The sequence below is a fragment of the Symphodus melops genome, assembly GCF_947650265.1.
Source record: "Symphodus melops genome assembly, chromosome: 8".
Taxonomy (NCBI): Eukaryota; Metazoa; Chordata; class Actinopteri; order Labriformes; family Labridae; genus Symphodus; species Symphodus melops.
In genome coordinates, this window is record NC_136698.1 from 13334117 (window position 1) to 13475196 (window position 141080).

General features: G+C 39.8%; 11 protein-coding genes across 17 annotated transcripts in view; 5 read left to right on the forward strand and 6 right to left on the reverse strand.

The window, feature by feature from the left end:
* Nucleotides 1–18035: 18035 nt before the first annotated feature.
* On the reverse strand, nucleotides 18036–21046 carry LOC306828435 (C2 calcium-dependent domain-containing protein 4C). The gene is made up of 2 exons (XM_079350916.1): nucleotides 20963–21046; nucleotides 18036–20154 (listed from the first exon to the last, which is right to left on the reverse strand). The coding sequence occupies exon 2, from the start codon at nucleotides 20096–20098 to the stop codon at nucleotides 18851–18853; it is 1248 nt and encodes a 415-aa protein (XP_079207042.1). The 5' UTR covers nucleotides 20099–20154; nucleotides 20963–21046; the 3' UTR covers nucleotides 18036–18850.
* Nucleotides 21047–26322: 5276 nt separating this feature from the next.
* cdc34a (cell division cycle 34 homolog a) lies at nucleotides 26323–39034 on the reverse strand. The gene is made up of 5 exons (XM_079349914.1): nucleotides 38565–39034; nucleotides 30899–30985; nucleotides 30538–30635; nucleotides 29071–29205; nucleotides 26323–28928 (listed from the first exon to the last, which is right to left on the reverse strand). Exons 1-5 carry the CDS (start codon nucleotides 38745–38747, stop codon nucleotides 28703–28705), a joined length of 729 nt encoding a protein of 242 aa, XP_079206040.1. The 5' UTR covers nucleotides 38748–39034; the 3' UTR covers nucleotides 26323–28702.
* A 759-nt stretch (nucleotides 39035–39793) lies between these two features.
* On the reverse strand, nucleotides 39794–67623 carry ap3d1 (adaptor related protein complex 3 subunit delta 1). 2 transcript variants are annotated; one of them, XM_079349912.1, is made up of 33 exons: nucleotides 67277–67623; nucleotides 64179–64274; nucleotides 63305–63385; nucleotides 62916–62996; nucleotides 62699–62806; nucleotides 62335–62464; nucleotides 61676–61815; nucleotides 61307–61380; nucleotides 61137–61186; nucleotides 60928–60977; nucleotides 60538–60586; nucleotides 59006–59151; nucleotides 58454–58602; nucleotides 58093–58323; nucleotides 57316–57547; nucleotides 57015–57160; nucleotides 56680–56821; nucleotides 56169–56240; nucleotides 55946–56021; nucleotides 54371–54570; nucleotides 53855–53928; nucleotides 51981–52149; nucleotides 51420–51563; nucleotides 50932–50985; nucleotides 49590–49700; nucleotides 49196–49354; nucleotides 47247–47294; nucleotides 45248–45437; nucleotides 44681–44769; nucleotides 43916–44001; nucleotides 43351–43472; nucleotides 42786–42865; nucleotides 39794–42657 (listed from the first exon to the last, which is right to left on the reverse strand). In XM_079349912.1, exons 1-33 carry the CDS (start codon nucleotides 67370–67372, stop codon nucleotides 42562–42564), a joined length of 3771 nt encoding a protein of 1256 aa, XP_079206038.1. In that variant the 5' UTR covers nucleotides 67373–67623; the 3' UTR covers nucleotides 39794–42561. The 2 variants fall into 2 exon arrangements, with proteins under 2 accessions (XP_079206038.1, XP_079206039.1); XM_079349913.1 differs by lacking the exon at nucleotides 50932–50985.
* A 272-nt stretch (nucleotides 67624–67895) lies between these two features.
* hdgfl2 (HDGF like 2) lies at nucleotides 67896–74612 on the reverse strand. 2 transcript variants are annotated; one of them, XM_079349946.1, is made up of 16 exons: nucleotides 74331–74612; nucleotides 73775–73851; nucleotides 72974–73115; nucleotides 72613–72792; nucleotides 72136–72255; nucleotides 71976–72044; nucleotides 71705–71882; nucleotides 71484–71568; nucleotides 70778–71075; nucleotides 70503–70636; nucleotides 70342–70409; nucleotides 70073–70143; nucleotides 69875–69976; nucleotides 69468–69624; nucleotides 69234–69351; nucleotides 67896–69056 (listed from the first exon to the last, which is right to left on the reverse strand). In XM_079349946.1, the coding sequence occupies exons 1-16, from the start codon at nucleotides 74400–74402 to the stop codon at nucleotides 68960–68962; spliced, it is 1968 nt and encodes a 655-aa protein (XP_079206072.1). In that variant the 5' UTR covers nucleotides 74403–74612; the 3' UTR covers nucleotides 67896–68959. The 2 variants fall into 2 exon arrangements, with proteins under 2 accessions (XP_079206072.1, XP_079206071.1); XM_079349945.1 differs by having other exon boundaries at nucleotides 71705–71885; nucleotides 74331–74611.
* Nucleotides 74613–75401: 789 nt separating this feature from the next.
* Nucleotides 75402–77445, forward strand: fh (fumarate hydratase). Its single transcript, XM_079351343.1, has one exon. The coding sequence runs from the start codon at nucleotides 75528–75530 to the stop codon at nucleotides 77025–77027; it is 1500 nt and encodes a 499-aa protein (XP_079207469.1). The 5' UTR covers nucleotides 75402–75527; the 3' UTR covers nucleotides 77028–77445.
* An 85-nt stretch (nucleotides 77446–77530) lies between these two features.
* On the reverse strand, nucleotides 77531–80461 carry fam32a (family with sequence similarity 32 member A). The gene is made up of 4 exons (XM_079351345.1): nucleotides 80194–80461; nucleotides 79693–79837; nucleotides 77901–77954; nucleotides 77531–77741 (listed from the first exon to the last, which is right to left on the reverse strand). Exons 1-4 carry the CDS (start codon nucleotides 80265–80267, stop codon nucleotides 77673–77675), a joined length of 342 nt encoding a protein of 113 aa, XP_079207471.1. The 5' UTR covers nucleotides 80268–80461; the 3' UTR covers nucleotides 77531–77672.
* A 169-nt stretch (nucleotides 80462–80630) lies between these two features.
* On the forward strand, nucleotides 80631–82790 carry mrpl54 (mitochondrial ribosomal protein L54). The gene is made up of 3 exons (XM_079351344.1): nucleotides 80631–80895; nucleotides 81074–81230; nucleotides 82266–82790. The coding sequence occupies exons 1-3, from the start codon at nucleotides 80790–80792 to the stop codon at nucleotides 82396–82398; spliced, it is 396 nt and encodes a 131-aa protein (XP_079207470.1). The 5' UTR covers nucleotides 80631–80789; the 3' UTR covers nucleotides 82399–82790.
* Nucleotides 82791–83309: 519 nt separating this feature from the next.
* Nucleotides 83310–90848, forward strand: malt2 (MALT paracaspase 2). Of its 2 annotated transcripts, none has more exons than XM_079349948.1 (17): nucleotides 83310–83486; nucleotides 83942–84104; nucleotides 84350–84516; nucleotides 85101–85231; nucleotides 85388–85532; nucleotides 85614–85801; nucleotides 86233–86329; nucleotides 86492–86542; nucleotides 87226–87321; nucleotides 87428–87631; nucleotides 87839–88016; nucleotides 88107–88181; nucleotides 88317–88444; nucleotides 89282–89431; nucleotides 89552–89709; nucleotides 89855–89992; nucleotides 90284–90848. In XM_079349948.1, the coding sequence occupies exons 2-17, from the start codon at nucleotides 83968–83970 to the stop codon at nucleotides 90719–90721; spliced, it is 2481 nt and encodes an 826-aa protein (XP_079206074.1). In that variant the 5' UTR covers nucleotides 83310–83486; nucleotides 83942–83967; the 3' UTR covers nucleotides 90722–90848. The 2 variants fall into 2 exon arrangements, with proteins under 2 accessions (XP_079206074.1, XP_079206075.1); XM_079349949.1 differs by having other exon boundaries at nucleotides 83310–83463.
* A 329-nt stretch (nucleotides 90849–91177) lies between these two features.
* On the forward strand, nucleotides 91178–99145 carry safb (scaffold attachment factor B). 2 transcript variants are annotated; one of them, XM_079351340.1, is made up of 21 exons: nucleotides 91178–91483; nucleotides 91724–91832; nucleotides 92605–92669; nucleotides 93076–93276; nucleotides 93374–93433; nucleotides 93518–93557; nucleotides 94315–94738; nucleotides 95096–95139; nucleotides 95231–95340; nucleotides 95464–95613; nucleotides 95792–95880; nucleotides 96122–96171; nucleotides 96280–96359; nucleotides 96539–96681; nucleotides 96841–96949; nucleotides 97189–97385; nucleotides 97573–97750; nucleotides 97864–97943; nucleotides 98073–98131; nucleotides 98261–98315; nucleotides 98440–99145. In XM_079351340.1, exons 1-21 carry the CDS (start codon nucleotides 91331–91333, stop codon nucleotides 98555–98557), a joined length of 2514 nt encoding a protein of 837 aa, XP_079207466.1. In that variant the 5' UTR covers nucleotides 91178–91330; the 3' UTR covers nucleotides 98558–99145. The 2 variants fall into 2 exon arrangements, with proteins under 2 accessions (XP_079207466.1, XP_079207467.1); XM_079351341.1 differs by having other exon boundaries at nucleotides 91724–91814.
* A 9920-nt stretch (nucleotides 99146–109065) lies between these two features.
* On the forward strand, nucleotides 109066–127256 carry LOC306828575 (uncharacterized protein). The gene is made up of 20 exons (XM_079351096.1): nucleotides 109066–109361; nucleotides 110166–110371; nucleotides 110857–111036; nucleotides 111624–111735; nucleotides 112320–112562; nucleotides 113051–113293; nucleotides 113962–114082; nucleotides 114264–114446; nucleotides 114594–114701; nucleotides 114917–114952; nucleotides 121667–121827; nucleotides 122699–122895; nucleotides 123236–123415; nucleotides 123922–124033; nucleotides 124146–124379; nucleotides 124651–124893; nucleotides 124987–125107; nucleotides 125369–125587; nucleotides 125799–125909; nucleotides 125996–127256. Exons 1-20 carry the CDS (start codon nucleotides 109259–109261, stop codon nucleotides 126015–126017), a joined length of 3135 nt encoding a protein of 1044 aa, XP_079207222.1. The 5' UTR covers nucleotides 109066–109258; the 3' UTR covers nucleotides 126018–127256.
* Nucleotides 127257–128067: 811 nt separating this feature from the next.
* The window catches only part of LOC306828046 (disintegrin and metalloproteinase domain-containing protein 10), a 22778-nt gene continuing 9765 nt past the window's right edge, over nucleotides 128068–141080 (reverse strand). Inside the window, exons 9-15 of one of the 3 annotated variants that reach the window (XM_079350239.1) lie at nucleotides 135663–135826; nucleotides 132078–132249; nucleotides 131766–131910; nucleotides 131352–131535; nucleotides 130140–130239; nucleotides 129614–129834; nucleotides 128068–128849 (exon numbers count right to left, since the gene is read on the reverse strand). In XM_079350239.1, the coding sequence (XP_079206365.1) occupies nucleotides 128745–128849; nucleotides 129614–129834; nucleotides 130140–130239; nucleotides 131352–131535; nucleotides 131766–131910; nucleotides 132078–132249; nucleotides 135663–135826 (1091 nt within the window). In that variant the 3' untranslated portion in view covers nucleotides 128068–128744. Of the gene's footprint in view, nucleotides 128850–129613; nucleotides 129835–130139; nucleotides 130240–130600; nucleotides 130822–131351; nucleotides 131536–131765; nucleotides 131911–132077; nucleotides 132250–135662; nucleotides 135827–141080 lie in introns of those variants that run through there. The other 2 variants (XM_079350241.1, XM_079350240.1) reach the window with 2 other exon arrangements.

A 141080-nucleotide genomic window follows, 5' to 3' on the forward strand; every position in this document is an offset into this window, starting at 1 on the left:
ATTTGTTTGCCTCACTGATTGATTACTGGTACACCAACCTAGACTGTGAAATAAACTCTGGCTTTTACAGTCCATCGTTCTGTCTGGCTCTGTCACAGCTATACCTGGGTATAACATTAACCTTTATCCAGTTGTAGTTTGAGAACACTCAGATAAAAAGATTTCACTGAGGCAGTAATAATGCTATTTTTCCCTGTTCTAATCAAACATGTATGTAATTTAGATAGATCTGAAGTGGAGTATATTTATCTAATGCCTCACACAGACTGGGGCTCTTCTTCCCTGAAGAATCTGGGGTTGTTGAAAAAGGTTGAGATATAATTGAATAGTTCTCTGGGGGTTTTAAATATTTCAATCAGTGTTGCAGGGTATTACAAGGATCCTTTTTACTGAAAATGCAACACATTTGTAGAAAAGAAATAAGAAATGAAAAGCAGAACTTTACCTTGGCATTTTGTCTTTGGTACTCAGCTTCTTCAGTACACAGTAACCTTATTTTGTAATTGTGAACAATTTAGAGAATTACTAGTTTGTATACTATGAATTAAAATTTAACAGTGGATTGCTGCCAGTGCGCTCCAAAATCTGCAGCCTGAGACCATGTGACCAGATGAGAAATTAGTGGGAAGAAAATAATTATAGAGAAGTGCAATAACTATTTAAAAAGAGTAGAAAAATCTGAGATGCAGAAGATAGAAGACACTATTTTACTTAAATGTGAGTGTCTTCTAAAGCCCATCAAAACCTAAACCCCCAACAGCCTTATGAAATGTAGGTCTTTAGTAGTTAGCATCTTGTCAGAAAATCTACTTTCAGGAAAATTGGCTGATTGTGCAATTTATGTTGCTAACCCATCGCAGGAAAAAGTCACATAGCAGCGAATCGGATGTTTACACTCAGCATTATCTTCTTTCTTCAGACATGACTTGATGACTGCTGATTTGTAGTGGACACTGGTTGTTTGTGTTGTCTTGTGTGCTACACAAGATTAATACTAGATGTTCTGTTTGTGGTGTCAGCCTCTAGGAGTTTAAAATTGATACCATCTGACACTATAACCTCCCAGCAGGTGATTTTAGATTAGCACAAAAACTTAAAGGAGAGACATGACAGAGAGGCAGCCTTTCTTTAGCATTAGGTTTAAGAGCTAAAGTTTGACCTGCTAAACAAACAAAATGTCATTCTGTCTAATAGGATAAAAATCGAGTGCTTTTGGCACTTGGAGAGACTGACAATCAGTTCCAGCATCCTGAGGAATCAGACGAGCACAGTCCATTTATCTCTGCATGTGATCAGGATTCTTGGAGACAATAACATGCTGTGTCTGCCTCTCACCAAATCATGTCCTTCACATCGAGTCCAAGGCCAATTGTGTCTCAAAAAACTCCTATAGCTCCCTGCTTCCAGTCTCCTTAAGCTTTATTTAGTGCTGGATTGTAAGCAATCAAGATATCTGGTAAATATTTTAGACCATCTTATATTAACTGCGAAAGCCTGGAGTCAGTATTTAAACTAGAATTAAAAGCATTGATTAGAATATTTTACCAAATTGAACAGGAGACATGAAAACATCTTAGAAAGACTCCCAGGCCATTGCAGAAATGAACGCAGTGTTTAAAAAACTACATAAAATGCAGGGTTGGTTGCTTTAAATGAAAAAAAGAAGAAGAAAAATTAGGCACATTGAGCAGAGGCCCTTTCTATCACACCAAATCCCCAAATGCAGGAGGTCTGATTCCTATCTGTGCCTCTCACGGCTCTATGACCAATCAATAGGTTTAAGCCCTTCTGCACTCAGTCTGCTGCGATTGAATAAATAAACCTTTAGCAAAAAGGCTTTTCCACCTGAAAATCAAAATTAAGTTTGTTCTGAAATCACTGCTTAAACCAAGCTTTAGTCAAAGTTTGTTCACAGTGAGCTTGTAGTTTTAAATAAATTAGCTGCATGCAGTTGCTGAGTATGAGGCTGAATTGAGTGATGATGAGATTAAAGCAAATAATAAAGTTGTGATCATTAAAATAGTCTCTCAATTTGCAAGAACGTGCTTTGTAGACATTTCAATAAAACATTCCTATTCGCAGATCTGTTGTTATTTGAAAATATTGATTGTTACATCCGTAAGTAATTTATAAAACATCAAATATCACTGCTCCAGTTTCTCAATCATGAACACTTAAACGTAGCGCTACTTTCTTTCATATTTGATTGTAAATTGATGTTTGTATTCTTGACTGTTAGTTGGATCAGCATGTGCCATAACAACTTCTCCTTTGGCTGTGGGAAAATGGTAGGCCAGTTTTTTTTGTCTATATGTCTACTTTAAAATAACGGGATTGGCAGCCTCTCAACGGCTCTGCACTGACAATAGGTAGACGGCATCAATGACACACCAGGTAACATCTGGTAAAAATAGCTGTAGAAAGCATTGCATGGTGCAACAATGCATATCACAAATACAAACACAATTTTAAACAGAAACATAAAGCAGCCTAAACCGAATATAAATGACTGAAAGGGAAGTAAAGCAGAGCATCCCCAGACCTGTTCTCTGTCTGTAACTTTAAAGGCAAACACGGATCAATACAGTGCAGTCAACCCTAATCTCTGTTCACTCAGTGATTATTATCAGCTATAACAGGCTCAGGCTGCAAAGCATGAAAGCAAAGAACTTGTACTGAAACCACAACAAACATAGAGAAGGTTTAATGTCACCCCCTTGAGTGACAGCCATTGTAAAAAAAACTCCAGAGAAGTTCATACTTCAAAAACGTCCACTTCAGGAGCCTAAAGGTGATTTTACAGACATTAAATATATATTCTCTAATGATTTAGCCACCAGCAGTGTATAATTGTTTCTTCTGTTTATGTAATGCTTATCAGACTGGATTATTGGTGTCTTGTAGCAGCTCAGGGAATGACATGGGAACATGAAGGAGAACTCATCAGCAGTTGATTGCGGTCTGTCTCAATAGTTTATTTTGTTCACTCTTCATTTTTACGTCACACCGAGTGAGTCAAACAAATGCAGCCAATTATGATCTAGAAACACTTTATTCCTGTCCTCTGAGAGCTCATCGTAGGGCTTGTCTGGACTTTATTTAGAAGCAAAAACATGTTTTTGTACTTGCCTGCATGGCGTATGTATTTAAGTGTCAGTTTTGCATAAACATGCAATGCATCATGTGTGTCAATTGCAGATGATGGAAGGAGCCTATAGCAGATTTTCTGAAGGATCTATTCACTGTTGCTCCCACAATTAGAGTCTTTGTTGTGATAATCACGCTTCCAGTGTCTGGCTTCCTATTATCATCACTGACTCTCATTTAGACACAACCCCTCATCTTCTTTTCTTGGCTTTCTTCAGACAGTAAAAGAACACACTGAGATGAGGTGTGAATTATGTAATGGTCCTAACTCTAACCCTAAATGTTGTGTGGTAAGGTTTATGCTTCAAAGTTAAGATGAAACATTATGGTTCAAGCTAAACCAATAAGTTAACACTGATGTTTCTTTTGAAGAAAGCAAGAGCTTTCTGGCAAAAGTCAAAGGCTGCAGGCATGTCATTTTGATATCCTGTTAATTCCAGTTAAATTAGCAATTTAAGAAGTGTCTGTTTGTGTTCAGATCAAAAGTGGTATAAAATTCGCTCCCACAAACAAACAGTCCTGTAAACTTTAAGACATGATTTTTATAAGCTTTTAGACTCTGACTACAGCAAGATAATCTCGATCAGTGGGCCCATCCACCCAAACAACAGTCGTCTTAGCTGCATGCCGAGTCTTCACAACTGGTTGCAATTTTTGTGTGCAGCCTGCGGAGTGGCTTTTATTGACCACTTCAACCTATCCCTGAAACATTTCTTCAGACATGATGGTATCCATTTCAATGAGACAGGATCACATTCTCTAACTGGCAACATTTTCTACTGTATCCAGAACTTTCCCTCCTCTTTCATCCTAACATCACTGGATGCATGCAAGGCCATCAGTGGATGCAACTGTAACAATCAGGGTTCAAGTAATCAATCAAGCATTTGCACATTTCATGCATATCAAATCCATTTCTAAGTTATTCAATTGAACAACGCAATGACAGCCCCTAAGAATTTTTCCCAATCCCTTTCCAAGAATATTCGACGCATTCAGGGTCCCTACTTTAATAATAAAAAAGTGTCAGAGGGTTTCAATAAGAAAAATGTGGGACTCAGACTGATTCCTGTATTAATCAGAAACAAAAGGAATCAATACATTTTTCCACTTTGAGATGAATCAGTCTAATCTGTTTTTGTAGTAAACCGCAGACTACTACAGGTCCTGCTGCTATCTCCACAAAGCTTGCTCTACTTAATATCAAATTATTAGCCAACAAAGACTCTTAATAAAGACAATTTAAACTTTGTTTCTAACAGAAGACATGGCCGACAGAAAGCAACAGTTTTCCTATTTCTTACCAGGCTGCGCCCACAAATTTATAGTTTGTTTGGAGACATTACCAAAAGGGGAGAAGCTTTGTTAACTGAAAATGTATTCCTGTGTAAAGTGATCACAACTGGATACTTTAGTCAGTTTGAATAGCTCATTTTTATATAAAAGGGCTTTACAGAAAACATTTTTCTAATTATCTACAGGAATCCAAAATATTTGGAGGTCTAAGTCAATTGAGGATTGCACTGAATTACACATGAATCTTTTTTTAATATAACAGGGTATTTTAACATCCACATATAATCAACTCTCACTGATGTCATTTTGACAAATAGACCTCATAAGTGTATCTCCAGCAATTTGTTCCACACTGCAAATCAATGATTATTGTCCACTATTGCCTGCATCAGGGATGAAAGAATATTAAAACTCCTTCATAACAATGTCCCAGGTCTGTCTACAAACCCCTCAGTTATGAGAAAAGTCCATCCTTTCCGTTTAGAGATGATGAACCCCTCCCCTAGGTGGGTGACAATCCCATGGCTAGGTGTTTGTTCTGCACTCAAGAGTTTGCCTTGGTTGTGGTCGAGCTTATTTGCATTTAAAGCTGGACACTGAAACAACCTGTTCTGAACAGGGCTGAAATAAAGGTGTTCATGCATGTTAAAATACAGGATCAGAGTGGATGGGAAGGGAAGGGAGGATAATGGATAGATAATGCTCCTTTAAAGGAATTAAGGGGTAAAGTTCCCATCTTTTTAATGCAGTTAAAATAATAATAAAATAAATTAAAGGCCCTTTAGTCTTCTCGTCTTTGTAAAATGTGAGCTGCTTTAATTAGCACCCTCCAGAGTTTCATGAAAACATTAACAACAGGAGCTTTCTTTGTGAATTTAAAAACTTCCTTTTGTTTGGTCATTAAAAGACATTACAGGCAGAAAATGTGGAGTCAATCTGGAATCATTTGGGCTGCACAACAAAGTAGTTTAAAAGCCAATAACAGAATTATATAAGATAAATTTAATTTGTCCTCATGTAAAATCTAGCAGCTTACTCTTTTCTCACTGACTTCATCTCATCTAAACCCTTGTTTACAAAAGACTACAATACACTTACAAATGACTAAAATAGCGATTAATATTTTATCACAGATATTTGATTTAACAGCCACCTTTTAGTTGCATGTTTGTGCACAATGAAGTCATAACCAGCAGCACTCTTTTTAGGTATTTCTATTTAGACCTCTAACAGGAGAATGAAAGTATTGAAAGAAAGAAAGAAAGAAAGAAAGAAAGAAAGAAAGAAAGAAAGAAAGAAAGAAAGAAAGAAAGAAAGAAAGAAAGAAAGAAAGAAAGAAAGAAGCTCTAGGTTCACTGAAATAGATCAGCAGAACTCAGAAGAATATGAAGCAATCAACAATCTGTGACATGAATATTAACTGAAAACAAGAAGAGAACTTTTAAACAAAATGGCTCTGGTAAACAACTCTGCAGTAATGAAAGTGTTTTTCACCTGAATGAAATGAAAATAAGATGCCTATGAATGGGGTACAAAACCTCCGTGTTGCATTTCTTGACTTGCCGAGTTACACAAGTCATAGAAGTAAGGGGAATAATCGAGCATTCATGAAATCTCATCCCCTCAAAATAAGAAGCTGAAACCCGACTCAGGGGAAACAGAGACAACAAACGTCTTTTTCATTTCTGAAACAGCTTTCAGGAAGGTGACTGAAGTATTACCTCCCTTAACTAAAGAAAAAAAAACACATCAGTAACAAATCAAAATCCACCTGTCTGAAAAATGTCCAAAATAAACAACACTTTAGAAAAATGAGGACAGTTATTTTCATTTCAGGAACCAACAAAATCAGAGGATTATCTGTTGGAAATCGGTATTTTACAAGCTTGATTGGATCAACTTCTCTTAACTTCTGACCTTGCAATTACATAGAAGCATCAGTTATGACTTCTGCATTTAAAAAATCCTCTCTTTGGCTCTTAAGTCTGTGATGTATGTGGGGATTAAGAAAGGTTCAAGGAAAACTGACCAGCACAAATTATCTCTTTGTTCTTGTTACTTGTGACCCAATTTTTCAACACTTTGTGTGGCATTCAAAGGATGCTATTCTTGCCATTGGTGTCATTTTTTTCTGACAAAAAGATGAATGAAATGATGATGTTTAGTAATGAGCCGGCATTTAAAAAAATAAAACCCTGCTTCCTCACCCCTTAGTCTGTATAAATGTCATACAAGGATCAGGTTAGCACACCTGTTCATTTAATTCTCTTTGATTTTATGGAAGCACTGACTTGACAAAGGATGGGGATGATGCACGGCCATCCTACTCTTCCCCTGCGTCCCTAATTAAGATCCTGGTGCTGCAGCACAAATGTTAATTCACAGGTGTCTGCTGCCTGCCAGTTACCATAGCAACCTCAAGGTATGCTGTCTAATCCATAACAGACACCAGGTTTTTTTCCCCCTCTTCCTCTTATCGGGACTGATTAATCTGGACAAAAAATCACAACGCTCGCAGTAGCATGGGCCAACTACCGCTGGTTTCTCCCGAACAGGATATTGAGGCTCTCTTGTATAAGTCAGATCTCAAAGTGCATTATGGGAAGTAAACAAACTGTAAAGGCTTGTTCATGAAAGAGCAAAGGGCTCCTTAGCCGTCCAACATCTCTGAATGTTTATTCAGGCTGGCAGAGCCAATCGTCATATATTTGAGTTTTGAATACTTAGGACTCTGGACCAGCAGTGATATATCCATTCTTGGATTGTGTGCAGTACTGAAGAAATCAATATTTTTGGCAGCATTATAAATGTAAAATGGGAATTTAGGGTTGGTGGAGTACAAACTTATACAGCTCACATTGACACCTTTATCACTCAGTATAGAACTTGGCCTTCACTAATGTTTTTTATATTGCATGTTTTTGTTTTAGGTTATAGTCATACCCATGTAGTTTAAAAAAAGTATGAATCATGTGTTTTGCCTCAGAGATAGTAAGAGAAACATATTTGACTTGGACAGGTGAAGCTCATATTCATGTACTTGAATTTGACAGTTTTAGGTTACACATTCCAGATCCTCTATGCAGATGTAGTTTGGAGCACCATAATCAGAAGCACATAACTCTGCTCTATTGTTACTTGGCATTTAATATGCAATACAATAGTGTCATTAATGTAACATTAAGAAACTTACCTGAAGAAAAGAGGTGACAAGCGACTAGAAAAAGGTGATGCATGTGATCCTCGTCTTCTTTGTTGGATTCAATGGCACCCATTTGCATTTCTTCCACTGTTATGTTTACATTTTCCATTATACTCTATAGTCTAAACTGTGTCTAGTGGATTTAAAAAGTAACAATCCACTTTCTTTGTTTCACAATGGGACATTTTTAAATATTGATGGTATACTGTACTGGCCTGTAACTCATTTCTTATCTTTGCTTTGTTCATCTTCTACAAGAAACTAGGATTTGTAGCAAGAGGCTCTATGGATCAAAAACAATTGAAATACTTCCTGGTTAAACCATATCTCACTAGTAAACATAAGGTTGAACAGACTGTTAAAACGATTAAATGGTTAAACGTGGGACAGCAATCTTTCCACTCAGGCATTAAAAGATACAATCACTCTTCAACAAATGTATCATGCTAGAATCACTTTTGCTGTAGCTAGTTTCAAAGAGATTTCTTTGCTTTCCCCCATTCTATAATCTAATGTGGTGCAGTCCAATTAGCCACGTCTGGTGGAGCAAGGTGCATTCAAGTGCCTGCGTTCATGAGAGCACAATACCCAACCCCAGAGTGGACTTTGGAGAGATTAGAAAAGAAATCCAGCAAGAAAACCACACAGAAACACAAACATTTATATAACATTTAACCAAATGAATTTGAAACATTTACTGTATTGTATTTTTTTTTTTTTTTACTGATAATCTACTTCAGAATTTTAAGCATGTAACAAATTAAAGATGGTTTCACCTGACTGCTGAGTGTCAGTGAAGATTTAAAACATTTGAAACTAGATTGTCTTAGCGCTATGATTTTTGAAAAGGGTGTTGTAAATCCTTTTTTTCTGTAAGACACTTTGACAATGGCGTCAATCTTCTCATCTAGCGCTGACAAGTACTTTTTAACTCTTTGCCATGCAATGATCCTTTCACATTAAAGTGTTGGAGAATTAGGCTGCCAAGCTCAACAATGAGGTAGCCTGTCAGCTCTGCTAGTTGTTCATTACTCAACCAAAAATGTGAAATTATTAGCATTCGAAAAAGCTTCTTTTGAAGGTGACTGTGTGTCCCCACTGAAGGATTTACTCAGATAATCAACACAAGATATTTCTCTTTGAAGTCACATTAAATAGATTTTTTTAAATGTGTGTCTCGTGCTCTGATGTGGAAAGTCATTTTTTTCTGACCAAGTGATAGAAAGCAGTGTCAGCGCTATGGGGGGGCATTCGCGGGCCGTTCCCCCCCCCAGTGGTTGCCCAGGCCCACCCCAAATACGTCGCCCCATGAATTGTGAACTTGTTTCACGCTAGGGAACCCCCAATAGTTAATTTATATCCAAGTATCCAAGGCAGCATATATAGTCCCTACCTTAACATTGTGTTCTCAAACACGGTGGGTAAAAATAACTAAAACATCAATATGATTTTATGTTCATTCACAGCTGTCAAATGTCGCATTAGATTGTGTTTTGCATGACTAGCTCACTATTCACTCAAAATTGACGCCAATTGTACAGAGAGATTGATATTTTCTCCATCAATTCTGGTTTGGCTTATGATGTCATCAAACGTCCACTAATTACAGGTGCCAATCACTAGCTAGCGCCAGTCCACAGGCTAGATGTGCACAATAGCCTAGTTGATGAAGAGCAACGTGAAGTTGAAGGTCCAAGGAGGTGGCCCAGGGTTGCCGACCCCTGGGCTACATCCACAAAGGTGTGCGTGCAGGCGTGTGCATGCAGACACACGCGCGCAAACTGTGCCCCCCAGAGCAGTCTCAATGCCCCCCCACCTAACTTAGGCTGGAGCCGACACTGATACAAAGACGCAGCATTACACCTCTATGTTGTTATTCAGCCATAAGTCTCTGGTATTAGGTATTTACATTAACAACATTACTATTATTTTGAAAGCTTTGAAAAATAAGCATTAATTATGGTTTATTTTGAATGTTCTAGTATTTCTGTTCTGATGCTAAGTCATACATGTGAACATCATGGTCTCAAACTCTCGCTTATTACTATTAATGAAACGTTCATATAAGGACACTGTCAGTGAGTAAGAACTTGGTCTCAAAGAACTGACAGGAATGGTCTTATGTTTTCCTTTAAAAATTACCATTTATATTGATTGGTAATATGATCTTCACCTTTTAACACACACAGCTCATGGTCCACATTCAAAGTTGATACAATATTTTTACATCTGATCCTTCAGCCAGCATGTTAGATCTTTTTTTTTTTTTTACTATAGACTTCATGTCAGTATGTTAAAGATGGATGATTTGCTACTTTGTAAGAGGAAAACAAAACAAGATTCCTTCAATATCAGACTCTCAGGCGAAAATAAACCTTGCCTTGTTTACAGGGTGTGGATTACTATTTAATAAAACTGCTTTCATTTCCTCTCTTCCACTTATTGTTTTTTTTCCATGGGAAAAGGGACATTTCAACAATTATATTTCCATTAGGAGTGTCTCTCTCTGTCTTCTATTTACCAGTAAATTATCAGGAAATAATATTTTTTACTTTGTTTCCCATAACTGGAGCTTCACTGAGCTTCACATTGAGGGATACAACGAGTTTACTAAATGGTATGAAAATGCTTACTTGCAAGTGACAACACTATAAAATAGCAAGTGTCCTCGTGAGTAGTGTGTGATTTCAGACAGCAGTGGTCGTTGAAAATGTTTTTTTCTGCAGCACTAACCATCTGATTTTTCTTAAAGAAAAAAAGACCCCTCCCCTCTGTGTATCTGATTTGCCCCTCACTTGTGGCAAATGTCCCCTGCGGGTTGTTATGGAAACACTGTAATGGAGGGTTTGACAGTTCTTCTGTCTCCAGCTCTCAGCATTCACAGAGATTAGTCCTGAAGAGTCAGTGATCACAGTGGTTAAGCTGCAGAATGGTAGCTGAGGGTCACTGGTTAGGGGTCACTGGGAGCACACTTTGACAGGGTTACTGGAGGCCAACAAAGAAGCAGCTGATCATTAATGCTGCTGCAACCAGGTGATAAGTAAGGGACAGCACTCCTCATGGACAGTCCTACCCCAATCTGCTTTTATGGCTTTCAGTGATATTTGGATAGCAACATTTATTTAAAAACATCAGACATTATCCTCCAGTTTATGCTAAGTGCTCTATAATCATACAAACTACATGTTACACACCTCAGAAATTAAAAATTCTTGTTGACTTACATGACATGTATCCATGTATACAACATAGAAATAAAGAAACAGCACATGTCTCTGCCTTCCTAAAAAAAACAACAAAAAAAACCCTGCACTAAATACAGATATAGTGTGTGCAAAAACAAATGCAAGCCATCTTGTAACCCTAACTTTCCTCAGAGGGGTTTTCTTGAATTACTTTGTGGCACAAAGAAGAACAAATGTCAACATAATTTAGAACCATTTTAAAACAACTACAAAGATATAAGAAAAGTCTATACTTTTTATTTGACAGGGCTTGGATTTGTTTTCCCCTCTTTTCTTCCCCAGTAGTAATCACATGACACCTACAGTATGGTGGACAACAAGGGAAAATGCATTGCAAGAACCCAAAAGATTTCCGTGGCTAGAAACAGGCTGCACAATTCTTGATGCAAATGTTACAGCAATGAGTTTCCCTTCTGTTGTCTTGCTCAGCAGGTGGGTTTAATTAAACGAAGTGCTCTTGGCCTTGCTAAAAAACCCAGTGTTGACTTCAGTCTGAGTCTTTTGGAATAGAGACTGCTGCAGTAATGCTTCTCCAACAGGGATTTAGTGCTTTTGTTGTGTAGTTGTGGTTTGATCCTGAGCTGATCATTGTTCTAAGTTTTAGATGTTTTGGAGGCAAAAGAAGGACAAGCAAAAGAGTTCAAAGCTATAGTCGTCTTTTTTTGCCTCATCAAGGCTAAAATAAGAGCAGAGAAGAACATAGTGACAAGAACAAAACATGATGAAACAGTTTTACTACGTCCACGAAGGTCATGCAGATTTTGTAGAATATAAACTCACGTCACCCACTGAGTTTTCCAAATGATTACCTGCAGTGATCTCAAATCAGCTATCCCTGACTTGCAGAAATGTCATATTGAAAAAAAATTCTGGAGCAAAGGTGAAAAATGGCTATTTATGTTCACACGTGCAGTAAGCCGTAAAAAAAATTCAGGAGATTTGCTCAAGTGTGCAAAAGATTTGCAGTGTGATTTTAATGACTGTTTGATGTTTTGGGGGTGTTTTAATGTGTTTCCCATAGTTGTGTATTGTGTATTTGTAATTGGAGTAAAAGGATCCATGTAACTTTTATGGACTTTAGGGTAAAAGTATTGCGGTCTGAACAAAACCATATTAGTATTCATCATGGAAACAGCCACACCTCTCACTGTGAACATGTTAGCCTTCATTGCACAAAAAGCAGCAGTGAAACTAATGAAAGATGGCTTTGTTCAATTAACCTGAACCAGTGGACAGAAGCCATTACAAGAGTTTTCATTACATATTGCTTGAGAAGCCGCAGGTGTTTAAGACTGCTCATAGCCGTTTATACTAAGGACTGCTCTTTTATGAAATAACATCACTGCATGAGTCTATAGTCTCTAGTAAAACATCAGCAGGCCTATGGCAGTGGAAAAAAAGAAAACAAGAACTTTTTTTGTGAAAATTGATCCGACTAAAATAAAAAAAAACATTGACTATTTTGGGGGGACTGATGGCCTAGCAGTTAGGTCCCGCCACATATATAAAAGGCTTGAGTCCTCCAAACGGATGGCCTGCGTTCAAGTCAAATCTTTCAATCTATTTTCAAATAAAGCCCAAAATCTTTTTTTTTTTTTTTAACAATGACTGAACACAAACACAAAAATTGCAAACAAAGTAAAGGTCACTGATTAACACAGAAAATCTCTTTTTCTGTTAAAGGGTTAATTCTGAAAGGCAGCAGCTGCTACAATTATACTGGAAAGCAATTTAAACTGCCATACTCAAACCCCCCACACGATACACACGCACACACGTCTCATTCCTTCACTCAGAGAGCCCTCAGCTCTATGGTTGCCATAGGAACCTTGAAGCCAATAACAGCCCGAGACCTTTCCTCCCTAAAGACGGGGATAAAAATCGCCCCCAATCAAATTTGCCTGACTGAGAACAGGTTTCTCTGCTGCAGCATCATCACATCCTAAACCTGCACCCTCCGCAGGCCCTTCATCCATCCTGCATTGTGTGTCCCAATCCTCCCCCAACTGAGGAGAAGACAGCATTATAAATCAATTTACAAGCTGCAAGAGACATCCAGCAGTGGATGGAAACAAATAATGGCACATGAAGGATATTGAAAACATTGAACGGGTAGAGGCAACAGCATGTGCAGCTGACACAGGAAACATAATAGTATTTTTGTGAGTGACTGCACATGTGAGTGATGAATTCTGGACGACAGTGATGAAGGGAGGAAGAGGAAGTAGACAATATTTGTGTCTTTGCTTTGCTTGTGTGGGATTCTGACTCTTAAGTAGAAATGTTCATTGTCATTGTAGGAAAAGTTATTAAAGTACGTAAAGTAAATTTCTGTAAGATTATGCAGGAAAATTGAAAACCGAGCTTGAGCTTCAATCACTGGCTTTTTTTCTTAAAGACAAGTTCAAACTAGGTTTGATGTTTTTGTTTCTTTGCAAGTGTGTTTAGCTCAAAGCACCGCTAAGCCACTCGTCAGATATACTGTATTGTATACTCTGTGAGGTTTCAGTTCTGTTTTTGTTGTTTCGGTGTGAGTTTGTGTTGTCTTTTCTCCCCCTCCCTCTTCTGGTCTTTCTTCCTCTGCAGCTATGTGAGTGGCAGGGGGTGTGGCTGGCTCCTCCAGGCAGCAGACGAGGCACACCTGACATCTATCAAATCAACCCCTCCATATAAGCCTGGCTGTCACCCTACTCCTGTGCCAGATAATTCGGTCTCGTTCGGTAGTGGCATGTTTGCGTACAGCAAAATTGTTTGTAGTCTCTAGCTGGTTTTTGTGCCTTCGCTTTGTGAATTGTTGGACTGATCTTGTTTTTCTTATTTCTAGTTTTTGCTGGCGTGCCACCTGGATCTTCAAGCCAGCCAGCCTCCTGCCCTCTCTGCCTGCTCTTTTGTTTTTTGGAACATTAAATATCTTTTTGTTAAAACTATTTTTGTTCTTTATGTCTCTGCATTTTGGGGTCCGCCAAACCAAAACCTAACATACTCCTGTGTTGCCTATATATCTCAAAAGAGCTGCAGATGGGAAATAATGCTTTCTACGAAAGTGCAATCAAAACAAGAACTCTCACACATAACTTTGAGCTTTTGTAAATAAAAATACATTGACAGGGTCAGCTTTGAAGCTCTTGTTTTGTTTTGTGTCACGAATATACAAAGAGACCCAAATGCACGACTCGAAAGGCATAAACAGTTTCTCAAAAACGTTTAATCCGGTCAGGGTTCGGTACACGGGAATTAGTCCAAGGAGGCAAAGGTACAAAATCAGCATGCAAAGGGAATCCTAAAAACACTCGGGGGTCAGAACAAGAATCAATACAAAAGAATGATGGGACGCTGCTACTGAAGAGACGAGACAAACTGGCATGGAGAGAGGGGAAGACAGACATTAAATACTGAACAGGGGGTGGAGTTAACAAGACACAGGTGAGACACATCAGGTAATCAGCAGGCTGAGACACACTGGGGGAAGGGCATGCAGCCAACAAACCTAAAACGAGACACAGGGTGAGTAACCAGTAAACACAAGCACAGGACATGATACATGAAGAAAACAGAAATAAACAGACACTTAACCCAGGGATGTGACATTTTGGTTGTGGTGTAAAGAAAAATTAATCAGAATTGGAAACCATTCTTAATGTTCAAGAGCTAAGTGAAATACTCTGTGGAGGCCGGGATCAGTAAAAATTTACTATTGGTTTGCAACATTATTAACCGTTTCAGTGCCTCCTACCCTTCATACTGTGTCATCTCTTGTCTTGAGAAACCTCGTGTCTGACCTTTTACGTCTCACATAAACTTAGGGGGCTTACTAGTTAGCTTAATTTAGCTTTCAATGAGACTGAGGGCTAACAACAACTTCCAAAGTCATTGTAGCAATTTATACTTTTCCAACTCAGAAATGAAGTCATGTGGACTGATTCAATCCCGCTGCAATAACCGCCCTGAAAAAAATCAAATAGATCCTTTTTATCAGCAGCTGTTTTTATCAGTCGCTTTTTAATGCCTGACCCTTAAATTGTGTTTTAAAAATGTATTTTGAATGTGAGTTGTGTTTATTGTTTGAGCCTTGTCAAAATAGAATTTCTTTCAGTGTTGGGACCACCTGGCAACCTCCAGTCTTGAAAAAATAAGCCAATGTGGAAGTACAAAATCCTGCAGTTCATTGAGAATCCGCTTGAGGCTGGCTCCAGGAGCAAAAGATTTCACGTACACAGGACCAGCAAAAAAAAAAAGAAGTTTTTACAACAGGTCTATTTAAATAAAAAAAAATTAAATAGGTCTGATTATGTCATCACTGGCTCACACTGTATTGTAGGTGAATTTTTTTCTCCACCAATGCATGTCCACAGGTCTTAATTGTGCTTGTGTGTGATTCATTCCTGTGTGTGCGAGAAGCATGTCTCTAAAATAATAACAGAATGCAAACCACAATTAATAAAGTATAAAAAATTACATTATAATAATTTCTTGTAATGTATTTATCATGACTAATAAATAACCAAGATGCCAGTATGATGCATGATAAAAAGCTACGTATTCATGTAAAAAAGGTGTGCATGAATAAACTGTAAAAGTATTATCTATACATTTTTATTTGTTTATAAAACATCTCAGTTAACATGTATTCCCTGTCATAGTTACATTATATGCGATAATGAACTGTACTTTAGTTGAGGAGCTTCAATTCAATTAAAAAAGTCTTAAACTTTAAGGCATTTACAAAACGGAGTATAATATTAGTGCTTGGTAATTTTACACAATGTTTTTGACATTTAAGATGTTTTTTAAGAAGTTGTTGTAAAAGAATGTAATTGTCAAGAAACTTTTCAAGCACTTCATTTTAATATTTCAAAGTAAAATCTGTGAAGACAGGAACACTTTAGGCACACCTTAAGGTAATTTATTCAGAAAATCATCAATACTTATTAATGTCAATAACACATAACATTGTTGGCTTTATCAATTTATCACGTCTTGACATTGTTCAATGCACAGAATTGTGTAGTGTGAGTATCTAGCTTTAAATGCAAAGAAGTGCACAAATGTGATGCAACTTTTATACATTTCGAGGGATTAAAGTACACTTGTGGCAAATCAGTCGAGTAAAAGTAACTCAAAAAATAATCACTTTCAGGTTTTACACTGAGCCTACCTGAGGTAGGCCTCGCTAAGAACAGAACCGCCTGAACCGTCAGAAGTCAGACAACTTTTTATTTTTTTTCTCTGCTTTGTATAAGTCTTATTATACTCTATTATAAACCACATTAAAAGAATATAAACATAGAGTTATTGAAAAATAAGACATCAGTTGGACATTTTTCAGAACACATTAGTGTGTCTTCAATCCTCATCTAGAATCAATCACAAGGCAACTAACCAATATACAATATAAGGATTCACTGAAATTTAGTACTGACAATATTTAAGTGTGTAAGTCATGCGAGAGATATCTCAGAAAGATTAAGATAACAACTAGTTTGAATATAACTAGGTACGATTGTACAAAATAAACATTACGTTTTCAAACAGGCACTGTATGTTTGCAACAGGGGAATAAAGATCACTGACTTTCACACTTAAACAACCAGCAGTGTAACTGTATATTATGAATAGAGAGCATATCAATAGTAGTGCTACAGGTGAGCTACACACACCAGGTCAGTATATCCAAAGTAAAACTAAAGCTTTGAGGCAGAGTGTGAAAATCTTCACTATTTTGCGTCACTCAGACAACTCAAGACGATTCCGAGCACACAAGATTGCATGCCATTCTTTTTTTATGTAATTCCTGGATACGGCTGAGAACACCATAAGAGCAGAAAGCTGTCAAAACCAATAATATAGCTTTCCTCTGCCTTGTTTTCCTCAATTCTTTCCTGACATTCTGCTGTTTCCCCCGGGCTTCATTATGGTTGCAAGTGACGACATTTACATGCCTCTCATCACACTTCGTATCCACTGCTGCATAATTAGCATTTTACCGACAAGAGTAGAAAGTAGAACATATGTATTTATATACAAATTCAACACATGATTAGAGTCATTTCATAGCCGGTGGCCTTTAACAAAACACTACATGGTGTACATAGAGAACTGACAGCTTTGGACTCTCTGTCTCCCTCACACACACACACACACACACACACACACACACACATACAAATAGAGTAAGGCTTTCGGGTTTCATTCAAATTTGAGCATGTCATGCAAACACAAATTTGTCTTCAATATATTAACGTCACTTCTCTGCAACACTAGGACACGTTTCTTCTCATATAAAACATTTCATACATTTACATGCACACAAGTACTATATTTGTCCACTACCAATACCGGTTGCATAAATTTACTAGTTTTATGTAGTTTCTAAAAAGGACATATATAAAACTGACATTTTTACTAACTTTGTTTCTTGTCCCATGCGCTATCTAATAAATAGATTGTTGAATCCTTGAATACTTTAAACTAAAAAGACAACAAATCTTTTGAATCAGCTACTAAACATTTTATCACTGCAACTCCTAATAACATTTATACTTCAGGTACTGTTTGAAAACATTTTGGCAAACAGATAAGACATGTCCCACTGAAGTGTCTAAACAAATGGTGGAAAACTTCTTGTCACTTTTTCTGTGTTTTATGGAATTGAGAATCTGTGCAAAATAACACTGAAGTAACTCTAGCAGTCTAAATGACGAGAGAAGACGATTGTGTTCTTATTTTGGCAAAAGCTTGTTGCTTGGTTGCTCAGATCTAATCTAGGTGCTCACACTGGATAAGACATGCTCGACAGGCTGCAGTTTAAACCTCCACTCAGGTCCCTCATGAGTCCAAACTGGAATAAAGATGTAAAACATGTTTATGCAATATCAGTTACAACTGGAGGTTAGAAGTCACAGTTAACTCACCTCACACTGTTTATGTGTTGGTTTATCAGTGAAAAACAAAACAGTTTCCTTTTATGAGAGCTGGTAAAATAAACCTAACTGCATGAAAAAATATGACATTGTTGCAAAATATGAAAAAAAAAGTATTTTTCCAACCTTCATATTGCAGAAATACACGTTCCTAAAGTCAAAGCAAAGGAAACATTGAAGGTACCCTTTGGAGTTGATAAAAAATTAATTAAAAACAAAAGAAAACTAAATGTTAACATCTGGAAACATTTTAACAAACAAAACAATTACAAAGGCCCCTTTTAACCTTATTTTAATTTGAGTAAATTAAATGATCATTTCTCCAGCATTTAGTTATTAAGAGGATCTCTATTTTGGCTGTTAGTCTAAATAAAGCCATTGTGGCTAACTGTTTGTCCCTCATCCTCTCCTGTAGTAGGTTGGCCATGGCAACTGGGATCAAAGGGTTGTTTGCACATCAGGATGTAGAGCTACTTCAAAGCTTACACTGACTCACAAAAGCATCTTTGTGCTGCACATGTTGTAGCTGATGTGGAACCACATCCTGCGCTGCTGGATTTATGTCATGTTTTGATAAGAAACCCTTTCCCACATGACGAGTGCAGGCGAGGACATGGAGATTAGTCAATGCCCAGGTGGCTCTAACCTTAGAACAGGATGGCCAGATAAGTCCAGGAAAAAAAAAAACACCTTTCATCTGTTGAACAATCTGTTGCTGCCGAGGCCTGCTTGGGTAAAATAGCTTTCATTTTGGGGTGAAGAAGCCTGGTAAGCCTTGATCGCCAACATTCATTCATTCATCTGTTTATGAATGTAATCCGATTCATTTTCTAGGCTTCTTTTATTTTCTGATCTCAAGGGAAAGCCTCATTTTCATTCTAGAAATTATTATACCTACAATATTTTGACTGCTGATATCCATTAAAATAAAAACAGCTTTTTTTGTATTAAAAAAACAACAACACACACAAAAAAAAGTGCAAACATCTTGATGTCAGTATCCTTGTTTTTGCCTTATTTGACCTCCAGGTCCTCTGGCTTTAAAGCCCAGAGAGCAGCTTTGTCAGCTGCAGCTCTCTCTGTCCCAACAGCGTGTCCCTCTTTAGGCTAGTACCTTTGTTAACCACCTTAAACTTTATGGACAGGTTCTTCACCTGCATGGGGCTTATCGAATCAAAGAAGAAATCCTCATTGAAGACTGGGTTACGACTATTCTTGATGATATTGCTCCTTTGCTTCTGCAGCTTTCCTGGGTTCAGGTAGATGGACACACAACAGTTGATGCTCTTGATGTCAAAGTGCTTGTCGTAAAGACTCTCTGCAGCGAGGACCCGGATGAGCAGACGGGAAGTGCTGGAGTCGTAGTTGGCACTGATCCTCATTGTCCCTCCTTTGTGCAGGCTGATGGTGTGCTCTCGGTGGAGCTTGTTGTCTGAAACTCCCGCAGAGGGTATATTAAGCCGTCGCTGAACATTAGGGCTTGGCTCGGCTGAGCTGCACTCATCGGTGGAGAGCGAGCTGTGGCGAGCGAATGTCCGCTTGGCTTTCACCACTTTGGCCTGTGTCTCATGGGTGAAGATCTTCAGCAGGGAGGCAGAGCGGGAGAGTAATGGAGAGCTAAAGGGAGAGGACTCAGCCGAGGAGCAGGTGTCACTTTCCCCTCCACTAAAGTACCGATAAGGATTCATGTGAGAGGTGTTAAAGTCAGCAGGATTCAGGTGGTTTCCTCCTTCGCTGCCTCTTCCCTGGGTCTTCCTCTGGGTGTTTGGAGAGGTGATGGGACTTGTGTGCTCACAGTGGAAAAGCGACTCTTTACGACGAGTGTGGGGGCTTTCCTTCAAGGTTGCAAAGCCATAAGGTGTGTGAGTCTTGGGGACATAAGGCAGCGACATTGCTGTCTGCGACTGAGGGTCTGCATTGGTGTCTCCAGTCACAACATCATCAGCACTCTCTATCTGGATGATGTGACGGTTTGCTGCTTTCAGCAAGTTCTTGGTGTCTCCTGCGATTTTGGCGACTAGACGTGGACTTCTTGGGCTGCTGATCTTCTTCCCGATGCTGACAGTTTGCTCAGATGTTGACGGTTCGAGCTCTTCACTGAGCTTTATATTGGGAATCTCAGGTTCTGGAGGGCTGCTGACCAGCTTTGGGGGAATGAAGAAGTCTGGGATTTTGTCAGGGGTGAGGACGTTGCTGTAGGACGAAGTTACACCTTTCTTGTCTCCGTTTTCTCCTTGTCGCAGCATGCCAGTCTCCACCGAGTCTCGGATCTTATCCAGGACCCACATGGTCCCACCTGACAGTGGGATGTGTGGGTGTGTGAAGTGGTTGTAGTCAGGTGTGTCTGCAATTAATAACACACGGAGGAGTATATAATCAGAGGACAGTTACTCCACAGGGAAGACAGAGATTAAAATAGCACCTTGGTATTGTAGCTCTGCTGTCTGTGGTGAAACCTTCATAGCTCATGGTTTAAACATGGGAAAAAATGCAGCACACTATATGTATGCTTAACTTTGGATTCTCTGAATACACAGTAAAGAAAAAGGTTCTCAGAAAAATCTCCAAAGAGCTTCGGCTCATTGAAAAGGCTTATAATAGAAGGACAAGTGACAACTAACACAGCTCAAAAGGTAGCAACCTGATAAAATACTGTCAACAGCTGAATCCCTATCAGCTATTTCCATGCCTTAAAGGTCACATTAAAACTCACATCCTTTATTTTAAAAATCAATCTGTTATAACCGAAACCGAGTATTTTATTATGTCATGTATGAACATTTAAAGCTAAGTCGGGCATTGAGTTTAAATAATATGTTCTAATATGCCGTATAGTAGGCTATTTATTTTACAGCCTGGCTGATCTTGCCAAATAAAAAAAACAAAAAAAAACACACTTTTGTAGACATATATTACATGTTTTGCTACTTTACTTCACATTGACTTAAGAGTTTTTTTTGTAAAATATGTTGAAAATATTTTTTTTAAAGACACGGATTGAAGTTCAACAGGTGCCAGGTTTCCTTCATTTACGAACCAGCAGTCTGTGTTTTCAAAACCTCTTTCATCCATTATCCTTTACATTATCTCGAGTTTTCAAACTATTTCTGTCCTGTTTTAAAAACAATTTTCAAATAATGTAGCCTACTTACGGCACTGGTGAAAAGCCCACGCTCCTCTTTGTCCGCTTGTTCAGTCAGTAACAGGTGTTTTCTCTCCGCGCGCTGCTCTGCGCCCTCACGCTCTCAGCTCCGAGACTCCTGGCACGCGCTTTATACACAGCTTAGGGCTGCAGCTGACCAATAAGATCAAACTAAGAGCTGAACAGCAAAAGCGAGTAGAAAAAATACAGCAGTTACATATCAAAGGAGATGAAATCCTACAGACTGGGTTTATTTTGGTATCAGCGCAACCATCACTTCAACGATTCAAATAGTGTCCCATTTTCATAAAGTAGGCTACGAGTTTTATGGGAATATTTGCGCACTAAAGGAGGAAAAAACAGCTATTTTAACGTTTAAAATGTGAAACTTTATTAACCACAAGGAGAAGGGACAATGTTCTTTCATTTAACAGTAGGCGTATAGGCTATTTATGTGTCAGACCATTTTATAAGTTATAACAAGACATAACATAACAACTTGAGAAGGAAACGCACACGCAGCTGCACATAATGGAGCACTTCTCGTCTGTATGGTTTAATAGAATTCACCAGCAGCTTTTTCTTCTCCACAGATCTTTTTTTCCGTTTATCTTTTGGGCTTAAACCATCTGATCAGTTTCCCTGGAAACTTTGCTATGGCAACAAACACATTTGTCTGTCTAAAAGAGGGAGGGAACACGTACTTTATTGATTGTCAGGACAAAAAGCACCATTCTTGGTGTTGAGCTAGTACCATAACCATGGACTTACGGTGACAGAGCGATCAGTTTTATAACATAACAGATCATTAACATGACAGACATTTAACAAATGCAGCCTCGAACTGTGTGGAGTTGTGACTGCTGCTCCAAGAGAAAATGGAGAAAACAAAAGCTTTACAAACAGCTTATTAAAATATATTTAATTAAGCTGTCATACGGAGAGTGAGATGAGCTTGATTGTTCTGGATCTAGTTGCTCTGTTCTTGCACTTTTTTTTTTTCTGATTTTTATCCTGATGAAGACAAGTAGGCTTCATCCTGACATCATTCAAGCTTTATTCCTCTGCTCCCATCCCTTTTTTCTCCACTCCAATTTCCAATATATATATTTTTTTTCTGGACCAAAACAGCCAAAAGAAAGGTATATTGCCACTTGCATGCCTTTATATTTATGATGAGCACTAATTTATCAGTGAGGAACACAAAGCACTAACCAACTGTTGCATCTCTTTCATAAAAAATGTTGCTAAGCAATGTTACATCTTACCCTCATAAATATGTACCTAATCTTGAAATCTAAGGAAAGTAAGAGCAACAAAAAACTCAGTAAACTGTAATAGGAGGACCACAGTATAGGTTAGTCACACAACGATCCACCTGCACCCAACAACCAAAGACATCCAAAGACAATCACATAAAGGTGAATTAGCAACTAACATTTCCCAATGCATACAAATCCATGTCAGTTTACACATGTATCTGTGCAAATATGCACACACAGTGAAAACAGGATCCAGAGAAGAGGATAAACCTGCAACACAACATTCTTCACGAGTTGTTAAAAGTGAACCCGGACATCAGTGTTCAAACTAAAGGAGCAAGGACTAACACATCAGGACAGCTTTAACTTGGAATGTAAAGCATGCCAACTATTCCAGCTCTGAGTGGAGATAATTACACGCCTTGTCTTCTGAGGTCCTCCCCGAGGTCAGTGTCTCATATAATCAACCTGTGAAAAGAGCCACTTACCATATAGATTGCAGTGGCACATTTAAACTCTAATGCATCCACAGCTGTGTGTCATCTGACAGCTGGGCAGTGGTCACTCTGTCTGAAGCCATCGGTGCTCAACCTGTTAAAGTTGTCAAGCAAAACAAGGTTTGCAAAGTTGACAATGTCAGAAGTCGTTGGGCGATTTATTTGCACAAATATAGGTTCAATAGGGGATGCATCTGTTTCTTAGTTTTTCATAATGGTGATCCAATGGTGATCCAATTTTCTGGTTAACAATAAAGAATATCTTTATACTTTTTTAAAGCTCATGCTGAAATCTTAAACTTATTTTATCTTTTAGAAAACACAAAAAATGCATTGTTCCTTGCTGGCATCATAGTGTCTTAGCTTTTTTAAAGCTCCTGTGAGGAGTTTTTACCTGCTTATGAAAGAGGTTAATAATGATGCCTCTGTATGCTTTACAAAAAGCAATCTGAGAAAAGACTGACTGTTTTGATATTATAAATATTTGATATTTAAACACCTGTTACAGTCGCCCCAGGGTTGATGACATATAACTGTTAAAAGCAAGCTGGATGTGATTTTAAGTGCAAATTCAGCAAGGAGGTACCACTTTGTGCATGGGTGGACAGTAAACACTTTATTGCTTAAAAAGGCTCAAGAATTATCAGTCATAAGAATAATTGTAAACTGTTTTGCCTGTTGAACAATCAATTAATCGGTGATTCAATACAGAATTTTGCCTGAAATGATTGAAATGTTATTTAAAGAGAAAACCACTTCACTTTAAAAAAATCCATCCATAGACAGAAAAAAATATTTGAAAGTCTATTAAAATTGGAACAGTGTGAGGAATCATTTGAATGTCACACTGCTTCATGCTCACACTGTTAACAGCTTCCTTTTGGGAAATAATGAGATCGGTACACAGGCGTGTGTGAATCCTCAGCGTGTAGGACAGACTACAGCCTGAGAAAAGGTTAATGTGTCTGTTCTGCTCTCATTAAGGGGCTCGACTCTACAGTTCTATCTGTCCAACACCCAAGCTATTACACATCCAACAGGAGAGAAGTGCACTTCCTCCCTGAGCTGCTTCAGGGGCTACTCGTTCCTTACAAAAAAAAAGACAGATGTACCAACACATTGGCAGGAAGGAACGATTTTACATTCAAAGAAGCAGGAGAAGGTTTCATCACGAGAGTGTTACACCGACTGCTGAGAAACTTCTTCCCTGATGACGTCTGATGGACTGCCTGAAAAAACAAGACTCAGAAACAAGTGTGAACAAAAGCTCTGCAGGTGTCGTATACCTCCAGGTTTGTTTCTCTTACAGCGTCTGTATCGACGCACACAAACTCGTTCCATCAGACGCGTCATACAATTCATTTTCTCCCCCACTTTTATTGTTGCCATGCATTTTTCTCCTTCCAGTCAACCTGCTTCCACGCAACTTCTGTTGCCTTGGTGACATCTCATATCCTGACATATAAATCACGCTGACCTCAGTGACCACTTCTCCAATTTCCCTCCTCTTATCCTTCTTTCCCCACCTCTCTGGTCCGTCAGAGATCAAAAGGTTGGCTCACTTCTCAGGCAGGCCAGCTTGCTGCAGGGTCAGTGTGGACTCTCACTCAGTGAAGCCATCAGGAGTGTGGAGAAGCCAATCTACCAGCTGGAGTAGGAAGACATTACCTCAGGTTGGAACACCTGGTTCAGATCCAGTGTTTGGGTTTTACCCTGCAGCAGTGCAAAGTAAACCAGTTACCAAAGACAGAGAAGCAATCATCTAAATGCCAGAACCATTTTCAAGGGCTTTCTTGTTCAGGTCCGCTGAACTGGCATTTTGGATCAGTCACAGCGGGGTAAAAGGTCACACCTGTTGATGCAGGAAAGAAATTTAATGGAGTCCAACACAAAAATCCCCAATCGGACTGATGACCTAGTTGATTAAAGTGTTGTTGCAAATTAAAGTATCATTGCAAAAAGGAAATATTACACACCAAGAGGCCTACTGAAAGCTGTCCTAAGACACAAGCTTATTGTATAATAATAATAATAATGAAATTATTAATAATAATAATACACACTTTTTGTCGGGTAAAGACTCTATTCTTGTTTTTAAATGTACAAATTAGACAATACAATATACTGTATCTCCTTTTCATGCAGGCACAGAGGGGTCAGCTTGGCTGAGAAGAGATTAAAAAGTGGAGATCAAAAAAGCATGTTGCTCATGTGAAGGGGCAGCATTTGAGAGATACCTTCACTTACACTTCTCATCACTTACTGAAACTCTGGAGCAGACCCATGAAAACTTTGGCATCTTACGCAGCACCATACTTCTCTTGTATTCTGAGTATTTCAAAGGAATAGTATCGCCCCCAACTGGAGAAAACATGCAGAGGCATATTTTGGGCTTCAGCTTGTCTTTCTTGTGGAGTCACTGAAGTATATGCTGAGAAAACAAACCCACACACTTAATTAAGACAGGCATATTGAAAGAATCAAACTGTAACTGTACTCATTTAAGGGACTTTTTTGAGTCTTAAATTGTTCATCTTTAAAGTCACCACAAGTTATTTAAAACCACTGACACAGCTCAAGTCTAACAAGAAACATACAATGCTGACCTCTAGAGGAATGGAGCAGTAGCATGCACTTTGGTCCAGGGGTTCATGAGAAGAGCAATAACAGAAACTCTTAAAGCCTCTGAAACCCACAAATCAAGCTTAAGTCATCACACTCACTGCTCATGGAGCAGAAAGAAATTCAGCCAGTCTTACAGATGACTGGAGCAGATCCTGAAGTACGTACTATTTCCAAAATAGACTTTGAATCATGAATACAGAATCGTTTTGAAACAAATATAGATCATGAATCGAATCAGAACCCAAGGAAATTTAATCAAATCAAGAGACACCCAAAGATTCCCAGCACCAACAATTAACCATATCTCTGTCTTTGAGATACAGCTAATCTTATAACGGATGATCTACCTTATGACTTGCATTCAAATTCCTTGTGTGTGTAAATACACAGATCACTGCAGTGTGTTAATACATGAGGTTTACTATTTAAGTTTTAACTATTTTAATCTTTTTCACAGCACCTTGAAAATGCAATTCAACAGAGATAATTGGCCTTTTTCATGCAAAGCAGGGCCAAAGTTACTATAAGGCTTTAACAGAGTATGGAAACATACAGAAATGTCTTACCATGTGTCCATAAGACTTGACATTCCCTTGAGGAAAAAGGAGAGTAGAAGACAAGAAAAAATAAACGTCTGTTTAGAAAAGACATTTCTTGGATTATTAGTTGTAAAAGATGAGAGCATGGAAAGCATCAGGAAATCCTTTAAAGTCTCCACCACCCGCTTCGTCTAGCAGGGTGACTACTGTGTATATTTTCTCATCATGTACTCTCTCTCTGTTTTCACTTCAATGTTGGGAACAAAACTTTGAGCGAAAATGAGAAGACACGAGTCTTACCTCTCAGAGAAAGCCCTGAGTTTCACTCATATCAATCACTGTCGCTGTTCCAGTGTCTACAAGAGAACACAGAAACCAATGAGGAATTAAAAACTCTCTCATTCAATAACCCCCCTCCCCCCAAGCTTATATCAAGTACTGACAATGTCTAATAAAGATCTTTATTTCAGATTTTAAATAGATTTACAAACCATAAGAAAAAAAAAACAAAATATAAACAAGAAGGAAAAAAAACAAAACATCAAGTGATCGTCAAATATCCACATGTGCATATTAAGGTAGAGATTGTAAACAGTCCTTTGATGCCAAAAAGTGAGACTCCTGGGGTTAAGGTTCACTCTGCTGGAAAAAAACAAAAAGATGTTTGTTGGTTGATGTTTTATTCTTTTCCTGAGGTTCATGTAGTTTTCTGTAATTATCTGCTGGGGTTTCCCTCTCAGTGATGCTTCCACCAATCAGAGCTCAGAAAACAGGAGGAAGAAGCAGGGCGGAAAGACAGCCTTTTTTTTTTTCTTTTTTTTTTTACATTACTATGACACACACACAAAAAAATCCCAGTCACCTTAAAACATCAGAGGGGGGGGGGGCTCCATTATGGATATCAGTCATACCGGGTATTGATGAATCAGTACTGAGCATTACGGGCTTTAGAAAGGCTAAATTACTGTGTGGTGTGCGGTGTACATTTTCTGCTTTTTGACATTCGTTTAATAAACAATCTTGTGATTTCACAAACAGATCAATACTGGTAACACTTCATATAAGACAGAAAACAAGTTAGCTCACACCACAATTTGGAAATAAAAGTCATATCAAAGCAGTAAGAGAAAAAAAAAAAACCAAAAAAAAAAAAAAAAAAACCTTAAGCCCGTTCAAATGCAGCATAAAACTGAGAAGTGGACTTTTGTCCTTGGACACAATCCCAACCCTTTTAGCAGTTCTAAAAATCCACGAACGCATCATAACAGTATGCGAGTGAAGAACCATAGTCTCCCGATCGATCATGCTCAAAGGTCAACCATATCCCCATGCCTTGCAATTGTTCTCAACACTTTTTAGCACATCTTTTCCAAAAATCAGCAAATATTCACACTCAATGGAAACATGGTTACAGAAATATTGCTGGATGGTGATAAAGAGTGCGCTTCAAAAGGCGATCCATTGAAACCACCCCTTCAGGAGGTCATTTTCACAGGTGTGAATCACTCACACTGCTACCTCCTCTACTCTGAGGTAACAGGGTTCATTTATCCAGGTGAGTCAAGATGGCTGCAACCCAGTCAAGCATTTCAAGCATTTCTGCTCTAGGGGACTTGTGCTACTCTCTGAGTTAGAATAAGAAATCAACCAGAAAACATAAAGACGGATACAACTCCGCAGATCTAACCCCAGCTGAGGACAGAGTCAGTCCAAAGTGCTCACAGGAACATCGCAGGCTTTGAAAACTCAAGCTTGAGTTCACGTCAAACTGTGCAAAGGCTCAGCTTTACTGCCATGTTTAAAGCACTGCATGTTAAGTAGGCTCACGCACGGACTGCATAGTTTTTTTGTTTAATACAGTACAATTGGATTTCATGAGTTACAGCAGGCTCTGCTAGCGGTTTGTTAATGCATCCAGGCCATGAGTACCACGTGCTTGTATGATGAAGGCTGCATGGCGGGCAGTGGAGGACGTTTGTTGGATTCTGATCTGTATTCCATTCTTTAGTTCAGCTGTTGGATCTCACCTTCCTCGCTCCACCCCCAAAACAAATTTGACAGGTGCTGCTATAAATAACTTGAAACTTATTCCATCAGGAGGGCGCTGTTTGCACGGTACCCCCACCTGGCACCTTGCGAGTCTGAATATCTCCCGCCGTGTGCACAGTCTGTCCCACCAGTCATTCAGAATGGTGACATCAGGAAGAGAGGGAAGGCACAAGGGAATGTGAACGGCTTTTTTCTGAAATGGATAACTTCCCTGTTCCCTGGAGCAGCACACGCCCCTGAAGGCTCAAAAGGATAAAAGGTGGAGGGTCAACGCCAACTCTACTGCTTCGCAAATGTTCTCTACTAGTTCGACTTTGATCTGACCTGCGATGTTACATCCCACCCTGCTGATGTTGAAGTCAAGAAAAAGGCATGACTCGGTCATCAGGTTGGCTTGTTCAGCTCAAAGTTAACGGAAGAAAACGGTTTTAGAAATGTGAACAAGTCATCAGCTAAACAAGTTGTGCTCCTGTGTGTGTGTCTGTGTCTGTGTGTCTGTGTGTGCGTGTGCGTGTGTGCGTGTGTGTGTGTGTGTGTGTGACCTCTACTCTGACAACAAATTAAAAAAATAAACATTTAAGAAACAAACAAAAGACTCTGTAGCTTTCTTTCTTGGATGCATCAGGTTTTAGTGTGCATACTGTGACTGCCCCTGTGGCCGAAGGTGGACAGGGTAACAGTGCTAAGGTGGAACTGAGGAGGAAAAGAGGAATAAAGTTCAGTTCATAAAAAGAGAAGGAGTATGGGGAGAGTTGGGGGGTATCACAGGCAGGCATGGTCAGGAGTCTTCGGTGCCTGAGTCATCCTCGTCATAGCAACAGTCCTCGTTATCCTCCTCGTCATCATCATCATCCAGTTCCTCATCATCATAGTAGTCGTCATATAAAAGATTGGAGCCGTCGTCTGTGGGCGGGACTTGCGTGCGAACGCAATACTCGTCCAGTGTGATGGGAACTTTTACGCCGTCCCGATCGGCGTCAGCTTTGGTAGCCAGCACCTGCTTCCTGCGAGCAGACAAAAAAAAAAAAACAGTCAGAAGAGGCCAGAGGCTCGAGCTTGTACTGTTTGAACCTACTGCAGCAACAAACTCCCATGCTGTAAGGGAAGCTGCTCTATCCTGAGGGTGTGAACTTTTCTCCCGTTTACCTGATGATCTCGATGTATTCTCTGTCCTTGCCCTTGCTGTCCCTCCACTTGCGGTACATAACCGAGGCGTCGACGTTGGCCGGGGAGAAGGTGTTGGGCTCGTTCAGGAGGGAGATCACACTGAGCAGGATGGTCCTGAGGAAGCAGAGAGAGATTAGAATACAGGAGGAGGAGGGGGAGGAGATGGAAAAAGAGGAAGAACAGGGAGTGGAAAGGAAGACGGAGGTAAGATGAGACCAGACACATTGACAGCACAGGACAAAGAGTTGTACAGAGATGGAAAGAAAGACAAAGACAGAGAGAAAGGGGAAAGTCTATTTGTCTCTCGAAAAGACGCTCATGAATACTGACAGACAACAGTGCAATACAATATTCAGACTAGTTGTTTCTCCTCAGGCGAGATGAAGGACTGTATTTGATTTTTCTATTGTGATCAGTAGCAGTTCGGGGGGGGGGGGGGGGGGGGTGTCATTACTATGGACAGTTGTATCAAGCTGTGAGAGATTGTGTCGGTACATAATGCATGAAAGAAAACGCAGTGGACACACATAGTGGGAGAAGCAGTTAAAAACAGCAAGGGCTCAATAAATAAGTCCGTGTTATGATGATATAATGAATAAAACACCATGTTTGAGTGTATAATGACTTCACATGGTAGAAATGTGTGAAAAGGAAGTTTTTAACGTTTAAAGATTTTTGTCCAAAATCAGGAGGAAAAAAAACAAAACAATTTAAAAACTGTTACTAATACCACCGCTACTCAAGGACACAATACAATCTGAAGTGAAAACAAAGAGAGTGATAATGTGCGCGACTTTCAGGTTAATCAGTTTTGACTCTGGTATTAGAGATAAAAAAAAAATAGACATTATCTAGAGCATTAGCTAAACCTAAACCATAAAACACAGGCTCAAGACCAGCTGATGGCCTCAGATAAATGAGTCCACGCGTACTTTTAGAAAACCTTACAGAGAGGTAAGAGCAGCAGCTTCAAATACTTTGTGTCATCCGTCATGCTTAAACAACAAGTTTGACCGAGGTGAACGAGAGTTGCCTGTAAAGTGGAAAGAGTTGGCAAATAGCTGCTAGTCAGTCTCACTATGCTTACTCTAAAACAGTGTTACATATTTGCAACAAAACACATGCACGTTCATATGAAGCATTTAGTTTGTAATTACCGAATAAATAATTAGGCTAAGGATTAGATGCGTCTGTGAGCAGTAGACGAAGGGTAGCTTACTTAGTTCCTAAGGTCAAATCTTTTAGAAATAGCATAACTGAGACTGAGATGGGCAAAGTTTCTTCTTGGAACACCAGTGTGAAAACGTCAACAAAGAAGGACTGGAAAAGGTGAAGCCCTGCAATTAAAGGATGCCTCTGTGTTGTCAGTTTGTGTTTTTGCTTGCAAAAAAAACAAAACAAAACAAAAAAACCATTATATGAACTCAGAAACACGGTGTTGGGTACCTGACGTTCTGTGTGGGGTTCCACCTCTCTGAAGGCAACTCTCCACTCTGTGGGTCATCCACTGGAGGGTGCAGGATCGAGATGCAAACATCTCCGTTCTAGGGAAACAAGACAACACACCCTGTCAAAACAAAGTTCAGTCTGAACCACCTGAAAACACTAACTATCATTCAAGATTTAAATAGTAGGATTTAGCTTCATCAGCTTTTTTCTAAAAATGTCCTTACATTAGAAATCCTTCAACATGTAGCCATATCACAAAGATGTGGTGTTGTCTCTTCTTTTAGCAGCACACTGTATAAACAAAGACTATTGGGCCCTGCTTTATGTTGTGTCCAAGCATTGATACAAATACAGTTACCTCATAAATGTTGGGGTGCCACATTTTGGTGAGGAAGCGGAAAGCCGGGGGAGAGTATGGGTAGTCCACCGGGAACTTGATGCGAGCCTGCAGAGCAAGAGGAGACATAGATCAGCAACGTGAGCACCTCTCCGTGGCCAACAGACAAGTCATGACTTCTTCCCTCAAAGCTTTGACTGATAGGAGAAACTGTTTGCAACGTGTGGCTGTCTCTGATGTGCAAAGAGGTACACTAAAGGTAAACTAAAGGTGTGCTTGTAGTCGCTATAGTAAGTGTGCTGCACAAAGTTGTAGTAGTGTTGAATGCTAAAAGAAAACTTAGCCACTTATACTTTAGCTAAAAACTACACTGCTGGTTGACACAGTCTCCCAAGGGTAAGTGAACGCAGACATGCATGTCTGTACAATGCCACATAAGCCAAACACGCACGCACGCACGCACACACACACGCACGCACGCAGAGGGACAGCTGCTCGGCAGAGAGGAACATCATTTAGCATGTTATTCTACAAGTTTACAACAATGTTGTCAACACATGGCTGCTGAATCAAGATCTATATAGTCAGCTTCAATGGCGACTGAAAGAAACCTAATAATAGCTAATGTAGAGTCATGACAAACTCTTGGTGGCTAAGCGCGGAGGAGCTAATGACAGTGTAATGTAATATGGCATGGAGAGAGGGAGGGAGGGAGACTTGCAGTGCATTCAGCTGCTCAGTGTGTGGAGCTTTAGAGAAACACTGATGGGTGAGGGGGGCTGCTGGTTAAAAAGACATGCTGGGGAGGGGGGGGGGGTTGTCTGCTCCAGCTGTCACTGCAACCCAAGACAATCCACTACTTACACCCCTGCTCGGCTATTATATCTCCTCAAACTGAGGCCACACCCTCCCGCACTCACACAAACGCGCACTGTATAAATCCTGCTATGTGTGGAAGACCCCTCCTCCTGTTCCTGAAAGAGTGGTATGGGAGGGATGGGGCGCGCACACACACGCACCGCGCTCACAGCATGAAACCTTCTGCTGATCCCTCGTCACACACACATACACACAAACACACATTTGCTGATTTGGCATGGTCAGCTGGTCTTCGCCAAAAGAGAAGCAGACAGCCGAGGGGGGGGGGGGGGACTGGTTGCACGGGAGCAGGGAGGAGGTGCAGTTGGAGTGGGGGGACCCTTAGAATAAAGGGGGTGTTGCCCCATTTTAGCATCTTAACCCCGTTTTGCTTGCAGGATAGCATTAACAGGCTGCATGTAGTAGACACATGCTGTGTGTAAATGCTCAAAGGGTAAAAAAAAAAAAAGAAAAAAAAAAAGTGCTTTCGTCAACACGTCTGCTCAAAGTGCACTTCAGCATCTGGTCTGTGTGTAAGTAAGATCCTCAACTACAGTACAAGAGGAACACTCATTGAATAAGGTGTTTGAACTGTGGCTGCTTTCACAACCAGAAAGAAGCTGCTCTCACCAGACTGGAGAGGAAACACTGACACAGGCCTGGGAGAATGCAGCTCGCAGGAAAAAAAAGAAGAAAAAAAAAATCCACAAAATCCCAGGGTCCGAGTGACCCTGTCAGAGAGCTGGCGGCCCTTCAGAGTGCAGGGTTCACTCCAACACTGCACACATTACAAGCTGGCAAGAGTGCAACACATATCAGCCAGCGAGCAGGAGGAGGAGGAGGAGCAGCAGGAGGAGGCAGCAACAGTGAGAGCTTAGTTTGTTTTCCAAACATGATCATATCTGTCCACTTGCCCCGAACAATGCACAAAGAAAATAAATTAAAAAAATCAGTCGGAAAAGTCTTGACTGTCAATGTTGGTTTTCATTTAAAATGTAAAATGTAACGCTCATTTCTTTGTTGACCTCAATAAGGGGAGCAGACAGCTACCGCACATGTCAGTAGGGTCAACAAAGAGATGAATAGACGGGTTTTTCGAAATGCCAACACCTCCCATGTGAAATGATCGGTTTGTTTTTCAAGTTCCCAATAACACAACGTGTGGATAAACAGCTCTTGCGACAGCCTTCGACTCCTGAGCGGACAAGACATCTTTCATTCACAGTCTCGCACGAACAAAACCAATCTGTTTAGAAACCATTTATATACACACACACACACACACACACACTCAAAAGGAAACGTAGCCTTTTGAATGTCAATCATAAAAAAACACAGTCTTCAATTGAAGTGGTAAAATGGTACCAACTTCTTAGAAGGGCTTCTTTAATAATTGAAAAAAAAAAATGGTGTATCATGTTGCTGCGAGACCTGTGTACCAACACTTCTCATTATATGGCTTCATTTGTCACAATCCTGGGAATGCAAGCCCTTTTTGAGTAAAGCAGGGCTGTGGGGATATGCATTAAGGTTAAGCACGAGCATTGATCCCTGTAAGAAGGTAAGAGCATGATTTCACAATACAGCTTACCGGGAGGCTTTAAATCATAATGCCACCAACTGTATGGTAACACAAGCGATGGATACAGATGCATTTGGAGCTCAACGATGCATCGAAATGAAAAGGATAAAGTCAGGAGGATGGATGGGGTTTTAGCAGTAACAAAGCATTTCCCAAGAACAGAAGATGCTAGTTTGCCCTGGAAGCTGAAGAAGGGCTGGGGGTGGGTGCAAAGTGTTGTTGACCGAGCCACACAGGTGACACTGAACCCTAGAATGATGGAGGGAGGATCACCGGATGGGGGCAGAGAAGTGTGAAGGAGCTGGACTAAACACAGGCAGGCAGGCGGGCGGGCGGGCTTGCTTAGGTAGCTTTGTTTGCTCTGCAGGAGCGAGGAGCTCGTCTCCCATCTCATCAGCAACGGACTGACAGCAGAGGAGAAACACACGGAGGAGGGGAGAGAAGAGGGAGGAGGATGCAGCAGGCTCTTATAAAGTCAATATTAGCTTTGTTTTTCCTCCTTTCAGGAGCCAGAGCTTCTCCTCGTGTTCGGAGCATGGCTGAATAGATCTCTATTCCTGTCCTTATTCACATGAGCCTTCATCCCTCTGAGTAAGAAAAGACGTCTGCGGTTAAAAACACATTTTCCCCCACTAAGTGCTGCCGGAACATCCTACTGCTGACTTGCATGTCACGCTTGATAATTTGATGGAGCCCAGAATTAAAAGCATCCACGGTCAAAAGGTGATTGACTATGGAGGAACATAGAAGAAGAATGTTTCCATGTAAATCTGTCTCGGCTCGTGAGCTGACAATCTGCCTAAAAGAGAGAACAGGAAGGAGTGTGAAGACGCCCACCCGCTGGTAGATGACAGCAGGGCGAAGTAAACCAGGTCAATGTGAAGACCCTGAACAGAACAAATCATCCTGTTCTCCCTGAGCACCTCTTTACCTTCTCTCTAGGCCTTACACACACACACACACACACACACACACACACACACACACACACACACGCACGTCGTGTTCAACAGGAACGCTTTGCCTCATTAACTGAACTCAGGAGGAGGGTGACGAAGGATAACACCTTAAAATGTGCTTCAGTCTAATCAAAAGCCAATCACAACACAAGGAAATATCAAACGTGCAGCCTGCAGAGCTACAACTCTGAAGAACAATTCTCACATAGTGGCCCGTACAGGAAGAGAAAAAGAACACATGGCCAGAGCTTCAGGGGACAATTATACATGTCTGCAGGGCCCTCGTGCTCACTTATATTAACGGCAGGCTCTTTTTTTTCCCCAAAGAGGCACCACTGCACTGAGGGAAGGGTTGATCCGTTCCTGTGCTTCTCTCCTCTGCCCTGCTCTCATTTCTCTGTGTCACAGCCAGAGGCGAGGAAACATGACTCCAGCAGCTTAACCAGACCCGGCCCCTGTCAAGCCCCTCTGCAGCTGGGTTGGGTCCTCTTGCCTGTGCCCTTCTCCACTCCACTGCCGAGGAAGGAAGGGAGGAAGGAAGGAAGAAAGGAAGAAGGCACAAATCCAGAGTCAGCTGCTCGACAGAACTCGACAGACAGACAAGCCCGGGCCAAAAGCAAAACGTCAACACCCCTCATTCTTCATCATGGTTGCTGTGAAGAAAAGCTCTGTCAGGGTTAAGCGAGCCACTCTGGGAAGATCACATGACTGAGATTTGAAAGATGTGTTGGTTGGCAAAATATTTTCAGATGCAACGAGTCAATTTAAAAAGTGTAATTACGCGAAACACAAATGACACTTATAGCTGCCACAGCAGCACTTTAGACGCGGCTCTCCTTCCTTCTCCCCACATCTCAGGAACTGTGCAGTGCAGCCCCTGTCAACACATACAGAAAATAGTTCCTGTTGCAAACCAAGGCCGCAAACTATGAAAAACAACCACATGACGTCACAGTTGCCGAGAAAGAGCGCAGCTCCTTTTTTCAGCCGCCCTGTTGCATGACACAGAGCGGAGGAGGAAGAGGTCAACGCTGCTCAGTGAGCTGACAGACTCTGGTGTCACAGAAAAAGTCATGTGGTACTTTATTACGTTTCTATGAGCATCCTTTTGGATTTATTAGCCTCGTAAGCGATACAAACGCAGCGCTGAGAAAACATGGAAAACATTTGGATGCTATAGCAATGTTCTTTCAATTATCAAAATACGAGACTTTACCCAAAGCTGAAAATCATGGGAGCAAAACTATAGCAGAGGTTTAATTGTGCTGCACTTCTGTGCCATGTAAGATAAAGCCTATTGGTTGATCCGTTCCGAGAGGGGGCCTCTTGGAAAGTACAGTAATTACTGAAGGCTTGAGAAAGGAGTTCATGGGTAGTGAAAATAACAGTTCAAGTTAGGTTACGTGAACAAATGCAGTGACCCAATACACTTTCAACTAACACTACTTCCTTTATAGAAATGTCGATGCAGAGAACTATATATTACGAGGAAAACTGCAAGTACGTTTAAATGTTTATGTACAGACCTTAAGAGGTCAAATTCAAAACCAAACGCCCCTTAGAAAATAACTAATTTTTGAGAGGCTGGAACATCGCAAAGTGGGGAAAAAAAAGGAAAAAAGCAGGGGACTGTGCTTGCTTTGAGGAATATTATTAGACCATACACTGAATATAGCAACTACCATTTTAAGGTTGTTTCCAAACGGAAATAAAAACTCACTTCTTTCCTGCTTTTCTTGATACCTCTGACAAGAACCTAATTATCTGTGATTAGGAATGTCCCGGTACCAATACCATCTTAAAGTACTGTACTCGTACTTGTTAAACTACATGGACACAATGGCAGCGATACCACCGGCCTGCGGGCCGTTCCAGCCGAGGTCAAGTACCCATGTTTATTTCTGCGTGTCTGTCTGTCTTTTATCATCTTAAAAACTAAGTTATGCCTCCATTTCAGAGGCATTAATCAGTACTCATATCGGTACTCGGTACCTGTGAGTACCCAAATATAAGTACTTGTACTCGGTTTGCAAAAAAGTGGTATTGGTGCATCTCTATCTGTGATTATTGGTCAAAACAAGAAGTCCTCTTGGGCTTTGGGAAACAGTGATTGACCATTTAATGGACCAAAAACAGTCTTAGTTAGGTGAGAACTGTATCATCTATGAAAGTAATCGTTAGATCATCAACATTTATCAACATTCTGACTAAAGCTCCGAACTCATGTATTGACTGTTGTGAACCCTCCAGGACGATGATCAGTACATTATGGTAGACGTTAGTCCGAGTACTGACTAACAGACAGGGAGACAAATGTAATGAGGTGTGAATGACGTTTCAATATGTATCAGTCTGCTGTGTGTCAGCAGTCATGACTTATTCGTCATGGTGTGACTATTGGAGAGCAACACCCATGAGAAATAAATCCCTGACTCAGCCTGCGTTCATTAGACGTCAGTACCTTCCCTGTTTGGACTTAACAGGTGACAACAGCATGTCACAACTGTGCGTTTGTTTAGGTTACCTGGTCAGAAAAAGGTGTTTTCTTTTTTGTTTCCTTTTTTTTTTTTTTTTTTTTAATAAGGCAAACTGGTTGGATGGAAACCCAGAACAGAACAATGAGTCACAACCATGTGGTAGATTTCACAGGCAGGCTGTGCATTCCTAGCCCGACAAAGGAATCCTGAACGCAGCAGAGCACCCACACAGACACACTGCCTGAACACTGTCTGCTGTAGCCTGGTGGAGGCCCTCTGCTTGTGTTCACAGGCTTGAAAAAGACCAGAGGCAATGAGCATGCGTTCTCAAGAACTGGATTCATGTAGCAAAGTAGCACAGAAGAGATGTGTGTTCAAGTGTTTGAGATATTCTGACAACTGACTGAGCCTCGAACAAGCCTCCTTCAATAAAGACACAATGGCTAACGTCGAACTTGACACATACGCCCAAAACGCAACACCTTCTAGAAGACACCATTATCATGTATCATCATTCTGTTACTTTACTCTAAAACTCATTAATTGTTTTACCCATGTGCTTGTTTGATGTAAAATGTATTAAAATGTAGTCCATGTTTGAATAATATCAAAATTGCTTGAGTTTCTCTTGCAGACAAAATTATAGATCAATAAAATCGATGAACTTCACTCGAGTATCCTCCGATATCTATTGTTGTCCCCTCACTTATTTATGTTTGAGACGAAATAAAAACCAAAAGGCAAACTACTGTTGTTGAACAAATGTAAGTCTATTTTAAATTTTATTTCATTGACTAAATTTATTATTTAAAGTGAGATTCAGGGGAATCTGGAAATCAGGTCACTGAAACTTTAAGGGCAAAACTTGAGCAAACAAAACAGGGGTCAATGTCATGATACCACGGAAATAAATGTAGGCCTGTTTTTTCATTAAGAGGTCAAAAACAACATTATGTTTCAGTCAACCGAGACTTTGAGTAGTTTCTAAGTTGGTGGAGGATGCCAGCCCTCTTTGTCAATAACAAAGTCAAAAACAGGAACTACACATCTGAAGAAACCAACACATCTTCACTCTGAGGGGAGGAAGTGTGCTTAAAAAACCCCAAACAAAAACAATTATTTGGGTTTCAAGGGTCCTTTTAGGGTCCTTCGCACTGGTCAGTGCTTCGGTCCCTAAAAAACATTTAATGGCTCATCTGTTACCAAGAGTTAACAATACAATAAAGTAGAAAACGAAGAAGACGCATTTATTTCAGAAGAAAGGTAACCATGCATTATGGATTGACTGACTTGAGTGAATTTGAATATGAAAACAAAAGGCTTATTCAACCTTAAGCTATTGTTTTGTTAAACACACCGGGGTTGATTCAATTAGTCTGCGATAGCTCATGAGTTTTACTAATTAGTATTAGCAAGGTTAAGGCTAAGACAACGAGCGTGTCAGACGTGATCATGTCCTGACTGACACTATGAGGGAGCTCAGTCAAGCTCCATTTGAACAAATAACCAAAAACAAACAAAAAATACCAGACCAAAACAGAAGAGTCAGAGGCTACTAGATGGAAACAACAAAAAGAAACAACACTTAATGAGTGGAGTTAGTTTAAAGTTGAACAAAGGAGGGTGTATTTTTTTTAATTTTAATTTAACACGGCATCGTTTAACAAGGAACAACTGCCATGAGGCTAACGCTAAGAACTGAAACTTGCTCTCGTCGAGGACGCTAATGTTAAACTAAATTACACAAATGTGGGCTTAATCTACCGGCTACAGAACAATAGATCGACTGCTTGCTAACATTAGCTACTTACCTTAAAATAACCACCCTCGTAGTGTGTGTTCGGGGGTCCAAATATCGCTACTTCCCAGTTGTACATGTCCGACTCGTCCACCAAAGTTATTTTGAATCCTTCCACCGGCTCATCTTGGAGACTTTTCATCTCTAACATGAGTGCTTTTTGGGAACTGGCTACATGATGTCCATGCTGAGCCATATTCCACTAGGATATGTATAAATATATATCTATACAAGCGACCTACCACAGCTGTGCCTGCAAAGAAGGACAAAGCTAGCTCGGTAACAAACAATAGCTGTGAGTAAAGGACGCTAGTTGACGTTAGTTTCCGTTGGCGTGCTCTCTTTTAAACGGGATCCAAAAATCGTGAAGTGAGAGCTCGAGTGGCTTCCTCTGTTGTTGTGAACAATCCCGGGGAGCCCCAGGTATTAACGACCATGTAAACCTGCTCTCATCAAGTTACACATTTTACCAGCTGTTTCCTGGAGACACATTTCAAAATAAAGCCGCTATTTATCATTTTTGGAAACATTTTAACTAATAATAAATCAAGCTTCGTCTGTTTACACACATACTGTAGCTACGTTAATGAGAATTTTGTGAAAATATTTTTGCCAACTAAATACCTCTCTCTGCTTATCATGGACACACTTAATTATATTATTAAAACTGTAAATTTTGGTTATTGTCGTAATACAAGTCTGTTAAAATATCTAATGACTAACTAGTAGGCCAAGTGTGTTCAACGGACACCTCCTGTAAGCTTTGAGGCACAAGGTTATACTTTGATCTGGATTTTATTTTGTAACTTCACACAGGAAACCATTCTCTGCTGTTTTGCTTGACAGGGATGCTAACTAAAACTAGCCTCTAGCTATTTAGGCTTTCATAAAAAACAGAGTTGGATGGGTTGTTTTCGTGTTCAATTCATATAGTTTTCATTGAACGATGAAATCAAAACCTGTGGTCTCTTCTCATCTGACCTCTCAGCTACTCAGCTGCTCGCTGTCACGCAATAAAATGGTCTTGATCGCCTTGTTACGAAATAATTTCTGGGAATTCTTTCTGGGAATTGAAGTTCTATTAACTTGAAAATGTGCTTTACAGTTTAACAATTAGTAACGTATAGCGTCCGAAGAAATTGCAACAACAAAATACAGCACATCTCAAGTAATAACACCCTTTTAACAGATAGGTGTAAAGATAGTTTAAAAATAATAATAAAAAAAAAAAAGACTACAGGAGCTTCTTCTAGCCTTTATTTTGATTCAGTGGGCTTTCTTCAAAGGGAATGTAGATATCTTATGTTGTCCTCCTTGAAACATTTTACATTGTACAGTTTGATAATTAAATATGGAGAAATAAAAAGTCTGGACCTTCAAAGTCAGATTCATATGAGAGTATATTTCAATGTCACAAGTCAAACTTGGTAAAATAAATCACTACAACTGACCCAAGAATTAAGACAGAGTGGGTTGCCACTCAGTACTCTGCCTCACATAGTCTGTTCTACCCAAATGATAGTTTTTGGAGCCCCATGCCCTCAGTGTCATGACACTTATTAGAACCCCCTTCCTTCCTCTATGAATAATAATTTAAAACATTCAATATCTCTTGTATATTGTTTAAACTCAGAATAGTTAAAAACACAATACCATCAAAAATAAAGAATGGTCAAGTAAACTTCATTTAAAAAAAAAAAGGAAAAAAAAGGAAATAGGAAAAATGGAATGACAAGTTCTCGTTTGTGTAAGCATCATCAATGAAACAGAAAATAGGGAAATAAAAAGTGTACATTCCTAATCATGCAATATACACATTTTAATCATATTTTTTATGCACAGGAAAAAAGATCAGAATTAGGACAATGTAAGATTAGGGAAGTCAGATTTTTTTAGTTTCACTTTTATCAGTCATTTTCAGGAACAGGGGATACATACATATTTTCTGTTGACTTTCCTGAAATACAGCTGATCACCTCTTCATTAAAACTCTACTACTGGAAAGTAGATTTTATGGAATGGCTGACCCGGTCTTCAGGTCACAGACATCATTAATATACTTATCTACAATAGCAGACAGATGTAAAGATGGCCTTAAAAGGAAATATTATCAGAGACGTTACCAAGTCAGTTTTAATCTTGCTACTACTAGTCGTGCCGGATCGGGTAATGACCTAAGACATAAATGAAACAAACTATAACATCAAGTACCTTAGATTTCTGAAATGAGGCCGTCTGTTTATAAAAATGGCCATTTATGTTCATCATAACATGTCAAAGCGCAACAAAAAAAAAAAAAAAAGGTAAGGCAGTTTTTGAGGAAAAGGGAACACTGGGTTTATGTGGGTTCATGCCAGCACAGGTAAAGCTACTTGTGGAGTGGCACAGGTGTAAACGCGTCACATGATTTACCAAAGAGTGACACTTCAGTATAGTGGAAGCCACCTCACCTATAACTGATTGAAAGGGAACCCTAAACCCTGACCACTTAATTGTCTCACTGTTGACAGAGAGAAAAACTTCAGAACTCTGATTTAAAAATGAAGACAGGTTCAGAGTGTAACATTTGTCTTCCTTTCAGACTTGCTCTTCTTATGATTCAAAAGGAGGCAGGACAGTCATGTAACATGGGCAGCTCTTTTTATCCTGCCTTATGTCCTTAAATGTGTCATGGAATCATACTAACGAACCCTTCGACGGGCTCATTTAGGAGTGATAATAGTGTCTTTTTAATATAACATCTGCTGTACAGTCAAACCATTTGAGAGTTTAAGATGGTGTTGACAAAATGTGGCACAGACCTGACACTAAACTGTCCCATGGTGAAAAAGCAATACAGTGTAAACCTTCCTCAAGTGCCAGAGGTTAATTTATTCAATCATTTTCATACTCCTGTTTTTAAATTCTGTGACTCATAAACGGAATGATATGTAGGCCATTTCTTACAGGTGTGTCAAGATGCAGCTCAGCTGAGTTGATCGGGGAGTGTATATTCAGGGGAGCGAGGTGGGGCTCTACAAGACTTAATGTTCTGCAGTAGATCAGACTGCATGGCTAAGGCACAGAGCAAAACAACGGATCTACTGTACAAATCAACCGCAGTGCCACGTAGGGATTCTGTTGAACTTACGCTAGAAGATCTGCTCTGAGCCCTGCCAGGAGGCAAATGGGGCAACGGCTTGGAAAGAAGTCTCAAACTCATGCCTTATATGTAGTTTTGGTTTCATCTCAGCACTATTCTAACTGTAGTTGCTCAGTGTCAGGTCATCTCCAAGCACCCGGTCAGTGGTGGGTAAGCATGTTAAGAGTCTCCATTTTTCCAGCTAGGACCAGTCTGAGAACGAGACATTCAAATGTTTCCAGGCTTACACAGACGAGCAGCACGCCGACTGATGACATGTGAGTGGAAAGGAGGGGGCGAGACAAAGGCGCAGATAGGTTTCAGACAAAAAAGAAGAAGACAAAACAACAAACAAAATACAAACCAAAGACAAAAAAAAAAAAAACAACCTTCAACAGTAAAAACACAATTCAACCATAAACAGCAAAAGTCCAGTTGTCAACATTACATTACATGACTGTCACAGACTGAATTGCCAACTGAGTGGAGGGCAGAGAGAGCTGCACAGCAAAGAGCAGAGGAAGCAGAGCATCCAGAAACAGGAGCTCAGTACAGAGTCAGAGTCAGGGAGGAACAGGGTGGCTGCTTAGGTTTGAAAACCAGGAAGTCAAATTTAAGTTGCTTTGCAGAGAGGATGGTGCATGTATACAGTGAGACTGTAAAACAACATCAAGAGTGACCACAGAGTTCAGAGTGCAGAGGAACAGGAATGTGGCGACAGTGAGGACGAAAGGAAGCAGGGAAAGAAATCTTGCGAATCTGAGGACTAATAAATAGGGCAAACTGGAAGTGCCAGCCGCATTGTTTCATAATATGATTATGTTTCTTTTCAGCGAGGGAGGGAGTGGCATGGAAGGGTCGAGGGGGCACCCTGGGGCTGTCGACACAATCAGCACTGAGAGAAGGTCTGCTTGATCTCATCTAGCACATTCCCAAGCAGCGTCGGCTCGTCACATTTAGCGTCAATGGACACTGTCTGAGCAGACTGGGAGAAGAGGGAAGGAGAGACAAGAAATCAAGGTCACACACACGCATATAGTTAACTAAATTAAATACCTGATCATCAAACTTTTTAATAAGGAGGATAAGGAAGACGTTCAGGGGTTCACTCACAGTTTTGACCAGCAGACAGACATGATGACCCTGGATAGACCTGCTGTACATGGAGGCACAGGAGTCGATCCTCTCCACAACTAATCCCCAATGGAAAAATTCAACAGGTGTTAGCAACTCTTAAAATAATGGTGTGTAAAGGTCAAGTGCTGGCTAAAAGTAAACCAGTGCTGCTGTACTCATTTTTAGTTTAGTATTCATTTTAAAAACGAGTTTCTAGTGGTTTATAGAAGATTTATTATCTTAATGGTACAATGCAGGTAGGGAAATTAATATATATTACTAATTAGTTTCTTGGGCTATATTCTATCTCTTGTTCAATTTCATTGCTTCTATCTTATAACATAAATTAAACTCACAGGACAGCTACTCAGAATATTCAAAGATTTCCTTATCATGTAAATGGTATAACAATCTAGAAATATACTCTGTACTTTAAATACTTTTGTTATTTTAGTGATGAATTCCCCTGACATAACATTTTATTTGATTAATTTCATAAGCAGAACACCCTAACATTATGGTCCCTTTGTATTCAATAGGAATTGGAGTGCTGTGTGCATACCAGAGAAATGGTGGTGGAAGCAGATCCTAGCCAATAGGTGGTGGAAGGGCATGTTGACCCCCTCCAGTCTGACAGAGCTGCACTTCAGGTCGCCCGACTCCAGCAGCTTTGCAAACGCATCGCTGACCAAACAAAACAAAAGAACGTTTATCTTAATTTCCCACTTGGCCTACACGTAACAGAGAGCTTAGACAACTTAGAGGCTAGTGCCACAATCCATCACACATTTCAACTTTACACAGAAAACAAACAGTCTTATGGGCAGATGACCCATTCAACATTTGGACGGTCTGCAAGTTTGTTCTTTTCATACAGCCCTCAGGTCACAGTCGATATGCCCATTCCTCAGTCTAAAGCAAATTGTAATCGGCACACTGCCATTTAATGTTCTAGGCACGTTAATGATCCTGAGGGGCCAAATATTCAGATTTTTCAGTTGGTCCAGAAAAGACATTTTAGTAGAGTATAAGAATGATCAGTATAATCAGCCTTACATCACATTTAAACCCCCTTAAATGTGGTGTGAAAGTATGTTGGATGGAATCTTTAAATTAAAAAAACCAACCTGTAGCAAGGAGTAGTGATTAGGTAGGAGGTGCAGGTAAAGTGCAGTTTAAAGTCCAGTTTCTCATGAGTGGAGGAGTCTTCGTTCTGCAGAAAAGAAAAAAAAAAGCGCAGACAATCAATAAAAACTAAAGTCGCAGCGTCCTGGTTTTAGTTTGCTTGTGCAGACCTGTAGAAAGATCTAGGTGAGGGGTTACCGTAGTTACTAAAATGAACCTGTAGGAAACACAACACTGAAACACACGGCAGCTGTACTATCCGCCTTGCGGCCTCAAAAACACGACTAGATCTTAAAACAAAGTAAGACTAAAAGGATTTTTTTTGTAAAGGCCACATATTATACAACATACAGTTTACCATGGTTTTTTAACACTCAAACAGTACGTGTCCCTAGTCTGTCTACAAACCCCCCAATCATGAGACAAGTCCTTCCCTTCTATCTCTTGCCTGCTCCACAACACAAAGGGCATGTATGCCTATAAACAGACTGTTTCTGTGTCTGTAGCTTTAAATGCAAGTGTGCTGTGTCTGACTTCACCCCTCCCTGGAAGAGGATTTGGCTTTCACACTCTATGCCCATTTGTTTATAGTGGATTTTTTAGCAAGAAAACATGTTTTTGAGACTTATTTCAACTTGTTAAAAAAGATCATTTGTGATCTTTAAGTATTACGGAAACAATGATGTCACCAAAGCACTAAAAATAAATTGACAATAGTTTTTGTTCTGATGTGTGTGTATTCAGTATATTTGGGTTTGCCTCCTGACCTTTACTATAAAGGTGAGGGTTCCCTTAAGTTTCTGAGGCATTACGATGCTCTGCACAGTGAAGACAAATCGCGCCTCATTGGACACCCCTGAAAGAAACAAGAAAAAAGAAATTAGACATCTAACTTCCAAGAAGTAGCTTTAGAATAACATGTTTCTCATCTGAAAAATAAGGAACAGACATTTCAGTAATCTAAATGTTATAGGTTTTCATTAAGACTAGTGGGGACCCCCCTCTTTGTATCAGATAAGGGCTTAGTAAATAGGCCATTACAGCCGGCAAAACGTCAATATGCAAACTGCTCTAAAAGCAAAAGTTAAAAATTGCGATTGTAGCATTGAGTGACCCAGTAACAGTCTATCTGTGTATAGTTTTTGTTATGGAGACCAGTCCCATTACACACATGCCATGTGACCTAACCTAAACACAGTGAAGGAATAACAGTTTGGGGGCCACAAACAGGTGTCTGGTGTGCCCGATGCGGCCCACAGGCCACCTATTGAGGACCCCTGGTTTAAACAATCAACTGTTCTTTAAAAGATCTGCACACTGCAGATATCACTGACCAGGTGGAAGTTGGAAGGGGACGGTGAGGCCATCATGTGGTCCAGAGCCCTCTGGCCTCTGCAGCTTACAGTTGAGAGAGTCCAGGACATTGAACTCCATGGATTTGAGGAAGCTTTCACACTTGTTTTCAAATATAACAGACACCACCACCTGACTGCCATCCTGCAGGTTTCCCTGGATGTCGTTGACCTTAGTTGGAGAGAGGGGAAAAGTCATTATTTTCATCTGTCCAATGATTTAATTTGCAAAAGGAATTAACGATCAAACTCAAGCTGCCTAACGCCCCTCCTTGTACTTCAACGGAGATCTGACTATGATAAGAAGGCAAAAAGCAAACACAGAAGATTAGATTCATAAACCCAACACCAGAGCACACATCCCTGTTTCACAAAAGAGATCAAAGACTGAATTGCTCTCCAGAAACATGACAAGAGTTTGCCTCAGAGTTCTGTTAAAAGCAGTGAGAGCAGACAGAAACACATCTAGAGAAGAGCTTTAAGAATATTCTGTCACTGACAGAAGTCCATCCAGTACCTGATCAGCATCCTCCATCATCTTTAGAGAGAAAGAGAAAACAGGAGAGATCTGCATATATTGTTCTTTTAAAACCTCCACTGTTGACTTTGCTCATTTTAACATTAAAAGTGAAAATAATTTAAACAAAGACTAAAGTGTGTATGCCTTTCCATCAACCCCTCCAGATTTACCAAAGGGATGAAGGGATGACAACATGATTTAAGCAGGCATACAGAACACATTATCCTTTAAATATGTGCGTCCTACATGAGATGCTCTGTCACTAAAGGTTATTTTTTGAAGTGAGGTTGTTGGAGGTACTTCTCCATAATAAGTGGGGGACTGCTAGCATGGAAGCTAGGCTATACATCGCTACAGAACCAGATTATTTTGCTAATTTTCAGAAAAAAAAACAATATTGGGGTAAATGTCTGTGTAGAGTATTTGTTTCAGTACTAGTCTGCTACTGAAGCACATGCGTCTTCCACCCACAGCACACTGACAAAGAGTTTGGGTCTATACTGTTATGTCTCAACTCGAATTTTACAGGGAGACTGATAATTATAAAGTGAACGTTGATCACAGTTTGAGATCATTTTAGGCAACACAAGTTGAAAGATTATTAAGCGAAAACAGCACAGGGATGGCTATAAAAGTCTGTTCTAGTTTAGTTTTCCTCCTCAACAATGGATACAGAGGACTTTTTGATCAAGTAAACATATCGTTTTGGCCATCAAATAACTTTGTGGTTTTTCAATTTCAGTTGTGAAACATTAGCGTCCAATAGGACAGGGAGCTGTGCATGGTGAGTGTTGCAGCGTGCAGCCATGTGTGAGTCGCTGGTGTCCTCTAATTCACAAAAGTCCAGAAGTGTTGTTTTGACCACGTCCAACATGTAGATCTCTGTGATCATGAACGTGGCCCACAGTTTATAAACCTCCATCATCACCAGGTAACTTGGAAAATGGAACCATCTTCCAGTTTCCACAGAGGTTTCCCTCGTCTCTCTTACAGACATGCCGAGTCTCCATCTGCAGAACTTGTTCCTCCAAGCACTCCAGTCCATGAAAGTATCCTCATGTATCCACAGTAAAAAGGTGTCATTATCACTCATTTCTTTGTTTAAATGTATTTGTCTCTATTGAAGCCCGCAGTCCAAACCAGCTGATCAGTGCTTGAACACAAATGTGCTGTGTCAGACTAGACCTTTTTTTTTTTTTTTTTTTTCATAAGATAAGTTTTCTGAAAGTTAGCTAAATTTCGTGGTACACATATCCTCATCTGTAGCAACATAAGTACCCCATACAGCGTCCCTTCAAAAAATCCCAAACTATCCCTTAAGGAACATGAATACATCATAAGATATCAGAAAGCATAACAGTTTTAAAAGACAAAAATGATGGACAAGCTACTAAAATATGAATAAATAACAGAATTGATATCAGTGATAGAAGAAGCTGCATCTCAGTCGGTGTCACTCACCATCTTGATATAGGAGTTCTCAGCCAGCAGGCAGTAATTGGACATAGGCTGAAAGAGGAGAACAGCTCAGGTCAGATCAGGCGTTCTCTCTGTCACTCAGTACGCAAACTAGGCAACAGAAGCTCGTTTCAGATAGTTAATGCATAACAAGCAAGGTACTCTGTGTGTGTGTGTGTGTGTGTGTGTGTGTGTGTGTGTGTGTGTGTGTGTGTGTGTGTGTGTGTGTGTGTGTGTGTGTGTGTGTGTGTGTGTGTGTGTGTGTGTGTGTGTGTGCGAAAGCAGCGATCATGGGGTTTACATAGTGGAGCTAGCCAGGGTTAAATAAGAATGACGATAAATTACACCATCTGTGAAAAAGGCTCCCTCTGGTGGACGTCTTTGCCAGTGTTTTTTTTATTTAGGTTTTTACTTTCAGTTTTGCATGAACTCTGGCCAGACAACACATCTCAACGTGTCTCAGCATGTAGTGAAGTTATCTTTGATGTAAGTCCCTCCCTGTTGCTGTCTGATGTAAAGAGTTTAGAATATATATTTGATCTTTGCTAGAGTATTTGCTAATACACATTAGGTTTGCTGCTTTACTGACATAGATGAATAGGCTATTTGATATGCTCAGAGGCCAGTCATACAATTTCTCTGTTGTGAACTGCACTTGTTAGTTAAGAAGCCTGTTTGTATGGTTACATATGTTTGTGTAATATGTCTGTTTATTCAGATTCAGATTCTTCACTGTTTTGTGTATGCTCTATAAAGAACCATTCATCAGAAAACATAATTCATGGTGGTGACAAATAAACAAGTGGACATTCAAGACGTGATTCTTACCCATCACCTGCAGTGGGTTCTACACAATTAAAGCAAACTACAGCTTTCTTACACCATCTATTTGCATCATTTGTTCAGGTCTGGATAACGTTTTTGTCTAAACAACTACCGTAAATTTCGGACTATAAGCCGCTACTTTTTGTCGCGGTTTTTAACACTGCGGCTTTTAAAACGATGCGGCTTATTTATGGATTTTTCTTGCGGGACAATGAGCTTGTGCCGCAAAAACATTTGACTTCGTCACATCGGATCTTAATATCAGTCATTTTGCGCTTTATGCACGCACCCTCATCATGGAAAACACACGGAGAAATACATATGATGTAGCTTTCAAGTTAAAGGCGATCGAACTGGCTGTCAAAGAAGGAAATAGAGCTGCTGCATGTAAAGTTGACACTGACAGCGACAACGAAAAAGAGACTGAAGAAGTGAGTAATGAAGTCATTCTGAGGCAGTGAATGGATGGACTTTTTCCTGTGAAATATATTACGGTAATCTTTTTCATCAGCCGCGTTACAGACACTGTTTGATAAAGGATTTACAGTAGGCTTCATATTTGCGGATGTTACCAGTAGTACGTATTTCATTAAAAGTTAAAAAAATGTCTTTGTGTCACGTCTTTCTGTGTAAATAGCTCTTGTTATAGCGTGGACACCTGCGGCTTATAATCAAGTGCGGCTTATATATGTACAAATACATTTTTTTACCTATTTTTAGCCGGTGCGGCTTATATCCAGGTGCGCTCAATAGTCCGGAATTTACGGTACATGTACTCAGGATAAAGATCAGAATGACAGAATTGACTTTCACTAAATGAGTTTAACTTAAGGGGATACTTCACCCATTTACATGAAGCTGTGTATCATTAGAAACATGGTAGTAGTGTTGAATGGTCGTGAATCCAGCCCTCATTTTGCCCTGAGACAAGAAAAATGTGTTTTTCTTTACTTGAAAGTTTTCTTCATGTGATGCAAAAAGCGTCATATTGCATCACATGAAGAAAACTTCCAGGCAAGGAAAAACATATTTTTCTCGTGTTTGGGTGAAGTATCCCTTTAACAGTGAATTGACTGACGGTTTGATCTCGTTCGTGTGATAGCAAAAATGCGGCTACAATCACTGACCGGCAGCGGCTCCTCCTCCTCCTCCACGGTGCCATTCTGCACAGACTCCTCTGCCCCTCCGTCACTGTGGTGGTGATGGTGATGATGCTTCTTCTTCTTTTTCTTCTCCTTCTCTTCCTTCTCCTTTTTCTGCTTCTTCTTCTTGTGTTTGGAGGACTTCTGATCATAAAAAACCCACAAGGAAGATGTAGAGAAACAATTAGAAATGCAATAGGATGAAAACTGAGCTGTTTATAAAACATAGAAACTTTGCACCAGGTCTCTGGTACATCTTTTACACAAACCTGAGAGATTACTACGTGCTGCGTCCTGTCAGGTCAATGTGAATTGGAATCTTTGGCAGCGCAGCCAAACTTGTTATTTTGGAATAATCAGAGCATTGTTGATGACTCACCGTCTCCTCCACCTCAGTGTCTTTGGACTCATCAGGCTCAGAGTCTGGAGCCGTGCATGAGGCTGCCTCAGGCACAGGGGCTGCTTCTGCTGTTGCTACTGTTGCTGCTTCCTGTTCACACATGTACCACACACACACGAAAACATGTGGAATCATTAGGAGTTAGCCTCCTCCATGACACATTTTTCTGAATATTTTGCCAGTTTGGTGTTGTTCAGATTAAGTTAGTGAGTTCAGCTCATTCATTCATTTTAAACAGTGAATCATGATCATCAGCACGTGTGTTATATCTGTGAGTATCTTTACATTTGCCGTGTTTATTTTTGTGAAAGATCAACTGTGCTAACTAGCAACACTAGGCGCCGATTAAAGAGCCTGATTTACATACATCTGATGACAGCCTATACTAGTGCTAATGAAAGTGTCACATAAGGAAAACACTGTTCTTTAATGCTGGCATGATGCTCTATACAAAAACAAAGTTTCACATGAACATGTTGAGGCATGTCTTCTAAAAAGGTCATGTTTCTGAGGAACACGTTTTTCCCCCCTCTGAGGTTGAGCGCTGAGTTTGACTGAATAGACCCATCATATAATTTACAGCTGAGAATGAAAGGAAAGGTTCCAAAATAAAGTATCAACTAACATATACAGTAGGTTCAAAATCACAAGAGGACTTGTATTTTTGAAAGTCAGCTAGTTCACTGTATTTCTAAGGTCAGAATTAGAACCATGTTCAAATATGAGCGTTCAGCGATACTGTAGCAGTTTATAGTTACTCTTAGAGACTGAATTCTGGCTCAGTAAGAACATTTTCAGCATCATTTTATGACAAACAATTAAAACTACTCAACATTCGGTTTATGTCACAGAAAAACAATACATCTATTCACCAGCCCTACAAAACATGTTAAATCCACTTATTGACTTAAAATAACAAAAGTCAGAATGTATTAAACCCAAAGAACTAATACAAACTGAGGAAGAGAACCTGGCATTTTAAAATAAAATGTGACATACCAAACTACTGTGTACACACAGACATACTGTACATATTGACATGCTGGAAAACAAAGGAAGGCTGGAGAGTGAAAGAGGAAAGTGTTATGTGACCTGTGAAAGAGAGGAAACTGTGTCTAAGAGATGAGCTGTGGAAAATGCAAAACTGATCCAAATCAAGAGATAATAAAGGGTGAACGAATGGCAAACACCGACAAATGAGGCTGATCAATGAAACATGGTGGAATTGAGAGAGGCTGTGTGATCTGGAAAGATGAAAGGAAGGTGAGAACAAGAGAGAGGGGGGGGGTTGGGGGTGGGGGGGGGGGGGAAGTGACTCAACCTGGGTGTTAGAGGGCACTGGAGCGTTTGAGAGCCAGAAATCCAGATCCGAAACCTAGAGGAGGGAGGGAAGGAGAGGATTGCCAGGAAGTGAGAGGGGTGAGGCCAAACAGGTTTCTGTATCTTACTACTATTCATGAAAATGGATCCACAGATTAGACTGTTCTATTTCATGAATAAATCAAGTATTTGGCAAGAGCCTGCACCGTCAGCTACTAGGAAACTGATACTTGATCACTAAAGCCTACTGAAAGACATGCTGAAAGAAGCGATGGAAGCGTTGAGTCAATGAAAATGGTCAAATACTTATTGCTTTTTTTGGTAATATTTTAGCTGGAATTACAGACCACATGTAGTAACATGTAACATTTTTCATCTTAAAGTGAATATACATCTCAATCCAAAACACTGGGTGAAATCAGCCTGTAAATATAGTCTCTGTTGCTAGGTAACAGAATGGTTCTGCTCCATCCTATGGCAGGAACATACCTCAGCACTTGTCGAGCTGGGCGGTGCAGCCACCTCACTGGTTTCTTCTTGTTGGACCACAGGCTCATCTGCCTGACCCCCGAGAAGATCCTCTTCCTTTTCTTCATGTTTGTGTTTCTTCTTCTTCTTCTCTTCTTTGCTCCTCTGAAAAAAAAAAAAGAAAAGAAAAGAAAAAAAAGATAGTTACGTATTAAAACAATGTTTGAAACTACCAGTCAGAAATATTAAAGCTCAATAAAGTGAATCCCTTTAACTTCTCTGAAAATCTCTACTGGTTTTGGGAAGCAGTTTCATCAGAAACAAGAAGAATAGAGAGAATTTGGAATAAGGCCGAGGAGGAGAAAAAAAAAAAAAAAAAAAAAGACCAAAATAGTTTCTTACTGTAATTAGTGTATTTATGTTATTTTTGTAGAGGTCAAAATACAAACGCTTTCTTATAAAATAAATTGTAAAAAAAACAAAAACCTGTGGCTTGCAAGCGTGTGGCCCGCAATAAAAAAAGTTTGGAAAATCACTGCAATAGATGAATCTTTTTGACAGACAGGGACATTTTACATTTACCTTCCTGTCCCTGTCTTTATCCTTCTTCTTCTCTCTCTTGTCCTTGCTGCTCTTCTTTTTCTGCTCAGGTGGAGGAGCACTCTCTGCCTCTCCATCTTCTGCTGGGCTTTTGGGGGCTTCTGCTGCACGGTGTGACCTGACCGGCAGCTTCTCGCTGTCTGCCAGCGGCCTGGACAAACAAACATGCACACTTATGACTTTTGAGTAAGTGAACACAGTGAAATTAGGGGGTGTTTATGTTCCACCTGGAGTTAGTGTCAGCATCTGAAACATGTTTTTTTTTTTGTTTTGTTTTTTCCCCCCCATACTCCTTTATTCCTGATTAGGATATCATCTCAGAGAACATTAAAGAAGGATTGTTAAAGTGCAGCGATCTTATTCAGGCACATTTTACACAGCAGCCGGGTCTCATTCAAAGCAGTGAGGTAAGCCATTCCTCTGGCACAGCTAGAAGCATTAGAAATCCCCAGAAAGCTAGAAACTATATAAACGTCACTATAGTGAATGGATACGAGATTTCAACTGTATTACTCCAAGCCTGGCTCTTAAGTGCAATAATGACATGCAATGTAGACCCCTGCTGGTTAATCTCTATAAAGACACACACCTCTCTGCTGGAATTCATAAAAGGTGATACATCACTTCTTTCAGTTTCCAAGATGCATTGCTAGTCGTGTGTTAGTTCTTGGATCACTTTGCACTGACTGAAGACTTTTTAGGGAAGGATTTTACGAAGCCCTTTTATGTTAACAATGCACATGTCCTTTAACAACCCTGTACTGTAGTAATGTACAGTGGTATGCGTGTATGATTATTTATATTACTCGTCCTTCCAAAGTCCATAAATATTAACAAGATGTAGAATTGTAAAAAGGCACATGTACCTGTTGTTTCCAAAAAGAACAGGCAAGTATCAACTTCAAAAACTGCTTATGAGAATTTGAAGGCAGGACTGGTCTGCTAAACTGAGAAGAATTTTTTTGGAAATGTAAGCACACAATTTCAGCACCCAATCCCTGGGATAAGTCTCCTAAAAGCATATTCTGAAAAGCTGATTCTTTTCCAAGAAAACTGATGAAAATGATTTCAGGAGCATAAACCAGGAAGGCAGGTGAGGATCAGATCCTGGAAATATAAGCAGCATCTTATTTTTCTATGAAACTAGAAAATCTTACAAAAGAGAAATTTTATTTTCTTAAATTCTTCTTGTTCAGGGCAGAGAAGTCAGTTAGAATTTGTTAGACAGTGATGTGCTGCTTATATTTCCATTCTCAAGATAAAGAAGTCAGCTGAGAGGAAATAGGGACTTTGGCTATTAAACTTGGCTACTAAAGATACTAAAACATGGAAAAAGAGCAAAAAGAGGAAGCGGGTACTGCAAACTTTAAATGAGGAAAGAAAGGACCGGTACGTTAGTAGAAGGAGCAAGACCGCTATTCAGAGAGTGAGAATGACTGAGAGGCAAATCCATGTACAGTTGGAGCCCAGGTCCTGTGACTGGGGTGCTACTCACCTGCGGCGAGCCGTCTCCACCAAACTGCCCACGCAAAGAGGCAGTAATGGATGTGTGTAGGCATAGAAAGGAGGAAGCAGAAAGCAGAACGCCATGAGAAGGAGTGCGGTGGAAGGAGAGGACCCCAGACACACTGGCTGTGATCATATGACCAGGGGAGATCAGGAATAAATGCTATGAATGTATCAACATTTCTTTTTGTTCAATCACAAGTGTTCTCCAGGTTTCAGTCTGGACTGAAAAATCAAAGTGTCGAAGTGATTCAGCTCAGTCAGACACATTAAACACTGTGCTTCAATCAAGAATGAAATCCACATGGAGGGAGTTTTGTTGTGTTCGGATCCATCTCGGGTCGCCTCACCTGTCCAGGTCGATATCCAGAGCTTTATGAGGGTCATTAGGGTCTTTTTCATCATCGTCACTGGGTAAGGCATTCTGCAGGAAGAGAAGTGAATCAATCAACACAGAGGTAATAACTTTCCTAATGAATCCGTTTCCACAACACACAAAATGTTATGGTCATCGTTAATGTTGACTTTGTCACCGTTTTTTGAGAACTGAAAACAAAACAAGCAATTACGGTAGTGTTTTTAATCTAGGCAAAGATAAAAGTCCACATCTGTGATGTTCCTCAGATCTACTCATAACTCCATAAATCTCTTTATTAGTGAACAAAGCACGATCATTTTGATTTAGAGGGAAAATTTGATACACTGTACATGTTTGAACAATTACCTCCAGAGTTATTCAGACCCACTGACATATTTAATCATGAGCCATGACGCACATTGAATTAATACAATGTCTTTTATCTCAAAATATACAAGTTACTGGATTCCCTTTCAAACTCTGCCGAGTTGATTTCCTGAAAGAATACCTCTGGCATCTCTTCGGTAACTATGTCCACCATGTGCGCAGGCGTGATGTCCTCCTCGCTCTCTGGGCCTGAATCGCGTTTCTTCCCTCGTCCGCTGCGCTTTTCTTTCCTCTTCTTTTTGTCCTTCTTCTTCTTCTCCGCTCTCTCTTTCTGCCGACGCTCCTCCTCCAGTTTCACATACTGGTCAGACATAGGCAGACCTGCCGGGGACGGAAGACAGAGACATGAGTTTCAAACTTTTAATAATTACTCATTTAGTGAAACGTCTTAAAAATGTAAATAAAAATATTGTTGGTAAGACAGGATGAAGATAAACTATTGTTTTATGAATCAAATACTTAAATGTTTTCCATTAAATAGCTGGCACCATCAGATGAGAGGAGTTAGCAGGTTTCCATCTGAATTTTTTTTGGAACCAAACATTTTCAATACCAAAATAGCATCATACGAACAAGTCATGTGTTCTCATTTGTGTCTTTTATGTTAGTCAGCCATATTTTTATATCAATGATAAATGAATTGATTTCATAAATCACTTTTCCAAACATGGTGACTTCAATACTTGTCATTCTGCAGCACAAAAACTTTACTGAGCTTTATAAAAGTAGTGTTTGACTTAAATGAAGGCTGCAATCCGTTATCAAGCATGGTACACTTCCTGCATGCTTTGTAGATGTTTGCTTAAGCCCGGTACGGGACAACTTTGCTAGTGGTCAATATACTTGGCCCCCCAACAGAAGGGTCCCAAAAAGTAGGACAGTACAGGTCTGTAATTTGGGGATCTTTCCCGGCTTTAGTCTATGGAAACACTGAAAAATGTGTGTCGTCCCGAGACGAACTGAACTGAAGTAGCTCAAACAACACAGCTCTGTTCAGCGTTGACGAGACATTTTAATTCAGTTTTAGTCCCAAGTCATTTTAGTAATTATATTTTGTTGAAGTAAAACATTTAGTCAGAGGAAATAAATCTTTTTCTTAGTCTCATTAAAGTCACAGTTTGAGTCATCATTTTCTAAGACAGTGTCATGCTACTTATTTGGATGTCACAGAAAGACAGTTATCTATCTATGGCCAACTAAAACTGACACTTCAGGCCTGATTCATGTAAGAACTGTGTGGTTCATTATGTGACTACAATTCGGCTCTTTGACGATCTGGGGGAGAGCCAGACTTTTTCCACTGTGGTGGCTCAACTTGTGTACTGATTCATGAATGAAGTTTGTTTGCATACATGAAAGAACATTTATTAACACCTTATTTCTCCACTAATCATACTTTAACACTGATCCCCTGCAGAGTACAAATAGTCCTCATGACACATGTACGAGAAGTACAGAGGGAGGGAAGATTATCCAGCTTATTTTAGATGGGGATTGTAAAAGAATAAAAACACAATCACGTCGAGGAAAACAAATATTCGCCATATACTGTATAACTGGGCGAGCCTTTTTAATCTGGCCTGCACTGGTATAGTCCATGAGTGGAAAACACTGCTTAAGGTTAGATTGCATTTCATTTGGCCGTTCGCTATTTTGGGATCATTTTGAAAACTTTGTTAGGTAGTTTTTTCCCCACCTGGAACTTTGAGAGGCACACTGAGGTCAATCTGCACGACTGGGATGTGCTCCACGCCGGGGCCTTCCTGGTACACCTGCACAGATGAGAGATCCATTTATAAACACAATAACCTTGATGCACAGAATTGTGTATGAATTGTTTACAGTAATGGACTCTAAAGACATTCTTTGATGTACTTGAGTTGCGAACGAATCAAAGTGATTTTGAAGGGTAAGCACACCTTTTGAGAGGACGGCGAGGCTTTGATGTAGAAAGGATTGTTGGCTTGCTCCTGCTTTCTTGCTTCTCTCCTCTGTGAGCGTGGAAACAAAAACCGATGCGTGAAATAATGAATGACAACAGAGCAAGCACATGGGAAGCAAGCTTGAAAGCAAGTTAGATATTGTTTGGCTGTTAGAGGCTGCATAGACTGGATTGAATAAAAGCTTAATTTCTTGATCTGATTCTTGTATGAATGACTGGAAGTCTTAAGATACAAGAGGTGAAATAAAATGATTTCATCTGCTGTGTCTGAATGTGATTTCCATTGACTCTAAAGATGTGAAATGCAAAAATGTAAAGTATTTTGATGTGGAAAAAAAAAAATCTAATAAAAAGAAAAAGAGACATCCTTACATAACATAGGTATCTAAAAGGGATCTCTTTTTTTTTACATTCCACTGTATAACCCTTCTCACTCAGAGTGACCCTACAGAAATAATACTGCTTTCTCAATTCAGCAAACTGCTTACCTTTGCCAGCTCCTTCTCATCCACCTCTGTGTGGCGGGGGCGGGAGTGTTTGGGCTCCTCCTTGGCAAAAATAGCCCTGGGCTGCTCGTCCTCAGACTCACTTTCAGATGGAGGTTCATTGATCCATGCATCCAAGTCCAGGCTACACAAACAGATCACAGTTACAATTTGCTTGTCCCAGAAAAAGACAAACATATGCATGTATTAGAGTTTCAGCTGATCATGCTGTTGGACCTCAACAGCATGAACAAGCTGGTTTTATTAATGTGGACCTGTTATAATAACGTCTCTGTGTTAATGTGCGTGTACATTCTTTGAGTTACGAACAAACTAACCCTTCAGGAACAGGCACTTTCTTCTGTGCTTTGGGGGCCACAGGGTTGAGTTCCCCAGCAAACAGGGCACAGACCTCTTCTGCTACTTCTACATCCTTCTGCTGAAGTTTCTGGATGTACTTGACCAGCTGTAAAATGCAGGACGCCTGAGGACATGACAGAAAGCGACAAAGACATGAGATCCACATAGGAATACATCTTTTTTTTATATCTTCTTTTGATAGATATCAGGAAACATTGTGAGATAGATTATGCTTAAGTGGGCATCTTCTTACTTATTTGTAATTCCTATCTCTCTTACCCTTTCCTGCACCTCCAGGTTGGCGCTCTGTACAAACAGTGGCAGCCTGTCTATCATGAGCTGGCTGGTTTCTTGTGCTGCTGTGCAGTCCGTGTTGCCCTCCTGGTTCTTCAGCACAGTGGCAAACAGCTTGGCTGCATTCTGCACATAAACTGCCTGTATGTGGCCTGGTAGGGTGGCCACCTTCGGTCGCAGCATGGCCTCGAGCGTCTGCATCGGGTTCTCCAGGTGTCTGAAGAGACGAGAAGGGGCATTCAAAGAAAAAACTAGATTCAACCATTATACTGATGTACTTTAAAGCATAGTATGCATATTACAGATGTGTATTAATGAAGCCCTGTTACTCATTGATGGTTTGAATATTGGAGGTATTTGTAACTTTTGACAGGTTACAGTGACAGCATTGGTGTGTGTGTGTGTGTGTGTGTGTGTGTGTGTACAGCAAAAGCTAAGGCTACCAAGACTCAACAAGCTTGTCCAAAGATAATCACTAAGATCAGAAACAAACGGATATCTAAAGCAGGCTGTCAGTCATCTCCCTATGGATCCATTGTGACAGGAAGCTGCAGTCATGTGATACCTTATTGTAAAGACTGTCAGCGATTTATTATGCATGGTTGCTGGGTAACGTCTACTTACGATTTATATTGTGTACAAAGCGGAAACTGTTTGTTCGAGCGTGGTTCATCTACTTACTTATTCTCGTTTTAAATGTTTCATGTATATCAGCTTACGCTGTCATGGGAGTGTGCGTCGGAGAGAGATATATCTACGTACTCTGAGAATTCCCCGCAGATCCAGGCTGCAGCATACAACACTTCACAAATGCCCTTTCGCTGCACGTTGCCCGTCAACAGGTGGGCATTGTCAAGCAGAGTGGCCATCTGGGCAACAGCAAAGACCCGGATAGCTCTGACCCGAATAGCAACATCCAGCATCTGAGAGGCAATGAGGTGGCCGTGGCGCGTGCCCTCTAATCGGGTTAGCTCCACCAGGATACTGATGTACCTGTCAAGCAAATAAAAACAGGAGCAGTTGATAATTATGTAACGGAAAATAACCTCAGAAAAAAAAGTTAAGAAACTTGGTTTGATACATAAGAAGAGGAAGGTTTGAGGCACGAGGTGGTAAAACTGACCATTCAAAGTTTGTAATGTACTGGTAGTTGCTCTGGCTGCAGATGTCGATGATCTTGGTAAGGAGTTCATCTCTGTAGGTGGTTCCTTCTGCTTTGTCCACGTGCAGCATCAGCTTTTTTACAATCTCCATCAAGTTCTTCTTGGAGACCTGAGCGGTCAGACAACAGGTCGATAACCATCAAGTTGAAATGCATGAATGTAAATGTTAAGAGACAATCTGAGACAGACAGAAACAGGTCTTCAAACAGCTGGAAGATTAAGAGAGCATAAAATCGACTTTGCAATACCCCATGATGTGGCACAAATGTGTCAAACTATATAAAGCCAACAAACATGCTTATATTTTGGGAGCTTTAGTGTTGCGAGTCCTTTTTTTGTGATTGAAGTATCTTTTCTGATTCAGCACCTAATCAAGTGATGTGCGTGTTTTTTTTAAAACTTTTTCCAATGACATTATTACACACCCACTGGCATGGAGTTGACAACACCTCCTGTTGGTGAAGCTACGTATGTGAAGAATTCAAAAGCAACATCACTAAAAGCATTCGTACCATGCCATAGAGCAGGTCCAGAGCTCTCAGGCGGATCGACTCGTCCTTGTCATCGAGACACTGGAGGATGAGATCTTTATGAGACTGCACAGACTTGGGGTGGGTCTTCAGGATCTTTGACATTGCCAACAGGCCCAGGTATTTCACTACAAAACAAAAAAAATACACACAATACAACTTAAATCATGCACACTCTTTTCTTCACACACATTTACCTGATCATCCTCATTTGATTGTGACTGCTGTAAAAATGTTTATAAATGTCCATTGTACACAAATGACTGTTTAGCAATAATGTATAATCTACACACTGTGTGGTCTTAATGGATGAATATGGTATAATATTGATATCAAAATGCAATGTGTTAAAATGAATTTTGTGTTATCTTCACTGGAATGACGTCTATAAATCATATAGGATTTAAGGATCATATGTCAGAATATGACAATGGAAAGGATACACACCCACACGATCACACACACACACAGGAGACGGAAGTTTTGTTTTGCCTTCTCCCTTGTCGTCTTCCCAGACTTTTAAAGATTGAGAAATCTGCTGAATCACACACTGCTGTCCATCACAGAATCTGGCAGAGACAAATGCCCCTCCGGTTGCTTGATCAATAAGTGTGATCGTGAGGTCAGGCTGGTCATATGAGTGCATACACTGCAGAAACAACCAGGGACACAAGAGTAGCTGCAGCAGACAAAGAATCTACCTCTGCTCAGGGAAAGTCATGGCAGCTGTTGCAACTTTCTCTGAGTGAGAAAGGTATAATCGAGAAAACCTGATAGGAACGTGTTCCACACTGCTGCCTTCGATCAATTTCTGCTCATTTACATCATTTTTATGTTCAAGTTCAGCTGAATAAATCAACCGCATTACATGTGGCCAAAACAACAAATGAATGGTGACTGGTCATTCCATGTTCACCGACTGCTGCAACAGTGTTTATTTAAAAAAATAATCTCCAAATATTGTCAGCATCACTTCGTCCTCTTGAAACTTTGTTTTAAATCATCTCAGTCAGCATTGTATTTTTTCTGATCTTGGAACATGTCACATCAAAAGCATCTCTATCAGAGTCAACTGTAAGCGTGGTAAAAGGAGAAACAAAACCTGAAACCACAAGTTCACAGTCTGCTCCATTAAGATCAGCATTCTACAGTCTACTCCAAACACAACTATATAACAGTGAGTGTCCAGATAACTCGAATGTCTGGATTTAGTATTCTCAGCTTCACCTGGATGTGTCTCAAAGGGATTTTTAAGTGGGAGAAAAGCAAACGGGTTAATTTTTCCTCCTTCCAGGTTGAAGCAACGGGCCCTTCTACACATGAAAGGGTGTGTCTTCAGTGAACTGGCAGTCTAGGCGGTGCCAGCAAACTGAGGGTGGGAAAGTGATGCTGTTCGAGTTATCCAGAGTTAAGGGCTCTACGGTGTTGTCATCTACAGGGATGGACTGCTCCACAGTCAGAAACACACAGACAATGAGAAAATGACACACTGCAGGCATTGACAGAGGGCTCACAGTTCTGGTCCGAGTCTTCTATCAGGATTCGCAGTTTCTGCACACAGAGCTGAAAAGAGAGAAGCAAGAGAAAAGGGGAACAGACATTAACGCCATTAAAAAACCTCTCCACACCACTTTCACTCTCGTCACATGAGCACACTTCAAGGGACTGAAATGGGAGTAAACAAATGAATGTAGGGAATTGTGGTCTACTTGTGATAGAGAGAGAGAGAGAGAAAAAAGATGTTTTCATGCATCTGGCAGCTCTGTGAGATTTGGGCTGCCTGTATGATGGCTGCTGTGTCTCTGGTGAAAGCATGCATTGTGGTTCAGCTGGAGCGGAAAGGGTTAGGATCAACATCTGACCACATGAAAGTGCAGATGAATAATCCGACCTCATGGGCTTACCTGGATACTAGCACTGTGGTTAGGCATCCCAGACGACAAGGATATCAACACTGCAATGTGGGACAGAGCAGCAGTTATACATCAATGGGAAGACTTTGTAAGAAGAAAAAGTACTCGTTTAAAAAGCGACACGTTTACACCATAAGACAACATTTCTGGCTGCGCAACGAACTCTACAGTAATGCTAAAAAGGGGCTACCGGTACTGACCTGCAATAACAGTGTTGACACATTCATACAGCAGAGACATGGCAGAGGTACTATAAGAGATGAAGACAGGGTATGACAGGGAGAGAGAGACATCGTGAGAAGATCATCGTCAATATAAATCCAGCATGTCAGAACGTGAAGACGTTTACAGTGGAGGGGTTTCATCTCACCTGTGGATCAGATTAGTAAGAGGTTCAATCAGTTTCTTTCCCAACCGGGGCTCAAGAGGTGTGAGAGCACCAAACTGTGACACAAACAAACAAACAGAGAGAGAGAGAGAGAGAGAGAGAGAGTGTGACACATAATCATTGATGGATATGTAGAGTCATATTGAAGTTACGACTGGCTTTGAACAACTGGAGGGGGAATGGATGTGAACTTTAGTTTATGGATAGGAGCTCGCCGTGAAATTCAAGTGTTCATGATACGTCAATATAAGATTCATCGTGATTGACGCAATGCATCATAAAAGGTAATCAATAAGAAGAAACGCTGTACAAAGTGTTCGGAGTAAGTATGAGAACGGTTTCTGTACTTACCAGCTTGATGATCTTAATGAGAACCCAGTTATTCGTAGAGGAGGTCATGAGCTTGAAAAAGAGAGGGGCAAGAGACAGGTAGTTTTTGGGATTTCTCCGAGCCAGCTCACAGATGACGTTTACAGCCGCAGACTGGACGCCTGAAGAAGGGAAAATACACGAGACGGGAATGAAGGTGAGCTTGTGTTCAAAAAAAAAAAGAACAAAATGGCAATGATAAAATGGTAGAGGCAGTAAATCTGTTTTCCTCTTACATCACTTTTAAGTTAACTGAATCTCCTGCCATGAAATATTGGTACACTCACACACGTACAGGAAGTGCGAAGTTGATTAAACGCCATACAGCTACATAAACGTCCTGTGAGATTATTGTGTCTGTGCGACAGAAAAATTCATTTGAAATGTTGCAAATTCCCAGACAGTTGTGGCAGGAGAATGAATGAGGCGTCCTTAATTTAATACACTTAGAGGCTGAATAATTCATCGGGCTCAGGTGACGGAGAACGCTTCTCCTCAGGAGAGCCAGCAGACTCTGAGATTTAGTCACTTTGAATAAGAAGAAGGCACATTTGTCCCAAACCAAGAACTCCAGGAGAACCAGCAAACAACGCTCCTGTCTTTCTGTGTCATCACATGACAAACACCGTCTTTCCTGATACCTGGGTCTGGATCCTCCAGTTTCTCCTTGAGCCTGGGGAAAGCTGGGCGCAGGGACTCCGGGTACTTCAAAAACACCTTGTACATGATCAGCACCGCTTTCTTTCTGATGTAGGGCTTGGTGTGAGACATCTAGGGGGGAGAAAAAGTAAAAGAGGCGACAGTTTCACACCATGTTAAATAAAATGTCCATCCATCAGTGGATCACTTGCAGGCAGAACCATGAGGAGGTGATCTGAACGGATCAACTGTGATCCATTGTATCACTACTGCAGAGTATTAAAGGAAATAAAGTCTACGATAAGGGTTTACAGGGGATAATGGACTGCCACAAAAACGATCCACGTCATCCTCTTTATGACTCACCAGTGTCATGATGTCATTGGCCAGGTCCCGAGCCAGATCAGGGGTCACAAAACAAGAGAGGCCGGTCAGAGCAACACCTGTGTCATACTGGTTGGGGCTGCTGAGATCCTGAGAGAGAGGAAACAGTGAGGATGGACCATGAGAAAAGAAAAAGAAAAAAAACTACTACAAAATACAGAAACCTTAATGGAGGGCCCAGAACCAGAACTTCACTCACCTTCCGGATCTGATTGGTTGTCAGCATGATGACATCAGTACTCTCATGAAAGCACTGTGAGGCCGCCAGGTAGCCAATCCTCTGCAGGCAGGAAGGGGGGGGGGGGGGGGGGGGAACGTGCTTAATTTCAACACCTTGACTTCAGTCTGTGCGTTACAGTACAATACACACAAACATTATCACAAACATTCATCTTCAGGCAGTATCACCATGGAGATTTACCTCCACACTACACAAGATGGGCCAAGAAATACCAAGAGGAAGATGCGACTACTCCTCGTAACTGAGGAGGTGAGTCTGTGACATCGTTCAGGCCAATCTCCCACAGTTCTATCTTCACACCCATATTGATCTATTTTTCCGAGACGCTCATCATTTTCCAGTCGTACCTTATATGTAAACTTGGAGGAGCTCATGACTTCAACAATGTTGAAGGCGGCCCAGCTGACATCATAGCCCAGCATCTGAAGCTGTAATGTGAAGAAAAAAAGAAAAAAAAGAGAGACAGAGAGATGTGGGTGAATAAACGGAGGAGAGGGGCTCTGAGCTGCCCCTCTGTCACTCAGAGAGACTAAATGTTTTGAGCTGAAAGCTCTGAAATAGTACACATCACTGCTGCAGTCATTCTAAACCTCAGTGTGGGACTGGACTACAAAAAGTAGGAGTGCTTCCATTTGAATAGAAAATGCACTCAGCTTTCAATAAGTGAACGCTTCTGGCTGTTAGACTGGGCAGGGACTAATCATATGCTATAAAACTAAACATGTCCATGCAGCTTGGTACCTGTTTGTAAAGACTCATTAAGTGCTTCTAACCATCACTTCTTTTTACCCCTGATAAAGCTGTGAGCAACATCAACAGGCTTTGATTCAGCATAATGCTACTTAAACAGAAAGGATGTAAAGAGCGACAGATGCCTTCTCCACTTATTAACACAGCATGCCACAGAGTCTGAAATACATCCTTTACTGACTGTAACAAAAGAAATGCTTTTAAAAATGTTGAACTAACAAGATATTAATACATTCTTCTATACTCTGTCTAGATGTCATGTTATGTTTCCAATACTGGGACGTTGCTTGTCAAGCCGCTGTTGTACATCTTGTCATGCATCCTTTTTTGTAACTCTCGGATGATGGACATGGAATCATTTCCCTTAAAAATTCTCTGGGAGTAAATAGTCTCCGTTTTCAGAAACCCTGATGGAGTTTATCAACACGTGACGGATCAAGAGCTGCGGCGGAGGATATTGAGAGATCTTACGTAGGTGAGCTTGCACACTGCATTGGCTTTGACGGCGATGTTGTCCTGCTTGAGCTCCTGTTTGATCTCATCGATGCATGTGGAGATGTACTTGGCCTGAGGGGAGACAGAGGAGAGGACAAACAACGGAGACAAGATCAGATTAGGTGGAGGAGTGATATCCGGAGTGGGAGGCAGGCTGCTACCAAGCACCAGGAACCGGCTGAAAATAAAAACCGGGTCTGCCTGTTGTTGTTGTTACTATTGAGGACATCAGCCAGCAAAGGTGGAGCCGATTGTTTTTCTAGTCCAAAGTCAAGAGCACCTTCTCGTCATGTCATGGTGCATTTTTCATCTCTTCCCACGCTTACAGCAACACAATCATAGAACCCATCATTGACGATCATTATCTGATAGGTCAGATTTCCTCTTTCATTTGATGTTCACAGTTTCAGACCTAAATATACAGTGCACACACACAGATTCAGTAACGCCTGCTCATCTGTTGAGCCTCGGTTCAACAGTAGAGTACGAGTTACACCGCTAGATTCCCTCTCTCACTTCAGCGGTACGAGACTAAAAAAAAAAAAATGAACTCATTGTCTTGTGATTCACTTCCAAAAGAACATCAAGAGGCAGATTTGTGAAACGCGAAATGTCGAGCTTTGTTGAAGTCTGTCCTCGAGGTGAGAAGAAAACACCTTTCAAAAGGTTCTGTCTGTTGATTGGTGGTCGGATCAATCGCTCCTTTCCTCACAGCGTCAGGCAGACTTGTGGCTCAAAGTGAAATGTTTGAGTGGTAATAGGTCGCTCGCTGCACTTTATTGCAGGCGTTTGTTACAGGCCGCCGATGAGAGTCTGTATGCTGAAGCGCAGATAAGAACGAGAAGCTTTTTGTTTCATCATGGACGTAACTGGCACACATTAAACCGTGTAATGTGAAGGGGGGGGGGGCATGCAGGCTGCACACCAAACTAGAGAAAACAACTGCTTGCTTATAGAGAAAAAATATGAGCAAATGATTTAACTGTATAATTTTTATGACATTGTTCGCACACAGAGGTTGTTGAATGAATAAATCCCTGCTACTCTATCCCTGACTCTACATTTCCTGTTAAATAATCAGCAAGAGGGATATTTCATCCACGAGAGGAGGACGAGGTTTGATAAACCTCGAGATTGAGCAATTAGTCAGCTATTGTCGAGAGGAGCAAGCTCGCAAGACAAACACATGCACGTATAGCTGTGCAGCGTGTGAGTGTGTGCTGGTCATGTGTGTGCAGTCATGAGACAGCACAGTGACAGGAGGGGGGGGGGCTGAACTTTGCTGCTGAGGCTCGCAGTGTTGGAGGGAGTCAACACATGATCACCCGACACACACACACACACACACACACACTTTTTCAATGAACAATTCAGATCTCATTGACATAAGTGAAATAGTTGTAAAAGAGCCAACAAGGACAATCTCTCAGAAACCGATGCAGACAGAGACAAATGAACTTCCTTGAGGCTCAGGGTTAGCTGTGGCTCACATGAGGTGCATCTGTTTTTTTTCAAAAATCTAATGAAAATACACATCAGCCTTAAATTCCTGATTATTTCACAAACTTGCAGCTCAAACGTTTCTTCAATCTGCTTGTAGTTGGAGAATAAATGTGAGAGGGCGAGTGAATGAATGAACTGTGCGCAGACGTGTGAGAGACAAACATAGTGGATGAGAAACTGTGGGCTGGCCAGGAAAGAAAAAAAAAAAGTCAAGGCATCCTGAGGCGTGCACTGCAGACACGTAGGATATTAATATTTCAGTAAAGTGTCCACTGTTGACTGGGCAACCACCACATTATCTAGGCAGGCCAGGTTGGGTTACTTCTGTCGAACAGTTTAGCCCATACATTGAGGATTGATGACAAGCTACATGTTCAATATGTTTCCTTTAACAATGAGGCACGTTGGGTAAAATACCTGAACTAAATTGTGTATGGAGCTGAGAAGATATTCTGCTTCAGTAGCTGAGTGTAAATTTGATTTCTAATAAGAAGGTAAGCAGGACGAAACTGCCACGTTAAGAACTTCAGGGAGCACCAATCCTCCTGCCCTCAGGTTTTAGACACCCTCCCTCTACATTTCACAGCAGGCCGACAGATGGAGACAGGTGTGCACAGCACCACCGCCACAGCTCGCTGCAATCACCCAGGTGCCTTCTTCTACATCCAGCTTATTTAACAGGGTTAATAAAAAGAGACGGCAGAAATGACAAATTGAAATGTGTATTCCCCAAACAGTACCCTCTTTAAAAGGGTCCATTGCATCCTTCTCCCACCCGTGTCTGGGTGCTGCTTTTGTCCCATCAGAGCAGTGACAGGAATGACATCACCTTCGATCACTGATGGAGATATTATATCATATGACTGGCCTAGTCATTTCACTTTAATAGAAAGTTTGTCATTTTGATATTAACACCCAGAATGTTAATCAGTCTGTTTTAAATCTTTAAATGATTCAGGCAGATAATTTAACACTAACCAGGACACCAACACATTAAATACATCCTCCATTCAGCGAGGAGGTGACTCTAGTGTCCTACAACTTCAATAGGTGTCTCCTTCATCCTTTAAGATTTAACATATCTAACATCAGTAATAGATGGAGTTAGTAGTAGTAGTTTGACAGTATGGTCTGGTATCACTGGTTTTAGTGGGGAGTAATCTCTTGAGCTGCTTCCTCCATCTGGATGACAGGTAACATCCTGACTTAAAACACGACAGGTAAACACAGAGTTAGAACCAGAATGAACGCCCCCCACACATAAAAAGAAAAAAATTGAATGTCTCAAACGTCAAATGAGCATTTAATTCTGTAAACCCAAGTTTTGAATAATTGTTATCTGTGGGATAAAATGAGTGTGAAGGAAGGCGCTGGCTTTAGCTGACCTAGCGTTAGCTGGTAACGTTAGCTAGCTGGTCAATGATAACGGTCATGTCAATGTGTGTGTGTGTGTGTGTGTGTGTGTGTGTGTGTGTGTGTGTGTCTGGGTGTGTGTGTGTTGCGCTGAACATAAAAAAGACAGAGAGGGTCAAGATTTTCTGGATGACAGTGTTTTTAAGGTGGTCGTTTACCTCGTCTTCCTTGTGGTTCCTAATGCCACGTACTAAATCCTGCAGGTTTTTATCGAACATCCGATCGATGCTCCCTTTGACGATCTTCAGAGCCATGACTGGACCTGACTTCCACAGGGGGTTCTATAGTGGGTGCAGAGCGACCCGCTAGACTAGTGTCTCATCCACCCCAAACGGTCTGTGCAGGATCGACTGCTGTTTACCAAGCCCAGGCAGGTGAAGCTGAGGCCAGACGGAGCGTCCTGTTCCTCGCAGAGACGCTGGATCAGTGCAGGAAATGGCTGACAAAATGGCGTCTAAAGTCAGCTGACTCGGTATTATCCAGACGCTCATATGGTGGGAGACCAGGGGAATTAAAGGTCTAGTCCCCCGAATGTGAAACCAAATAGTTTGATGACATTTTCAGTTTGAAAAAATGAAAAAAAAATCAATATGAAAGTGTGTGTGCAATGCATTATATTTGCAAGTCAAAATAAATAGATGAGAAGCAAAAGAAGAGAAGCTTTCCCTTCTGTTAAGCTGGTAGCAGAAATCTTTTAATACACTATATGGTAGTGTAATTACACCACCAGAACATAAATAACGCCAGTTTAAAAAGAAAAGAAAAGGGGAAACAAAGCCATGCTGAGATTTTTATTCAAGTCTCAACTCAGTGATAGAAATGCTTTACCAATTTACATAGCACTAAAAACACTTGTTTTATGCATATGACGGAAAATGGCAAAAAAAAAAAATGCTGCAGCTAAATGAGATCTCAATAGCTTTAAAGAGCAGTTTTAATATGTACATTTACTCCATATATTATGCACGCTACTGAAAGCAGACACTGCGAGGAGACGAGATGTGCAAGGTGTTCAACTCCACAGCAATTACTATTTTAGACAACTGTACTGTAGATGCAAACAAGGTGTATAAAAAAAGTGGGAGGACCCATGTTGGAAAACAGTTGTGACTCCGTTAATGGCTTTACATTTCAGACTGGATTAACTGGAAGAAGACCAGATAACTAAAAAAAACATAAAAGACCTACAAATAGTACTTTTCTGCTCACACAATGCCATACACTCATTCAAGAGGCCTTTCTGTTGTTTTTGTAGGCTTTATAAAACAGTAAGCCAAATGACACAACGGGCAGCACATATCTTCAAGTCAAACAAACATAACATCACGGCTCCTCTTCTGCCCAATTTTCTCGACAAGAATCATCAAATTTTCATCTCATACTTGCCCCCCCCCCAAGTTAAATTCTGATTAGAAGTGCTAAAAATGTCATTGTTTAATATACATAAAGGTATGAAAGACCAAAGTAAGAGTTCATGTGGTAGAAAGACAAATCAGCCAGGAGAAGGGGGGGATCAGAGTGAGGATCCAGGACGGGCAAGTGTCGTATAAAAGAAAAAAGTACATTTCAGAAACACGCAGCGCCACAATCTATCACACTAGTTAGCTTGTCCTTTTTGTTGTGATAAATAAGGGACCAGACTGGTTGAGCAACAGGGCCTTCTGGTTTGATATCATTGTACAACAAATGACCAAAACATCAACCTTGGTGTAACAGATACATAAGGAAATGCCGGGTGTGTGTTGCAATGTTGTTGGCCCAGGAGGATCGCATGATGTCAAACAAAGAGGCCACCATCTTTAGCACTTGGTCCACTGCAGCGGTGGTTAAAGGTCTTTCATTCAGCTCTCTACAGCAGGCGGCTCTGTCTCTGCCGAAATGGAGTTTTCTGCTTCTTCATACCTGCGAGTCTGTTCAGCGGGGCTGTCCGGGCTCAATCTGAAGAGAAATGCAAAATGTTGGATGAAATAAGTTGTACATTGAAACACTGGGTTGTACATTCGAGTTATAACAAATGCTGTTCCATTTTACAGATTCCATTAAGTGGATGTCTGATTTCAGCTCAGCTGTCTGTATCACATGCAGGTAGAGTAAAGCTCCATATGTGAAACTCACCTGTTTGGACTCGATGCTGTGTCATCATTATTCTCCTCCTGGACAGGTGATTTTGGTTTTTCATCTATGTACATATCATCTTTTTTCTCTTCCGATTCCCCATTGACCGGAGTGGAGTCTAGACAAAGAGGATTTTCATTAAAATAAGATTTTTTTTTTCTTATATATAATCTATAAGAAAATAAAAAAGAGAGTTGTGTAGAACACAGATAGTTCCAAAGTGTAGCTTTTTACCTGTGTTTTCTGTCCGTTTCTCATCATCTTCTGGTTCCTGGTCGTCTGTTTTAGGTTTGGCTGCCATCTCTGACTTGCCCACAAAGCGAAGCTTTAACTTGTTATAGACCTCACTGGCTTTTGCCATGACTGCAGTGCTGGATTTATACCGCCGAATCTATAGTGCACATAATAAAAACAAACACAAATTGACAAACAAAAAAAAATGTTCAACCCCTTAGACGAGGTGAAATACTGCATGTATCATATGTTTAAATGCACATGTCACTGAATCAAAGACCCCACTTATTTGAGGCCCTATGTACGTTTTTCCTTCATTCTGACTCTGTGTTACCCTGACTTCATTTACAATAAGTTACAAAACAACTAAAAATCATGGCCGGTCAATCAGTGAACAAACATAACACCTTCTTTAGTGTGGCAATCACTTCAGCGTTCTTATGGAGGATTTGGCTGGTGACAGGTACTGCCTCAAGTTCTTCCAAGGCTTGTAGACACCGATCTATGTCCTAATATAAGAACAAACAAAAATAAATTACAATTAGTACTTATGTTGATGAAAAAAACACAAAGAAAGGAAGTTGTATTCAACCAAAGTCACTCACTGGGTTGTCCACTTTGAGTGCAAACTTTATATCTGTGTGGAGTTTCTGGAGCTTCTCTTCTGGTGTTGCTTCTGTATGAAGACATGGCAGGCAGGTCAATGTTGTCAGCTTATAGTCAAGTTTATTTATAAAAGACTTTTAAAAGCAATATGTTGACCAGTGTAGTGCTGCACGGGGGAGACTATCAAATTTAAATCAAATGACAATAAAAGATCAAGTGCAATCGCACACAAATAAACATACACAAGAGCCACTGTACAAACACTGACCCTTTTTCTTTTCCACCTTCTTCTCTGGCTGCCTCTCTGGTTTGCGTTTGGGTTTTTCAGGCTTAGACCTGGAGGGGGGGGGAACAAGAGAGTGAAAAGAGTGAGAGGCAACTCTGTGATCTGTGTACATTAAATGTTAATGAAGTTGTTAATGAACTCACCTGGCTCTAGACTTCTCCTCTGACCGTCTGGCTTTCTTCTCTTTTAGCTCCTTCTCCTTTCTTTCTTTCCTCTCCTTCTCTTTCTTTATTCTGGCCTTCTTCTGCTGATCTGGCTTCTTGCTCGGTTTCTTTGCCTTTTGATGGGAACAGAAGACACTGGCCTCAGCAGCACATAAACGTTCCAGGGTCACACGACTTTGACTAGGCCGGGTGTAACCGATGAGGTCGATGATTGTTATTGAAACTATCAGTATGTGCATTTAATAAGAATGTACCTCAGCTGGTGGTGGAGAGTCAGAGTCTGACGGCGCGGGAATGGGGGGTGGAGGAGGTTTTTTGGACTTCTTTAACGGATGATCATCTACACCTTCGTCTGAGCTACTGCTGTTGTCACTGTCGCTCCCTTTTTTTACTTTATCCTTGTCTCTTTTCTTTTGCTCATCCTCCTCCTTCTCTCGCTCGCGTAGCCTGCGGAGCTCCTCTGCCTCCTCCTTTTTCCGGCGCTCCTCCAGCTCTCGTCTGCGCTCCTCGTCTCGTTTCTTCCACTCACTGATGTGGTCAGTTTCACTGTCACTGTCAAACAAACAAAGCTGCCTTTTCAAAACAGACTACATATATAATAAATAATAATATTAAAAAAAAACCCAAACAGGCGGTGTTTAGATTCCCTGTTTACCAGAAACGCATCAGAAGTGTCTGATCAGACCTCCATTCAACAATCTTACAAAAAAAAGTTTTCTTCTCTGTTATTTTGTCAAATTTAATTGCAAAGTAAATCACAATAAAATCTGGGGTTTTTTTCACGTGCTAGCGTGTAAGTGAGCGAGAGTGAAGCAGCTGTGTATCTGTAATCTACCGATACCGAGGACCGCTGGCTTCACTAGAATTACAGAGACATTCGAATCCGTTCCCAGAAGGTTATATTATCTATCAGACGATGATTGCCGATGGGTTTCAAGATTGCTTTACAGCCAATCACACCTGTCGCTGTCGGAGGATGATGAAGGCGCTCGTTTTGCTGGGGGAGGTTTTGGTTTCCGTGCACGAGGCTTTGGTGCAGGCTTCTCTGTAGATGAAAAATAAAAGTACTTTAAGAGACATTTACATCCGCAAAACACATTAATTATTTACATTTCAGAAATGTTCCACTTATGTTATGCAAAAATCTATCAAGCTAATCATAAATAAGAATAACTCCACACCTTTCTTACGTGCTTGAGGACCCTTCCTGGGAGGTGGATCTGAGTCTGAGTCGGACTTTGAGCCGGAACGGGAATCAGAGCCCGACAGCGCTGGTCGCGGCTTCTCATCCTCTGAGTCGCTGTCCGCTACTTTCTTCTCTGAACCTGATCTTGACTCGGAGTCTGACCCAGACATGGCCTTCTGAAACATCCCAGAGAAAAGGGAATAAAGTTAGAGAGAAAAGAAGGAAAACAATTCATCCATTAGACACAAATGTGGCTGATCATTCACCTTCTTCTTCCCTCTGCCTCCTGCTTTCTTTCCACCTCGTCCACCAGATTTCTTCTCTGGAGTGAAGTCCTGTTGGTAGAAAAAAAAAGGCGTTTAGAGGCAGTAACATTTCAGATTATCCAACAATCCCAGCATGTTTAGTGTGTGTGGGTGTAATTACCTGGTCACTGTTCTTTCCGGAGTCAGACTCTGAAGGTGTGGGTTCTGATTCAGAGGCAGATCCACTCTCGTGGTCTCGGTCGCTGGATGAGCCTCGTGTCTTTTTTGGAGGCGGAGGCCTCTAAATTAGAAAACATAAACTCGTAAATTTAAAGTATCAGCAATGTATCTGCAGATCTTTTCCCACCTGTGTTCAATTAATCAAGGCTCTTTACTGCTTTTGTCATTGCCATGACAACTTCTGATATAAAAAAAAAACAGAATTCCTGCCAGTACCTTCTGTTTTCAGTCTTTAGAGGACAGACCAAAAGACAGTCTAAGGATTGCTAAATTTGAGGTTGACTTTAGTGTTGCTGATATCACTTGATTGTGTAAGACCATCCCTTTTCAAAACAGTTATGTGAATAAGAATGTCATTTTCTAATAACCTTCAAGACGAGATTTACTTCCTCCGGCAGTGAAATGTAAAATCAATTACCTTAGCAGGTGGAAGCTTTCGCTTCACCCCGACTTCCCTTCCTTGGTCTTCACTCCCAGAATCCGAGTCAACCTCACTTGCAGATTCTGCTTTCTGAGGCGCTGGGGCTACTTCTTGGTCCTCGTCCTCATCACTTCCTCCTCCAGCATTGTTGCCCTCACTGTCAGAAGAGCTGGCGGGCTGCAGATAAATCAGGGAAAAAATAAAATAAATGGAATGACACAGAAGTCTTGATTTCAAATACAGCTGCCTATAAAGCCCGTCAAAAAAAAAAATCTACTTTTACTGCGTCTTTTAGAGTAGGAGGTTATGTTGAATTCTAGATGCTTCAGGTATAAGGTATAGGTATTCATATCCTTACTGCAGGTGGAGCACTGTAGGAGGCATGTGGATTGTTCTGGATCTCCCATAAACCTTCATTGAATCCCTTCCGTTTATTGGGCTTCCCATAGCGTTCGGCGTACTTCTCATAGGCAAAAAGGTCCTTTGCTGCGAGGAATGCTCTGTGAAAAATGAAGGGATGTTTACACTAGGATCAATACAACTATTCATACAAAAATCTTCCCGAATCAGGATATTAACATCAGGAATCCTGATGTTCTTGTCAGAAGTTATTAAACATCAGGAATCCTGATGTTAAAAGAAACAGGTTTGCATTGATGTTAGGTATGCACTGCACACACACACCAACTGTCAATCAGAAGACTGTGCCCTCTAGTGATGGATTAATATATTGCAGGTGCCATCTTGTTAAACAGATGGTGACTGATGCCAGAGGAGAGCTTTCAACGTCTCTCTAAAACACACTGCACATTCAATTTGGCACAATTCAATCGTTAAGAGGAAACCAGCAGAGAAGAAAACACCTGAAGAAAGACTGACAGGCAAAAGTATGAGAAAAAAGTATTAATTGCTTCTTCTTTTTTTTTTGTCTCACATCATCGCTCTCAAAATGTTAAAGACTTTCAAACAGACGAGTCATGAAAGACTTCATTTAAAACTGGTGAAGTTGCTCAAAGTATGTCTGACAAAGAAATCTTCAAGACGGACAATAAATGTAAGCCAATGTTGGCTCATTTAAAAACAAGAGCATTTCAGTCATTCCAGTAATAATGTCATTGTTTTTAATAACTTCTGACAAAACAATGTTTCTTATACTCACGTTTCATGTGTTCCAAAAAAGAAAATAGGGATTTTATTAGGTGGAGGTTTCACTGCCCCATCTGCCACATCTTCAATCTGGAAACAAGGACCACACATTTGAAAATTTAACTGTCAAATAATCATTTCAAACTTCAACTCCAGGTAAGTTTATGTTAGACTCAGACATGAAAAGCCGTCTATTAAAGGAAGGTTTCACTCCAAACCAACACAGTGTGGACATTTCTGGAAATGTGATGCACCATGAACTATTTCACCTGATAAGAGCATCTCTTGTAGAAAAACATGAGTTTATGTATAATGTGAGTGACTGAAATAAAAACATAAGCTTTAGTGTTTTAAGGTCTATGCAGATGAAGGTGAGGCCAGCATCATGTTGTTTATTTATGTAGCTCGTGCACTGACAGACTGCATGTCAGCCCTTCAATGAATTAAGACACCGCTTGGCATCTGTATGACATGTATTCATGTTAGACAGTGCCGATGATAAACAGAAAACCTCTCCAGCGTCCCATGCAGAGCAGCTCATCCCCCCTCCGGCTGCTAACGTTACTTACCCTGGCTGGCCAGTGGGGGTACCCCTTCATTTTAGCGAAGACCAGGTCTCCAGGTTGGAAGTTGTGAGGCATTGTCCTGCTCCTCTGTGCTGCCTGGATTTAAAAAAAGGATTCACCTGCGTAGTCTGTCTGCTTCCCACTTCGTTTGCTTTTTATTCAGGTCGACACGAAACCTGAAAACGATGGGGTTAGCTAGCAAGCTAACAGTATACCATCGTTACCGCGAGAAGAGACGGCAGAGTGAAGTCAGCAGTAATTCACTGAGTACTTCCGGTAATCTGTCTTCAAAATAAAGGGCTTTCCATAACGGTCAAATTAGCAACAGAAAAACAAAATGTAAATTAAACTAAAATGCTAATGCAACGTCTATTAACAATCAATAACTAAACTGGCTGGAAAAAAAAAGGGAATATTGGTTTGTGTTAAAAAAAAAAAGTTTCTAGTCACAGCAAAGAGGACCCTATACATTGCTTTTGGAATAAGTAAACCAATACAAGTAGCTTATTTATGGAGAATCTGTCTGTTTATCTTGACAACGAGGACGATTAAAAAAAGCAATAAAAATATGTTTTAAACTGAAATTTGCATCCTATTTGCTAAAAATGTAAATGGGAGGGCGCCTCAAGTCTCACCATCACTGACATGAACCAAGAGTTAAAACATGTTTCAGTTTATTTAACGCATTATACAAACATAGCCCACCTAAAAGTACATTGAAATTTTGTTTTTGATTCTTCTTTAATTAAACGATATTTAACATGAACATAGAAATCATTTTAGTTAGAAATAACCACTTTTTCCCTTGTGTTTTACACACTCGTGTTATTCGTATACAAATTGTACTAACTCAAGATACATGAAAAACAAAATGTTTGTTTTTCTTTCAATCATTTCGACTCAATCAAGCTTTCGATCACAACGACTAAATTGCAACATTTTGCTCACTTTTACTCGACAAAGTAAAACAATCCCTCTTTGTGACACCGGAAAGTCAGTCGTTCAATGTTGTGAGAAGCTTTATTTATCCGGATGAAGTATCCTGATTATCTCCACGCGATACGACGGTCCCCCCGGATGTCCCGCCTTTGTTACCCCACGATTGGCTCTCATGCGATCAGTTTCCTTTCCACCCAATAACAGGTTACAATGTGGAAGGCACAGTTGACCTCCCCCCGGATTCACCTCTAATGAGAAACCATGTTTAGGTCTTTGAGACGCGTGCAGCAGTTTAACTGCAAACTCCTGACTTTACAAAGGGTTAGCGTGAACTCCAAACTCCCTCTCTGTACGTCCAGGATGGCCAGCTCAGAGTACAGGCTCGAGCGGGACACTTTCGGTGAGCTCAAGGTCCCTGCTGATAAGTACTACGGTGCTCAGACTGTTAGATCAACCATGAACTTCAAAATTGGGGGACCGACTGAAAGAATGCCGATCCAAGTGATCAAGGCCTTCGGGATCCTGAAGAGGGCGGCGGCTGAAGTCAACACGGAGTTCGGCCTCGATCCAAAGATAGCAAATGCAATCATCCAGGCTGCAGATGAGGTATCAGCTGGTAAACTGGACGATCATTTCCCTTTGGTTGTATGGCAGACCGGATCTGGGACTCAAAGCAACATGAACGTCAATGAGGTGATCAGCAACAGAGCTATTGAGATCCTAGGGGGGAAATTAGGCTCAAAGGATCCTGTGCACCCTAATGATCACGTGAACAAGAGTCAAAGTTCAAATGACACCTTCCCAACTGCCATGCACATTGCTGCAGCCACAGAAGTCCACCAAGTCCTGCTGCCTGGCCTGCAGACTCTGCACGACGCTCTGGCTGCCAAGGCTGAAGAGTTCAAAGACATCATCAAGATTGGGCGCACACACACTCAGGATGCTGTCCCTCTCTCACTTGGACAGGAGTTTAGTGCTTATGTCCAGCAGGTGAAGTACAGCATTGAGAGAGTGAAGGCCGCCATGCCCCGGGTGTACGAGCTGGCGGCAGGAGGCACAGCAGTTGGAACAGGACTCAACACCCGCATTGGCTTCGCTGAGAAAGTGGCCTCCACCGTTTCTTCTCTCACAGGCCTGCCATTTGTGACGGCGCCCAACAAGTTTGAGGCTCTGGCCGCCCATGATGCTCTTGTGGAGCTGAGTGGAGCCTTGAACACAGTGGCAGTCAGCATGATGAAGATCGCCAACGACATTCGCTTCTTGGGGTCAGGACCTCGCTCAGGCCTGGGAGAGCTCATCTTACCAGAGAATGAACCAGGAAGCAGCATCATGCCAGGCAAGGTGAACCCCACGCAGTGTGAGGCCATGACCATGGTGGCGGCCCAGGTGATGGGGAACCACGTCGCCGTCACCATCGGAGGCAGCAACGGACACTTTGAGCTCAATGTCTTCAAACCCATGATGATCAAGAACGTGCTGAACTCGGCTCGGCTCCTCGGCGACGCCTCCGTCTCCTTCACCAACAACTGTGTGGTGGGCATCGAGGCCAACATAGAGAGGATCAACAAGCTCATGAGCGAGTCCCTCATGTTGGTCACTGCCCTCAACGAGCACATCGGTTACGATAAAGCTGCCACCATCGCCAAGACGGCTCACAAGAAAGGGTCCACGCTGAAGGCTGTGGCGGTGGAGCTGGGCTACCTGACTGAAGAGCAGTTTGACCAGTGGGTGAAGCCGAGCGAGATGCTGGGGCCAAAGTGAACTTGGACAAACCAAATGCATAACATAAAAAAACAGATGGAATTGTAAAAACAGAACATTTCCTTAAACATGAAAATCTTTTCTTTTAATGAAACCAGAGTCCTCTGTTATTGCAGCTTCTTCTTACATTGTGTGTACTTACTGTTGTACACTTCACTTGTCTGCAATTACATATATTTGCATTGTGGTGTTGAAAGCTAATGTACCAGTTACTCAACAGCACACTTTGTGCATTTGTTCACTAACTTTATTCTGGAATAGTTCAGATACTCGCCAGAATCAGTTGGTTCTTTCAGATGTTCACACTGCGCTCTCCTACATGGTTCAACATGCACGACTGTACCTTTAATTTTCTTACAGTATGTGTCATTTTAGCGGGTCATTTGTGCAATTAAACGTGAATTTTATGAAATGAAAATGTTTTCCTCATTATTAAAGTCATCTTAACTCATACTGTTATAATAAACATCTTTGAAATACATGAATTAGATCACATCTTGACATGTCTTTACAAAAATCTTTTATTGTATCCAGTAGAACTTAAAACAAAAATGAATCGATGCCGACTGCACCCATTTAGATAATGTATGAAGAGAGAATTACACATTAAAATAACATGATGAAAACAAAAAAGAAAATTTGCTCCTATTTGGTCCAGCTGACTTTGGGAATGTCATAATGTTCTGTCAGGTTGTCCAGATGGCGATTAAAATCCTGGAAAAAAAATAATTACAACTGTTTTTATGCATATTTCTTCGTGATATGCTCTTTTCATATCAATGAAAATACAAACAAATCTACAGACAAAATAACAGCATATTTGGGGGTAAAAAAAACAAACCTCTTTAATAATGTCAGTGTGACATTACCTACCTCGACTCTGAGTTTGTGAGTCTTCGATGCTTTGTTCAAAATCCTCTCCATTTGCTTTTGAAAAAAAGGAAAGAAAGAAAAGTCACAAATAAGCTGAAATATTCATACATCAAAACTGACTTTGGAAAAAATGAAAGTCAAGGAAGAATTGGGAGAGGATATTTTATTTCCTGAAATATAAACAACTATTTTCCCATGTCACTGGGCAGTAGTCATACAGTAGTCAACAGACCATCAGAAAAAGAGACGCTCTGTTCTTATTCTGGAGCTTCATTTGTATACTTCTATGAACTTTGTACTCTAAGTTAAAGGGCCGATAACTGTTGTCACTGGATGTGAACATTCAACAAACTAAGACCATGAAACATCGCACACTACCCTGCTAAACAAGGCAATTTCAGGATGGAATTATTCTACCATGCTTTTCCGATCTAAACAGTACTTTGGTTTACAGCCAAATATTTAATTTCCTCACAGTTGAAGTATAAAAAAAACAATTGGCCAATTTCATCCCCATAAAATATCAATGAATATAAATACAAAAACTGTCCTATAAATCCTTACAAGTGCAGTCTTGTTTTAAGAAGCAAAAAAACTGTTGAGTTTTTTTTTTTTTTTTTTTTTTTTAAATACACAACAATTTTCAGCTTTCAATCGCCATTTTTTCTACCCCAATCCTTGACTCATCACTGCACTTACCGTGCACATGCTTCCACAAGTGGGGGCTAAGAATGTTTGAGCAGCTGCCCTTTTGGCCCTGACATCCAAAGAGGCCCTTGTTCAGGCCTTTCTACTGTTGTGATTTTGAAAGGGGCAGGTGCAAAAGTGTGTTCATGAAAAAGTAAAAAAAAATAAAAATGTTTATTTGACTCGAGATAAAAAGAGCCGGCAGCCGATGTGTCGATGGGTGACATGCCATACAGGGCCAGTTGTGATTGCAACAGACAGAAGGTTGAGGGATTTCTCTGCATCAGGGGTCATTTTAAATGCTGCCGGTAAGTCATAGTTTCTATTAACGCTCATAGTAAAGGCAGCTACCGCACAACAGGCGGTAGTAGATTTTTTTGAATGTATGTGTAAGTGTTACAGACGTTAGGGGATCCCTTTGGCCATGGGGAACATGTGGGGCTGGTGATTTACCACCTCGTCAGGTAATCCAGGTGTATTAACAGCTTTACTCTCCACTCCTCTCATGCATGTCACAGGTCTGTTTTCTGCAAGCGAGTTTTATTGTGTTGCATAGAGTCAGTGTGCCAATTTGCAATATGTGGCCACTGTTTCAGAAAGTGTCACATGGATTTGCACTGGGAATCTGGGCTTATTGAGGTCTGTATGTTGGCAATTAATTTAAGTGTGTCTGTTGAAATAAGATCATGTCCTTTACTGCATGACCAGGTGTCACGGAAATTAAGGACATTTTAGATTTACATTAAGCTTACATAATGTTTGCCATTTTTACAAGTGCATACATTAAACAACATCATACTAAATGATGCACCAACTACACACAGGCTACTTGTGTTAAGAAACTCTGCAGGGTTGGTATGGTGCAGAAACAACTCAAACGTTTAGCCAATATGTTAAAAATAAAAGTGGGGTTAGGGTTCAGAAAATGGTTCAGAAAATGGATACATAACAATTGATCAGAATGCAGGAAACTAAATGTTTGGCGCTTAAAATCTTTAACTGTAAAATTTCCTGCCTAAAATACTGCCTGTGTCCCTTCTCTTCCACTTTGAGCACCTTCCCCTCTAAAGGTGTCTGCAGTTAATAGGAGAACCATAAAACGTACCCTTTTTTCTTGCATCTTGTCAAAAGCAACTTGTGCTGGTGTCCTTTTGTCAACGTATGCTTTCGTGGGTTTCCCCTCTTCGTCATCTTGATGGGTCACAACCTGCTCCAGGCGATGCTTACTCTCTTTATCCTTCTTCTTCTTCCTTCAAAAAACCCCCAATACAACTCGTGACTAAACAGATAGCCACTCTCATTAACAGACAGATTGATAATTAGATCTCGTTGACCAGATGTATCCTTTTTTTTAATACCTAACCCTAAATCATAAAGAAATTATCAAGGTATTTGCTGTAAGTTTTCAAACTAAATAACTAAAGCATCTCTCTGAGGAGTTTTAAAGTAACAGATTAGTATTTTATCAAACTATAATCCACATTAATGTTAAAATGACATTTTGCTAATGTAGCAACAGTATTTTAACACAAGAGCAAGCCAGCTGTTATTTAAGCTCAAACTCTCTCATTAACAACATTTACAAAGATTATTTGACAATACTTACTTTTTTCCAGCGGAAATGTCCCCTATACCTTTTAATTTCAGGGTACTCTTCTGGGCCATTGCGTACTCAGACATTTTCGAGGTTTCGAGAATTTCTGTTGTTGTCGTCGTCTTCTTCTTCTTCTTCGTTCTTCTTCTGCTCTCAATTTATTGTTGGATATCGTTTACTGCATACCGCCCCCTACTGTACTGGAGTGGATATACCTTTTTTTTAATTACTTGCCAACCTTATGTCATGATAGAAACAAAAAAAAGAGCTATTCCGAGAGTTCTTTCTACCCAGACGTAGACTATTATATATTTAAGAACAATTTTCTTTAAGAATCTTCTTTTTCGTCTATCTTCTTCTTCGATTTTATTAATGTACGCTTTTGAGTACAACTGTGCTGCCACCTGCCGGAATGAAGTAAAATAACATCGACGCGTTTTTTTTAGTGCAGTCTTCCTGTAGTGTGTCCTCCCGTCCAGAGTACGGCAGCAAATTATTTTCCTTGAGCCATAAACAGAAAAAAAAACGGAAGTTGAAGGGACTCTGAAAGTCAAACTGTAGCATGCTGCGCTTCGGTTTAAAGTAACCCACATTAATTATAATCAAACATGTCAGGTAACGGGTTATTTCGGGTAGTCACATTAACAAACTGCATCATGGGCAGGACAAACACGGTGAACAGACAACAGATATGTGGCTACGCGAAGAAAGTTGGTAAGTGATGAGGACATCTACCGTCTTTATTCTGTGTGTTGTAGCAGCTCGGATTCGTCCATTCACATGGATAAACTATTAGCACAATACCTTTTTTAAAATAGCTGTTATAGCAATAATTAAAGGCTTGTATGTATCTGCAAGTATTAAAAAAAACTGGCTGTCCTTTTGTTTGCAGCGGCCAAAGGGAAGGGTAAAGGCGGGTTGAAAGAGGAGCTGAAGGGTCCAGAGGTGTGCAAAGACCCTGTCAGGCTGACTTCTTATGCAGTGGGTGTCAACATCCTCAAGCAGGGCGAAGATCCTCAGCTGAAGCCTGCTGAGCAATATCCAGAGTGGTGAGGGCTCAGTTTTCTCTATTCTTTGCCAATATTATCATTGTTTTTGTCATTTGTAAGTCTTTTTTTGTCCAGGCTAATTGTTGAAATACCATTTATAATTTAAGCATTTAAGAATTGTTTCTTCATGTTCAGATGTTTTTAAGTAGATCATCTACTTTTCAGTCATAATATACCTACATATGGAAAACTGTCCAGTACTTCCATAATGCATGAATGCTGGGAAGTACTTTAAATTGCTGTCAAAAATACAGCAGCTGCACCTGAATATAAATTGAGGTTGAGAACAGGATGGTTGCGGCCGAAAAATACGGGAGTTGTTCTGGTAGCTGGAGAGGTGCCAGGGCACTTCTGCCAAAACTGTTCTTTTGCTCTCCCTGCATTGCAAAGCAGCCCCACTCTAACAACCCCTCCACTAGTACATGGAATATCCTGTTTGTGTGTGTGTGTGTGTGTGTGTGTGTGTGTGTGTGTGTGTGTGTGTGTGTGTAGGTGTGTGTGTGAGAGAGAGAGATACAGGCCTATGTGTGTGAGAATCATTTCCCTAAAATAAAAGAGTGTAAACCAGAATTTCCCCTTAGGGATTAATAAAATATTTCAAAATCAAAATATATACTAATAATGTTTGAGGTCCCACGAGAAACACTAACACTGGACACACCTGGACGACATTACAAAACACATTCAAATTAAATACAGTGCTTACCATGGGTCAGCTGTCCTTCTGGTCTATAATCTAATGTATGTATTTGTCTGTGTTGTTTTTGTCTTTTATTTGTTTTAATTGTACTCTCAACATCGTTGTAAATGATGCATGCCCTCAATGATTTCTCGAGAATAAATAAAGGTCAAATTGTCAAACAGTTAATCTGTATGATTGATGTTTTGTTTCAGGGCAGACAGGAAATGCCATGGGTATTTAAAGTAAAGCTCATATTAAATCAAATTGTCTGTATGGCTAAGAATACTTGGCCAATAGTTTCTTTCATGGTTGTTCTATTATCTGACTGCCCTCTTCTTTCATCTTTTCCTCAGGTTGTTCCAATTGAACCTGGGGACGCCTAAGAAGCTGAATGAGCTAGATTCGGACTCCTGGGAGTACTGGAAGCGTTTGAGGAAGGAAAACATTTGGCGTTACAACAGACTTCATAAAGGGAAGAAGTTTTAGGACTTCCCCGGACTCATTTCTTTCTGTATGTTGGATTTCTTTGGACACTGTGGACTTAACTGCCTTACATGGTTTATGTTGATAGGTAATATTCAGCTTCTATTTCTATGAAATATCATACCAACTCTTTGCCACCTCACTAATGTTGTTAATGTTAATTCTGCAGCATATTTAATGACCCTCTCATACTGTGAATGTGGTGAATTCCTGAAAACTAAGTCAGCATCATAAGCTGAAGAAAGGAAGACTAAAAGTTGAGTCTAGACCTGTAAACATAATTCCAGGCACATTTAGTAATATCACATAGTGTATATTCATGTTTCTTCTACAGCAGACAGTAATTGTCCTGAAATGAATGACGTTCAAATTAAAATGCTTGTAATAAAAATAAATAAAAACAGAAAAGTATCCTTGTGCTGAGACGTTGTGATTTTTAGTAGGTAATGCTGAACAGTATTTACTTTGATATCATGATGGGGTTTTTTGTTTGTTTGTTTGTTTTTTTTGGGGGGGTGGGGGGGGGGAGGTTGCCTGAAGACAAATCACTTCCATAGTTTTTGAAAAATGTATTCCACTTTTTACTTTTGCAGACTCATCATGAAAGAGGAGATGTAAATATCTTACAAACGTTTAATTTTTAATTGCCTTTTCCTTTTATTATGGATCTTTAAAAACACTTTCCCCGTTGTGAGTAAATAAAGCACATTTAATATTAGGCCTACATTCATGTATGAACTGTATACAGCCGATATGTTTATGAATATCGAATAGCGTATAATTAATCATATTTACTCTGGTTAATAATTGACTAATATATCATTAACAATGTAGTCTGGCACCCAAACATGTAAATGTAATAATCTAGTTAGTCTTCACTAATGATATTCTGTAAGAGTTTGTTTCAATGAAGGACGTTGCTATGACAACGCTTCATGCAAATGCTTGAGCCTGTTGGAGATGGCAGAAATGAGGAACCGAAATGAGAAGCAATTTCTCTGCCACACCAAACAACTCTTTCACCGCGAAACTCACTTGTTCCCTTTTCCACAACTGCAGAATATTATTGTAAGTTTCCTTTATTTTAGAGGGTAAGTTCAAACTTGTTAATACACTTTTTTGTGGCGGAAGTGGTGGAGGATTATTTGTCGTCGTTGCTGCGGTGCTGAGGTTTTACAATTTGTTTCATTTTGTAGCTTCGCAGTTGCTCGAATAATTTGATTAATGATGAATACCCACAGACTGTACCTCGTGCTGGACATGTGTGCTTAGTCTATACGGTGGGCCAAGGATAAATTTACGGTAAAATTCTTTAGGCACTACATTTCAATGAACTACTGGATAGCCATATAGTAGGTAGTATTAGGCTGTTTATGAACTGCAGGTTTATAGCGTCGGAGGTTCATTTTAGTCACATCCGGAGTCCGAGGAAATCATATATTTGGGCTGGGCTCTCTGTTGAACTACATGGTGAAGTTGTGGTGTGGATCAGATTTGAGTTTAGGCTACTGCATACAAAGTTTAATAGCCCGTTTCTCTGGATTAGACTACTAGGAGGCGACTCAGACGAAGATGGAGGCGTTGAAAATAAGTGTTGGTGCTTTGAATGAAGAAGTCCTGAAAAGACTGTCAAAGATGTTGGACAATTCAACCTGCGGATGGAGGCAACTAGCGCATGCTGTGTCCGAGCAACCGAAATTCCGCTGCAGGTGAGACATTGAAGGCATCACACAAGGAAGGTAGCAGGACATTTTTCAAGACAATTTTACACATTGTGCAACGTGGACATCATTTAGAAAGGATGCTTTCTGTTGATGGAATGCATGGTGAACAAGTTTGCCCCTCCACATTTTTGTACTTTAAGCCTATATATTGTTTATTTTTTAGCCATGGCCTTTCCTCCACTAAGCAGCCCATTACAAACCCTTCCAACTTTAACCCTTTCTTCCTGCAGTGACAGAGAGCTGACCAACTGCTCCCTTCAGGTGCTGAGTGCTGCAGGCAGCCCAGGTCGTACCCTCCTGGCCTGGCTCGCTGATCGCCTTTGCTCCCTGGACTTCCTGCTCCACTGCCTGAGGAAAATCCACCACCAGGAAGCTGTGCAATTCTTCTCCTCCATTGGTAAAGCAGAAGTGATTGGTGCCATATGTGTGCAAATTGAAAAGCATATGTCTCAAGAAATATTTCTTGAACACATAGGCTACCTGGGAAAAACATGGGTTTTGACATTGTTCTTTGTTGAGCAACTGCAGTACACTGAAATCAGTTTCATCATGTGTGTGAACTCAGGTAGATCTAGCATGACTGTTCAGTGTGCTCAATAGCTGTATTCTTTCAAATCACCTGTTTTAAATAACGTTGCCTTTCCCATCATTATCACATTGAGAAACAGTTCAAGCTTTTTTATTCACCTAAAACCATTCCACTGTCAGCCTACTGTCTCTTCTTTATCTGTAACGTCACTGTACTCCTCACTCAGCCTTTTGTGAATTAATTATTGGTGTATAAAAACGCTCAGTTTATTTCTGAGATCACACAAGGAAGCAATAGTTCTTGCTCTGAATTGTAACACTTTCAAACAGAAGGAAAGAACTCTTTTTGTTTTTTTGTTCGAACACTTGTTTTTTTTTCATTTGTGAAAACAAATGCCTTTGTGTGTGCGTGTGTGTGTGTGTGTGTGTGTGTGTATGTGTGTGTATGTGTAGTGGAAGAGCTGATACAGATTACAGAGCAGCCACGGTCCCAGCAGGCCGCAGTGGGGGGAAGGATTGTATTGACCTGCAGAGCCTCGGGGCCTCCTGGACTTAGCTACCAATGGTTCAGAGACAAGGAAGAGGTCCATCCACCATTTTCTGATTAAAGAGCAACAATTAGATCCTGTGTCAAATTTTGGTTTCATCTGCTACCTGATATTGCTATTTCAGTTATTGTCCTAAAATGTTACCTCATGTCAGCTATTATGTTGCTATTGGTTGTTTGTTTCTTGTTAAAGATATTAGATGCGACAGGAAGCACACCAGAGCTGGTTCTGTGTCCCTTAGCTCTGCTCCACCAGGGTAACTACATCTGTAGAGTCAGCCACAGGGAAAACTTTGTCTTCTCCCAGTGGGCTCAAGTTCGCTGCATCTTCTCTGAAGGTATTTCCTGTCTCCTCCTTCTGTTCTCCGTATTTTACTCATTGTATCTGATCTCACATGAATTAAATCTTGTCTCCTTAGGATGTAGCAGCAGCCTGTTTCCTGGCTCAGTGAGTGGGCTACATATCACCCATCAGCCTCAGTCTCAAGCTGTGTCTGAGGGCGACACTCTTGTCCTGCAGTGTAAAGCAGAGGCCAACCCACCTGCCCAGTATGAGTGGTACCACAACACAGTGGCGCTGAAACAACACAAGACATGTTCGCTGAGGGTAGGTGTTACACTGAGGCTGCTGTTATCTGCTTGCTTTATGACTATGACAATTATTTTGCAAACATGTCTTGAAATTGAAAAAGAACCCTTCGATTTTACTTACTGAAATACTTTCCTCCTATTTTTTGTTACATCTTTGAAACCTGTGTCTTTTTAATTCTATACAATAGCTTAGTTTGAAATCAACACGTGTCAACAGAGATGGATGAAATAAAAAAAACAGTCTTGAATGTGTACGAGTGTGAAAGGGGTTTAAAAAGGGTAATACATTCGTTATACAGTGGATCAAGTACCGATATATTGCTGTTTAAAACCAAATTGATGCCAGGAAAAGTTAAAGCATTGATTTAAATTAAAATGAATAATTTGATTGAAGGAACCAATGTATACATGCCGTTTGCGGTTTACTGATGGTCTATTCTTCCGTAGATCCCATGTGTGACCACAAAAAACAGAGGACAGTACAGATGCAAGGTGTTCAACTTGTATCACGAGGTGTGGAGTGACACAGCAGCAGTTAATATTGGTGAGACTCGACATATTTCTTTTTACCTGTGTTCAGAATTTAATATAAGATATTAGGAAATGTAACTCTGACCAGCTTTCACATTTATACGCTCAATATCTCATTTGAGAAAAAGTGTAGTTCTGTTCAGTCAACAACTTCCTGCTTTGCTCATTTATGCAGGCCCCAGCTCCAGCACTGAGGCCTCCTGGGTGGAAGTTGACCGTGGGCCAAGTATTTTAAAAAAATATTCTTTGAAATATTCCAGAGTAAAAAGAGGAACATGTCTAATATGTAGTTCCTTGTGTTATTCTCTGTTTTTGCAGCATGATATCACACTCACTCACCGTTCTGTTTTTGTATGTACAATAACGAGGACATTAGAGTTTCATGCAGGTCGACATTGTGTGTGTCAAAGCAGCGAATTGGCTGCTGGTATTGTTAGGTTGCGGACTGTGATCATCTCATTAATAGACAGCATTGTGCACAATATGTGTGGTAACCAGTGTTGGCTGAAGAAGTGGGTATACTCTTAACTTTCCCCCAAAATGAGTTGGGAGTGACCCATTGATTCAGTCAGTACTTACCATAGACTGTAAATAATAATATATATATATATATATATTTATACAGTCTATGTTTCGTACATGTCAATTAGAGACAGAGTTAGAAGGTCATCCCTTCACCATTCTTTTAAAAACAATTCAGCCAACTACTGCATATGGTCAATCAGTCAATGATGTGAATCAGAAGAGCTTTAGAAGTGGGTCTACACCGTACACCTGTGTATACCCTGCACTTCACCACTGGTGGTAATTAAGCACCATATAAAAGAAAGAACAAAAACCACTATGATGAAAGATCAAACTGCATTGGATTATTGATTTATTTATCTTTTTCATTTTTGTGTACTGCAGAGACAGACTCTCAGAAAGTCCCCAGGACCTATGGACCAGGGATACATCCGCTACAACCGATGACCAAACTGCCATCATCAGCCAAACAGTTCTATGGTTAGTTTTGCCCAGTTTCTGTGCATTAAAATATACACATAAAACAGTCACATCATCTTTCTCAGTTGAGCTTTTTTTTTTTTTTTTGTTTCTTCACCGTCCACAGCAACTGACAAAGTTGCTCTCCTGATTGGCAACATGAACTACGTCTACCACACTCAGTTGTGTGCTCCAATTGCTGATGTCCACGAATTGACCAACCTCCTCAGACAAATGGACTTCAAGGTGGTTTCCCTGCTTGACCTCAACTGGCAGGAGATGCACAGCGCTGTCACTGAGTTCCTCCTGCTGCTTGATAAGGGAGTCTATGGTCTGTCTCCTTTCTATTCACAACATTTGCACACAAACTGTTACATGTGTAAATCTCTCAAAAGTCCTATAAAAACTGCTCCGCCATTTATTGATTCCAAATAAATGTGGACAAAATTTGTTTTTCTCCAAAAAGCTTTTTTATTTTTTAAATCTAGTTAGATGACTTTTAATCAAATAAAGACCTTTATTTGTCCTTCTATCCCAGGCTTGCTTTACTTTGCTGGTCATGGCTATGAGAATTTCGGCAACAGTTTCATGGTTCCCATCGACGCTCCGGCATCCTACACGTCAGAGCATTGTTTGTGTGTCCAGAACATTCTCACCAGGATGCAAAAGAAAGAGACTGGACTCAACGTATTCCTTCTGGACATGTGCCGCAAAAGGTATGAAGGACTTTTTCCACATCAGTAAATGAATGGAAGAACTTAATTGTACCATACGTGTGCATATTTATGTCTCTTGATTTTTTTAAGGAACCCAAATGATGATGTCATTGTACAACCGGGACTGCTCAAAGTGACAGCAAATATAGTGTTTGGATATGCCACGTAAGTTCTCATCATCTGACACATTCAATCTCAAGCTAATATGGTGTCTTATTTCTATATTTTTCTTTAAACGTATCTACTGTTGGAGGCTGATGGCTGACACATACATGTCAAAACAAAACCCTGTGTCTTTAGATGTGTAGACGCCGAGGCATATGAAGTGAAAAGAGAAGACGTGTCAAATGGCGTCTTCATCAGCTTCCTCAAACGGAGAGTTTGTGAAGAAGAGAAGGTCACTTTCATGCTCGACAGAGTGGCTGAAGGTATGTAGAGCACACATGTGACTCAAGTGGTCATGCATTAAGCCATTTTTGTAGTTTTTATTTATTTACCAGGAAGAGAAAGTCATTGAGATTAGAAATCTCTTTTTTCAAGAGTGTCTTGGACGTAGTAAGGAAGTTCTGATTACATCGGACATTTATATATTGTAGATTTCAAAGAAGTTGTTCCCAGCAGATTTTATCCAATTTAGCGTTGTTTGCGTTGATAAACTAAATTCATGTTAACACACTTACTTACTGGCTGGTTTATATAGATGTATTTTATTAAGAACAAGTGTGCCTTGGACACTTGTTGTGATTTTGTCAAATAAATAAAATATATTTTACTGTATAACTCTTTGATCATGTAGGTCCTGTGGGGGGGCTCAGCTTGTCTTAGATGCGAGTAGGGTGAACCCCAAGAAATTAAGGGTTAGGAACCCTTGTTGCATCAGGTAGTTGTTTGAAGCCCATCTGAATGGGAATTTAAACTTCTTGAACGACAGGTGCAACATAACATCATTATTCTTGATGGCTGAAATGTTTCTCTCTTGTTGCTCTGCAATGTTTCTATTGTGTCTGTTGGCTCAGTATGCATTACTGACACACCTTGAAGCATCATTATTGTTATTCATTCAGTCTGAGCTTTTCATGCTGTGACAACCAAAATGTTGGCTGTTGTTAATGAGACAGTTGTACTGAACAGACCTCAAACCAGTCGTGTCACATTACAGCACTGACGAATGATGGAACACACCTGCCGTGACAGCACTTTATAAGTTTCAGCCCAATGCACAACTGATTCATACTATTTATTTGAATAACTATACTTCTTAACAGATATGGGTCGTTGTGCGATCACCAAAGGGAGGCAGGCTCTGGAGCTGCGAAGTAATCTATCAGAACGACGATCCCTCACCGACCGGATACAGACATCTGACTGTTCTGTCTCCCAGTCAGCTCGAAACCTGCAATGGGCTGTAGCTCATGGTACGCTCTTCATAAAAATATAAGCCTTAATTAGTTAGCCATTACCTCAAAAGTATTTGTCTTTTTTTTTTAATTTTGGCACGAGACAGTAAAGTATAACTAGTCTTTTTTTTTCCTTAGACCTACCAAACAGCGACTGTCTGCTGTTTGACTGTGGAGTCAAGGTGCAGCTTGGGTTTGCGGCAGAGTTCTCCAATGTCATGGTCATCTACACTCGGATTCTTGTGCAGCCCAAAGAGATCGTTTCCTGCTCTGCTCAGCTTACTGACTTCCCTGAGGTGTGAATGCAGAAAGTAGATTTTAGAGACACAAAAGCACATTAAACATATTTGTGATTTGGCAGCTCACAATAACCTACACTTTAAAGCAGGTTTTAGCTTTGTTATTGTAGATTATTTTTTACTGTTTTTGTTTCTTTGGCAGGATGTGGACGTTGATCTGAAGACAAGTAACCAGGAGTCTCTTCTTGAAGCAGGCAGTCTAATGTTAATCGATGAAAATCTTCCTTCACCAGAGGTCCCTAGTCTCTACACCCGCGTCCGAAGCCTACAGAGACTCAGGGTCAGAAACTTGCCATTATCTTTACAAATTGTTCTAACATTGAGTCCGATGAGGACCCTGATAAATGTCTATGTGCCCTCTTGAGATATATATTTGGCACTGTAAAAAAGGATGTATGCCCACTACTTGAAATATTTGAGTGAAATGCCTTTTAAAAAGGACATTACATACATGTTTGAACTTATTTCTATATTATTTAGTCTTGGATAAAAGTCATGTCACCTGAGAAAAGTGTATCCTTGCTATTTTTTCTCATGTTAAAACTCACTTGAACTTCCACTGTCTTTACAGAAGGAGCTCAAATTCACCATCTGCCTCCATTACACCTATTTCAACATGGATGAGGAAGTGCAGGAAAGGCAACCAGTGACAGTTGGTAAACCGCTGGTCTCCAAACTCAACCTGCATGAACCCCGACCACCTCACGCTTCTTACCCCTCGTCCTCCAACTCTGACTCCTTCAACTTTTCTGAGTGCTCTTCCCTGACAGAAGCCTTTGCTTCACTTAGTCCATCAAATGAGTGGTCATATGATGAACACTCTGGCACACAGTCCAATGCCTTTGGCTCTTCACCTTCAACCAGAAGTGCTAATGTGCCAGAGGAGACTGACAGCTCAGATCTTTTTGATAGGCCAAAACCTCTTGTTGCAAGCAAAAGTTTGCCTCTCACTCAAGTGAATGAGACCCAATACAAATTCAGTGACATGTACAACTTCCATTCTAACTGAGCATAAATGACACCTGTTTATTATTTCTGCACAATGATTAATTGAAGTATACTGAAAAAAAATAATTACAAAGATGAATGAAAAGCATGAGGATTTGTTGTTTGAGTAAAGCTGAGTTAGGACACTTGCTATTGTAAATAGTCTATTCATCTTAATGAAATACATTTTTTAATGTTTTGTTATCAATTTTGTCGTATTTTTGTGTTACATTTTAAATGTTTTTATAACACTGCGGATCACGTTATATGCAGTGTTTGGCAAAAAGAACATACAGAAAATTTGAGTTAATGAAATAAACTGTTGAATATCTTCAGACTATTTGTCTTGCATCTCACACAAACATGGATGGATGGATGGATGGATAGATAGATAGATAGATAGATAGATAGATAGATAGATAGATAGATAGATAGATAGATAGCCAGATAGCCAAAAGGATAACTCCTGCAGTTCTACGCTAGGCGTAAACTGCGCATGCGCCTTCATTCGGGCCTCCATTTTGCATTTGGTTAGCTAGTGGTGGGTTTCCACTCGAGGAGTAGCATCATTTAGAAAAAGGTGTACATAGGAATTATTTCAACCTGAGACGAAATATTGATTAATAAAAGGATGGCTGACCCATCAGCAGACATAGAGGCCCTGGAGGGTGTAGAGGTCCGCAAGTTGTCCGAGCTGAGGGTCATTGATCTGAAGGCCGAGCTGAAGAAACGAAACCTGGACACCTCAGGCGTCAAGAGCGTGCTATCGGAGCGCCTCAAAAAGGTAATTTAGCTTAACAAAAATAAAAACTAGGCATATGTTTTGTTTACACAATAATTTCGGTAGGCAACATTTTCTGACCAGCAAGTGCAACACGTCGGTGTAATATGGAGTCTCGATAGCATGATACTGTGTGTTAGCTTTAGCAGGTAGCTAACATTTACGACAGCGCGCTAACGTTGCTTTTCGTTCTTTTACACTTCATTAAATGTTTCCGTTTGTGGCGTTTCTCTCCATAAACAGGCGATCGAGGAAGAAGGGGGAAATCCTGATGAGATTAAACTGATTCCTGAAATAGCCCCGAAGAAGTCTACTCAGAAACGGACTGTCAAAGGTAACGTTAGCACAAGAGGTGAACACCTTTACTACATCTGTACACTACAAAACACTGTGATGGTGTAAACATAACTTTTGTTTGGACCTGTCTTTGGTTGAACTCATTTCATGTGACAAAGCTCCATTTTAAAGCTGTGATGTTAAATACCATCCGTCACTTCAGTATACATAAAGATCACATCTTAACACCTTTAATAAAATGGGAACATTTTAACCTCAGTAAAGCTGAACTGTTAGCCTAGATATCTGTAGGTCCTTTACATTTGAGATACAAAACTAAATGTTGATTTTGAGTCTTGACATCTAACACGAACTGTACTGTCCTGTTCCTCCTTTAAAACGGAGTTTTAATGAGATCAAATGATTAATGGGAAATGTTTGTGCTAACAGAAACACGTAAAAGGATTTGTGAAGGATACAAGTTAGATATTCATAACAGTAATGCTCTTAAAGCAAAAATATCCAAGTGTACAAGATATACAGGCAAACAGCTGTTTCATATAGCTACACATGTAATCCATGCCTGAACATTTAACCAATCGGAGACGTGTGCTCCTGATTTTTGTGTTCCCCGCCTGATAATAGACCAATCGTGAGCAACCCATTCAATCAAATGGAGCTCGGTCTGGGTGTATCTTGTGAGGTTAAGAAACACCTAGGAAAGAAATGCTGGGAGGAGTCTCCCACGCATCCGGGTTGTTCACCTCTAGTCAGCTCTGACACCAAAATCTTTGAAACCTTTAAGACACTTATAGGACGACTTCTTTGACTCAAGCATATATTTTCAGATTCAAAACAAGAGACTGGTGAACCGGAGGACAGCACTATGGAGGAAGATTCCCATGATGGCCATGTGAGTTTGCTCTTAACATTTTATCTGCATGTTCAAGATCTGTTGTAGCATGCTAGGCTACTTAGGTTAGCAACCCTCTTCTGCAGAGTTCTGATAGTTTATCCTATCTGATACCTGCGTTTGATAAACTCACTGTGTATGCCAAGTGTGATTAAGCAAACGACAAGGCAGTGCTAGCAGAGAATCTGACAAAATAAGTATCTGGAGAAACATTTTTCTTTGTTGCTCTAAAACAAAAGTGAAACACATCTGAAGATCAGCAGCTATGAGTTGATTTTATCCTTGGCTTTTTTAAATGAGAGAATAGGATCAATACTCAGACTACTTGGCGGTATACTTTGGAGACTGGTATCGGAGCAACTAAAGTTGTGCTGACCCTTTTGTTAAACAACCCCCCCCTTTTCAGGAGGAGCATCTAGATGACCATGAGAACATGCAGGAAATGGACATCCTGGACATGAACGTCCTCGATGAGACGGAGAATGACAATGGAATACCAGCTGAGGACGATGAGTGTGAGGCTGAGAATTTAGACGAAGACGCGTTGTTAAATGAAGAACACAACAGTAGGACCTTTGAGTCAGAAGACGAAGCCCGAGGTCCAGAGGTGAGGAAGGAATCTGGAAATGTGTCTCTAAATATGAAACCTTCATCCGTTCTGCTGGCTGTTTTCTAACGTCGCTGTTTTTGTTTCTATGTAACAGGTGGATGAGCCCGAGACGATAGAAAAAGATGACCATATGACGTGCTCGCCAACTGATATGGTATGCTCCCCTGCAGATGCTTTCATGTGATGTTGCGGCACACATTGACGTCACATTAACTTGAACATCACGCCTTTCCTTTAGCCCCGGGATCAAGACGCTGATGACGTGAAAGAAGAAACAGGTACTGTAGGAAAAGGTTGATAAAAAGGTGCAGGCATCTTTTGACAGTGTTGAGCTTGCAGACCTTTTGTTTAGTTTGAATCAGGTGGAGAGACTGGAAGCCCAAAGGGAATTGCTGCCTATGCGTTGATATTTGGCTAACCACACTTGATAACTCACTGGCGATGTATATTTAGCGTCCAGTCATGTTCTTGGAGCAGTAAATCTGCTGTGGTTAACAATATGATTCACATTGGCAGCAATTATATGTCAAGGTCAGGGAGGTGTGAGCTGTTGTAGGTGAATGCCGTGTTTCTAGGTTGCCACATGAAGATCGAAGAAAGAGGAGATCCATCAAGATTGTATTACACGTTTTTAAGGACATGGACTTGGCTGGATATGAAATTCCTGGACTTGTTTTCATCGCCGCCGGACTCTGAGAAAGTCGAAAGCTCAAAGAAGACGAACTGCTGCAAGAATCTCCCGCTGCACTGCAGATCTTGTGACTCTCTTCAGCTCTGAATATTTGTCTGCTTTGGATCAGGTGAACAGTGGTTCAACTTGAGAAATCAGCCTTAGTGGCTAAGTTGTCCTCCAGCCTTTTGGGTTCTCTTCCAGTCTCTCGTTAGGGTCTTCTTCATCGTTTTAATGCGTAGATCTAAAACACAGGCCAGTGGTCATGACGTTCCTAATCCAGGCCTTGCCAGTTCCTCGTTAACCATTGCTGTGTTTCAGAAGTGATTAAACTCTGTGCCATTCTATTCCTGTTAAATCCGTAGAAAATGACAAAGTAGCCGGGTCTTGTTTATCTGAGCCGCTTAAAGAAGATCAGCCCCAGAGCCACGAGACGAGCCATGAAGAAGAGCAAGCTGCCGCCGCCACAGGGGAAGAAAATGTGTCCGACAGCGGCGCCAAGTCCGACAAGGTCGCACCTGGAGACGTGGAGAGTGAAAAGGATGTTGTGGACACTGACGCCAAAGAGGTTGGGGACACGGAGAACGTCCCAGAAGAGACTTTAGACACTGAAAACGAAAGCTCTCAGGCTGTTAGTGTAAGCGAACAGGGTGCTGTGGGTGAAACTGTTGATTCAGAAATGGGGTCTAAGGGTGAGGAGGATGAGAAGACAGAAGAGAAAGCTGCTGCGGATTCAGCCTCGACTGTGAAAGAGTCCTCTTCTGTAGAGGGCGATGATCAGAAAAAGAGGTTTGTTGCTTTCTGTCTTCTAGAAACCAAAATGGCTATCTCTGTTGCATTGGCTCCTTAGTGCTAGAAAACAAATTTGGATGCTCTTTTGGAGGTAAAAGCGTTCTGTGCATATGTCTGTTTTCATTTGTCATTCCTTACACCCACCTGTCCCACTTTATTAGCCATTCATGAGAAACCTATTGGGATTTCCAAAGGCTATAAACCCATTTATTCACTGTAAACTCACTGCACTTTGGTACATGATGGGCTGATCACTGTCAGTTATGTATGACATCATAAACAACACAAAGTCTAAACGTGTGCATCAGTTCTCCTCATGGCTGTGTGTTTATGGCTTTTTTTCTTTTTCTCTAGCTCTGAGGAAAACGATGGAAAGACTGAGTCAAAAGATGAAAAGAGTGAGCAACCTGAACTATTGTTGTTTTTCTGTCTTGTTGTCTTTCAGCTGAAAACAAAATGCTCACTCGTTTACTTTCTGTTTCTGTGTAGCTGCTGGAGGCAGTGCTGCAGCAAACAGTAGCAGGAATCTGTGGGTCAGTGGTCTCTCCTCCACGACCAGGGCGACTGATTTGAAGACAGTTTTCAGCAAATATGGCAAGGTCATTCAAATTCAGACCATTTACTATTGTCATTATGTGTAGTATCTACACATAAATTCTTTTGGTTTAAAATTTAAAGTTTCACATTTTCCATCTCTAAATCATTGTCCTTGCTTCCTGCAGGTTGTTGGAGCCAAGGTGGTTACCAACGCCAAGAGCCCCGGGGCTCGCTGCTACGGGTTTGTCACCATGTCGACCACAGAGGAGGCCACCAAGTGTATCAGCCACCTTCACAGAACAGAGCTGCACGGCAAGATGATCTCGGTGGAGCGGGTAAGGATCAGAGGAATATCGGGAGCATTCACTGACATAACGAAATCGGTGTGATTGAACCTCAGGACTTTTCAGAAAAGTAAAATATTGTAAAAACAATATTTTTTATGTTTGGTTTAAAATTGGATCTTATCATCCAGCTTTTTTAAATGAACTTCTTTACATGTAATCATTGCAGGCTAAAAATGAGCCTGTGGGTAAGAAGCCTGCAGACAAGAGCGAAGCTAAGAAGTCGGGCAGTGACCGGAGACACTCCTCTGACTCCAAGTAAGGCTGCTTACAAGCTTCTGCATGTTTGAGTGAAGTCCCTAACTATAAACTTCCACACCAGTTTGCTCTTGACCTGTGAAGATATTTTTAGCATGGCCTGTACCAGTGGTCAGCAGTTAATGTAGCAGTTAGCGCTGTATGACTCGAAACTAGAGAAGCCCTCAGCTAGTAAAGCAGCTACTGAACGCTTGTGTTGATTAATTCATGGAGAGCTCACATTGTTTAATTTTTCTTTTAGATCCGATGGGAAGGATGAGAATACTGAGGGAGAAGGAAAAGATGGAAAAGGTGATAGATGTGCGATAATGTCAGACTTTGTTTCATGTGGGGGAAATAAGGTCACTTCTGGAAACCATTTTCTCTTTTTCTAAGTAAGTTTGTCTGTTTGTTTGTCAGGACGAAATGAGAGAACCGTCGTCATGGACAAGTCCAAAGGAGAGCCTGTCATCAGCGTCAAAACCAAAAGCAAGGAGCGGGTCAGTAAATATGAACTCTTCCACCAAGATCTTCTTTTAATCACACATTCGGGGACTCATGGGAAAGCTGCTCTTTGACATGAGTTTGTGTTTGTCATTCACAGCGTCTCACCTTCTCAACAATTTTTATTTCACTTGTTTATCTTGAATGTTTTCTTATCCCGTTTCCTTTTTTCCAGAGTTCAAAGAGTCGGGACCGCAAGTCTCCCAGCAAGGAGAAGAAAGACATTCTGTCATTTGACCAAATCAAAGAGCAGAGAGAGCGAGAGAGGCAGAGACAACGAGAGAGGGAGATCAGAGAAGTGGAGAGACGCAGAGTAACGTAAGAAATATGTCTACGTTGCTAAAAAGTACACTAAATAAAACGTAATTAAGATGATAATCAAGTGTCCAAAGTCAAATCGGATATCCAATAACTGCTTCAACTCCTCATTTGTATTAGTGAGGTAAACATTTTTTTGTCGTCCTTCTTGAATGACAGGGACCGCGATCGTGACAATCGTCCTGACCGTCGTGAGCGTGAGCGTATCCGTCTGTTTCGAGAGAGAGAAGAGAGGAACCACCTGATCCGGAAGAGAAATTGGCTGGAGGTACTGTCAGATAAATTATTTTGAACAATGATTTATCTTTATTTTTTTGCCTGTTAATCAATTTATTGCTGTCAATATTTGTGCATGTTAAACCTATACTGGAATAGAAGTGACTTAAATTAATATTTAGTCTCCCAAATCTAGATGAATTCAAGTTCCTCGTACTCCTCCTTGCCAGCCTTACATTCGGAGAATGTTATAGTTATCTTGCTGAACCCATAAATGTTTCTAAATGGCAGGCTGAAAAGCAGCGCCTCGATGCAGACCGGTTGGAGCGTCAGATCTTGGAGCGGGAGCGACTGCGTATTGAGTATGAGAGACGACGGGAGCAGGAGAGGATCCTCCGGGAGCGAGAGGAGCTGCGACGACAGCAGGAGCAACTGCGCTACGAGCAGGAGCGACGGCCCGTTAAGAGGCCTTATGACATGGACGGCAGGTAAATGACAGAAACAGTGTGGCGATCCACTGAGCGATACTGAATGAATGTGTTTGAGTCATTATGAGTCACAATTAAATGTGCTTAGCAATATTCATAATAAGCGCGAGAGCTCCAGCCTTTCTTTTCTGTAAATCCCTTGATTTGAGAGCGACTCATCACTCGGATGTCTCCGCTCCTTGTCTAGGAAAGACGACTGGCCCGAGAAGCGCATGACCATGGACGACCGTTACGGACGCTCAGACTTAGGTCGACAGGATCGTTTTCAGGACTTTGATCACAGGGACAGGGGCCGTTACCAAGACAGCGTGATCGGTGACAGGCGGGACAACGCTCGAGGTATCGGTGCAGACAGAGATAGCCAGGTAAGAAATAATATTCCTCACATCTCTGTGGTCTACATGTATGACCTGCAATAGTGTGAAAGCCACGTTGGTCAAGTGTGAGACACTTAACAGTCTGGTTCCTCTTCTTGCAGCACTTGGACAGGTCAGACAGACATAACAGAGATGGCAGAGACTCCTGGAGTGGTGGATATGACAAGCGCATGAATGCCAGGTGAGCTCGCCACTGAGTTAGAACTTTCTTTAGTTAGAGTAACATTAAAAGAACCTCGATGGATTCCTGTTTGAACAGTTTTCTTAACACTGACAAAAATCGTAATGATTTATCTGTTTACCTTTTTAGGGAAGGAAGTCGAGACTGGGACTCCAGCCGTAAGGTGGATGGAGACAGATCATGGCAAAGTATGTCTAGTTGTTCTTGTGTGTTGACTGTTCTGCCAGCTAGACTCAATGCTTCTATGATACCATGATGTACTTTTTGTCTTTCTAGAGATTTATAGCCCGTGTTTGATGTTTGGCTTTTTGTTCCAGGTAGAGACGGTGCTATCCCAGGCCAGAGTCACATCGCACGCGGAGGAATTACAGGGTGAGGAGAGAACATCACATAGATTGAAGACACCATTTTACTCATATTTAGGACAGATTCTAGATGGCGAGCTCTACTTATAATCCGTCATTGTATATCTTTTCTTTTTTTGTCGTCTCACCAGCCGTGGGGGCTACATGAACACAGGAACATCACAGTCTCTCTCTGGAGCTCTGAATAGACAGAACCAGCTGATGCAGGGTAGCGGGCTGCAGGGTGGAGCTTTTGGTCGACGCTATTGACATGTGTTTAAAGACGCGGGACCCTTTCAGGAGATCATGAAGGATGTGACCATCTTGGTCTTGTACATGTTTTTAAATTGGATCTCCTTTTTTTCCCCCCACACACACTTTGAATCTTATTGGTTGCCTCCACTTTTCTCTCTTTGTATGTATGGAAGTGATCCCCTCCTTTGTATTCTCATTCAGTCAAATCTAAATGAGAATACAACACAACCATCTGCATACAATGTGATGTATTTCACACTGGTAGTCCTTTGGTGGAGAGTCATTTGAAGCTCTGTGTTGTAAATTCAGATGTTTTTAAAAACACCTGGATGATGGACCTAACCTCCCCAGTCTTCTGTCTGTTAGACAAGTTTTTCTATCCTTGTTAAATGACTCTGTGTTGCAGTTAATTTGTTTAGAGCTGAAAGATTTTTGTCATGATTTCTTCTTACACAGACAGTTGGTCAAGTTGTACTGCTGGAGAAAAGGTTTTAAACTAAATGTCACATTCTCATTTTTTTTTTTTTAAGTTTCAAACGTTGACTTGTAAATAGTAATTAATTTGTGTGATTGCATTATGGTAATAAATTCATCTGAAGCCTGTTTTTGTTCACATTGCATTGATTTCATTTCACTCCAAGTTTCATTCGATTCACGTATTTGTTTAATTTTGACTTCCTTTAAAAAAACAAAAAGAAAACATTAAGTTGCCCTTTTTTGACTCTGGGATGTGGAGATTTTTTCCTATGCTCAGATAAATTCCTGAGAATAAAACCTGCTGGTGTTAATGTGGAAGTTAGTTATAAAATTCAAAGTTAAAGTTTTTCAGACAATTAAAAAAATACATATTTGTAAGAGCAAAATGGAAGCTGACCTGACATTTAAATTCCCATCCTTTCACTCTGTCACTCTGTCAAAAGTTTCCCTGCTAATAATAATTCAGTTGATACACTGATATCTAAATATTCTTGTCTTATGACTTGAGCAAGTGAGTCATTTATAGTACAGTAGCATAATGTGCATGCACACCAGAACAGGAAGTGATCTGGACTATAAAAGCCACATTGATCTCTGTGCTGTTTACTCATGTAGGTCATAAGTACACAAACTGTCATGGAGCTGGTTTAGATCTGATCCAGATATAGCTCCCGTTTTACTCTGAACTTCCCTGATCCTTATCTGTCACTGACTCCAAAGTTCCCGTTTTTAAAAATGAAGTTCCTCTCTTTCCACAGATCATTTCCCTTTACATTTTACAGCTCATAGGTCATTTAGTACAAATGTGAGTATTAATATTTCTGGAGGAGTTCAGATGCAAACTGTTGGATGTTCATTAAAGCTTTGTATTAACTGTACCCCTTACAGTAAGCAACACACATTTCAGCATATTTAGTAATTTCCTTCTATCAATCATCTAAACATGTTGCACATCTTTAAGCCTATAATTATTATTATTTTTTTTTGATTATTTGAATTTATACTCTCGTCATGCACACAATGTGCCTAACCTTCATGGATTTATAATACATCGGAAAATTCAGTTGCAGTGGTTCAGTAAAGTTACACACTCCAGTCACAGTTCAGTCTTACATAGTGTATGCTGTCTTTCTTCCCAGGGTTTTAAAATAAAATCTGATACAACAAAGAGTCCTTTTTTTGAAACACAATTCAAGTTTTTCATAATCATCTAACCAAAAAAAAAGACATTTCTTTGAAAAGGACATCCCTATATTTTATCATACAATGGACAGTAAAACAAAAAGTGAATATTATTTTTCATTTCATCTAAATCACAAAACAAACCATTTTTTATATATGTTTTTTGTAATACAGGTGACCCATTTGATTTCTTGAGGTTCATACAGAACATACAAGAACATATGGGATCAAAACCTCCAATCCTGGTTATAGTTAAAGAAATAGTGTAAAAAATAAAAATAAAACTACTCCTTTTACTGAGTAGAAAAGAAAACTCGAAATTCCTGCACTTCTCATTTTGTCCACTTGAGGGACTCATATTACCAAAAATAAAGACCAGAAAAAACATTTTTTGAAAGGTTTTAAAACTGCAATTGGATATTAACTAAAGATAGTATAAAGAACTGTAATGTTTTGGGCTTTGCTGTTTCTGCATTAATATTCTGATTGTATTTGTTGCTGAAGGCAGAGCTTCTTCAGAAACAGGACAAAAGAAGGCAGGTGTCCACAGAACATGAATAGTTTTGAGATGAAATTGAAACCACAAATGAAAAAATGCAAATGCTAAGACAGTCGTTCATGGTACACACACAAACACAACACACCACAGATCCAAAGTTCCTCCGTGTCACCCCTTGCTGTGTGACATCATTCGCCGAAATTCCTGGCCTGACTTTATTTTCTCCGTTTGCTCTCTTATGAATTGTCTCTCTGAGGGTTTTTGTTTCTGTCTCTCCTCTCCTGCCTTCAGCTTTTCTGTACCATGCCAAATTATTCAAGCAACATATAGAATATTTAACGCTTTTATTCGGTCAATATTTGGTTGTTTATATATATATATATATATATATATCTGGGGATAAATAAAGCTTTTTGAATGAATTAAAACAAAAACAAGTTTTATCTCTCCTGTGAAGAAGAAGATCTGTGAAGGTGCCAGAGCTCCACCTGTGTCAAGTATGTGAAAAATACACAAACAGCTGCTATGGAATTCACATCATATCACACAGCAGGTTGTCAGTGCTGTATTTCATGGCTTTGAATGGTTCACACCTGTGAATCAGCTGCGGCTGATGGCAACGTGAGAAACTGCAGCAGGGGGCCAGTGCAGGGTTGTAGTATTGGTTTTGTCAAGCATGTTTGCACTTAACGGTATGCTCATATTTATACTTATCTCTGTGTAAGACTCCAAGGTATTAAACATAATCTCATCATCACAGGTCCAGTACCAGTGGATCCACCAGAGGCTTTCTCACACAGCTAAGGGAAAACAAAGCTGAGAAAACATCCTTGTTATGTTTCTAGACATCTGAACACTCTCCCCACCCCACCCACCCATTTGCCCTGATTCTACCATCAAATGTGTATTGAGAATATCTTCATGAAAAAGGCCCTTCTTGTACATAACATCGTGTATTTCTGAAGAATGCAATATGGTGTGAAAAACCCCCACTATAAGTCCAATTGAACTCAATTTAGATGATTGAGTTGATTGATTCATTGTCAGACTTATGATAGGCAAATGACATATTCTTTCATGTTCTAACATCAGTGCCATTTCCAACACTTGTTTTGATGAACTCTAAATCTTGAGCCAAACACATACTGACTTAAATGACATCACTTGAGGAAATGTATCAGACTTCAATCCCTGCAGGGTTAAAAAAAGATCTTGAAATTGGTGTACTTCCCCTTTACATCTTCAACTGGGGTTATATCAGAGTCGTTTCCATCAGAACATATAATGGCTATCATTTACATGAGTGATTAATATTTCTTTCATCGCTTAATACATGTATGATCAGAACGTATGGGATTCAGTTAAAACCACAGACAGATATTTCAAAGCAGCTAGAGGACAACATAGTAGTGCTGGGCATTATACTTTAAATCAATGTCACAGTTGATTGAACATTTTACCGTAATTACGATTAATTAACAGTTATTTCGTTTTTGTTTTTTTGCCCTCATGGTTCACTGACATGGTCTCTAATGTAAACATGCTCAAATTTTAAAGCTGGGATAATTTTTTCCAATGAAAGACTGAACATCTGACCAACTATTTTGTCATTTTGTTTGTTGAATATTTCAAACTGAAATCAAAGCATCACTTGAAATGAACTGAACAGTAGACATGAACTTCTCGAAAACAGTTACAAAATAAATAACTTTACATTACTGCATTTCTTGCAAACAGTTTTATCCGCAGTGTTTACATTTGACTCCTTTTTGTTCAGTGTCGTCTTCCCTAAAACAAAATGTGCCCAAACAATGGACAATCAGTCAAATTATCAATGTTTTCTGCCAGAACTCTGATCCAGAACTGAGAGCAGTCAGACTGACAAAAGGAGAGAAAGGGCTTAACCTGGGCCACATGGGGTCACCATAGACCTGGCTGTGAGGTTTTAAGCTTTTTCATCTTTGGATAGATTGATGTATACTATCACTGTTCGTTAAATCTCTCATCAACTATTCTTTTGTTAAACATCTAGAAAAAATCTTGTAATCATCCTCACGTAGCTTAACTTATTTCTTTTTTTAATGTCTGGTTTTTCAAAAACATGGCTTAAATAACCCTCTTATCAATCAGTCAGTAAACAATCTTATATTAAATCCTACATTAAATACCTGTATCAGTATATTATTCATTATATAATATTTGCAGCAAAATAGCACATGTATTTGAATATTCTCTGATAAGATATAATTGCAAAAAAAGAGAAAAACGTCAGTCTGTCTCTTTGTCTCACTGCATGATTTAGGAGCACGTTTCTACCTCTTGCCCACACTCATGCACCCTCTGGAGTATTTGAAATCAAATAGTTATGAAATGTCTTCTTTCTCCTGACCTGACATCAGGGAGTTGAGAAAGCTCTGTCTGAGCAGACTGTTGCTGACTGCTGCATACACAGTGACCTGCGTCTCCACTTACTCTATGGCATGAGCAGCTGTCTGAACATAGGACTCATTCAGCAGCCTCTAGTCTGCTGCATTCCACCCATATCATTCAGATAAAACAAGCTAAAAACATATGGAAAAGAGCCTGCATAATGTATGGAAACTCAAATGAGCCTAATGTTGTGTGCATCCCAACACAAATTATTATAAGAGACATAGAATAGAAAGCCTTATTTGTCATTATACAACAATTATAAATGCTTTAACTTAAAGTGCATCAAACAACAAAACAACTTGTGAGGTACAATGTCTTTGTGGCAAAATAATGTAGATAATGTATATGGCAGAGTAAAAAAGCAGCTTGCCACAATGAATGAATATAGCTATATGAGAATATGTAATGAAATGTAAATATTGCAATAAGATACTGTCTCATGTGTGTCTTGTAGTAAATTTGCATTAATCCTTGACAAATGTGTGAGGGCAATTTGTACGCTGGATGTAGAGCGTAAAGGACAATGGATCTCTGTGGGAGCTGACTTACAACGGACATCCAGCAACAGATGTACAGCTGGTTACCCATATGTTCCAGTGTGAATGTATGTGCGTGGGTGTTTGATCAAAAAGATTTTGAACGTATATTTCATGCACATCCCTCTGTATTTGCAAACACACAAAGTGTTTAATTCCATACAAATTGCCCTAATTTGGTCTGACAATACCATCTTGGGCTTCACCTGCATGAACTAAGGTTTACATATATCTAAATATAATTCATATGTCTGGCATAATACAACAATGTTGTTTCTTTTGTTCCTCTGTAGAGCTTTTTATTCATATCACATTTGGCACCCATTGTGTATATAGTAGTACCTTTTATCTCTTGGCTGATTTTTTTTTCAGTAAATGTGTAAGTTGTGTCTCATCCTGCTTTCTTTTAACAGAGAAATGTTTTATTCATTAAGAAACTTTGGATTTGAAAAAGATGGGGAAAAAGGCTGACACCTAACCTGCATTATTGGTTTCTGGCATGAATGATACCTAGAATTAATCAGTCTTTTCCTTGATGATCTTGTTACATTTGTTGGCCGTTTAAAGACACCAGTATTACTTTCTGAAGGTTTCCTAACAAGCAAAAATCTCCCCACATGAGCTTTAATGCCTCATGCCAGCCAACATTTTATGAAAGCTGGCATACATCCAGCTCTCACATAGTGCCAGCAGATCAGACAAAAGAGATCTAACTTATTTTTCAGTTAAAATGCTATGCAATGGCTCATTCACGTCCAGTTAATATACAATACTGGTTATTTGTGGATGTTTTCTGTGCATGTTGCATCGTATACACTGCAGACTTGACTTATAAATTTGATCTATTCCCTTATAAATTGTATACTTTGTCTCAGGTTGTTTTTCCAAGGAAAAGTTTTACAGATGATGTCCCTCCATGCGAAGCTCTCAGTTTGATGTCTTACTTCTTCGTTTACTGGAAAATTTAGACTTAAAAGGTTCATAGCAGGGACACACTAAGTTTACTGTTACAGTGAATACAAACAGACGACAGGCTCAGTGTATGCTGGATATAAACACACAAACATGTGCACATAAACACACTTGACACATAGTTACACTTGCACTCAGTTCATGCATCATTGAGTTTTCTTGTTAAAAGTCGAACAAAACCTGTCGAACACAACCTTGAATAAAAGAATCAAATACACACACACGATCCCTTCTCGTGCCTTTTTGTGGCTCTTTTATGACCTTACTGAGTCTTGAGACTTGTAAAAGACAGAACTCCTGGTGGGGAGCTTTTTTTTTTTGTTCACCAAATCCTTTTCCTCAACTAATGGGTTACTGAATGAGCGATTAAAGCTCTCTGCTGTTGCCTAATTAGAGCTATGTCCTTGGCTTTAGTGCCGCAAGTGAAATGAACCCTGTACAGTTGGTGAAACGATGGTTCATTACTTTTTTTCTTTCTTTGACATTTCTTTCTTTTTTAATGTCTCTCTGGCTTCGGCTACTCTGCAACAATTTCTGAAGGTCTTTCCATCTCCTGATGTGTCTAGACAATAAAACAAAGTGAAAACACACAGAAAAAAAGAACACAGTGTGACGTGTTCCAAAAAAAACAAAAGAAAAATGCTGGACAGGATGATGGAAGAGTTGCCTTAAAATGAATCAGTACACATACTGTAGACATGTGCCGACACACACATTGAGGGACCTGGAAATGTTATGCAGCAGAAAATAATGCTGAGTCATCCTATGAAACCAGAGTGTGTTATGAATGTCTTTTACTTTCAGGATTTTGGTTTATTTGTGTGTCTTTAGATAGCTGCCTGGAACACATGCTTACGTCTCACTTTCAGATATTTAAAGAGCAAGCTTGATGGCAAGTTGTTATTATTCGTTACTTGAGTTGCACCTGTGAAGACGACACAAGTTAAATTGTGCAACAGAGACTTATAAGGCCAAAGAACTTATTGAGTTAATTGAATTCAGTTTAAAACACATCTGTAAGAGGCAGGCTATAGCCTGCGTAATCTGTCAATTCTGCAGAAGAATGTGAAACAAATGTGTTGCCTTTAAAGTTTGCAACGCTTTAAGAGAACAAGAAAAAAGAAGAAGCTTTCACAGGAAAGGGAAGGAATTCCTCCCCAGCAGGAAATTTTTTTTTATTTCTGCAGCGATCTTTAATTTCCTCAGCAAGGCTCAGGGGTCAATTCCAAACAAATTGAAGCTCAAAGAGAATGAAAGATATAACTCGGTGACATGACAAGACTGTCTTCAATATCTTTATTGCTCTATCTTTTTTGCAGAAAGTAACACTGATTGTATCAACTATTTAAACTTTAAATGAAATGTCTTGCTTATCCTCAAGATGCCTGGGTGTGCCCTCATTCAGGAAATGACATCTCTGTTATCTCTGTGTTTCTCTCTATCAAAAACAGTATCCACTAAAAGGAACACAAAGATCAGAGGCGAGAGGAGAGGCGTGGCTCCTCTCTCAAATCACTGGGTTGGCTCTTCTGGTCGGCAACTAAGCAGCACCTTCCTAACAATCACTGGCAGAGACACACACAGACACACACACACACACACACACACACACACACACACACACACACACAGACACAATACACACACATACATATCTAAACATACACACACATACATGTACTTGAGAATATAGGATTAAAGACAACAACAGTCTGTATTTAGAGAAGGCAATTATGAAGCAGTGGTTGAGAAGTGAGGATGGTTCATTGAAAGGTTTCTACATTTAGGAAGTCAGGCAGTTCCTTCTATGTTTATAAATAACTCAACATTAAAACATAAACATAGTGCACACAATGTTTTTGAGAATCAGTGATTGATGTCCACTACATTTTTCATTGTGTGTGGAGTTCTGTGACGGGAGTTAAATAAAAAAAAGTGCTATGGTACACTCACCATTTTGCACAACCTACTTCACATTTATATCTGTCTATAACAAGCAGCAAGTGTCGGCTTTTTCCTTTCCATTTATAGTCTAAAAGAAGGGGCATCTGCATAATACATTTATCACAACGTGTTTTATTGATACTATAATTTTTGTTGGAGGTTTTAAAAGAAATGTATATTGTGATGATCAGTCACCTGACCATACAGTACACATATGCGTATACTTACTACACGTATGCCCATGTGACTAAGCTGGGAACAACAATGGGGAAGCCAACAAAACAAGAGTTAAAAATCTTATTCTTATCATATAGGTTTCATTAAGTTAAACCTCAAAATTTAGAGACACAGGAATAAAAAGTTTAACACTTTAATGTTCAACAAATAACGAAGCAGTGAAGTGAAGGCAGGAGACAGAAAACAGAAGGGGGAAGGGAAGAAGGAGAAGAAACCCAACCCATCCTACAACTGAAACAAAACTGAACTGAATCATCACACATATGAGGGTAAGCCCAACAAGACAAAAACTCACAATGCTGTAAATCTAACAATGTTTATGTCTTCATGTCACATGTTACGATATACACCCATGGACAAAGTCTAGTCTTTCGAATGGAGGCTTTTCTCCGACAAGGAATTTTAACCTGTGTGTCATGTGCTTTGTTTTTTCAAGGCAAGAAACGTGCAGAAACACAGGAAACAGTATGGCCTTCTTTGTGAGTCCTGATCCCCTTAATCTGAATCTCATTTTGTGTTTGTTTAGATTTTGTATAGATTTTTGAAGAATGATGTTTTTGTAAGTGAGCCGCTCACAGAGAGAAGACCCTGTAAGAAAAATCACATCTCAAAACAAAGAAACTGTATCCTTTCATATCAAACAGCTGATATTTGGGTGCTCTCAGCGAGCATACAGGGCAATAATATTATGGTGGGGAAATATCTGGGTTATAGGTCAGTGTGTTTTTCTTACCCGCACTTTACAGAGGTGTAACATTTTCTCATGCAGATGTTTTGGCCTGAAAATGACCATAAAACTCAGACACATTTCTCTCACGCTTGTTCTCATCCTGCATGTGTTTCTGATTTCTCTGCAGTTCTTTTTTAAGTTCTTCCGGTGCCCCCGAGTGCCATACAAGCACTTGCCATCTTGTTCCATTTTAAAAGACATTATAAGATGCGGGAATGTTCTTTTCTTGATCTATTTTACTTCCAAGCTTAACTTTCACACGCATTCAGGGGACACGGGCAATTCTCTGAGGTTTTAAATGTTACCCACTTTAGATTTGTCAATTTTTCAGTGTCACACTCACCAGTGATCCACCAATAGGAGAGGGGACCTATAACACACCCACCACGCTCTACTCAGAAGATTGTCACACCAGACTTGGCTGCAAATGCATCAGGAATCTGAAACCTACACAGGCAAATAACATCTATAGCATAAACAATGACTGTTTCGACATGAAGATTTTAATGTCTGAAACAACTGCAGAGGGTGTCAGACAAAGCTGTTATTGCACTCTGCCAAAACAGCCCCTTTTATATTTTCCACAGAAGTTTAAAGATTCAGCACGAGAGATGCATTTCACTGTGATATAAAAGCAGGCAGAGCATTTTTTAAAAAACATTTTTTTTTATCACAAATGCTACTTACAGTCAGAATTCAGACTTGTATCTTAGACAATGAAGGACAACGTGAGTGATCATATATAAAACTTTATTGTATATTTTCATTGAAATGTGTAAACAAGACCTACACACAGAAAACAATAAATTGTGAGTTTGGTTGTTACACTTCATGTGTTGTACTTGATCTTGCAGTCAGCCTTGTACTTTACTTCAGGGCTTGAAATAATAATACATTTAATTAATATAGTGCTTTTCAGCTGACACAAGGACTTAGGCCTACATAGGCTAGTTGAGTAACTATAAGAATACAAGACTGAGACAGGTAATAAGGATTTCATGCAGGCTATTTATACAGATAAGATGAAATCAGTTGAATTGCATGACATATGTTTGACAGTTAATTACTAAATAATGTACACACTACAGATCAGAATATTAAGTAAATTTTAAGAAACACATCGACAAATACCTGTAAAGTGAATTAATACTCCGTAGCTACCTAAGTAGGCTAATTCAATCCATTTTAATGTTAAACCGTAACATAGGCTAAACCTTATTCCTGCATCGACTACTTAGATAGCCTACTTTTAATACTGTTTGTTTTCATTGACAGCCAACTAAGCTGAAGCTGACAAATGTTTCAAATCGAAGGCATTTATTTCATGTCACGTAAAGTTCCGGTAAGTATGTTGTTATCAGACTTTTGTGCAGGGTTGGGTGAGCACAGCGATCTTTTAGAGAATGGTTTCCCCTCTGCACTGGACCAAAGTTTAGTCCCCGCCCACTAAACTCCAGCCAATCATGTGTGCATATTCAAATTAGCCACCCATAAAGATGACTTGTAGCGGCATCTGTGACAGACCATAAGAAACTTTACTCCCAAACCTCAACTCCAGGTCACTTCCTAACCAGTGCTCTGTGTTAAAAAAACAAAAAAAAAACAAGATTGGATTTAAACTGGTCGAGTATCACTCAGAGAACTTCTTATTTAAGGACTTTTTTTGAGAACCCCCTCCCCAAAAATACAAAAAACTTTTAGATAATATGGGAAAAGAAAATTTGAGCTTTTTGACTGTTTGGATATTTTTGGGAAAGATCTTTGCAGCTTTTTCTTCTGACCCTGAACTCAATACAACTGATGTGTTTGGTAAGACTTTTTTTTATTAGCTATAATTTGTGAAAACTTGTTTGGTATGATTTCATCTTCATGATTCATCTGTTGTTCTTATGAAGTCAACACAAAGAGTGCAGGTTAATTGAAGCATGCTGTTTCGCCATGACCGGGAGTAACCCTGAGAAGTGCTTTCAGTCTGCAGGTTTGCAGGTCTGCATCCGATTTCATACCATGTCCATGTGTGCATGAAGAAAAGCTGCTGCTACTGGCCTTTTGTCCAAAAAGAGGGAAGCGTAGCTTACACCGAATAACTTAGTGTTTCACATTAAAACTCGGTTTTTAAAATACTTAGAGCAGAATAATGTTGAATGAGAAAGGTGTTTACTCCACTTTAAAGCATTATTGTTAGATTTTTAAAATAAAGTTTAGATCGCAAATTTGGCTCACTAAATCAAATCAAGGTAGTTTAATTTCTTCCAGTCTTAGGCTTTTTACACTTTACAGAACTGAATACCCAAGATTTTTAGACAATTATTTTTTTTGAGATTTTATTCACTTTAATGCAGGCAAAATTAAGAATCAGGCAAAAGGGGGCGACACTGCCATGCTTTTTACCCTGATTGGTTTACCTACAATTTTGAGGAGAGAAGAGGGTTTATTTCAATAATAGAGAAAAAACATTCCATATTTTATATTGAACCATTTCTGAGTTTTCTAATCTCAGAATGTTTATTTGCTATCCTTCAAGAACTGTGGATCACAGACTGTGCATACACAAACTATATTTTCCTCACACCATTATAATCTGGTAAACTTTCTGTGTCTTTGTTGCAACAGTAAACAGCACAGTCACTGCTCCTCCGCTGTCCACCACCACCGAATGGATCACAGACTTCAGTGACATTCAGTCAAAGTTCTCCCTGCGCACTGCAGACATCCCAGATGAAGACATGTGCTACATTGTGGCTGGCCAGCCTGAAACCATCGAAGAATGTGAATTCAACTCAGAAACACAGACCTTCATTCTGATACATGGCTGGACGGTATGTCAGACTGGATGGAAAGCGTACAACTTTGTGTTACCATTGACAATCCTTTAAAAACACAGCTAGCAATGAAACTTGTAATGAAAGCCTAATTTCTTTATTAAATTTCTATGTATAGATGCATAAAATCATTACTTCTCTGGCTCTAAGATATAGTGCATGTACACTGAAATTATATAATGCATGCTTTTCACATTACACATACAGGTTTTGACCAAATAAAAACGACAGTCAGATAGTGTTAAGCCAAGCCCTAATTAAAAATCCATAAAGCAGTATAATGAGTTAAATGAAACAGCCTGAGAGCAGAGCTATTTCTGCAAGAACACACAGCACCTCTCTTAGAGTGATGTAGAGCCAGTCATGAAACAAGATGTGACCTCTGGCTTCTCTCCAGAACACAGAATAAGGGTTAAGACCAGAATAAATCACCGAATACTCCAACTGACCTCACAGCATGTGTGAACTTGTGTATGTTATAGGTAACAGGGATGTTTGAAAGCTGGGTCCCCAAGCTGGTGTCTGCTCTCTACAACCGTGAGCCCACTGCCAACGTGATTGTGGTGGACTGGCTGACCCGTGCCAGCCAGCACTACCCCACCTCTGCTGCCTACACTAAACTAGTGGGCCGTGACGTCGCCAAGTTTGTGAACTGGATACAAGTGAGTGTTTACACTAAACACTTTCTAAGCCAGTTTTACAGCTGCCTTACAGCTGGATCAGATTTGGCCCATTCAAACGTGCATTTGGCCTTCTGCTATTTGGACAACCGTATTATCACTGCATTCTGTGTTTCTCTGCCAGCAAAGGAAAAAGAGCAGCCTCTGAATCTGTGACAAATTTGCTTCTAGTGTTCAAGTTTTTTTTTAACCCAGCTGTTGCTGCTGGTTATGATTTTAACCGCTTTTCAAGGTGTTTTATGTTCATGTTTGTGGCTTCTGAAACTCACTGTCTAGTGAAGCTCTGTCTTTGTTTGAGCAACTTCAAGGCAGGATGGGACTTTGACATGATTGATGCTCTTATTTTGTTTTGCCTTTTTTCACATAACTTCAAAGTTTAAAAATTGCAACATTTTCCAAAGCATACACTAATACAAATAAACAAATGTATTGGATTAAATTTCAACCTCTGATCATTTATGACCAGCGCTCAGGTACAGGGTACAATTTAAGATGAGTTTAATCTCTCCAGCAAGTCTGCAGGATTCACTCAAGAATGCATGAAGGTTCACCTTTTATCTCTCTTTCAGAAAGAGCTGCAGCTGCCATGGGAGAGGATTCATCTGCTGGGTTACAGTTTGGGAGCACATGCGGCTGGAATTGCAGGAGACCTGACTGACCATAAAATCAACAGGATTACAGGTGAGATTCATTTGCCAGCCTTTTACCTCGCATGCAAAAATATATATATAAATATACTATAAATGGGTCAAAAATGGATTGTGTCTGTGAAAAATTGGAAACACCTGAAGTTTTAGCTTAAACACTCAGTTTAAACATAAAGAAACAGGAATATTGGCTGTAAATAGAACAATTTTTTGGGGGTTTTTTCAAAGTGAATTCTTAATTTGTCAGTGTAATATATTAAAACCTCCTTACAAATCCATTGAAAACTAGTCAACATCATGTGTAATTGTTTTATCTATAGATATTTAGGTTTGCCAATTAATGCACACACACATGCTTACTGTAATGTAATGTGTGGACTCGATCTAGCAGTAAAGAAAATATAAGTCTGCCCTTGCATTCAAGGTCTATGCTGTATATGCATTTCTGTGCATCTATACAGTCCAATTCTCTTTTTAAGAATGTATAATACACAATCTCTGTGATCTGCGTAGAACAACGATATCTTTATTGGATTCTGCTGTAATAAAAACAACAGTCCCTCTTTCACATTTTTCTGAAGATTTGCCAATTACCCATCTTCCCTCTTTTTTTCCCAGGTCTGGATCCGGCTGGTCCCACCTTCGAGCACGCAGACAACCAGTACACCCTGTCCCGAGACGACGCCCAGTTTGTGGATGTCCTGCACACCAACACCAGGGGCTCCCCAGACCGGAGCATTGGCATCCAGAGACCAGTGGGCCACATCGACATTTACCCCAATGGAGGAACTTTCCAGCCAGGCTGTGACATCCAGAATACCTTGCTGGGAATTGCATCTGCAGGCCTGAAGGGCCTTCAAAGTATGTACCTTATATACTCTTAATAATTCATTCTGTTTGAGGTCATGTTTAGGGTTAGGTTTCAATAAACATCTGTAAATGAAGTGGACTCTTCATTTGATGACCCACTTGCGAACCTACTCATTGACATTCAACTGCCCCTATTATTAGACTCAAGTGGCTCAGACCTACTGGTACCAATCTTGTCCTTTTATGTGTACGATAAAAACACATCCCTGCCAAAAGCTGAGTGAAATGTCATTAAAATGGCCTTGTGTGATTTGTTAAAATCCTGTTTGATCTCTTTCTTGTTCCGTCTTCCAGCTGTTGTTTTAACAGAGTAAGGGAGAACCAAGAGAGAAATGCCATCTGGGATTGCACTTAGTCTGACATGTCAAGGATCATAAATAATCACACTGGGGAAATGTTTCTTCGCTGAATGATGTCATATTAGAGTGGCTCAGCAATCTTATTTTATTTTTACAGTTTCTGTATTTTAATCCCTGTAGATATGGACCAGCTTGTAAAATGTTCCCACGAGCGCTCCATCCACCTTTTCATTGACTCCCTGGTCAACACGCAGCAGCAGAGCATGGCATACCGATGCACCTCCAAAGAGGCCTTTAACAAGGGACTGTGTCTGAGCTGCAGGAAGAACCGCTGCAACAAACTCGGCTACAACATCAACAAGGTCCGCATGACCCGCAGCCCCAAGATGTACCTCAAGACACGTGACATGATGCCCTACAAAGGTACAAAAAAGAAGGAAAATGTTCATTTGTTAATGTTGTTTTTCTTTGTGCAATTCAAGAAATGTGTTGAACAACTGTAAAAAAAATTCCACATGGGTTTATGTGTTTAAGCAGGGATTAGTGAAAGTTGAGAAAATTCACACACATTCCTCGAGTTGCATTAACTGAGGGTCTGTTGAGTTTCTGCATTAAGATGGAATTGATTTTGTTGTCTTGAAACAAAAAAAGTGGACACAGTTAATGCTATGAAATGGTTGTGACAAGTATTCAGGAGGTGAAAAAAAGAAGTCACACAAGTATTTGAGTTGCATGAGGTGTGCTAAGGTAATGGAACAAAGCTGCATGTATAATGAGACAGTTAATTTAATAATGACTATTTGGCACAAGTCATCTTTGTGAATAGCTCATATGTAAGAGATGAAAAAAACGTCTTTTCAAATAAGTATACCCAGCAATAATGAGCATGTTTGAAGGAAGCCAAACAAGATTAAACTCAGATCTGTGTTTTAGTGCAGCACCGTGACAAACACATGAAGACAGACACAGATCAGGGTGTTACATAAGGGTTTTTCTGGTGTGTAACTAACTCTAAGTAGCAGAGATATGTTGTTGGAGCTTTACAAGAAGTGTGAGTGTGTCTCAAAAAAAACTGTCTCTTCCTCTTGTAGTTTTTCACTATCAGGTGAAGGCGCATTTCTTCAGCAAGGACCCACTGAGCTTCACAGAGCAACCGATGAAGATTTCTCTCTTTGGAACCCACGGAGAAAAAGAGGACATTCCCTTCGTCCTGTAAGTAAAATGACAGAGTACTACTTTTAAATAAATCAGAATGTAAAAACAAAAAAAATGGAGTACATGTACAAAAGAAAACAGAAGGTCAGCTACAGTTGCAAACACAACACTGATGCTTTTGCTGCATCCAATCTGAGCGACAGACCTTTGATGTTTCCTCTTCCTTTTTACTTTACAGGCCAGTTTTGAATAGCAACACCACTTTGTCTTTCCTCATCACCACTGATGTGGACATTGGAGAACTAATGATCGTGAACCTACGCTGGGAGAAAGATGCTATCTTAAGCTGGACAGACTTTTGGAGCAGCAGCCAGTTTCACCTTCGGAAACTGCGCATCAAATCTGGGGAGTACCAGTCCAAGTAAGTGTAGACCTCACTAAAACACCAGCTATTGAGGAAACTTCTAGCATATACACAATGCCTTTTATGTTATTCAGACCTATTATTTCTCATAGTCATTTTATATAGAATTAAGTTTTTTTTAACTTTTTCCCCGTATAATTTCAGGGTAATCTTCAGTGCAAAGGAGGGAGAGTTTGCCTATCTAGTCAGAGGAGGAGAAGGTGGAGTCTTTGTTAAGTCAAAGGAAGACACAAGTAGCCGTATTGAGAAACGGTAAGTTAAGAGGAACTTCTTTTATACATTAGATGCATGTCGCCAAAAATCTTCCCAAAATGTACCTATTAACATTTACACTCAACAAAATACAATTCACATTTGACTTTTAATACATGACTCATTACGATGTCACCCTTAATCAACAAATCTCCGTCAGCCTTATTATATATTTTCAGAGACAAATAATTTTATGTTTACTGATGTCTTTTCAGGATGCACAAGCTGAACACGAAAGGCAGCTCTTTTGGGCAGAATGATGCTTGAATTTGCACTGTAAAAACCAACCTTCCCATCGTGCACATCATTCATCTCTACATTCATAGCCAAAGATTGAGAGCACACAGAAATACTGGGATCATCTTTGCAAGTAGCTGGACTTTTACGGAATTTTTCTTGTTTTCTTTTTGCTGTGCCTCATCACTTCAGCGCCCAGTTCTTTCAGCAAAACAGTAACCACAGAGCTGGAAACCAGTTGGCAAAGCAGCTCTATCCTCTCTCTCTCTCTCTCTCTCTCTCTCTCTCTCTCTCTCTCTCTCTCTCTCTCTCTCTCTCTCTCTCTCTCTCTCTCTCTGAAAACTGTGCTGCTGAAAAAAAGTTACTGGTGTTCTTTGTCGTTATGTGCTCAAATATGACAAACCTTTCCTGCATATCTTTGTAATCATACTTGTACACATTTGTAGAGCATATGTACTGTTCATTCGATGTACTTGTGGTGGTGTGTTTTGTTTGCCTATGTGAACTTGGATTATTGTTCATGTATAAATGATTCAGAGTGAAAGGCACAATTTAGGCACATCTTGTTTTTCCTTTTATCTTTTAATTGTACACAATGATTGTCCATCCTTAATGTTTGTCTTTACCATACTACATATTGTTAGCAATCAACAGGGACCAAAGAAGTATTAACTTTTTACTTAACACAGAATAACAGCAGTCTTTGTAAATTGCTATTTTAATCACTATTATACATACATATACATATCTTTATTGTTATTTGAATATGAGTTGTTAATATTGGTCTCTTGAAGCCTTGCATTTTCTTTGATTGTTTTTTTGGTTATTGTATCACTGGTCACTTTAGAAGTCTCTCTGTCCCGTGAAGACATTCAGATGTTGAGGTCAATAAGATTGGGATGAATATTCATGTCACAGTTTTGGTATTTTCTTTTCAGAAATTGAACTTTGGTCACTTTTTAAGGTCCAGTTATATCTTGGTGCTCCCTTTTTTACTTCTTAATTGGGTCTCCCTTGCAAACGGTTTACCTCACCGACTCAGACAACATTCTTAGCCCTAATTTTGAAAGGTCACACATGGATGAATAACTCTGGGTAAACATGCAGGTGATTTGTGCTGAACTGGCCTACATGATTGCCATATTACAACTCAAGAATATGACATATTGTATTTATTAAATGTACATTTATATATTTGTATATTAAGCTGTAATATATATTTCTGCTGGCTTCTGTTTTTATCTGTACTTTTTTTATTTTATAAATGATGCAGTTTGTGATTTTATGCACAAGGCTTTGAAAGGATCAATCAAATGTCTCTTTGCCAGCTGTTCAGTGCATTTACTTTTATTAACTGAAATGCAGTGCACTGTTTAAATGAAGATCCCAAGATTTAATAAAGTGATAATGCAAATATTTCTATAAACCTGACTGCTCAAGTTGCTTTTCAATAGGAATGAGACAATACTATAAATAAACTGTCAATTTATTGTGGACCTGCATATTAAGTTGCATTGCCTTGATATGTAACAAACATTAAGGGACATTTGTGATTCATATTTGGGGGAATTTGATCATTTAATATACTGAAGGTACATCCATTATATATATTAGTATCTTTTTTTATTTTAAAACTTAAAATTAACAGACTTTTTGTTTGATACTCGCCCTCATCCAACATGTTTTAATTATACAGGATTATAGCTAATTATTATCACTAAGCGAGCTTTGCTAAAAATTTAAATCATATCAAGCAACACTGAACCAATCCAAAGTATGTAATTGAAAAAAAAGTTGTATCACTGATTCTGTCACCTTCAGAGGTAGAAAAACAGGAAAGGGAAGACCCAATTGCAGGTATAAGACAGGTTTATTAAGCAAAAGGCAAAAACCAAAACTTACTTAAAGGGATACTTCACCCATTTACATGAAGCTGTGTATCATTAGAAACATGGTAGTGGTGTTGAATTTTCATGAATCCAACCCTCATTTTGCCCTGAGACGAGAAAAATGTGTTTTTCTTTGCTTGAAAGTTTTCTTCATGTGATGCAAAAAGCGTCATATTGCATCACATGAAGAAAACTTCCAGGCAAAGAAAAGCATATTTTTCTCGTCTCAGGGCAATATGAGGGCTGGATTCACGACCATTCAACACTACTACCATGTTTCTAATGATACAAAGCTTCATGCAAATGGGTGAAGTATCCCTTTAAATATTAAATCCAGAAAACCAAAACCCACGAGGAGAAGAACAAAGTAAAACCAAGGAGCAGGGAAACAAAACGACAGGCTCAGACCACACATGACAAACTACACATAACAAACTTCAAACAACAACTACCACAGACAATGAACGCCAAGGGACTGAGGAAAAACAAAGAGACTAAATAGACAGGATTAATTGGACACAGGTGAGACTAACGAGACAGGTGAGGACAATCAGGGTAATCAAGACTGGAGGGGAAACAGAGAGCAAAAAACACAATACCAGAACACTGATGACAACTACAAAGTAAAACCTAACACCGAAAATACAACGTAAACCAGATAATACAAAATAAAACAGGAAACACTAAAGACTAGACTAAGAACATTAAACACCAAACTAAGAATCTGAAAACGCAAGTAACAGGAAACAAGCTTTCAGACAACATAGAAGGACACAAGGATACAGGGAAACACACCAAAGACTAAACTAAACCACACTAGGAATCACACACACAGAACACGAGGGAAAGAATGAAAACTAAAACAAGATGAAATACAGAAACAAAACAAAACCATGACAGATTCTTGTTGTTGATGGATAACTTCCTCAAAAAGATTTCATGATGAAGCAGTTAATTTAGCTAAATTACATTGCTGTTTTCTTGTTTTTTAAAACTGTTTTGATACTTAAGACTTGTGGCATAATAAGAATCAAGAGTTATGTGATAGATAAATAAAGTAATTCACTACTCTACAAAAATAATAATAACATTAATGGCTATATTTTCTCTCTCACTGTGGTCACAAAGGGAACATTACCTCATGACTTTGAGAGGTTTGCTCAAAGTGTTGTTGAGACCAAAGAAAAAGAAAACCTGTTCAGAAACAAATGCGTCTGACTCTGACCAACAGACTGGCTGTGCAGATCAACAGAGAGTTAGAAAACAAGAAACATGTGCTCTAGCATGAGGCAATCAAAAGATGTTGGGAAGTTTGAAGGCCTTATCAAAATGACATTGCTGAAGAAAATGCAGTATGCTCTACATGGGTAATGATTTTGGACATCAATTAAATGAATCAAATTAATTTGGCCATGTGATAATATGTTTAACATGGAATAAGCTCTGTAGTCTAGCCTAAGAGTAAAACAATATGTTGTCACTCTTCTTTGAACCTATTTGTCATCACTAAACTACAAAGAAGCATAGCTGAGACTAAGAGGAATGTCATTGGCTTTGTAAGTATTTTCTGTTTGCAAAAGTTAAACTATTGTTTTGTTTTTTGTTTTTTTGTCTGAGACATATAGCCAGCGGACTACCACTCAGTTTTGACCAGCAACAATAACTCATGGATAAGGTGAAAGAGCCAAGGAACTATCATAGCTAAACATAAAACTATTCCTCTAAACACTTAATAGGTGTATTTTTAAATTATTTTATAAGCTATAATGGATGTCACAAAAGTTTTAAAACACGGAGAGGGCTTAATAACTATGATCATGTTTTATATGGTGCATCATTAAAATGCTTTTTAACCAAAGAACTTTAATCCATAACACTAGAAATACATTTTAATTGGAGGAAAAAAGCTGTTTACTAAACTGAATGTACACAGAGAACCTCATGTTATACTTTACTCTGCAGTCATTGTGGACCTGTCAGACTGCTTGCTGATAATTGGTTTCAATTTCGTTGGTTTGTTGTAGAAAGTTGTGTTTTTTTGTTACCATGCTTGTGAACTTTATTGTTCAGTTGAGCTTTACACCAACAGGCTTGTAACTTTTCAACCATCACACCATCGGCTCCCTGCCCATTGTATCTTGGCATCTCTTCTTGTATAGTTTTGGGAAACAAATCGGCCGCTGTGAAGCTTACTTTGGCCTTAATCTTACCACATAATCCCCCGCTGGCCTGTAACAACTATTTGCCCAGTTAGTTAATGAAGTGCTCAATGCAAGAGGTCAAAGATCAGAGGTTTTTAAGAGATAGGAAGTAATATATAAGGCAGTGTGGGAAAGTTTGCTTCAATGCAACCAAAATACAAGGACTTTACATATAGAAAACTGTGATGCAGAATTAACACTCAGCAACCTTTTTTTTTGTTGATTTATGGTACTAGTTGCATAGAAAGATGGACGAAACATGTGAAGTGAATTTCCCCCAGTGACAGGCTCTGGTGTAGAGACCCACAAATAAAACTGAGAGAGACATTCACCGGCGGGACTGTACCTTTAAGAGAGAGTTGTTACGTTTGATGGGGCATTATGTTTTTGACCTCATTCGCTGTAAAAAGGAATGAATGAAGAAAAAAGCGGAGATTAAAGTGATTCGACACATCTCTGTCTCTTGTCTCCTCACTCACAGACTCCACACTGGCATATTTTACTGGTGACGACATTTGAAGTCAGTGTTGCAAAGTAGATGCTGCCATGGTTTTGATATCCCACCTCTTTAGCTTATTTACTGATAAAGCAACAAAGTTACCTCAGGTTGGTAAAGTCCACATAAGAACAGATCTGTGTGTGAAGTTCAATGACTTTTGTCCTCTACATTAGCTTTCCACTTATTGTCCCTTCTCTACTCTGCTAATCCAGTACAGTACATGGCATGTAGCCATTTTGTAAGCATCAAATAACTAATAAAAACATTTTTTTAAATCAAAATCAACATGGTAACATCTTAGACAGAAACATGATCAAGTCTGCATGCTATCAGGGGATTACCATCTGAACAATGATCATCCTCAAAAGTCAAAAGGTAAGTACATGTCTTTGATCTCATATCTTCAGCATTAATCTGTAGACTACACTTCTCAAGACAGCTTTTAACTGTGCTTTTTCATTCCTAGTGGCAGTAGCTCAGTCTGTAGGGACATAGGTTAATAAATGGAGAGTCATCGGTTCAAGTCTCAAGTGTGGAGATTTTTCTGTTTGATAGGTGCCAGTTCACTTCTGAGCCCTGCCGAGATGCCCTCAAGCATGGCACCAAAACTGCTAGGGTGCTTTTTCATGTGCAGCCTCTCACTCTGATGTCTTTCAATAAGTACATGTCCATAGGAGCCTGTTTGTGCAAGTGTGTTAGCCTATATGTGTGTAGCATTTCTTAATTACAGTGTTCAAGTAATTTCCCCTTTTGGGATTATTAAAATGTATATATGTATTTATCCTTAAGATAAGTGACAACCTTGACTTTGGTCATGGTAACAGGCTATACATATTGTTATCTTCAGTTTTGAAAACTCACTTTCTTCAGAAAAAAATGACTCGTGATTCATCACAGAATTTTTAAGCTAAGCTATTCAGGGCTTCAATACATAAATTGCTTCCTTTTTTGTTTTGAATATCTGGATATAAGAATATATCTAGATATTAAAATTCAACTTGATGAATTGTTTTACAGGAAAAGGATAGAACATAGAGTTCGATGTTAAGAGGAGAGAGTGATGTGCATGCATTAAAACCACATGACCATCAGGAAGTTTAAAGGATAATTATTTCCTAATCAGTCCTGTAGTTTGCAACTCCATGTGTGAAGAAGTGGTTTATTAATGGACAGACATAGAGTGGGACATGGACACTGCATAAACAAAACCTGATAAACTGACTGTTCTTCACTTTCAGCTAAATAAAAAGTTACCGGTACAGTTCTTGGTGCTGCCGTTTTTCTCTATTTATTTTCTCTTACCTGTTCCTTGATGCAATGATAACAGTAGATCAGTATAAAGGGGAGACCGAAGTGTCCTTAAGCTACCTGTTTCATCGACTGTGTGTGTAAACTAACTGATGACTTGATTCTCCTAAATTGTAAACATTAGCCACAGATTTAATCAGGGGCCTCACATTTTTCATTAACTACAGTAGCCTACTGACTTTTTTTTGATGATTTGGACAACATTTCAAACTAAGCCTAACTTAAAAATGCTTAATTATTGACAATATTTTTTGTGTTTTTTACTCACATTTGAAGTTTTGTTGTCAGCAATTGTTTGCTTGGAATGCACTGAAAGCACTGAAACAGTGCAGACCTGCCTGCAGTATTTTCTGCACAGGTTTATGGTTTTGTTTTGCATAAAGTAATATGCCGCTTTTCACCTAAAACATGACGTTTACTTTGATAGGCTGGTTAAAATCAGTTCGGGAATTAGGCCTAGTTCAACCAATTATCAAACAGGCTTTTGTTAAATCAAACTGTCCAAAGTAATCAGTCCAACATGCAATGTTACTGTAATTCAATCCTCATGTTTGGCTTTTAGCCTACTGTAGAAACACATAGTTGATAAAGTTTTAAACATTTAAAGTCCATTTTAATGGTTTAAATAAAAGATCTCCTTGGCAACCACAATGGTAAAGCAGTCTAATGATTTACTTTACACAGAGTTTTCCATTCCCCGCCCGGGGGTCAGCAGCCAGAGGCTTGTCAGAAGAGCTATTTAAGAAGCGGAGGGTTCAAGGAGACTCAGATATCAGCGCTCTCGGCGTGCAACAGGACACACAGAAATCACTCCGAGGAGGAATAAACTCTTCTATTTAACTTCGTTCAGTATTTGAGACCTTTTTTCTTGAAGTACAAAGCTGTGAAAGAAATGAAAGCGTGGCGAGTTCGGTTTCTGTACTTTCTGGTGTTGAACGCAGCGGTGCAATATGTGACATCCCTGGAAGAAAAGCTCGCCAATTCTATTCCTGGTGAGTTGACAGTTTACACTTTAGTTCATCCTTTTTACTTCACGGCTCATCGTCGCACCTTTCTCTTTGTGGGAAACGAAGGATTTGGGTGGGTATAAACGTGCCTACGTTCACGATGGAATGTCTCTTCTGTTGTGTATGATCCGGATGTGGGTGTAGTTTGGACTCTGGTAATAACATTAACTTCTTAAAGTGAAACCACGTGTCTTTGTACTTGTCTTTGTATTGGCAAATGCCCAACTTCTACTCTCTAAAACCGGCCATAAGATATTTTAGTAGGTTCTCATTGGATCAAGCTTTCGAGCAGGACATAAGAGACACTTTTCAGAGATCGGAGTGGCTACCACTTTCAGGGTACTAAAAGAATAGTATATTAATATGTTTTTAATTAATGATTTATTAACGTAAAATTGCCCTTTAACTGCTGTAACCCCTTTGCCATGTAAGCCTTGTAAATATCTGTTCAATTCCTTCATCCACCTCCCCACCCCCAATTCAGTGAACTAGCACTACCCCCAATTGAGTTGAGTCAGCTGACTGGTCAGAACCTCTGAAACTTTGTACAGATTATAGTGGTTGAGATTGCAAGAACAAAGCGAGGGAGAACATGCTGGTTTCTATGGAGCTTGGTCTGACCAAGTGAACCCCTGTAACCCTGGAGGATTTATCTCGTCTAAGGGGGAAGCTTATTTTCGGAGGGGCCCTTAAGGGGCCTGCTTTTATTGAGACCAGTTACTCAGTAAACTGGTGAGGCTCCTCGGACTTCCCATGCTGAATGTTAGATCAAATTTACACATACAAACACCAGCTACTGCAAAGGAATTTCTCCTGTAATACAAACACATACATATTTCATCTTGCTTTTTTTCAGGTAGCTTCCTCGACCCTCTGAGAGACCTATTTGAGCCTCAGGATGACAAAAATCTAACAGCTGCCAAATTCTCCCTCCGTAAACCATCCCATCCTGACGATGACCTGTGCTACATTGTTCCTGGTAACCCTGACTCCCTGACAGCCTGCACCTTCAACAGCACCTCCAAAACCTTCCTAGTGATCCATGGATGGACGGTGAGCTGAGACACTTAAGCCTGTTGTGACAGGCCCCCTGTTATTAAAATGAAGGGCCCTTTTTTCACTTTACTTTACTGTGTTGCAAAAAAAACCACCTGTGACTAATCGTGCGTCAATGTACCATCACCAAATTTAGGTGCCTCTAAGTCTGGCCATTTCAAAACTTTCTTAACAAGCAAAAACTTGTATGGACTAACGCAGGAAGAAAAGATTCATAAAAAAGGGCTACAATATCATAAAGAATGTGCAAATTCTTTCTGAGCTTCCTAGAAGTGCAATTAATGTTTCTAAGCTTTATTTGGAATTAAGTTCATTGTGTTGACTGTTATTTCAATAGGTTAGCGGGTTGTTTGAAAGCTGGGTGGCTAAGCTTGTGTCGGCGCTGTACAAGAGAGAACAGACAGCTAACGTGATCGTGGTGGACTGGCTCTACTCGGCACAGAACCACTATGGGGTGGCAGCTCAGAACACCAAAGCAGTGGGACAGGAGGTTGCTAGCTTCATTGACTGGATTGAGGTGAGTTGGATAAAAAAAAAAAAAGTTCCAGTTTTTTACTACCTCTTTACTAAAAATAAACATAGTAAGGGTTTATTGTTTTCATTGCCTCAAAGTGATTTTACAACACAAGGGCAAAAAAGATGAAAACGAAGTAAAGATTTTAAAAATGTGTATTTGTAAAAAAGGAATTTAATTTACAATGTGATTGAAAACAAGTGTCAAGTTTCTCATCAAATTAAACTAATTTCAAGTTATTTAATAGGCAATCAGTAACTTGTGGACCATATTCTTACTGGAATCTACTTCTTTACTGAGACGGTAAATGGCTAGTTACCACAGTTGTAATGGAAGGAGACAGTTTAATGTAATCAGAAACTTTGTAACAAATTATGCCACTTTAAAAAACAAAACATCTCTGGAATCCGTTTTGTTCTTACAGCTGTACCAGTACAATCACAGTTTGTACTAGTACATTAAGTTAACAAATCAAGCAAGCTTTTGTCTAACTTTTCTGTACTTTAAAGGAAACAACAAATATGCCTCTTGAGAACCTCCACCTGATTGGCTACAGCCTTGGGGCTCATGTGGCTGGATTTGCTGGAAGCCATGCAGCCAATAAAGTTGGAAGAATAACTGGTAAACTAAACAGAATATCCAAACATATAACATTTGAATATTCAGTAAAAGTCTAGTTCATTGTGAGTTGATCGGTAGATTCATAGCTACAACTTCCTGTCTCTGTATGCAGGCCTGGACCCAGCCGGTCCTGACTTTGAGGGGGAGCATGCTCACGGGCGTCTCTCCCCGGATGACGCTCATTTTGTTGACGTGCTCCACACCTTTACACGGGGCACACTTGGTTTCAGTATCGGGATCCAGCAACCTGTTGGCCATGTTGACATTTACCCCAATGGAGGCAGCTTCCAGCCAGGATGTAACCTCAGGGGAGCCCTGAAAAAGATCGCAAACCTTGGGATTTTTGGTGAGTAAAACCAATTATTGGGCAATGAGCGAACCACTGCAAAGAGATCACAATGCACATTTTGGCAATTATAATTGAAAGCAAACGGAGAACATTGCACAGTTCTGCAAACAAATAGCGACTCCCAAAAGGGCTGAAAAAAGGTTTAATTAAAGGTCATTTTACAGTAATGACTAGGTAATTTTGGCTCACTAGGTAATAGATATCTTTAATTTGTTTTGAGTATGATTTACATATTAAATTAGATATCTTTCCCCTCCATCCCATCCAGCTATCACAGATGCAGTTAAGTGTGAACACGAGCGCTCCATCCACCTCTTTATCGACTCTCTGCTGAACGAGCAGGAAGCAGGAAAGGCGTACAGGTGCAGCAACAGTGACACATTCAATCGTGGCATGTGTCTCAGTTGTCGAAAAAGTCGCTGCAACACAGTCGGCTATGACATCAGCAAGGTTCGCAGAGCACGCAACATTCAGATGTTCACTAACACTCGGGCCTCCATGCCTTTCAGAGGTAAGTGGACAGATAAATGTTCCAGTAGCTACATTCGATCTTATAATAAAGCTGAAAGCTGTTTGTAAAAACACATGGCCTTTTGCTCTACAGTTTACCACTATCAGCTGAAGATCCACTTCCTCAGCAACATGAACCGTTCAGAGATGGAGCCTTCGCTCACCGTCTCGCTGTATGGGACAAAAGCAGAGGCAGAAAACCTGGAGTTGAAATTGTAAGTAGCTCATTTAAAAACCTTCATAAAAAAGAACTACACCACTGTGACTTGCATCTTACAAATTTTACAAGTTGTTTTGTAATAGTCGCACAGCATGAAGTAGACACCATAAATAGTGATGTAACCTCAGACTTGGCAGTTAGTTAACGCTTCTGTGGTTACCTTGTGGTTTGTAGTTCAGAGTTTATGAGGCTATGTGCGGGGGAATTTCTCTTTGTGTAGAAGTCCAACACTTACACTTATATTTGTGTCTGACAGAAAGCAGAAAATCGAAACAAATAAGACACATTCCTTCCTGCTGGCAACGGAGAAAGATATCGGAGATCTCTTGATGCTGAAGTTTAAATGGGAGGAGACAAACGGGTGGTCAACCTCCAACATGTTGAAGATCGTTTCTTCTTGGTGGTCGGGTGACTCCGAAAACACTGACGTAAAGGTTCACAAAATCCGCATTAGAGCTGGAGAGACTCAAAAAAAGTAAGTTGCACTATAATAAGACTTAAAAACTCACATAGAGCCAATAGAATATGAGACAAAGAAATGATTGCACACTATTTTAGAAGGATCTATTTTTCAGGAATAGGAGCAGTGATAATAGTATAAAATGTCCTGTTATTATAACCTTGCCATAGACAAAGCTTGGGTAAAAAAAAGTTGTCATGCTCATCAATGTGTTTACTTTTTTAAGGATGGTGTTCTGTGTAAAGGACACTGAAGCACAGGACTTAAAGTCACAAGAGGTCACGTTCGTTAGATGTAAGGATTCATGGAGGTCTAACTCAAAAAGATCTTCAAAAAGGTAAGACACCCGCAGTAGTTTCCCCCTATGACGTTCTACTTTTCTGTCAGTGCTTGTAAATAAGATAAACTTTTCTTTGTCTGTAGAATCACTCTGGAGAACCACTGACCTTCAAGACAAAACACTCGATGTTGAACGCCCTTCGATCCAGCACTTAGAAAATAACTTAAACACCTGTAACTTATTTTATCTCACAATAATACAAAAGTCATGGAAGAATGTTCATTATTTATAACAAAGTCTATGTGAATACTGTAAAAATATTTTTTCAAGAGCTTGTTTTTTATGACACATAACTGTAACTTCATTGTTTTACAAAAAGAAAAAGTTATCCTCTTTGGTTCATATTTTGTGTCTAATGTAAGGGATACTGTTTTTGCTCCATTCAGATTCTCACATACCTTAATGGTTTTAGAGGTAGTGAAGTTCAATTGTGTAAAACACTTTAAGTTGCACTTCACAGTTAGAACAATTACTGTAAAGGTAAATGTTCTACTGGAGGTCAAAAAACAGGCAGAAGTGGTCTTAAATATGAATTGACTTAATTCCTGTATGCAGTTGGGTTCTGTTTATTTTCCTGTGTAATTTTTAACAGAGCATTCACCGCTGTGGCTCTCAGCACTGTATGTGACTGTGGGATCTGTACCAGTGTGCCTTAGCTTAGCCTGAAGTAAGCTTCTGCAATAAGAGCTTAACTTTATGTGCCTTGTTACTGTTTTACACTTTCTTTTGGTGTTGTTGTCTTTCTTTGTGACTTTTGAAGCATCTCAACCTGCAAATATAGTTTAAAACACCGTTGCATCTTTTTTTGTTTTTTACGGCTACACCACTGCGACATGACGTTACTAGGAGGCTGTTACCTCAAAGAATTGTCAAACATTTTGTCAACGATGGTTCTAATAAAGTGGCTGAAATTAACAGGTACATGGTGCTCAGTGTGAGGTGGATGGTACAGTTTATATCAATGTTAGCATTTTGTTGCACTGTATTTCTGTACATGTGGCTTTTTGAGTCTCGACGAATGCTCATAAATCCATAATTACATTTCCAGTTTTGTGAGGAGCTCTTTAGAGATCGGTACTGTAATCATTGTGACTTCATTTCCCCCTATTTTAAAAGGTGTGGAAGTGTTTTTTGTTTGTTTTTTTTGCACTGAAAACAGGTGAAGAGAATGCTTAACTGCGTTACGTGTACAGTTAAATACAACAATACAGATGACTGATTGTGTACTATGGAACACTGTAAACTATGCATTTTTAATCTTAAATGTATGTCTGTAACCTTTGTACATATTTGTGAATATTCACTGCACTGTATACATTTCTCTATTAAACGAAAAGGAGAGGACATCCTGGGTCTAACCTTTGCTTTACTTTTTGTCACCATGGAATTTGATTACAAATTGGTTTTTATCCTTAATCCTAAACACCACCATCATTATCAATAATACATATTAACTGAAAATGATTTCTTTTTTTATAATTCACTGCTGATCCAAAATGTGTTTAACTTAAACATTTACATTTGAACTACGTAAGTTCTGTTTATCTTCATGTCCTTTAGACGGTTGGGTGGCTCTGTTAGGCTGACTATGTCAAGGTGGCCAAACAGAGTCTGAGCATTATTTCCAAACATGCCCTTTTCTCCCTCACTGAAGTCAAACTGCTAACACAATTATTTAAAAATTCATCAAATGAATGCATTCATATTGAATACATAAAGTAATTATCCAGCAAAACCATAATTAAAATGGATGTGATTTATGAATTTACTGTTTGATAGTTTGATCTAGTGGTTGACAATATAAGGATTGGATTCTGCCTAGAGGATCAACATAAAACGGTCGGATCATGAGTTTACTGGGATAGAAAATGAGTGGAAAAGAAGCACCTATTTGTCATTTTGAGTTCATTTGTATTCATTTTAACTTTTAACTTAATTGGTTTCGTGAAATATTGGATCTTTTGACTTCTTAGACTCTACAATGACACCTTCTCCTATTGAAAAAAACATTCAAAAGTTATGAAGTAGCTGAAAAAGGACAAACTTCAGCAGTCTTAAGTTGTATAAAAGTACAACACCTGAGAAAGTATTCTTAATAACCCTGAATTTAATTGAAGATTATTATTTTAAACATTTAAAAAAGACAAAGATGACAAAGATTTAAACTTTCAATTTATTTGAACAAAAACAGTCAGCAGCCTTGTACCTTATAAACAAACAATACAAATAACAGAGAAATCAAGGCCAAATGTCCTTTAAAGAAAACCCCAAATTTCAATCTGTCATCTCACTCTCCTGTGACGTTATTGAAGTTGATCAAGTCTCTCGAGGATGGAATACTGGCTGGGCATCAAGGCTGAAATTAACACCTAAATTCAGATATATCAGCAAGGACACCGAAGGGTAAACAAAGGAAGAATCTTTTCCAAACACAGGGGGTTACAAGTCTCTATATGGTGCATGTTGCTATGTGGCCATTAAAGGGGGTCAACTGACCCACGACTGGCAGCAACAGCAATGTTTTCCACTATAGATGCATCACAGTTAACCTTGACTGGTAGATGAAATGGGCACAGACAAGTCACACCAAGAAATGAGATGACAGATGCATAGTGACGTACAAAGATATCAGTTAACAAGAAGAGTGAGAGGCAATGAGCAGGTGTGAGTGTCTTAATAAAGTCATATTGAGATGACTTGCTGGTTTACATGTGGAGCAAAGTTCACTAACTTCTTCTTTAGTGTTTTCTAGACTCTTCTAAATGATAGATTAATGACACCTACAGGATGATATTCACATTTTTACAGGTGACAGGAAGCAAAAGCCAGAGGTCAGTCAAGGTCATCTGTGATTAGAGTGCGGCCGCAGAGACAGACAGTGCAGCCCATGACTCCGGACACAGTTAGGATGGCGAGCAGGATGGCCCACCAATGAGCCTGCAGAGGAGAAATACAAATTTTACACTCCTATAATCAGCACAGTCAAAGACACAGCTGTTCATTTTAAAGCACTGTCGCCTTCATTTCATGCCTGATTCTTGTGAATTGAAATAATTCTTCAGTGGCCAACTCATTCTAGGTAACCAGGATTTTTATTTTTTCAGACATAACTCTTCTTTTTTATGTATCTATTAATGGAATAAAGTTATAGAGATGTAGTCAGGATGTAAATTGTGAAAATATTATAAAACCCAACCCATGACCCCATCCAGATCAGGAGTCTGCTGCAAAAGCAGGTCTACGATGAAACAACAGAATAGTTTCTGAAGTTGGGGATCATTTCTGTCTTGTGAAATGGATTGAAAATCATTGAGGTGCTCTTGAGCCCATTCCTGATTCTCCATGCTGTCAGGAAGATCTAAACCACAAAGAAAGCTAAGAGCTGGAACACTGAAGACAGCTGAATGTCACACTGAGCTACGGATGTGACCTCATTGCATCGTTACAAAGACCATGTCCATAATCATAGCTTATAAATATGAACATGACTAAACTGTTTTATTTAAAAAGCAAGTACTGACTAACTTTACTCAGATGTACGTGTATATTTGTAAGATCACCTCACAAAACTAATGTACTGGGCTGTGTTCAATAAAACAATAAATTATGACAGTCAAAAAGTTAAAGAAAGGAAAAAAAATGTTTAAAAAGTGAAAGGGACTTTGTGATTTATCTACAATGATATTTGAACAAAAAATCACCTTCATCCACTCTGCTAAGTCATCAAAGTCATCCAAATTGAGAAAGGAGTTTTTCAGTCTTGCTATGGGACCATCTGCATCCAGCAAACGGCAAACTTGGAATTTGTCACAGTATCCCTGGTTCCCTGAGCACGGAGCCCCACCAACCATGGGCAACACCTTTTTCTGGAAGTGACGGGACAGCACGGAGGAGGTAGTGCTGGCACATGTTTCAGGTTTATCTGCCATTGATACAGAGAAAATCACATTAAAATGACCAGAAAACATACAGTACAATATGGCTACTCAAACCCTCTCTGTTATAGTTTTTTTAAATGTATTACTTTATGTCCCCTCCACACCTTAGGTCAAGCTCTGTTATGCCAAACATTATGTGATATCAGATATTTTTATAGTTTCCAGGATGTCTAATGGAAAACATTTTTGTACGAGGGTGACCCCTGTTCAAATTGAAACAGGCTGACATGTTAGGACACAAAGTGTAAACACATTCCTCAGCAGTGTAGGACCCATGGACAGTGGTTACCAGGCTGCTGGCAGCACATGTGGCACTTCTCCTTCATGGAGTCACCCGGACAGTCACACTGCTGTAGGTTGTGCTTCACACACAGGGACTCAGCACAGACCTGCACCGAAAAGCACAGAAGACGATTTAGAGAAGAGGTATAAAGAGAAGAAGAAATCAGGGGGAAAAAAAGGAAAGTAAATGGATATAAAAACAAAAGTGCACACAAACAACATTTCAAGTCAAGTGTTAAGCTATTACTTATGAGAAATAATAAGTACCATAAACCATCATCCCTACTAATATATTAGTTTTATATTTCACTCACTTATTGCTAAATAAATTAAAACTTCCAAGAGCTATGGTTTTATGGGGCTTCAGTTAAACAAATTATATGACTACTTTGTTTTTTTTTTAGAATACATTTTGGACAGTTTATGAATTGCAGTTACAATGAGTGTCTAACTAACCCTGAATCAGTTTTGACTTTGATTATTGCCAAACAATGAGTCAGCTTCCTGTACCGAGAAGAATTTGAGTCTTCCTCGAAGAAGACAATGCGAGTTATCAGTAAGTTGAAATTTGTATGATTAATGTGAATACCTTAACCCGAACTCCCCATCAGTTTTTTGACTAATGTTCCTTGGCTATCACATTTCCATGTCCCCCCAAGTCCTTTCCAGTTGTTATGTTCTCGAATCAGCTGTCCAAGGAGAAATAAATCTTAGAAATAAGATGAAGCAACACTCACAGCTGGAATACATTCTTTGCCTCTTTTGCTCAGACAAAAGTATCATCAGGAGACATATTGATGGGGGGAAATTTGGCAAAAATAAAGCATTTGTAGAGTCACGCATGTCTCGTGGTAACATGGATTAGATCCAACCTTTTAATAAAAGAGTTGCGTTGTAATAGTGCCTTTGTTTACAAAGAAATTCCCTCTTGAACACTATTACTGCAGCAAAAAGGAATCTCAATCCATAAGATTTGCTTGAAGTCATCTAGTTTTTTGTGTATTTGATTTTTAGCCAAAATGAACCAATACGACACTAGTTTTAATGCAGAGTTAGAAAACTTAAATGTCTTAACATTTCATATTTGAGACTACATCTTCTTTTTCTTTTCTTTTTTTTTTGCTGCTGGACTAGTGTTGAAACATTTCTGTAACGTTGATAATATAAATTAGTGGGGCAATTAATGCATACTGTGGTGTGTTGGATCTGGCTGCCTTACCCCGTTTAGGCAAACACGTGTGCCCTGACTGCAGACTGTCATGTTTTCCTTGTTTCCTGGCTTGGGGCAGTGTGGGGAGAGACCTGAACAAACACTCTCTCTCTGACAGTCCGTCTCCTCGTCACAGGTCTGACCCGACTGCTTGAATTCACAGCTCTGACTACAGCACAAGCCTAGACTGGGACTGATGGACAGAAAAAAGACACCATTATGCACTTAGAAGTCAGAGTGACACACACACAACGTGACAATGACACACCTAGAAAATACAATTTTACAATTTCAAACAAAGAACAATGCCAATATATTACCTTTATACATGTGGCGCGTGCACGAACCTCAATGCTACCGGCGTCCCTATATTTTATTACATTTCTTTGTGAAACTCAAACACTAATTCTAATGGTATCTTACCTGCAGGCTTTACCAGGCTTGAGTTGACACTGGACTCCTATAGGCTGTTGAGAACTGAAGCAGCAGAGGTCTGTTTCATTGTGGCCGACGTCACACTCCTCACCTTTCTCTACAATCTGGTTTCCACAGATGGGTTCATCACTGACTGACCAAAAGTGTCATACATGTAAATATATCCACACTAGAAAATAAACCAATGTACAAAAAAAGCCAAGAATTTCTACTTCTGATTGAACAGTATAAACATTTTGCTCTGACTTTGCACAGCTAAGCAGGAACGCGCATGCATTATCTGATCTTTTTTCTTCTCACCAACAAAGCAGTCGTCCTTCTTTAGCTTCAGGATCTTGCTGATGTGTTCGAGGCTGCAGGGTGAGAATTTGTCATTGTTTTCACGCACCTCGTCTGAGGCTTCAGGGAACATCAGGAACCTGCCTTTACCCCCTCTGGAGCCCAGGTTTCCACAATTTGAGCCCTCATCGTGCTGGAAACATTTTCATTTGGATTAAATATATCTCATAATAAGATATCTATCTTGACATTGAACACATTGAGCACAATTGACATTTGTTTGTTTTTTAAAACTCAGTTGTAGACAAAAACAACAGTGAGGATAATGTCATTCAACTAAGCTTAAACTGTTTGTTGTTAAACACAGATGTGGGGATTGTATCTCTTTATTTCTTGTCTCAGTGGCTGAAAACATTTTCAGTGATAAAGCAGAAGATAAAGCTTGTAACTTAACCCATGTCCTTCTGCGCAGACCAATGCCAAATGTTCTTCGAGCTGTCTTTGTTTTTCCAAAACCAAAAAAATCTTTTATGAAGTCCAAAGATTTCCCTGGAGTCTGATGACCCTGAATGGAATGTTGTGTTCCATATGTGGGGAACAGAGAGCTTCTCCGACAACTTTTATGTCACTGAAGTCAAACTCACTGGTAAATGAAGAAACACATGGTTTGTCTTTAAATTAATTCATATGTATGGTGACTATGGTCATTCAAGTGGGCAGCCCTGGTTTAGGTCCAGCCTGTAGCCTCCTCTCAGGCATGTTATTCCCCACTGTCCTTTCTTGATATCCTACTCTATCCACCTATGAAAATACAGACCAAAGGCCCAAATAAACATTAAAAATAACCAAAACATAGACTCATGTGGAGATAAAATCTTTTGTTTGGGTTCTCTGAATCTGTTTGTCATTAGTTTGACAGATATAATGAGTGCAAACGTATCATCTGCACTAAATCTGTCAACATGTGTAACTCAAAGGGTTCTTTTACACAGCAAGCCACAGTTTTAATAGTTTCTTAGATTGATATATTACTGTTTATGCTTTCACAATTTTTTTTTATGTTACACATTTTTTTCCAGCATTTGTAATTTGTTACGTGTCGCAGTGTTGTGTGATTATGTGTTTGTGATTTTGTTCTCTCTCCTGGGCTCCTGAGTGCCCAGCTGAGCTTTAAAAAGCAGGAGAGATTTGGCTGTGTGTTGTGCTTATCTTTGCCCTCCACAAACTGTGGTGTAATTCAAGGAGTGTGATTTTGATTGAGGCCTTATTAGCAGTTGTATTTGTTTCATAGAAGAAGCTTGTTATATTTCGCTGGGTTTCAATTTATTATTGAATTTACATACAATATATTATTTATTCTTATTGATTTAATTGTTCTTTTTTGTCTAATTAGTATAATAATGGGAAAAGTTTTGAAAAAGCAAATTGTTTAGCCCATTAACGAAAACTTAATAGGCATCTATTTTGATAGTTAAAAACTTTCAGGAATTTTAACAGAATAAAAGGGAAAACATTTTCTGATTCACCTCTATGTGAAAATGTTATACAGAGGAGGACAAAAGCCGAAGCAGCTCTTTACCCAGATCTCCCTCTGCATCAATGCATAGCTCTCTATTCTGTCCACCATACCTCTCGCTCTCCTTCCTTCTCAGGTTAAGCCTGTGCTTAGATCTCGTTCTGTGCGTTTTACTGAAAAGATAAAAAAAAAAAAAAATCATGGCCTGTCACAGAAGCTAAGAATCCAGGCTGCAGCAGCCGGACTTGCACTATTTTAATTTAGAGAGGGCCAGCAGGTTCTGACATAGCAGAACTAATCTGTCCAGGATAGCCTCCGAGGACGCTCTGATCTCTGAAAGTGTGAATAACAGCAGGCAGGCTGAAAAGAGGCCGCTGGCATTTTGGCAAGTGGGAGAAAGGTCGCAGGCACTTGCAGGTCACAGCAACCACACATGGAGAGAGGAGCATGTTTTTTTTTTTTTTTTTTGGTGCAAACAAGCTCTATGTTGGTAGAAAAAAGGACTTTGGTAAAAGGACAAGCATGTCAAACAGATTTTTTTTAAAGTAATAGTCCTGAATTTAAAACCAAAATCATGCTGGGAAAAAACAAAACTAACAAAATAAAAAATCAGCCAAAAGGAAAGTTAGGTAAATGTCCTGAGTCATAACAATCCCAAAATCATAATTGTGAATTATGATTTTGGAATTATTAATAAACATGTTTACTGTGAAGTAACATTTACAGAAGTTTAAGAGGGAATAATTTAATCGCTTTACTAACAAAGGATGTGTCTCAGCTGAGTTCCATGGCATACTGTAGGGGTTGGGCCTCAAGAAAATCTCCACAAGAGGAAGGAAACAGAAAAGAGTTCTGATTCAGTTTGTAGTGTGCGGTCGTTGACCTCTTAACAATGCAAGAACATGTCAAGTTTAACAAAAGACGTTAAACAAGCCTCTACTTATTTTTGAAGGTCTTGTCACAAAGCACATTTTTGTACCCACTGGTTCAATTATTCGTTTAGCTTCCTCTATATTCTCTATGGTCTCTATGGCAAAAGCAAGTCAATAATGACCAAGGTCTGTGATGCTCACATTTGTGAATCATTCACAGGACATTCGGGCATGCTATGGGAGAATATATGATGTAAGTCTGCAATTTGTTTGAGATTACTCATGTTGGATTAACATCGATTTCAGTCACTGAGCTCATACACACTAGAGGTGTCAAGTAACGAAGTACAAATACTTTGTTACTTTACTTAAGTAGAAATTTGGGGTATCTATACTTTACTGGAGTATTTATTTTCAGCCAACTTTTTACTTCTAATCTTTACATTTTCATGCAATTATCTGTACTTTCTATTACTTCCATTTTAAAAATAGCTTTGCTACCCCTATTTCATTTCGGCTTGTTTTTTTCCCCCAGCTTGTCATTTTTTAAAAATAACACGTAAAAAAAAACCCTATCCAGATTGCGGCATGCAAATAGAGTCAATAGAGTGATTGTGGTTGGATGAGAAGTATAAGCATGTCAACCATTCCAACACCCTGTTGGTTTTTACGTGATCCATCACACCTGCAAATGACATATACTGCATTCAGAAAATTTGGATTTCCCAGTTGAAATTTCCGACCTCCAAGCTGTCCAGGTGCACGACATTGACCATAGTTGTGTGGCGTCAGACAACTAACTCTCAGTAAAGTCGGAGTAGATGGAGTTTCCTACGAGGAACTCTGACTTTGAGTGTTTTGCTTTAAGTAGTTTTGAAACGAGTACTTTTACACTTTTACTTGCGTAAAAAGCTTTATTTGATACTTGAACTTCTACAGGAGTCTTTATAAAATCGAGTATCTGTACTTCTACCTGAGTAACGAATGTGAATATGTTTGACACCTCTCATACACACTGTTGTGTCCATACAGTTCAACGTGTAGTACCATGGTAATGATTAATTACATTTACATTCATTGGGAAACCTTGTGGGTTGAGTTGCGTGTATCATTAAATGGAAATTCCGTTCATGACTCTTTTGATTAATAGAGCTTGGTTTTCATCTAGCATTAAACAGATGCTTTCAATATTTGGTAAATAACTTGATTAGAACTGACCGGAGATCCGAGGCTGTGGCCGAGCTCATGGGCGAGTGTTAGCTGGACTTGTCGAGGAGGCAGGAACTGTCCATAGTTCTGAATAGTGACCAGGCCTGTGTTCAGTGTGGAGGTCTGGCCGTTACGCAGGGTCGTCTGCTTCGAACATATTCCTCCCCAGTTACCTAAGTCACAGATGGAGAAGATGATAAACAGCCAGTGGTGTAAATTACAGTTAGAGCAAACTATATAACTCATTTTATTTACTAAGAGTCTCACAATCCAAGAAGGCGGTTGAAATAAAGAGTTTTGTATCGTTGACGACTCGTTAATACTGCTCATTGTTCTGCTAAACAGATACAACCCAAATGAAAACCTATCAGGTCTCACTTTCCTGTACTGTATGGTTGAATAACTGGCCCTGAGCTAATAGAAATATACCTGAAACCAACAATGCTTTGCTACTGAAGCCTTATCAACATCCTGAGGCCCCAGGGTCAGAGGTGTGCAGACAGACAGAACTCCTCTAGTTTCACATCAGAGTCGGTGTTTGGCCCTCAAAGGTCTGCAGACAGTGCCTCTGGGTTTACATAATGTCCCTGAATGCCATTCCCACAATTGCAAACAGCTGGCCTCGTTCACATGGATGGAAGGCTGACTGTGACGTCATTATTTAGCTGGCCATCCAGAAGACCAGTTTCAGGGAAACCAATGTGATTGGTCGAACTGAGAACCTATAACATGGCTATTTGGAGGGACAGCTCACATATATGGTTTAATTCAGATTCAGGTTTTTGTCTTAAGACTTTAACAAAATCATCCCTAACAAAGCCAAATCATTTGTTGATACAGCTTTGTTTAATTGAACTCTTAGCCCAATAAAGTACTGGTTCACCAGCTAAAAGCATTCATAGGACACTGTTGTGTTGCTCTACCTTCCTCATCACTATATCTGTGCTCTTGCTGCCTACAACCCGTCTGATAATCACCTGCTTAGGTAGTGATTTCAATGTGTCTGTCTCCTCTTTTCATTGGCTCACTGGATTTGTGACCATGTGGGGGGGTTCATGTTGGAGGTCTCAACACTTGCATTTAGTCACGTGAATTTACGTAACATCTCTTACACAATATGGTCAGCAGAGCCATTTTTGGAGGCTTGTGTGGTGCACGTCTGGTATAGATATTGACTGTTTCACAGAAATCTGAGTTCACTCCGTGTCAATGAAGAGTGTGGGAGTTAGCTGCTGGCACCTGGATCTCACACCAGCATGTTTTTGTTACACAGTGGGTGAAAGCGTGACGTCCGGGAATGGTGAGGGACAATTAGAGGTGGAAAAACAAAAACAAAGGGTCCCCCTATCTTCTCTGTTGTAGAAACAATGAGGGTCTGACAGGGTAAAGAGGTAAGCGTGATTTTAGTCTACCATCACATGACAGGTGAAATACTATCGGCTTTATGTATTCAAAATCCTATGATGGTCTTGCTAGACATGAGAAAACACACTGAGATTTCTTTAATTTTACAGAAACTGTCATTTATCATTTTACTCATTACAGCCAAAGTATAAACACAAGCAGTTTCTTCATATCAACATGCAACCCAGAAAGACTCCCTCAGCGTGTTAATCATGAATTCTGGATGCATTTATGCAGCACTCCCAGCTTTTGACCTAAAATGGCCCCCCTGATGGACTATTCAAGGAGCTGGGTTTCCTAGAAAGAGCTTACTTTGGAAGTCTCCTCTGTGATTTTTGGCAGCATGAGCAGAGAGGGGCTGTAATTTCTATTCCCTCCTCCTTCAACATAGAAAGGAGCCGTAATGAAAGAGTCCTATTATTAGCTCGCTGGACGAACACATCCTGCAACAGTCCTCTGGATCCCTCGCACCAAACAATGCATGCATAAAGGAAACAAGCACACATGCTAAAACATACATAACCTAAAAAAGAAAAAAAAAACATGAAGTAACAGCAATCATAATAAACAGTGTAAAGAAATAGTTCTCCAAACATAAAGAGTCACAAAGAGGACCTCCGTTTACCACACACACACACACACACACACACACACACACACACACACACACACAAATACACACAGACACACAGACACACACACACACACACACACACACACACACACACAGACACACACACACACACCTTTTACAGTGATTCATGTGAACAAACAAACAGGCGCGTAAGAGGTGTTCTGTCCTTGGAAAAACATCCAAAGGGAAGCAGAGTGTCCTAATAACACAATCATCAACAAATATAAACAGCGAGTGGTTCTTAAAACACTGACCTAAGTTCCCAGAAGACTACAGTAGCTCTACTCTGGACAACAGCCAAAAGTGCTGTAAGTAATCTAACTGTATCCGTAGACTTTCGATCACTGCTCTCTTTGTCTCCGGAGTTCAATGACCTCAGCGCTGCATATTTGTAAAAGCTTATTCACCATATTGTGAGACCAGTTTGACCTTTTCACTGGTGCAAAACTAAAAGATTGTTTGGAATGCACAACAGGTCATTTTAACCGTGTGGAAGCACAGATAAGCATTAGCAGCAATTTAAATAGATAAAATAGACGTCAATGAATTCTTAAGGGTTTTTTTATTTATAAATCCTTTATTTAGTATTGTGCTTTATTTTAGATGTGAATCAATATCATTTCCTCCTAATTTTAACTTCACAGTTCACCTTTGCTTCCACTTACACTCCACTAGATTTAACTGTCCAAACTGTAACATTGGGAATTATACATTTTAATAGTTGATGGTTAATGTAAAAACAACAAATGAATACAAATGTCAGTGGAGAAGTGCAACAAATAGAGTGTAGAGCTTCCATGTTCTTATGATCTGGTGTTTAGAGAGACAGGAAATTTGGTGAGAAGAGAGCGGGGCTGATATGCATCTGTTTGTTACCACTTTAAAACATTTCCTTACTATATTCACCCAAATAATACACCAACATTATGATATAGTTTTGTAACCTAACCAAGTAAGTGGACGTTGTAAATTACACACAACTTGGTTAGGTGTGTGCATATAATATAGAGCATAGTTTGGGCTATAACAGAAAATGAACCTAGACTTCTACACGTGATATAGGAACAATAGACTACAGTTTGTTTTTAGTCAACAAAAGAACATGTCACTAGGGTAAAAGTTTTTCATAGCAGTTAGTTCTAAGGATAAACTTTGAGCTCAGGATAGCATAAAATTGTGACACAAAGCACCTTATGACAAATATCTAGGCTCGGTCTATCAGCTGGGAGAACTGCATAAACTATTATACTGCAATCTATTTATTATGTTACATATTTCTTTGAAAGGACAGGGTGGTAGCAATGTCACAGGATGTTCAATACACACTCTATTATTTAATGCAGTATATTCATTCAAATAGATCAGCTTTCTTTCCATATAATACATGGCAGTAAAGTCCAGTAGTTGGTAGTAAATTAACAATGTCATTGGTTCACCAAAGTCAAAATGTCAACTTAATACAAATATAAGTTATGATAATGATGAGCTTTTATTCTATGCTCCCTTAAAGGACCCTATCACTGTCTGCAGCACGAAAACCAAAACACAATTAAACAGTCAATGACACCAAATATGTTGTAAGTTTCCTTCTGGACGTTGGTCTCAATAGAAGATGGAAAATTACTAGTGAGAAAACTTGTGGCACGTGATACTCAGACAGCCCCCTTCCCCATCCACCACTCACATACAAACACAACTATTTGAGGTTAGAGGTGAAGATCCTTGTGACTGATGGGGGCTGTGCATGAACTTGCATGTGTGTGTCCTACATGTATAGCGTAGTACCGTAAAAGCCTCCCTTCTACTAAACTAGTAGAAGTGGGTTATGGTGACACAAGGCTGAGCATATCTGTTTCTTTGGGGTCAAACATTAAATGACCCTGAAATGTCACAGTAATGTCACTACCACTATGTGCATGTGTGTGTGTGTGTGTGTGTGCATGTGTGTGTGCGTGTTCCTCACGTGAGATGTAACCATGGCAATCAAGCTGTGGAATGCAGTCACCAATCCTCACTAAGAAGTCTGGGAGTTGTGTGTGTGTGTGTGTGTGTGTGTGTGTGTGTGATTGAGTGAGTGTGAGTATCAAAGGTTTGTTGCTCCATAATCACACGTCACTGTGGTGGTCTGCTCTCACGCCCCTCACTTTAGCCAATCAAACACTGAGTAAGAGACACTGTCATGGAAATGAGCAGGACGGGGACACTCTTACTAAAACAATCCCAACCTTCAATTTCCGCCTTTCACATCAAAAACAACACACACACAAACATAGTCCTCACTGCAACGACTCTGGGCTTGAATCTGGCCAGAAAACACTTATTGCAATGGCATTTCCAAATTATTTAGCCTAGCGACAGGTGGTTGGGCAGTATTTATGCAAAAAAAAACAAACCAGAGATTGTTTTTGGTGTTTGCTTGTCTTGCTTTTGATCTATTTAACCAACTCAAGAGCCATTATAACAGGCCAAAAATATGAGCTGCATAAATCCTTCAACTTCGTGTTCCACAACACAATTTGATCCATGAAGAACAAGAAGGCTTAGATGCCATTTTTACTCTGATTCCTTGTTCTTATTAACTAATCTACTATGAATGTGTGCCAGCTACACTTATGGACTATTGTTACCTTTCTCCAAAGCCTTCTCTTCAACTTTTGATCTAATATTTAATTTTGTAAACTATATTCAATTCTGGTTTACACAAATTCTGGGATTTTTTTTAGACATGCTTCTCATACACACAGGCCTGAATCACACAAAGGACCTGGGGACATGCATTAATGGAGAGATGTCAGAGTGCGGCGGCTTCCCCCACTGGAGGCGCACTCTGAGCTGGTGGAGGGTTGGCGTCTTGCTCAAGGGCACCTTGGCAGCTACCAGACCAAGTTTAATATTTTGGTCCTCATTGGGCATCCGGCATCCGGCATCCGGCAACCCTCCGATTCCCAACCCAAGTCCTTATGGAATAAACTACTGCCACCCCCAATTACCTACTTCAGCTGGTAACTCAGGAAGCTTTACTGTCATGAATATGTAACTGTTCCAAAACAGAGAGTCTTACATTTAGACATTTTTTCAGATGTCAATTTTGGATGTTTATCCTGTTGCTGTTATAGAAGTGTTGTATTTGTATTTTCTTATAGTTTCACGCTGATTCATTGTTGTCATCTTCACATGTTCACTGCAAGAAGTAATTAAAGGAGTAAGCACACTCACTTCCTGGGTCTTCAAAAGGAGTCTAAGTGGCTTTTTATCAATTTTAAGATTTGTGAAGTAGACTTTTATTTTAAGGCTAAAGCATCACTTCTTATGAAAAATTAGCAAACTTATGACGTCTTTCACTTGAGATGTCGTCCCGATAATGTCAAAATCACCATCAGATAAATACA

What these genes read in the sequence shown, in the direction of transcription:
- LOC306828435 (XM_079350916.1), bottom strand. Translation starts at nt 20,098, where the DNA reads ATGTGGGTCCTGGATAAGATCCGAGACTCGGTGGAGACTGGCATGCTG.
- cdc34a (XM_079349914.1), bottom strand. Translation starts at nt 38,747, where the DNA reads ATGGCTCAGCATGGACATCATGTAGCCAGTTCCCAAAAAGCACTCATG. An exon ending in ACGAGGGTGGTTATTTTAAG is followed by an intron (nt 30,986 to 38,564) that starts GTAAGTAGCTAA and finishes CTTGCTCTGCAG; the next exon opens with GCTCGCATCAAGTTCCCGGT. An exon ending in GGCACCCCAACATTTATGAG is followed by an intron (nt 30,636 to 30,898) that starts GTAACTGTATTT and finishes TTGTTTCCCTAG; the next exon opens with AACGGAGATGTTTGCATCTC.
- ap3d1 (XM_079349912.1), bottom strand. Translation starts at nt 67,372, where the DNA reads ATGGCTCTGAAGATCGTCAAAGGGAGCATCGATCGGATGTTCGATAAA. An exon ending in ACCACAGTGCTAGTATCCAG is followed by an intron (nt 60,587 to 60,927) that starts GTAAGCCCATGA and finishes CTCTCTTTTCAG; the next exon opens with CTCTGTGTGCAGAAACTGCG. An exon ending in CCAGCTCGACAAGTGCTGAG is followed by an intron (nt 50,986 to 51,419) that starts GTATGTTCCTGC and finishes TCCCTCCTCTAG; the next exon opens with GTTTCGGATCTGGATTTCTG.
- hdgfl2 (XM_079349945.1), bottom strand. Translation starts at nt 74,402, where the DNA reads ATGCCTCACAACTTCCAACCTGGAGACCTGGTCTTCGCTAAAATGAAG. An exon ending in CACTCAAAGTGGACAACCCA is followed by an intron (nt 69,977 to 70,072) that starts GTGAGTGACTTT and finishes TTCTTATATTAG; the next exon opens with GACATAGATCGGTGTCTACA. An exon ending in ACAGCATCGAGTCCAAACAG is followed by an intron (nt 69,057 to 69,233) that starts GTGAGTTTCACA and finishes ATTTCTCTTCAG; the next exon opens with ATTGAGCCCGGACAGCCCCG.
- fh (XM_079351343.1), top strand. Translation starts at nt 75,528, where the DNA reads ATGTTTAGGTCTTTGAGACGCGTGCAGCAGTTTAACTGCAAACTCCTG.
- fam32a (XM_079351345.1), bottom strand. Translation starts at nt 80,267, where the DNA reads ATGTCTGAGTACGCAATGGCCCAGAAGAGTACCCTGAAATTAAAAGGT. An exon ending in ACAAGATGCAAGAAAAAAGG is followed by an intron (nt 77,955 to 79,692) that starts GTACGTTTTATG and finishes TTTTTTCAAAAG; the next exon opens with CAAATGGAGAGGATTTTGAA. An exon ending in CTCACAAACTCAGAGTCGAG is followed by an intron (nt 77,742 to 77,900) that starts GTAGGTAATGTC and finishes TTTTTTTTCCAG; the next exon opens with GATTTTAATCGCCATCTGGA.
- mrpl54 (XM_079351344.1), top strand. Translation starts at nt 80,790, where the DNA reads ATGTCAGGTAACGGGTTATTTCGGGTAGTCACATTAACAAACTGCATC. An exon ending in TGGCTACGCGAAGAAAGTTG is followed by an intron (nt 80,896 to 81,073) that starts GTAAGTGATGAG and finishes TTTTGTTTGCAG; the next exon opens with CGGCCAAAGGGAAGGGTAAA. An exon ending in GCTGAGCAATATCCAGAGTG is followed by an intron (nt 81,231 to 82,265) that starts GTGAGGGCTCAG and finishes TCTTTTCCTCAG; the next exon opens with GTTGTTCCAATTGAACCTGG.
- malt2 (XM_079349948.1), top strand. Translation starts at nt 83,968, where the DNA reads ATGGAGGCGTTGAAAATAAGTGTTGGTGCTTTGAATGAAGAAGTCCTG. An exon ending in GGAAGTTGACCGTGGGCCAA is followed by an intron (nt 86,543 to 87,225) that starts GTATTTTAAAAA and finishes TGTGTACTGCAG; the next exon opens with AGACAGACTCTCAGAAAGTC. An exon ending in AGCTTACTGACTTCCCTGAG is followed by an intron (nt 89,710 to 89,854) that starts GTGTGAATGCAG and finishes TTTCTTTGGCAG; the next exon opens with GATGTGGACGTTGATCTGAA.
- safb (XM_079351340.1), top strand. Translation starts at nt 91,331, where the DNA reads ATGGCTGACCCATCAGCAGACATAGAGGCCCTGGAGGGTGTAGAGGTC. An exon ending in TTTTCAGCAAATATGGCAAG is followed by an intron (nt 95,341 to 95,463) that starts GTCATTCAAATT and finishes TGCTTCCTGCAG; the next exon opens with GTTGTTGGAGCCAAGGTGGT. An exon ending in TGGAGACAGATCATGGCAAA is followed by an intron (nt 98,132 to 98,260) that starts GTATGTCTAGTT and finishes TTTTTGTTCCAG; the next exon opens with GTAGAGACGGTGCTATCCCA.
- LOC306828575 (XM_079351096.1), top strand. Translation starts at nt 109,259, where the DNA reads ATGGGAAAAGAAAATTTGAGCTTTTTGACTGTTTGGATATTTTTGGGA. An exon ending in AGTTTGTGAACTGGATACAA is followed by an intron (nt 111,037 to 111,623) that starts GTGAGTGTTTAC and finishes TCTCTCTTTCAG; the next exon opens with AAAGAGCTGCAGCTGCCATG. An exon ending in ACGAAAGGCAGCTCTTTTGG is followed by an intron (nt 114,953 to 121,666) that starts GCAGAATGATGC and finishes GGAATAAACTCT; the next exon opens with TCTATTTAACTTCGTTCAGT.